Genomic DNA, 144179 nt, shown 5'->3' with positions numbered 1-144179 from the left:
CTGCCAATGAAATTCCATTTGAACTGTAGGCCCACAAGGTGTGGTTTGCTCTTCAAATCTGCTTCTAATGCATCAGAGGGATTCTCAATATTTTGCAGATCATCAATTGTTAGACTTTCATGAAGATTGAATTGTCCTAATCGCCGAATATTCATTTCCTTACTTTTCTCAACATGAAATGAACTTATCGATACTTGAACATTCTTCAGCTTTCCCAAATGTGCTGCCACATTTTCCACTCCAATACCTACTAATTCAAGGCAACGCAAATTTTGAAGTTTATGTAAACATGAGGGAAACTGCTTTAATCTACGACACTCGTTCAGCTTCAGTATTTGCAACTTGTAGAGTAAACTCATTGAGTCAGGTAGTTTTTCTATTTGAGTCCAGGAGAGATCTAATGAACGAAGATGCTTAAGATTTCCTATAGATTCAGGCACATCCTTAAGGATACAACAACGATTCAAAGATAACACACGTATCAATTTAAATCTAGAGAACAAGTCATCTATCGACATCTTGCAATCCCAAACCCAACCCGAGTTTGGATCTGTTTGCGTAAATGTGTGCAACTTTTGGGTATCAATTGAACTCCCAAACCCATCAAAACAAAATTCAGATAAAAATGAACAATGACGGGTTGTTTTGGATATACCTTCTTGTTCATCAACTCCTATCCTGATGCAGACGTCCTTACAAACGTATTTGGCCAAATCATTTAGAAGGTCATGCATGATAAAAAGCTTTTCAAATTTGTTGCTTGATGGTTGAAAGAAGGACCAAGATAATAGATCATTGAAATATTGTTCACCAGCTTCTGTAGGACTCTTTTTCTGTATAGGGCTTTCTAGAAAATTTTGAGCCATCCACCATTGAATTAAAATATCCTTGTCAAACCGATAACCTTTGGGAAGTAAGGCACAAAATGCAAAGCATTTCTTCAGATGAGAAGGAAGGTGAAGATAGCTCAATTTTAAAGCCGGGAGTATACCACTTTCATTTTCTGAAAGATCCCATATCTCACTTTTCATAATGTTCTCCCATTCCCAAAGGGATGATTTATTGTGTAATAAACTTCCCATTGTTTTCAACGCTAAAGGAAGCCCATCACATTTTTTAACTATTTTCTTAGCAATCTCCACGAAGTCTGGGTCTTGTTGAGGATTAGCACCTTGGAATGCATGCTTTGCGAACAATTCCCAACAATAATCTTCTTTTAATATCTCCAGGTGGTGCTTTTCTGATCGCATGGAATCAGCAACCTTCTCACCCCGTGCAGTGACAAGAATCCTACTGCCTTGGCCTCCGAAAACAAGGGGCTTTTGCACATCTTCCCATTTAGATGAGTTTTCGTTCCAAACATCATCCAAAACGAGAAGAAATTTCTTTCCCATAAGGTTTTCTTTCAATCTTTTCTGAATTACTTCCTTCGGTATACTATGATCAGTTGAACTGGCTATTGTGTCAAGAATTGCTCTTGATACTTTGAGAACATCAAACTCTTGTGGAACACTGACCCAAACATTAATATCAAATTTACCTTCAAGCCTTGGGTCATTGAATACATGTTGGGCAAGAGAGGTCTTACCCATCCCACCCATACCCACAATAGAGAGTATAGATAGGTTGTTGTGAGTGTCCGATGTGAGCCATTTAATGAGAAATTCTTTGTCATTATCTCTGCCATAGATAACACTTTCATTTGGCAAAGATGAATATGTTAATTTACTACTTGATCCTGATCCAACCTCAACACCACCACCCTTTTTCAAACCGAGAATATTGCTTTCGTCTGCAAGATCATCTAGGTCCTCAATGACTTGTGCCATTCTGGATTCAATTTCATTTTCAATGAGAAAAGAAGAATTGAGGGAACTCCACACCTTCTTAGCAGCACTCTGAGACTCAGCTTCCACTTGGCTTTTGGAGAGTTCATAATCTATCTCATCCAAGAGATCCTCTGCATCAATCACAACATCTTTGGCCCTGAGAAGCCAATCTCTGACGCGTGAATCTGTGAACTGCTTTTGTTCTGCATCAAGAGCCACAACATCAATGGCAAGGAGCTTCATCTTCAAGTTGCGGAGTTGCTTCTTGTGCTTTCTTTGATGAAATATGTCAAAAAGACGAGAAGCCAAAGTGTCAATAGTCCTCTCGAGAAAAGTGGAAACAAGAACACCGGTAACCATTTCTGCTGCCATGATAAGAATAGGGAAGGGAGTGGATGAATGAAACTGTGAGATTTGAAGTGAAGCTTATGGGTGTGATTCGGTGCAGTGAAATGGAAATAATATTAATAAGGTAATATTTGAATTAAGGTTGGTGAACGTTTTTTCCTTGATGGCTCGTCAACAACCATTAAAGAGTATTGAGTCTTCCGACAACTTTGTTATCCAAAAGCTGTACTCCATTAACATGAAATGAATTATTGGTTGTGATATAGTGAAGGTTCACAACTTTTTCCATATTTTCCAAGACTAGTCAATTATTAGGTACAAGAGCAAAAAATAATGCTCATGTCCTCGAGTGAATCGAGTAGAAAGAAGAAAAAGAGACATAATTGATCATTACAGAGAGAGAATCATAAGACCATAATAGTAATAATAATAATAAAGAAAGCTAAGAAATGAGATACAAAAAGATAAGAAAGAGAAAATAGTTGCTAATGAATAAAAGATAATAAAGAGATAGAAAGAAAAAGTGATGTAATGAGAAATAAATAAAGAAATTGAAAATGAAATAAAAATGGGATAAAAAGTTCCTGGTCATATTATTAATCCCTCGTTTTTTTTTTTTCTTAATTTATTAAACTTGTGTGACTTTTTTGTTTTTAAGCAAATATAAACTATTTAAATACATTCTATATAATTAAGCAAATATTAAATATTATTACTATTTTCTAAAAAGTACTTTTACAATGCGCGCCAAATTGTTGTTTATAACGATGAGCCTCAGTCGGTTGGATCAGATTCGGATTCAACTTCATCAATGTAGTATAATTTAAATTTAATATTTTTTAAATTCATATCCGATTATTTAATATATTGATTAACTGATTCAAGTTTTTGGGTTCCGGGTTAATTGGGTTGGATTTTTTTAATGGCAGATTTATATTAAATTAAATTTTAATACAAAATTATTTTATTTTGAATAAATGACATAAATATAATTAATCTTTAATATAAAAATAGTGATATGTATAATTTTAATAATAATTATTACAATATATTATAATTTTATATAATTTATTATTAAATTTTAACAAAATAATATCATATTAAAAATGAAATTTAAAATTTATTTACAAATTAATAAATATTAAAATATAAATTTAGGATGAGTCTAATATCTGTAAAACTCAAATTTGTTATCCGATTTCAATCGTGATTATTCAATTTATTCAATTTTATTTATCCAACATTATTTACTTGTCCAATCCCATCCAACCGTATATGTAACTATGGAAATAGTACCCTTTTGTTTAGAATAATTATATGTAAGTATCTTGAAGAAAAAATTAAAAAATAAACATTTTTTTCTAGTTAAAATTAGTTTATATAAAAATAATTTATAATTATTTTTATATAACAATTACGTAACTTAGGGTATCTCAGCATGTCAAAGAAGGGAAGAAAAAAATGTGGGTTGGGTTGTATATCTGAACTCGCCAACCTACTGATCTTGTCCTGCCTAGCCTGGCAGCCTGCTAGACCACAAACGGGGCTAGCCTGCCAACCTATTTTACTAAAAGCTTGTTTTTCCTTTACAAACCCATTTTCTTCCCGTTTTCGTTTATTTCACAAATTTGTCTTATTTGGTTCTTTTTGGGGGGTCTTTTCGTTCATTTCGTAAAACAACATAAAACAATATTCTTCTCCTTTAGTCAGAACCGCACAAAACAAACACCTCTCGCGAGCTGCCACCACCACCACTCACAAGCCACCATGATACCGAGAGAGACCACCATGCCGTGAGTGACCACCACCATGCCAATGGCCACCACACTAGCTAAAAAATAAATAAATAAATATTTTTTTAGGTGGGATGGTGAGCTAACCCACTTAACCCACCAACCTGTGGTGGGTTGAGCCGGATTACAAAATTTCTGGCTCACCACAAAGTGAGCCGGATTGGATTCACTCATTTTCAACTCGACTCGTGGTGAGCCAACCCGTGTGAGCCGGGTTGACTCACTTTGACATATCTATCAGACGTTGTTCAAATGATTGTTTGTAAGTCTAATTTCCCTATTAACACAATAATCAAATTGTTTGTTACCTTCACATGATCGATTGAAGAAATACTTTTTCTTTTAAAACTAGCTCTCTCGCTTCCACAAACCAAACCCTATTCACGTTCACCAGCAATACTTTATTGTGGAAGATCTCTAAAATGGGCAACCATCATGGAAAGTCCATAGGATAATGGTCTCACATTCACATCAGACACCATGCGACCATGTCAATCCGTCACAAATGCACTTTCAATAAACTTTTACAAAAAATAACACAAGATACATTGTGGAGGTTGTAAAAGAGCCACTGAAATTAACTATCTTTGTTCAGTAAGAGTATTTAATAATCACCTTCTGTATGATATGGTTGAAATCAAATCTCATTATGATGTTGCACAAATAATTAATCGCTAGAAAAAAGTTTAAAGACACATATGTTCAACATCCCCACACTTGACAAAGCATTGAACTCTTCGTTCAAATAAGAGATACACCCACCAACACATATGGAACAATATGAATACCAAACCTTGGACTATATCAAAGAAAAAGGGAGCATAAGATTTAGACGAATATTGTAATTTATATGTTTCATTTTCAATTATGTCAAGCCTGTTAGATCTATTTATTTTCCAAGTATTTTTATATTTAAATATATTTTCATTTAATGCAAAAGTAATTTCCCTGTTAATTATTCTTTAACCATCAATTCGTACTTTATAAACTTTCAACAACAAAATAATAATAAAGGTGAATTACTTAACCATATACTCGTACATTTTTCAATATTATTATCTCAAAAATTTACACCATTTACAAAATATTAATAACTTATCTTAGACATATATATATATATATATATTCCATTTCTTAATTAATTTTTTCCATCTCCTATTGTTTTACAAAATCAAAATATAAAGTAATACATTTAAAAAAATTATTTTCCAAAATCCAACCATAAATATAAATATACTTCCAACCAACATTTTACAGAACACTACAAAAAAAAAAAACATTTCAAAAATATAATTTTACAAAATCCAACCTAAAATAAAAACATCATTTCATCTTATACATATCATTTTTAATTTTTTTTATCCTCCTAATTTAATATTAATTTCCAAAAAAAAAAAATATTACAATATAAAAAATATTAAAGAATTAAAAAAATTTAACCCTACAAAATATTTAACCATACACTACTTCTAATATATTTTACATTATTTTATAATATTTTTTTTTTCCATTATAATTGTTTTAAAGAAATTTAAAAAACAAAAAAAAAGATTAAAAATCAGTTCAGAATTCAGTTTCCAAAAAGCAAAATGGGGGCTTCTCCCTACACTCCCAAAGATTCTTCTGTACCCCCAAAAATGATATTATTGACCCTAATAATTTTTTACCTGTCTCGGTGATTGGGATAATTAAAGTGAATTTACTGCGGTTGATATTTATTGTAGTGCTGCACCCCCAATTCCTCACATCTGTTTTCTTTGTTCTCCTTCCTCCGTTCTCGTTATTCTGTGCTATTTGGAGTGGTCCCACCAATGCAGGAAGGAGTTTTGGCAGCGGTTATTTTTCATATTCTGCACCGGTTCCCGGACCGAAGCATATTGGGGCGAGGCCAAAGGAGGATAGCCTTTGGCCTCGGTTGTTAACCGAAGCCACAAAGCACCTCTTCTGCCTCGGTCCAGCGTACCCGAGGCCATAGAGCACCTCTTTCTGCTTCAGTTCAGGCCTAACTGAAGCCATATGTGCAACTTATTTTTACTTTTTTAGAAAATTCGCTCACCTTTTGGCCTCGGTTTTAGTATGACCTGAGGCCATATGTGCAACTTCGCTCACCTTTTGGCCTTGGTTTTGGTTGACCCGAGGCCATATGTCACCTTTTGGCTTCGGTTTTGGTGTTACCCGAGGCCATATGTCACCTTTTTGCCTCGGTTCTGGTATGAACCGAGGCCTAATATGGTGTTTTTTTTAATGCAATTTCTGTTTTGGTGTTATTCCCACATTTAAACATGCAAATTTTGTTCAGCACCCAACACAGACCAGAACAAAATATTTTATAACACATCCACAATTCAAATTCATTTAAAAGACAAATACAAATCATTTACAATCCAGATACATGTCCTAATCAATACTATTGTATATTTCAATTATATATTTGGCACATGCTATCCTATCAAACTTGATGGACTTTGCGGGAATTGCTGCAGGACTCTTGAATGTCTACAAAATAATAGACTAAGTTAAGTTAGTATATGAAAAGGAAATATTGCAAAGTATTCGTTTTAATTTAAATATAAATTACCGTTTCCCAATTTGTTGTAATACGAGCACGTACAGTGGTTGTCATCCATTGCATTATATAGTAACCACACTCATATGAGTTTGTTTGTCTATTACACTACATTATATCAACAACGTTACAATTAATTCAGGAAGAAAATCAAGCAAACAATTATAAAGATATGGATAGAAATATCAAACCTGGAGAGAACACCATACAAGACCTTTTGCCTTAGCCGTTGATCTCCCTAACAACATGTTATGTGCAACAATTGAACTATGATATAGGGAATAAGTTAGGATATTTTTATATAACATGTCATATTCATAAGATTGAATTGAGGTTCTTACCAATCTATCACTTGTCTAAGATGGTTGGGGGGAGGGCGATGCAAAGAGCAAAACCACACAGCAAGGTTCTCCCTTAGGGAAACCACAAGTAACTGCCAATGACGCCTGATAAGAAAATAAATTCATTGTTATGCATTAAAATGACTGATTATATTCATAAGTTAACAAAAATGACTTACCCAGCAACATAAGGGACAAAATAAATTTCTTTTCCACGTTGAAAGCATTTGGTCACATATGCTTGGATGTCATCAAACTTGTTGCCTTCATGGGTGAGTTGGGGGTCTATAAACCCATATATATCATTCAGCCCCATAATTTCAGTGACACCAGACAGATACCTAAACCAAAAATTGATTTGATATAAGTAAATAGATAAATATATCAAATAACTATATATAATGACTAAAAGACTTACATCATCCATAACTGAACAATGGTAATATTGAGTTCCTCTTGTCCCCGTGCAAGCTCCAAGACATCATGGGAATGCAAGTAAAGTGGAATGTCAAGATCTCTCCCAAAAATGTTAGCATCCCAAGGAACCTGCATCGACTTATCAGCTATGATTTATGCAAATTGGAGCAATGCACCAAGAGGATCGTCCAAAGAGAGAAGAATCTTCTTTGCTTGAGGTTTTTTCTATATTGATGCAATTTCAGTTAAAATAGAATATAATTTAAGTTTAAATATAATAAACATGTAAACTTAAAAATGTAAAATGTAGTATATCGGTGAAATTAATTAGACGGGGTCAAGTGGATAAAATAAACGCAACAAAGTATAAAAAATTCTTTATTGATACAGTGGCTGAATTTTCATTTGACATAATAACTGTAATAAAAGAAATTACATATACATAAATTATGTAGTGTATTATTTTTAAATTTCTTTTCAAATTTCAAATGATAGTAATTACGACAATTGCTATACAATTTATTTTAATGCGGAGATTATTACACTAAAAGTGATAAGGATAATTATATATAACATTGTACGAATAATGTTAAAAAAATATCACATATTATCTCGTAATTTTTTTGTATTTTTGTATTATTTTTTAAAACAAATAAAGAATATTGTCTATATGTCAGGCTCACATTATATTACGTAAACATTATCGATGTAATATGATAATAATAGTACCATGTGTAAGTGTCGCTTGTAATATATCTTATACTTTATTTAATTTATATATTTATTATTTTGATTATGTAATATGTCTTATATTTTATTCGATTTATGTACTTATTATTTTATTATTTTGATTCAATTTAGTTTGATTTTTCTATAAACATAACAATTTTGGATAAAATGGTATTTTTATTTTACCTATAGAGGTGCACAAGAAAGTATGGAGGTGCATGAAGAATCAAGCACCCGACAACCACAACCACATGGAAAGTTCATGATCCTTAGTTACTATTATGCGTTGACCAACATGGACCAAAATTATTCTTTTGAATAAAAAATTTCAACAAGTTGTCCTACCTTATTAGTTGATTTTAGTGAATTATTGAACTAAGATGTGTTCCAGTTACAGGACCAGAGGAGGTAAACAATGGTGTTCTTATCTTCCTTTTGGTGCTCTGCACAATCAGTGATTGCCCGTGTGGCTATCATTATTGTGCTATTTCAGCAAACACACGGTGCTCAGGATCATCCATTCTGTGCTCCTTCTTCGTGTGGAAAAATTCGCAACATAACATATCCTTTCCGACTCAAAGGCGATTCACCTGGTTGCGGCCTTGCAAGGTACGAATTAGATTGCGTGAAGAATGTGACAGTGTTCACCTTGTTTTCAGGGAAATACCATGTGCAGAATATCGATTACGAGACATACAAAATCCAATTAACTGATGCAGGTGTTGTGGAGGACACTGTTTGCTCCATTCCTCGCTATTTCTTGTTTTCAAAGAGCTTCACTTACATTGGGGGTCCTGACAATTACGCCACTGATCCACTAACTTTCTGGAATGGGGATGGGGTTTCTAGTTTTCCTCCGTATGTAGCGTTTCTAAACTGCTCTGATCCAGTGACTGATGATACTCGATACGTGGAAGTGAATGGCACGCTTTGTGATTCTGGAGGCCATGTCTATGCTGTTCTTTATTCCAACCATGGTGAATTCAAAACGATGGACATCAAGGTTGGGTGCCGTTTAATGGTTGCTACTTTTGCAAATTGGAACAATGGCAACAACGTTTCCGTTTCCTATGTTGATATCCACGAGTGGCTGCATAATGGGTTTTGGTTGTCTTGGGCACTAGTTAAGTGTATAGATCAATGTGGAAAGGGTGTGGGATGCTTCATCAATCAAACTACACATAGAATCGGATGTTATCAGAACTACTGCCATGTTATGCAGTTTGACTTTGGAAAAGGAAAGTGCGGTGAGAAAAAATTCTTCTACCTGCAATTTTTCTTTGTCTCTTTTATTAAGTATAGATTTTAATAAAATGTGTTGTACAAACAAATAGCTTTAATCTTTACAATATACGCTAATGTTTTCTTTTTCTGTTCTAGGCATTCAGCACCGGATTTTTGGATACGTAGTTGGAATTCCTATCTATACAGCACGTAAGAGCTTTCTCTCCCATATCTCTGTCCTTTCAATTACTACTACTTTGACACATTAGATAAGCTTTACAATTTCTGTAAGATTCATTCTGATAACTTGCAAGCTGTGCATCAACGTTAATAAATTTTGAAACGCATATAGTTCTGTAATCTAGCTCAACAAGTATAGTTGACAGCTTTTTTAAACAAAAAGCCTTAAAGGGATGTTCAATGGGATTTCCATGATACGTTCACGATATTCTCCAAATTTATTTCAACATTAACCAAGATGTATCGGTTTGAAAAGGATGTTTTGGGAAAAAACCACAAACGCGATCTATCCAAACATCAGATAAATCACAAACCAAGAAGTTAATTGAATGCATTTCATGATGCTAGAAAAGCTTAGGATCCTTAGAATAAACGTTTTCTGAAAAAAAAAAAAAAAAGGTATGCTTATTTATAATATGTATCCAAAGTATCCTTAGAATATTGAGTGTTCTATTTGTTTTGATGCTATTATATTGCGTTATTTTGCAGGTTTTCTTGAATTCGCCATAATGGGTAATGCCTTGTCTACTGATTTCATATTTGAACAAACTTACGGATTAGACCAAACATGGTTTATTTCCTTACACATTCCATGAAATTTATCCTCACAGGACTAATCTATAGAATAACACGTTTACATGTCTTTTCAAAATGGCAAGTGGATGGAGATCTCATTTTAGTAGCCCCTATTCCAATATTTGTGGTAGCCAGGTTTCTATTTGGAGTTGCCCTTTTGCTTGGATTATTTATCCAAATGTGGCGACGTAGGCATTGCTCAATGTATGAGAACATTGAAACGTTTTTGCTACAAAACAATCTAAATCCTATTAGGTACGGATATAGAGAAATTAAGAAGATGAGCAGAGATTTCAAAGTTAAATTGGGTGAAGGAGGTTTCGGATCTGTATACAAAGGAAAACTTCAAAATGGGCCAGAAATAGCCATAAAGATGTTGAAAAAATCAAAAGCTGATGGAGAAGAGTTTATTAATGAAGTGGCTAGTATTGGAAGAATACATCATGTAAATGTGGTACATCTTATTGGATATTGTGCTGAAGGAGAAAACCGTGCCTTGGTTTATGAATACATGAGAAATGGTTCATTGGATAAATACATCTTCTCCAAGGATGAAAGTATCCCTTTAAGTTACGAGAAAACATACGAAATATCTCTTGGCATAGCTCGTGGGATTGCTTATCTTCATCAAGGGTGTGATGTGCAAATTCTACATTTTGATATTAAGCCTCATAATATTCTTCTAGATGATAACTTCGTTCCAAAGGTTTCAGATTTCGGACTTGCAAAGTTGTATCGTGTCAAAGATACGTCTATTGCTTTAACTAAAGCTAGAGGAACTTTGGGTTACATGGCTCCAGAACTATTCTACAATAATATTGGTGGAGTATCAAATAAGGCCGATGTCTATAGTTTTGGAATGCTTTTGATGGAAATGGTAAGTAGGAGAAGGAACTCAAATCCTCATGCAGAACATTCAAGCAAACAATACTTCCCCTTTTGGGTCTATGATCAAATTAAAGATGAAAAAGATACTCAAATAGAAGATGCCTCAGAAGAGGATAAGATTTTGGTGAAAAAAATGTATGTAGTTGCTCTCTGGTGTATACAATTGAAACCAAATGACCGTCCTTCAATTAAAAGAGTTGTGGATATGTTGGAAGAAAGAGCTGAAAGTCTTGAAATGCCTCCTAAGCCTGTTTATTATCCCCATGAAACAATTGGACATGATGGTGGAGAGAATTCAAACCAAACATCATCGAGTGGTTCAACCAGTTCTAGCAAAAGTCTTGGCGCAACCAACACTAATCATCCATGGCAGAGCAATGCTTAACAGACGAAGGTTAACATTTCACATTAAGTATGCAGAGGATCGCAAGAAAATTGCTTAGAAAGGTTTCTAATTTGAAAGTGGTTGCAATTATATTTGTTATTGCCTGGTATATATACATCATAGTCAGATAAAGGAAGTTTTATTGGATTGGAGATAAAATCATGCTTATTATTACCAAATTTATCTTTGCATACAAGTGTTTGGTTTTGGCATTCTGTGCAGGAAAAGGTTTAGAACTCTTGGGTTCAGGTTTACATCATTAACCAAGTTTGCTCCCATGCTTTAAAGCAGGGACAGTAACTACTCATTTTTCACTGCCTTCCATAACCTTTTATTACACACTTGCTGCACCTTTAATCATGTTCCTTTTTATAAATTAGCACTATCATATATGGAGCTTTCCTGGTGATAGACACTTAAAACAAATGAATTATCTCGTGATTTGTTTTCTGGAAATGGTCATTGTTTTTGTTCCAACTATCAGTGACCTTTCTTTGGCTGATAAACCATCATTTAAAATGGCTCCAATAGGTTCCCCTCTGGATGTTACCGTGCCTAGGAAATTCTGGTTTTGGTAGGTTCAATGTTCATCAGCTTTTATTTGAAATACTAGCTTCCTTCTATGTCTCAATACAAATTAAAATAATCATCAGTAATCAAATGCATTTTCAAGAAGTTTGGAGTGAACTCTGTTTACCTTCTCACTTGGTGGTTAATCTTGATAGTCTCAAGATTAATAATTTTCAAGACTTACAACAAATTGATTCTCATCATAAAAATTCTCAAATAATCCTTATTTTTTATTTTTTTTTTTTTACATTTGAGGAATCTTGACTTGCGGAATAATTAAAATTAATTTTTAACTGGGCTAATATGGTGAAAGAAGGGAAAGATTTTACTGTCATAAAAGATGATGTGCCAATTTAATAATATTAGCTAAAGCCATGAAATTGACTTAATTTTTTTAGCTAGTCACATTAGATTGCCCTTTTAATTTGAAAACATTAATACCCAACAATAATGAACTACGAACACCATAAAATCATTTTCCGCGCAGATCTATCTAGTTGCATTTTAAAACTTGATATTTGAATCAAATTGGATCACTTAATTTCAGATTAAAAAAAATCAGTAGTAATCAAATACAGTCTCTTAATTAAAATAAATAAAATAATTAATAATCAAATTATGGCCCTCAATTACAAATTAATACAATCATTAGTACATATAAGTACTAGTTAATACAATTCCAAATAAGTAGTCACTCTATATCAACATTTTAGAATAAAAAGAAAACTGAATTTATTATGTGTTCTGAATCAATTTTACTATACATGTCTAAGTTTAGGTGAAACATCCATTTCTTAATCTAGACGACAAAGCAATCAGATACATTAAGTCACTCCTCTTATGTGTATTACAACACAGGTTATGATATGAAACAAAAAAAAAAAAAAAAACATATCCATTGTTAGGATAAAAATAAGTTAAAGGACTAGAACATAAATGTAAATATATTTAAAGTATAAATTAAAAGAGTTCAAACAAAATTTTATAATTTATTAGGTATTTTATTCTAAAAAATAATGTAGTAAATATTAAAAATAAAAATAAAAATCATATTAGAAACTTAAAATTAATGTATTTGCAACTATTATTGCATTTTATATTTCCTAATTTAATTGAGTACTTAAAATTTTAAGTATATTGTAGATATATTCGTTACAAACTTTTTGCAGAACTACCGACGACAGAGGAAAGTAATTATTGATACACACTCAAAAGAAAAATAAATTGTAGAGGACCAAATGCATGAGTATTCAAAACAAATAACATCACTCTAACAACACCTCTTCAATGTGAGCAACCTTTTTCCATTCTTCTCCTTCTTCGTCGTCAAGCTCTTCGACCAAAGGACAATCTCTTACATGAAGAAATGAAATTGATCTGGGAAGACCCTCTTCTGGTAAGTATTCGAGGTTGGGACACAATCGAAGAGTCAGTGAATTAAGAGATGAGAGTTCAGAGAGACCGTTACAGTTCAGGGATTTTAGATTTGGACAATCATAAAATTCTAGTTCAGTAAGAGTTGGTGGAAGCAAATATTCATCTGGAAAACATTCTGCATCCAGTTTTGATATCCACAAGCTTTTCAAAGAAGAATTGCCTCCCAAGGCTCCTTTCAGTAAACCAAGCGGAGGTAAACGATGGCAAGGTGCACAACGACATAACTCCAGGGACACCATATTCCACAATGAATTTTTCAATAACCAATTTGGAAATTGTTTGCCAGCAAGGTTCCAGATTCTGAATTGTGTGTTCTGCTTTTTCTGAATCAATAGAGTTCCCAATCCTTGTCCATCTCAACTCTAGCTTCGCAAGGTGTGTTTTATTCTTTAAATCTGCTTCTAATGCATCCCTCGAATTCTCTACATTCTGCAGCTCCCCAATTGATAAACTTCCGTCAATGTTGAGCTCACCCAACTGTTGAATACCGAACTCTCTGCCATGGCCAACATTAAAATTCATTACTACTTTAAGATTCTTTAGTTTTCTCAAATGCGGTGGCACCTTTCTCACTTTAGTCCCAATAAATTCAAGGCGACACAAATCGGTAAGTAAATGCAAATTTGTGGGCAACTCCTCCAAACTTTGACAATAGTTCAACTTCAGTATTTGCAAGTGGGAGATCTTTTCACTTAGTTTTCTTATAGAAGTATAGCATAGGTCTAAGGAACGAAGATGCTCAAGATTGCTATACATCACCATAAATATCTCTTTTAGTTAATTTTTTTTTATAATATAGCGTAAGCAAAATGTAAAATGTCTATCCTGAAAAGTGATTTTATGATTATGTTAAACTATATTCTTTAGAAAAAGAAGACTTCACTTCTAGAGGGGATATTTTCTATATCATTTATTTTATTTTTTAGGTGTTGGCAATCAATTTAGGAAATTTATAGGTTCGAAGGATTGACCATATGTCTAACGAATTGAAGAGTTGAACATGGTTACTACCCTTTATTAACTCTCCTTTATATTCTTATGTTGATTTAACTAATTTCTTAAGATAATATTATATAAACTGCTCAAGGAAATCTCAACCTCTTTTTAACATGTTCCTGGTTGTAAATTTTGAGAGAATGAAGAAAAAGGGATTAATGGTTGAAGAGGGAGTTGTGCAGGAGCTATTCATTGTGTGCAAGGGAATGAATAGATGTTAAAATATGAAAGCTAACAGACACTTTAGATAAAACAGAAAATAGGTTTTTAATATTTTTCTGTCTAGTTTTCAAATGACTATTTATGGGTATGAGATCCCGAATATCCACTAGTAGCTTAAACTTTTCTTGATTATATAATTTTCTAATACTTCTCTCTTTTCTTCTATATTACAATACATAGTTTTAGGACATTCCTTTATTTTTCTAGGATTTTTGCAACACATTCTAATAATACTTATCCTTAATAGATATGGATTTTATTCTTAAATGATGAGCTTAATTCTTTGTCATTATTACCTGACGTCATAATAGATAACAGTGGATTCATCTTGTTGTCTTCCAATTTTTAAAGTATCTTTCGATGTCATATTACTTGACTTGTAGTATTTAGTTGCCACGAATTTGTTTCTGTTGTTAATTGTGCCACGATAGCTTGCGTTTTAGATGTCTAAGAGAAAAATCTATCCCAAAATGCATTATTTTATTGTACTCTTCATGTTATCTAGCGATTTACTCGATCACTATTGGTGTAGTTAAGTAGTCTTAAATATGTGATTAAATATGTTTTTGTTTTTTGATATTTAGTAAAAAATAGAATTAGTACATTTTCGAAATTTTGGACCAATTTAATCCTTCATCTTTAGAAATGTGTGAATTTAGTTTCTTTACCCAATTTTTTTTTTAAATTTACTGACGTTTCAAACACATTTCTAGCTAATGTTGAAGTAAAAATGTGTCAAACGGTGCAAACAACTCAAATGCTATCATGAAACGCGTTTGAAACGTCAAATAAACCTAACAAAATTGGGTTAAACGAACTAAATTCATACATTTCTAATATTGGAGAACTACTTATGGTCAAAGTTTTGAAAAAAGACCAATTATAATTTTCACTTAAAATTAATGGACAAAAAACATATTTAACCCTTTTAATATGTTATAGTTTCGTATCGTTATAATAAAAATCTTTTTGTATCTTATAAATATCTTAAAATTTATAGTTTCATAGATACATATACATATACATATATATATATATATATATATATATATATATATATATATATATATATATATATATATTGACTTTTAAGTGACATATGCAATATAGATAGATTCGTAGAAAAACCCATGAATCATCATAATAAATATTGGTTAGAATTTTTGTTCACAAGTCCTTGGATATATAAGAGATAGCATATTTATATTATTGTTTACAAATTCCTTAATATTTCCTACATATCTTTCGATTTGAAACGCCACATTCAAATCAATAATTCATCGCATAGTATAAAATAATTATCAGGAAACAGTTATCATAAACGAACAAAGTCATCGACAAATATATTGTCTAAGTTTTAAATATTGTAAGATAGAAAAATACAAACCATATATAATATGTTTTGTGAGTAATCCTTAATAGAAATCGTCTGAAGACACTATATTACTTGTTCAGTGTCGTATTGTAAACCTTGATGTTGAACATTTATGGTTCGTGGTCAACAACCAATAAGTGTTGAGTCTTCCCACAGCTCTGTCATTCAGAAGTTGTACGCAATTTGCATGAATGAATGAGTGGTTATGATATAGTCAAGCTACACCACTTTTGTTTTATATTCTAAGACTTGTCAAAAGAGTAGAAAATGAATCACGTATCTCTCTTCGAGTAAATAGGTAGAAAGAAATAAAAGGAAACATAATTGATAATTATAGAGAATAATGAGAAAATAATAAAAATGAAAATTAAGAAATAAGACGGAAAAGATATAGAAGAGAAAATGATTGTGTATTAATATAAAACTAACAAGCTAGTGAAAGAATTAAAAGACTTTGTAATAATAAAGTGATATATATATATATATATATATATATATATATATATATATATATATAGTTTAAATAAAACATATATTTAACTAAATAAGAATAATGTCAAAATGGGATTAGAAAAAAAATTTAAGTGCATCTATTACTTTTGTTTTTCCTAATTTATACAGCTTCATTCGTTCAGTTGTGTTATATATAGTTTTACTATATTTGGGAAACTTGGTGAAAAGCGTGGCTTAATTTTTCTGTAAGTGCCTTGCGTAACTTAGTCATATTGTGGATGCTTTTGTTCTTAAGAAACAACATAAAAAGAAGAAGAAGGAGGATTGTTGCCATAAGCACTTCTTTCTAACAATAATATAATATATCAGATCCCACGTGTGAGTATAATGTTCTTGAAATAAAATAACCAGATAGAAACCACAATACCTGATTAGGTAGAAAAAAAGGCAAAAGAGAGAAAACACTGTATTATTGCAGAAGTCAGCAAAAACGTGTTTACATAGTTTGACAGAAAGGGTATTAAAAAGGCCGAAAGAACAAACGGCCATAAAACAGAAAGGAAAAAGGTCTCTGAGGCATATCACACTTTAACATTGCTAGGCAAAGGATGAAGGCTGAGTGTTGCAATCAGAGGATCAGGATTTTGTCACACCTCCTCAAGCTGGGAGTATATATTCTTCATGAACAGTTTGAGACAGTGGTTTTAGGTTCATATATTTTTAAATATTTGAGCTCAATAATATTTGAATAATTTTAATGTTTAATTTATTTATTTGTCAAGTTGTATACATGGATACTTTCATCTTTAACTACTATTACTAGTGTAAATTTGACTTTTTAATTCACCTTATAAGCTTCAGTTATAGCGGAACCGAAGACTATAAGAAGGCGGTGACATTTTTACAATTTTATCTAAGTTTTTTGCATCGGGTCCCCTAAAAACCAGTGCAGTAAAGGGTTTTATGCCTTAGTTATAAATGAATTGAAGCCTATAAGGCAACCGAGTAACCAACATTTTAAAAATGCCACCAGCGTCAGATGTTTTGACCTTGGGTAATATTGGATCGAAGCAATAAGTATTTTAGGCCTCGATTATTAATTGAATTGAGGCCATAAAGTGTATTTTAGTTCCCAATTTGTGAACCCTCTCCACTATTCATCATCCCTCACAATTCTCTCTACGCGAAAATCTCTGCACTCTCTACCACCACCACTGTCCAACTCCGTCGTCGACCAGCTGCCGTTGTAGTCCGTCACGCGTCATCGCCTCCGTCGCGCCACCCACTACCACTAATTCACTAGTGCAGTAAGGGCTTTTGGCCTCGGTTATTTTTTATATTCTGCCTCGATTCTAGAACCGAGGCATATTGGGGTAAGGCCAAAAATGGTGATTTTTGGCCTCGGGTGTCAACCGAAGCCATAGGGGGTACTTTTCTGAGGACCCGTAGCCATAGGGGTACTTCGCTCGCACCACCATTAGCACTGCTGCGCTCGTCCTCCCCACCGAGATCGTCGGCAAATGCTGCCGCGGCCAGACCTTCAGCAGCATTGAACGAGCAACCCACCGCGATGCTCAGACCCATGCTGCCACTGCACGGTCTGAATGCGACAACGACAAACCACCATGAACCAGTAGAGCCAAGAGATCTAGAGATCCAGCACCTCCACCGTCGTTCGAAGCAGAACTTCAAGCCACTGTTGCGGGCAACCCTACCACTGTGCCGCCATCACCACCGCAACAAAGGAAGAGAGTGACCACCAAATCACGCATTTGCCGTGAGCCGCGAGCACGCCTCCTTCGCCAATGACGAATCAAACACCACCGCACGAGAAAACAAAGACGAGAATGCCTCCACCGCGCGCAAAGTGTTCGCTCAGGGACGAAGGTGAACAGTGCGAAATCGCGAATTTGGGAACCTAAATAGGACATATGGCCTCGGTTCAATTAATAACCGAGGCCTAAAGTCCCTTTATGGCCTCGGTCAATAAAGACCCGAAGCCAAATGTGACGGCGCTGGTGACATTTTTGAAATTAGGGTTACTGGCTGACTTATAGGCCTCGGTTCTTTTTTAACCGAGGCTAAAAACCTCTTCATATTGCCTCGGTCCAAAAACACCCGAAGCCAAAAGTGCTGACGCTGATGGCATTTTTGAAATTTTGGTTAATGGGCTGCCTTATAAGCTTCGGTTCTTTTGCAACCGATGCCTAAAACCTCTTACTGCACTGGTTTTGCACACACCCGAGGCAATATAGTTAGACGAAATTGCAAAAATGCCACCGCCTCCTTATAGGCTTCGGTTCCACTATAACCGAGGCCTATAAGGCGAAGTAAAATGTCAGATCTGCACTAGTGATTGCATCGTCGCCTCTCGCTGTTGATAAGTTCAAAAAATGGGTTCTCCTTCGCGTTTTGTTTTTTTTTTGGCGTTTTGGGTCGTTTGTATTGCTTTGGTTTTTCTTTCTATTTTGAATTATAGTAGTTTGAGTTTTGTAGTTTTGTTATTGAACCGAGGCAAAAAAGTGGCTTTATGGCTTCGGGTCATCAAAGAACCGAGGCAGAAAGTTGTGTTTTGGCTTCGGTTCACACCCAAGGTCAAAAGTCATCCCCTTTTGGCCTCACCCTAATAGGCCTCAGCTCTGGAACCGGGGCAAAATATCAAAAACAATCCGGGCCAAAAGCTCTTACTGCACTGGTGTATCTTTATCATAATACTTTGAGAATTAGGTGGACATTGGGATTTTACTACTATAAAATCAAGTCATTCCACTTTCATTGTAATGCAATGATTATATAAAATAAATTGCAAAAAAAAAAAATATTCGTAAATGAGAATTCACTAACCCACCAAACCGTGGTGGGTAAGACCGACTGTAAAATTTCTAACTCACCAAAAAGTAAATCAAGTTTCAACCTGAGATGAGTCAACAACCTGCATATATGGTCAGATTGACTCACTTTGACTCCCTACTTTCTTTTATTACATGCAATTATATCATGATATGCACACTAGATAATGAAAAACAAAACAACTGTTTGGATTAAAAAAAATGTATTCTGAAAATCTAAAATTTTTCCAGCTTAAAGAATTAACATAGTAGTTAAAACAAAATATAAAGAATTTTTTTAAATATGCATTATGTGAAGTATTGATGAATAATATGCATTAAGTCCTTCTTTGTTTCTAATACCATACACAAAACCTCATAAAAGAGCACTAACAACTAAGTTGATACCTAATAAAATAGAGGGTGCTAAAGAATAGTTTATTATCAATATCTAAGAGGCAAATTATACAAAGTGAAATAAGAGCTTCAGATAGTTTATTTTTAATCTATCAAATTCCCATCTAAACATTTCATCAAACACTTGAAGTGACTTCACAAAGAGGAAGAAAGGAGAAAGAGCTTCAGATGGTTGCGGGAGAAGAAGAAGTTTCAAAAAGCTCACAACCTCGAATGCTAATTTGTGAAGCAACAAGTGTTTCTGAATAAACACTCTAGTATTACTTACTGGGAAGTAATTTGAGTAATACACGAACTATTTAAAACTTCAAACATTAAACACAACTACTATAAAATGATAATTAATGAATTCTATTACATGTCATAATCATTACTAGAACGAGTTCTGAAAATCAATTCTCGTGTAATTTTGGAAACAAAATTAAACAGTAAAAAATTTGTCCACAATAAATTCCCAGATCAGTCTACCACCTGAAAACCCTTTGAGACTTCCTTAAATGATTAAGCTCCTAATTTTCTAGAATTTATTTGTTTATCCTTAATACTTTTAATGCAAACCTCAAACTGTGACAAGTCTAAGGCTTCATTGGACACAACCTTTGAATTCACTATTTAGAAATATGGTGTAAATGCTTATGCCATAAGATCGTTGAGCTCTCATTTACTTCACGCTTCGGATTATTATAATTAATGTGAAAATTTTCTTTATTAGAGTTAATTACATCTAGTAAGTATGGATTATCAATTAAAAAACTAAAACCAACAATATTTGAATTTTGATAAAGACTTAATTTATTATTTCCAAATGAATAAGAAAAACCAAACTTGTCCAAACTGGTGATAGAAATTAGATTTTGTCTAAAAGACAGTATAACAAAAGTCTCAAATAAATCCAAACAAAATTCAATTTTTTCAATCATATTCTAAATGTTTCAATATCCTCTAATTCCTTTTTAATACATTTTCCCATTCTGAAACGGATGATTTATTGTGTAGAAGAATAGTCTTCTTGTAATTCCTTCAAGTGCTCTTCTGAGTGCATGGCAAGAGCAACTTTTTCTTAATGTGTGTGGTGACAAGAATCCTACTTCCATGATGAGCCCCAGAATGAAGACAGTTAATAGATAAAATAATTTTAATTTATGAAAACAATTTATAAAAAAATTCAAAACTGCCCAAAGAATTTTCATATTAAGTATTGATCTAGACTCATCTTTAACTCTTTTTGTTTTAATTCTTGTGAAAGATTGTATGTTATAAATTTATATGATCGTTGAAAAAGAGAGGTATATATATGCTGTTTTTATAATAAAAGAATTAAGCATGTTTACTAAGCACCATGTGGAGTTCACTAAAGAGTGGTTGGTTGGTTGACCACTATATCTAAGAATATAGAACGTTCATTCTAAGGATTTTAAGAGAATAATTTTTGTTATTATTGATTATTTTTCCTTTTAATTAACAGACTGTATTTGATTATTTTAATTTGTAATTAAGTGACTGAATTTGATTAAAATAAGTTTTAAATCCGTGTGATGCACGGAGAATAATTTTATGGTGTTTGTAATTCACTTTTGTTGAGTATTTTTTTTTAAGTAAAAGTGTAACGCAAACGATTTGTTACAAAATATTTGATTTTATCGGGTTTGGTTATTATTATTAAGTATATTGAAAAAAATAAATATTTGGAAAAAAATAAATTATGTACACTTTTTTATAATACATAAGAAGTCTCGTGAGTTTTCGTTATAATCAATTACGGAAATGATATTTGAACAAAAGTTTTGGACTCAATTTTGACATAGATGAGGTGGCACAGTAATTAAGTTTTTTAAATTGATTTTCATTAAAAGGTTTTACCTTTTTTCACGTGCGAACATTTTTTGGAGGGAAAATAAAAAAAGCATTGTGTTTTGTAGAGAGAAGACAAAGGCATTTTATTTTGCTGAGAAAAGACAGAGGTGACGAAAACACATCGTTGAGAACAAGAGTTTTCATTGTCGTCATCCATGCCAAGGTCGTTTGTGAGTTTCCCTTAATTTTATCTCACGACTTTCTCATACCTTCATCATTTCTGGGTTGGTAACCCAATCATGATTTGTTTATTTCTTTGGCACAGAGAATCTGCAACCCAAACATCAAAATGTTTGGTCTCTGTGAGATTCACCAGAAAAGTTGAAACATTGGGTTTATTTAAACAAAAAGGTCAAATATTTGGATAGTATGAGTCATTGCAAGTAAGGAATGCGGTAAGAGTGATTGCAAGGTTGGGAGAATCAAGTTTTTTGAGTGTTGTTGTTGGAATCCTTCCTTCATCGATGTTCATTCGTTGTGGGTTCTGTATGTGGGGAGTAGTGTTAGAATAAGTGATGAGTTATTGTAAATTTTTTTTATTATTAGTTGCAGTAACTCAAAATATGAAACAAAAACTGGTACTGATATCCAACATAACTTTCCACTTAATTGTTCTCCACTCCTCACTTTCGAACATAGTGTGACTCAAAAATTCCAAAAAATCCTCTTGACCTAAAAATCCTATATAACTCTCCACTGAATACAACATTACTACCCACAAACTTCGTAAGAAAATGTTGGCGCTTTAATTTAACAACAACAGTAATGAACAAAATATCCTTTAGAACTCCCCACTTTAACCATTTGTACTACCCACTAACATTATAATTCAGTTTTGGGACATTTTAAAAAAAGGTCTCCCAAGCACGTAACCTAGTTCTGCAACTTTTTTGACATGGAAATTATTTTTAACTACATTTAGGTGAGTTTGAGAATTTTGTGTTCACAATTTACTTTGTTTTTCATTTAAAAATTGCAAAAAAATGAACAAAATATTGATCATGACTACCCATTTATTTAATCCATACTCCCCACTTATGTAATGAGTCATTGATGAATCATTTTAAAAAATCACAACGAATATCATAATCCAATATTCTATGTTTTGGTAATTGAAATCATTTTTTAGAAAATCAGGGTCACACTGTAAGGATCATTTTCCGACACCTAATTTTTCACTTCAATGAAATACTGTGAAAAAGTCTAAAATATTTATCACCACTCCCCACTTTTTGAGTCAATAGTCCCCACTTATGTTATCAGTTATAGATGATTACTTTTACAATAAATCCAAGTAATGAACATAACTAAAAAGTGAGTATTTAGGTAATGAAAATCAATTTGTAGTACATTAAGGTCATCATGTTTTGTGGGCAATAAACTTTGAACCCCATTTTTGAAGTGGAAATTAGACAAAAATCTTCAACACCACTCTCCACCTTTTTAGTCAGTACTTTCCACTTATGGATTCAGTTATTGATGGTTACTTTTATTAAAAAACCCAAGTAATGAAGATAACCGAATATTGAGTGTTTAGGTAGTGGAAATCAATTTCTTGTACATTAAGGTCATCATGTTGTGTGGACAATAAAGTTTGTACTCCATTTTTAAAGTGAAAATTATTAGACCAAAATATTCGTCACCACTCCCCACTTTTTTAGTCAGTACTTCACACTTATGGATTTAGTTATTGATGGTTACTTTTATAAAAAAAACCCAATTATAGAAGATAATTGAATATTGAGTATTTAGGTAGTGAAAATCAATTTGCAGTACATTAAGGTTATCAAGTTTGAATTCCATTTTTAAAGTGGAAATTATTAGACCAAAATATTTATCTCCACTTCCCACTTTTTTAGCCAATGCTCCCTAGTTATGTTATCAGTTATTGATGATTACTTTTATAAAAGACCAACGTCATGAAGATAACCGAATATTGAGTATTTAGGTTGTGAAAATCAATTTGCAGTACATTAAGGTCATCAAGTTTGAAGTCCATTTTTAAAGTGAAAATTATTAGACCAAAATATTCATCACCACTCCCAATTAATAACTTTATACTCACCACTTATGGAATAATTCATGCATGGTACATTATGTACATAAAAAATTTAGCCAGTACGACAACATTCATTATTGGGTTATCTGGATGGTGGACCTTTTTGAAATTGTGCTAATACTGATATTATTCGTAAGTGGGGAGTACATATGTAGTAAGTGAGGAGTTGTGATGACTATTTTGGTCTTCATTACCCAATTTTTATATAAAAATCAAACTTCATTGTGAACATAATATCCTCACACTAACCTTAACATAATACAAATTCATTTCCATTACCATGACATTAAATATTGGGTAATGTGGACACGAGAATTTTTTGGAATTTTTGAGTCACACTATGTTCGAAAGTGAGGAGTGGAGAACAATTAAGTGGGAAGTTATGTTGGATATTTTGGTCATCAGTACCGGTTTTTGTTTCATATTTTGAGTTACTGCAACTGATAATAAAAAAATTTACAATAACTCCTCACTTATTCCAACACTACTCCCCACATACAGAACCCACAACGAATGAACATCGACGAAGGAAGGATTCCAACAACAACACTCAAAAAACTTGATTCTCCTAACCTTGCAATCACTCTTACCGCATTCCTTTCTTGCAATGATTCCTACTATCCAAATATTTGACCTTTTTGCTTAAATAAACCCAATGTTTCAACTTTTCTGGTGAATCTCACACAGACCAAACATTTTGATGTTTGGGTTGCAGGTTCTCTGTGCCAAAGAAATAAACAAATCATGATTGGGTTACCAACCCATAAATGATGAAGGTATGAGAAAGTCGTGAGATAAAATTAAAGGAAACTCACAAACGACCGTGGGCATGGATGACGGCAATGGAAACCCTTGTTCTCAACGATGTGTTTTCGTCACCTCTATCTTCTCTCAGCAAAACAAAATGCCTTTGTCTTCTCTCTGCAAAACACAATGCTTTTTTTCTTTTCCCTCCAAAAAATGTCCTCACGTGCAAGAAGGTAAAACCTTTTAATGAAAATCAATTTTAAAAACTTAACTACTGTGCCACCTCATCTATGTTAAAATTGAGTCCAAAACTTTTGTTCAAATATCATTTCCGAAACAATTAAGTTTTGGTCGAGGTCAAATGTCAAAGGGAACAAATGTGGTAAAAAATAACCTTTTTGTTATAACATGTTTTTCTACAAGCAATTCTAGTGAAACATGTTAATATATAACTTTACACAAATTATATGATATTTTAAAGAGCTTAACAATATACATCATCTCCAAAGTAAAAATTGGAAATGGTAATTTCAAGTTAATGAGGGGAAAATGAGTCATTCTATTGAATGTTTGGCAAGTTTGAATTATATATTTGATGCCTTATATATGCTTAACATTGATCAAAAACACAAAAAGGAAATGTATTTAGGTTGAAAATGTCTAAAGGTTATGCTATAAATTTGATGGTTGAGGAACATATTGTTTTTTCAAGTACAACGGATTAATGTATATGGCATAACAATAATTTGCACAAACCTATCTCAAAGAATAAAGAAATTCTTTACTGATTTTTGTAGTGTCGTCCCCGATTGAGTATTAAAAATAGACTATGTTAATATTTTAAATATTTTTTTAATATATTTTAAAACATAAAAATTAATGATAATTATTATATTATGAAGACACAATAGAAAAACAGAAAAAAAAAATTCAACAAAAATTCCAAATTCGATGCTTACGCATCTTTGTGTCTCTGCAGTGTAATGGATATTATTGGCTGTTGACAGTAAAGAAGGAAAGAGATGTTTACCAAACTTACAGTTAATGTTCATTACCACTAGTGATGAAGGAAAAAGAGAAGGACCATTCACGAATTTGGAATTTTTATTAAATTTTTTATTTTTTTATTGTGTTTTTATAATATATTAATTACAATTAATTTTTATATTTTAAAACATATTAAAAAATATTTAAAATACTAATATAGTCTATTTTTAATACTCAGAAAACAGTATAAAAAAGATTAGTAAAAAATCTGAACTTGAAATCGTAAGCTTCCCCTCAAATTTCTCAGTTTCATCCACTCTCTTTACTTTTCATACCAAGTCAGCAGAAATAGTTACCGTCGCTCTTCTTTCTGCTTTGGACCACAAATGTTCAACATCAAGGTCAAGAATAAATTAGTGAACAAGTAAAAGGATAAGAAATCACTTTTCAGAATACACATTTTACTAAAGGAGATATTTCTGGTGACGTGTAGCAATTTGTTTCACAACCAATAAATATTCATCATATAGTCAAAGGAATTCTAAGACTAAATTCAACACAACACCGTTCAACTTTTATAAAAGGAATAATCAGAAGAAGCCATGAATAAGAGAGAATGAAGATACTTAGAAACATGTAGGAGGAGCATGTTGAATTCATAGAGTTAATTATGTGACTTTTGGTTTTAACAATCTCCAATTAGTTCAATCCATCAACTAAAAACATTAATTAAATCAAGATAATTTCTCTTATAATATGTTAGGTGAATAGATTTTCCTCTAATCCATAGTTTTTTTTGTTATTTTAAGATTATTATATTAAGAATAAAAGAATTAACCAAAGTTACAGTAAATTTAATTTTATTATATGCAACTTAACTCGATGTTTTACAACTTGATCTGGAAGTGGATGTAAGCATGTTCCAATCACCATCCAAACTCAAACAATTATAACGTAGTATAATCACTTTCTAGCTTATTATTGGGTTGAATTTTTTATTAATTTAATTTATTTATATTACTTTCAATACGACATTGTTTTAAGCATTAAATTATTATTATTATTATTATTATTATTATTATCAATATCAATATAATAATAGTAATATAGGACTTTCTATAGACAATGAAAATAGACTTTTCAATAAAAAGGTAATTACTCGTATTATATGCAAGGGGTAAGTGTTTAGAATATCTGATTTTTAATAGTTAAACCTTTTTATTACAATATAAATGTATAATAAATAATAATTATCTTATGTTTATGTAATAAGCAAAATCACATAAAATAAAAATAAAATATATGTTTTTATTTACAAAAAAATTATAAAACAAATTAAAAATAAATAAATATACATGGACGCTGTTATAATGTGTGCCTTTCTGTTAGTAATAAAATAATATATATTTTCTTAACTGGGTTATTGTATTGGTTTCTGGTGTTATAAATTGGAATAACTACTGTTTTTTCTGGAATCATAAAATGAATGCAAATCAAGTTTATCATTTATATGTATTAACAGAATTTGTAAAAGTAAAGAAGATATATATTTTGAATTAAGTTATAATGTCATTTAAATGGTTAAAAAATTAATGACATATAATATTTTGTGACTATTATATATATATATATATTTTAAGGATCCGGATATGCTGCTTTTACCTTGTTTATATTATGTAGTAATATGCGTATGATTAACAAATTAGGATCCTGTTGTGCAACGATTAGAGGCGTTTTATTGTTAGCAGCAACAACACCATCTGAAGAAGTTCTGGAACAACCAAAACAAAAAAACCAACAATAACACACCAAGACTAACACCAACAAGGACATGGCTAGTATGCTTTAATTATTAGACATTTATAATTTTTCACATATTGATTATGTTAACACTTTTAAATTATTAAATTATGTTTTATTATAATTTAGTTAGTATTATATCTTAGATTTTTAATTTGGACTCAGTTGTTAGGAGTTGTTTTGTTTATAACTTGAATTTGGATATGTTGTTATTTTTCATTTGGATTCTATGTTATTTATACCTAGATTTGAATTAAGTGACGTGTTGCTATCAACTTTTACAATCAACAATATGTTGGTAAAATTTTATTTTGTTTATTTAAATTTAATTGGAATTGACAGGTAAAAATAATTGGAAATAAATAGAAATAATTTTTAATTTGAAAAGTACATATTACATAAATATTCTCATATGAAACAATTTGTATATAATAACATATGTGTTCATTACGATTTTTTTTTATATAAGTTACATAAGAATTATTTCATATGTAATTCATCGAGAGTTACATACAAAATGATTTATATGTAATTTTTACTAATTTTATTATTTATAAAAAAATTTATATGTAATGTTACATATGATTTTTGTTCGTATGTAAGATTATTGACACCTGTCATACATACAAATGTTTTGTATATATAATCCGTGGATAATATTCAATTATATACGAATTTTGAATAATTTATATGAATTTTATTCGTAGAAAAAATCGATTTTTTTTTAGTGGCTGCTTTTGCATCTAAGTGGTTCTCTATATTTTGTACCTCCCTAATTGATAGCCTTCCATGATGATTGAGTAGTCCTAGGTGTTGAATGTTGAATTCCTTACATTACATTTGCCAACATCAAACGAACTCATGAATACATGAAGATTCTTCATTTTTCTCAAATGTTTTGTCACCTTTATCACTTTAGAATCCATAAATCAGGGTTTTAATACCGCTAAGGGCTTTACTTACAATTTGCAGTTCTCTTGAAAAAACCAGCATCTCTGACAAATTATCTTGAGTTTTTAACAACTCCTAGAATTAGCACAATTTACAAGTTGTTTACAAAATTCCCGTTATTGACTGGGGTTCCAAACTCCAGTATTGGCTGGGTTTCAATCCCTTGGTACTACAAGCAAAACTCTCATTATGTAAACAACTTCAAAATTTTTAATTGAGATTTCTTGTTTTGTTTGTTTTATATTTTTTAATACATAAATTTTAAAATTAAAAAAAAATTATAAAAGACAAAATTTTAGATTTTTAGTATTTATAATTTGTATATAACATTCATTAAATATCAGAAAACAAAGTTTCCAATTTTCATATCAAATAATGTAAATGATAAAGTGTAAAAGTTAAAATTAGTGAGTCATTACACTTTCATTTGTTCTAAATCTGAAAAATAAACATAATAACAAATTAAATAACATTCTTTTGTTTAAAAGCATGGTTTTGTTGAATAATCCACATAGAAATGCCATATGAAAACCACCCTCCAAATCATCTTTGGTCTTTTGTTCCTGTACAGAAGAAAAAAAAAAGAAATGAGAAACCACTTTAGCCACAGCTAAGTTAATTTGTTGCCTATTACTCTAACATGAGGATTTTGTGGAATCTGTAAAATTTGAAACTGTACCATGAGATTTGTCACATTTGAATCAACTGTTGGCAAAACCCGCGAGCAATTTCTTGGATACTTCGTGAGAAATTGATACATGCCCAATATCTTACAGTGCATTCTCTGAAACTGAAAAATGAAAAGATGGGGGAGAAAAATAAAGTGACGTGCATACATGCAAAAGAACCAACAATCTAGATCTCTCAAGTGACATGAATTCATTAGCTTGGTTCAATACAAGATTCAAGAGTTGTTTCTTTAAGATTAAGCATAGTTATAAATTGATGCAGCACTATATGTATAGGGATAGGGATAGAGATAGGGATGTAACCTTCTCAACAACAGCAAAAGCAGCATGAACAGGAGTCATTCCCTGAAAAATTTCTGGGAACATAATCTTCTTAACATCACTCTAATAACACCTCTTTGAACCTTTTTCCCATTCTTCCCCTTCTTCCTCGGAAAACTCTTCGACTAAAGGAAAACCTCTTACATGAAAAATTGAAATTGATTGGGAAAGAGCCTCTTCTCGTAAGTTTGGGAGCTTGGGGCAACCACATAGACCCCAACGAGTTGAGAGAGCAGAGTTGAGAAATGGATTTGATGATGGCAAAACCGCTTCAAGTGTAGGACAGTCTTTTATGTATAGGCTCTTGAGAAATGGAATGTTTCCAGGAAATGATTCCAATTTAGGGCACTCACTGATATGCAGATAGTGGAGATAATTATGAGCGCCAAAGTGTGAAATCATTTGTAGATTACCAAGCCTCCTGAGATAAAGGATCCTGAGTGTTGGGAAGAAATGTAGTGGAAAGGTCCATAGAGAGACCGAGTCATCATCACCTATTGATGCTTCCAAGTGTTCAATTTCCAAGTGTTTAAGAGTGTCAGACCTAACAATTTCCAACGATGTTTCTTCCATTTTCAGCTTTTTTATGGTAGTCCCGTCCAAGTGTAGCTTTCCGCAATTACATAGGTCTAAACATAGAGCCTTGGGGGCAGAAGCCTCAAGTTTTTGGCAGTATTTAATTTCTAGTGTTTCCAAAGGAACAAGTTGCTTTGGTAGGTATCCTTTCAACTTTGGACAATAACTTATAGAAAGATGTTGTAGACGTGGAAAAGCACTTGTCACAGATTGGCAATCCCACTTTTCCCACTGCCTCATATTGGAGAAATACAATGTTTGAAGGGATTTAAATGAAGAAAAGTTGTTCCCATGAAAATCAGCATCAATACTCACTATCTCAAAACACGATGAAATCTTCAGATTCTTGAGAAATGGCAATAGACCAAGTGGAGGTAAACGATGGCAAGGTGCACACCTACACAACTCCAAGGACTCCAAATTCAACAACGAATTTTTCAATAACCAATTTGGAAATTGTTTGCCAGCATAGTCATAGATCGACAACACCTTTAAGTTTTTGGGAGGTTCCAATTTCTCAATTACGTCCTCTACTTTTTCTGAATCAATAGAGTTCCCATTCCTTGTCCATTCCAACTCTAGTTCCACAAGGTGTGTTTTATTCTTCAAATCTGCTTCCAATGCATCCACCGAATTCTCAACATTCTGTAGCTCCCCAATTGATACACTTCCATCAAGGTTGAGCTCACCCAGCTGTTGAATACCGAAATCTCTGCCTTGTCCAACATTAAAATCCATTACTACTTTAAGATTCTTCAATTTTTCCAAATGCGGTGGCACCTTTCCCACTTTAGTCCCTTTAAATTCAAGGCGACACAAATTGGTAAGTAGATGCAAATTTGTGGGCAATTCCTCCAAATCTCTACAGTAGTTCAACTTCAGTATTTGCAAGTAGGAAAGCAAACATGTCTTTTCAGTTAGTATTCTAATGGAAGTATAGGATAGGTCTAAGGAACGGAGATACTCAAGATCGGAAATAGAGTCAGGTAACTCTGTAAGAAGAGTAAGATGAGAGAGAGATAAGATTCGTAAGAACTTAAACTTGGACAACAATTCATGTATTGGCATATTGATATACCAACTCCATAAATTATCCGTGCTATCCGTGCTCCTATGTGTCGGCATAAATGTACGAAACTTTTCTATATCACATAAAGTTCCAAACCCATCAAAATCTCGATTGTATCCAAATTCAACTGAGTAATGACGAGTTACTTTTTGTATGTTCTCTATTTGGCCAGCCTCGCACCTAAAATGTATGCCTTGACCAACATATTTTGCCAAATCATTTAGAAGGTCATGCATGCCAAATACTTCTTCCTTTTTACTTGATTGTTCGAAGAAGGATCTTGATAGTAGTTCATTGAAGTATTGTTGGCAAACTTCTTCTTGAGGACAGTTTAAGCGATTTTTAGTCATCCACAAGTGCATCAAATGCTCCTTCTTAAACTCATGATCCTTGGGGAAAAGGGCACAGTAAGCAAAGCAAACCTTCAGATCGGAAGGAAGGTGGATATAGCTCAATGCCAAAGCGGGAATAATACCACAATGCTCTTCCGGAAGTTCCCATATCTCACTTTGGAGCACACTTTCCCATTCAGAAACAGATGATTTGTTGTATAAGAGACTTCCCATTGTTTTCAAAGCAAGAGGTAGTCCTTTACACTTTTTAACAATCTTCCTGCCAATCTCCCAGCAGTCTGGATTTGCTTGAATATCAACATCTCGGAATGCATGTTTAGCAAACAACTCGCAGCTATGATTATCCCGTAATTGCTTTAGGGAGTGTTCCTCTGACCGCATGATAGAAGCAACTTCCCTACTACGTGTGGTCACAAGAATCCTACTCCCTTCAGCTCCGAAAACAAGGGCCTTCTGCACTTCTTCCCATTTAGATGGGTTTTCGTTCCAAACATCATCCAAAATAAGAAGATATTTCTTCCCCGTCAATTTTTCTTTCAAACTTTTGTGAACCATCTCTGTATCTCTACTATTATCGATTGATCCAGTAACATGTTCAAGAATTGCTCTTGATACCTTGAAAACATCAAATTCATCAGAAACACAAACCCAAGCTTTGACATCAAATTTAGCCTCATCCATCCTTGGGTCATTGAATACATGTTGGGCAAGGGCGGTCTTACCCACCCCTCCCATTCCCACAATAGAAAGTATAGATAAGTTCTTGTGAGTCTTAGATGTGAGCCAGTTAAAGACAAATGTTTTGTCATTATCTCTGCCATAGATGACACTTTCTTTTGGCAAATATGTTGATCGTAGTTTAGTGCCCCATCCTGATCTGACCCCAACATCATGGGCCTTTTGCAAACCTAGAATTTGGCTTTTGGTTGCAAGATTTTCTAGGTCTTCAATGAGTTTTTCCAACCTTGATCCAATTTCATTTTGTAAGGAACTGACAAAACAAGATATGAGGAAATTCCACACCTTTTTAGCAGCATACTGAGATTGAGCTTCCACCTGGGTTTTGGAGAGTGTGTGATCTGTTTCCTCCAAGAGATCCTCCACATCAAACACGACATCTTTGACTGCGAGAAGCCAATCTCTCACACGTGGATTTGTAAATTGTTTCTGTTCTGCATCATCAGCCACAACATCAACGGCTAGGAGCTTCAGCTTCAAGCTGCTTAACAGCTTCATGTTGCTTTTATTTCCACAACATATGTCCATAAAACGAGAAGCCAAATTGTCAATAGTCATCTGAACGGAGGAGGACACAAGAGCACCGATAATCATTTCAGCAGCCATAGCAGCCATAGTAGAAAATGGAGTGGATGAATGGAAATGAGTGATCTGAATGAGTGAGTTCAGAGATATCAGTGATTATGGAGTGATCACTTCTTATGAATCATGGTTTACTTGATGGTCACTGGTCAAGTCAACCAATAAATCTTAAGTCTTGCTGTCTAACAGCTGTTTTCCAAGAATGAATGAGTGGCCATGGTCATATGCAGAAGTTTCTTTTACTACACTCTAGGAGATTCATTGAAGGTTGAATCTGTATTGTATGTAGCTGGTACACCATGCATTAGTGTATTGTATCTTTCACTTTTTACATCAGATGCTTTGATGTTTGATGTAAATATTATATTTTTACATTGGCGTTTAAGTGTGATATGAATTTACGCCATCCGCTTCCACATCAGAGTGTTACCTGTCATAAAATATCGTAAATATCTGACATAAAAATCTTCTTCTGTCATACTACGTTTTGAGTTTTTCTCCAAGTTCTAGGTCTAGGACAATGATATTGCCTCTTTGGTCAACCTAAAAAAAATTGTGTGGTTAGAATGTCATCTACATCATCATCAAGGAACGTGAATTTTCTGGAAATTGTTTTGTTCTTCATTATTGTTATCTTCTATGAATTTCACATATATATTATTAATAAGAATTATTCTATTTTAGGGTTGGAAGATTCAATAAGCTTTTGAAGTGTTGTGGTATCCATTGAAAACTTCATATTTAACCTTCTTTGTTTTACTTTGTCCAATTTAATTTGTGGAACATAAGAAAAATAAAAACAAAAATTTGTTCTCAGATTTTGTAAATCTGGGAGGTACCCAAATCAACTTCTCAATGATTTTTTTTTCAACTCTAATTGAATGCCTAGCATTTGCCTACTTGATAAGGCATTCTCATATAGAATACACCCTGTTATGATAGCTACAACATTTATTACTTTTTGGGAACGTTAAGAGGACATATGAAAAATTTTGTATCCAAAAAATAATTCTTCAAATTAAATTAAACGAAACATAAAAAAATTGTAAAAAAAATTATTTTAGGTTACCTGATATACTAAAAATGTTTTAGTAATTTAAAATAGAGATAAATCTTTGAACAAGGTAAATAAATATGTAAACATTATATATTGTCCCCCATATTTAATTAATGACTATCACCTATTTTCTTGTCTCGTCCCGTAAATCGGGGCGGATCATTGAAGACAGAGGGATAATGGTCCCCAATATTTGTGAAATTGTTTAAAAAATATATATATTATAAATTTTTTAAATATTTTGAATATTTTTTTAAATTATATGTAATGTATGTTAAGCATTAATAAAAATTAAATTAAGGATATTTTTTTATAAAATACAACATTTAATGTTAATAAATAATAAAACATAAAATCAAATATAATAAAGAATAAAACTATTTATTAAGATATTTTTTATTTTTATCTTTTGTCTTTTGAATTTTTTACACATTATATACATCTCTTACTCTCGGTTGTTTTCTTGTTGTTGGAAGCAAACTCATTATTTTTACTTTCATTCTTTTCATTTTTTCTTTCATTCTTGAAAAAAAAAGGTAATTTGTTTTTTCTTACTTTATACTTAAATATTAATTTAATAGTTAGTATTATTTTTTATCTTACGACCTTTTTGTACATCAATTTTTAGGAATGTAGAAGAAAAACTAATCTACATGTGTTTTTTCATAACTGTTTTTTAATTATGACTTGATTATGATATTTTTTTTAGTAATTACGTGTCAATTTTTTTCGTTAAAATTGAGATATATTTGTAGAATACCAATTTGTGCAGATATTTGTTATCCTTATTCAAGTCCAAGCTTGACTTATTTTATATTTGAATAAACTTAGTGATTAGACCAAAGATGGTTTATTTCCTTACTCATTCCATGAAATTTATCCTCACAGGACTAATCTATAGAATAACACGTTTACATCACTTTTCAAAATGGCAAGTGGAAGGAGATCTCATTTTAGCAGCCCCTATTCCAATATTTGTGGCAGTCAGGTTTCTATTTGGAGTCGATTGCACTATTTACTCAATGTATATATGAAAACATTCAAACGTTTTTGTTACACAACAATGTAAATCCTATTAGGTACGGATACAGAGAAATTAAGAAAATGAGCAAAGATTTCAAGTTAAATTGGGTGAAGGAGGTTTTGGATCTGTATACAAAGGAAAATTTCAAAGTGGGCCAGAAATAGTCATAAAGATGTTGAAAAAATCGAAAGCTGATGTAGAAGAGTTTTGGATCTGTATACAAAGGACAACTTCAAAGTGGGCCAGAATAGCCATAAAGATGTTGAAAAAAATCAAAAGTTGATGGAGAAGAGTTTATTAACGAAGTGGCTAGTATCTAGTGTCAGTATTGGAAGAATACATCATGTAAAGGTGGTACATCAGCTTTTGTTTCAAATATTAGCTTTCTTCTATGTCTCAATAAAATGTGACAACTGGTTTTTCGATGTTTAGGAGAATTGTGGACCTTTATCCTATTGGCATAAATATTGTGAAATTATTCACATTATATAATTCTAATATCTTGAAAATAAAGACTTCGTATCCTTCTTCACATCGCAGGTGAATATCTAGTAGTTATGAAATTAAATCCATAATAGATTTAGCTCAACTAAAGTTCCAGACTCAAGCGAGAAGACTCTAAAGAATGGAAACTATTCAAAACTAGTTTTAAGAATTATTAGAATCAATGGTGACATATTCTTGTTAATGACAGTTTGTTAACGCAACAAAATTGATTTCACAATAATTGACATTTGAATGAAACCGCCACATTATACCTTGTGGTGGCAAGATATATGGTAGTACCGGGACCCGTTACAGGTATAAAATATGACGGTCATAAACGTCATCTTATATCACAAATAACTGTCGTAATTAATAAGATTTTTTGTAGTGTGTATCTTATCTAGTTGCATTTAAAACTAAATATTTAATCAAATTCGGATACTTAATTACAAATTAAAATAATCATCAGTAAGCAAATGAAGTATTGACAATCAAATTTAGTCTCTTAATTACATATTAATATAATCATTGGTACATAAGACTCCTTTTTATTGGTGGAGTATGTGATGCAGCCCGAGAAGTTTGGAGTGCAATCTCTATCTAATAAGATGCAACAACCTAATGAGATGAAGCATCTTGCTAGTGTGGTGCAGTATGTGGTTCAACCTGCTATGGAACCTGTTAGGGTACAACTTGATGTGGTTCAGCCTGTTGAAGAGCAACCAAATGTGATATCGTCTACTCCTCAGTCTCAGTCTGTGGTTTAACTTGTGACACTATGTTTACCTTCTCACTTGATGGTTAATCTTGATAGTCTTAGTGTTGAAGATATGTCTTCTCCTGTGCCAATGAACTCTGATTCTTTGACTTATATGCCTTCTCAGGAGGATGTAACTCTCTTTCAAAATAATTCTCGTGACTTATCCCAAATTGATTCGCATCATAAAAATTCTTAAGTAATGCATAATTCTTTTGTGTATGAGAAAGCTTGTCTTGTGGAATAATTGAAATTGTTTAATTGGGCTAATGTGGTGGAAGAAGGGAGAGATTTTACTAATGGAAAAAATGATGTGCCAGTTCAAACTACTAGAAAACTAGGCAGGGAAGACCTCAAAAAAAGTGTAAAATTAAATCCTCCAAAGCATGTAACGTTAAAAAGAAATCATGAATTTTAGAGGCCCTTTATGAAATTTGAAGGGAATGGGTAATGATAAAACTCTTAATATACTACGAAATGTGATTATTGAGCACCAACCCAATTTCTTTTTCTTAGTTGAATCAATGACTTCTTTTAATTCTTATCGTGCTATTTTTTTATAGTTTGAACTTTAAGTTGTTGGTTATCTCTAATTCTTCTACCAAGGTTGCTAGATTGTGGTTCTTGGGTAGAAGTGACTTCATGTTTGATATTATTGATATTAGTAATCAATTTATTTCATTTGTTATTATGGTCAATGATGTTAAATTACATGTTGTTGGAGTTTTTGGTGCAACTACTTACATTGTTCGTCGCTTTTTATGGTCTACTCTTGTTAATTTTCATGATTCTTGGTGATTTTAATGTTGTTCTTTGTGTTGAGGATGTAAAGGGAGGTGTTGCCCCTAGTCCAGTCTCTTGTGCTGAGTTTTCAAATTGGATCAATTATAATGAGCTCGTTGCAACTCCATCTTGTGGATCTTATTACACTTGGTTAAACTTATGGAGAGGTATGCATCATATGGATTGAAGACTTGATAAAACTTTTTGTAATTCTCTTTATCTTGAGAATTGGTCTTGAGACTTGACATTAAAGGATGGTTTGATAGTTCATGAGACGATAGAACCCAACAAACAACAAATTATAAGGAGATTTTTTGTTTGTTGGACATATTGTTCGATCCGTTCTCGAACTACCTATTAATGTCAAGTCTCACACTCTAGATGTATATACCTCAGTGTGAAATGTAAGGAGGTGTGGTTGAAGTTTCACATCGACTAAAAATAAGGCCAATTTAGAATATATAAGTGGATGCAAATTTCACCTTACAAGCCGGTTGAGTGCTAAACCCCCTCTTGTGAGTCATGTGTGCGTGGTTGCTTTTGAGGAAGAAGAAAACGAGGGACGTGGAGGTTGTCGAGCACACCAAATCAATTGCAGATTACAAGTTCTAGATTTTTTCCGGATTGAAAAGATGTTCCGGACTAGCATTGATAAGTTTAGCACCATTCCAGATTGGCTAATCTGGAATGCAGGACCAGATCCAAGAATGTTTTCTAGAGACCTCAATCCGGAACACATCAACATATTCTGATATGCGGTTGTTGTGGTTGGTTTGTTACAGAGAGAGGGAGAGATAGGTAAGAGCAGCCATGGAAGCTTTGAAAAGTATGAAGATGAAGATGGAGGGAGGTGCGATGCACATGGAGTGTTTGGTGCATGAAGAAGATTGAAGATGGAGATGGAGGTATATGGCACACATGGAAGAAAAGAAAGGAGGCACGGAAAATTAATTTAGGATTTTTATCATAATTTAAATTGAGGGTAAAATAAAGATATCAAGTTTATGGTGTGCAGGAAGAAAAAGTCTGTCTTTATTTCCTCGTTTTTATGCTATGTAACAAACTCTTGAGATAGATACTCAAATATAGGAATTTAAAAAAAAAATACCAAAAGCTTAAAACTATATTACGTGCATCACACGGTATTGAAACTTGATATTCTAATCAAATTCGATCACTTAATTACAAACTAAAATCATAAAATACACTCTGTTAATAAAAAATAAATAAAATCATTAGTAATCAAATTTCTCTTAATTACAACTTTGTACATACATACATAACTACTGATTTAAGACAATTTCAAAATAGTAGTTATTAAATTAACCATTATAATATACCAACTTAAAAGAAAATTATGATATTGAGACTTAAATAAGAAGAAAGATGATATTTTGACATCTAGGTGAGTCATTTAACAACCAAATTTTAATGATAAAATAATCATTTAAAATGTAGATTTTTATATTTATAAAGAAAAAGATAAATTGTCAAATAGGTCTGGTGTAAAACTTTTCTGGATATCACTATTGTCTCTTAAATAAGTATGAGACTTCTATACATTTGATTTTACTTTGACAACTAAATAATTTTTTTTCCCGCGTAACACATCCAAAACAAACAACAATACTACTCTATATATACAAATTTGGAATATGAACAATCTTCTCCCAGTCTTCGCCTCCTCCTTTCTCGCAATGTTGTTTCAACAACGGACAATTCTGTATTTGAAAACATGAAATTCTTTCTCGCAATGTTGTTACCACACTTACACAAAGATAAAACACGTAGGAACTTAAATTTGGAGAACAAGTCATCTATCGACATCTTACAATACCAAGAGCGACCAAAAGGAAGATTCATTCTCCAATATGTTTGTATAAATGTGTGCAACTTTTGAGTATCATTGAAACTCCCAAACCCTTTAAAATGCTTAGCACGAGTGGTTGAAAATGAAAGATGACGAGTTGTTTTGGATATACCTTTTGGTTCATCAACTCCTAACCTCATGCATATATGTCCTCACAAACGTATTTTGCCAAATCATTTAAAAGGTCATGCATGATAAAATACTTTTCCCCTTCATTGGTGGATTTTTGAAAGAAGGACCAAGATAACAAATCATTGAAATACTGTTCACCAACTTCTTTAGGATGCTTTTTCTGTAGAGGCTTTCTAGAAAATTTTCAGCCATCCATAGTTGAATTAAACACTCCTTGTCAAACTTACAACCTTTGGGAAATAAAGCACAAAAGGCAAAACATTTCTTCAGATGAGAAGGAAGATGATGATAGCTTAGTCTTAAAGCAGGTAGTATATCACTTTCATTTTCTGAAAATCCCATATCCCACTTTTCATAATGTTTTCCCATTCCCTAATAAGTGATTTATTGTGCAATAGACTTCCCATTGTTTTCAAGGCTAAAGGAAGCCCATTACATTTTTCAACTATCTTCTCACCGATTACTATGAATTCGAGATCTGGTTGAGGATTAGGACCTTGGAATGCATGTTTTGCAAACAATTCCCAACAATAATCTTCTTTCAATACTTGCAGGAGGTGCTTTTCTGATCGCATGGTAATAGCAACCTTGTCACTCTGTGTAGTGACGAGAATCCTACTGCTTTGCACTGCGAAAGCTAGGGGCTTCTGCACCTCTTCCCATTTAGATTGTTTTTCATTCCAAACGTCATCCAAAACGAGAAGAAATTTCTTCCCCATAATTTTTTTTTTTAATTTTCTCTGAATCACTTCCTGTTGCATACTGCGTTCAGTTGAACCAGTAATTGTGTCAAGAATTGCTCTAGATACATTGAGAACATCAAATTCCTGTGGAACATTGATCCAAGCTTTAATATCAAATTTAGCTTCAAGCCTTGGGTCATTGAATGCATGTTGGGCAAGTGAGGTCTTAACCAACCCACCATAGAAAGTATAGATAACTTGTTATCAGTGTCAGATGTGAGCCAGTTGAAGACAAATTCTTTGTCATCATCTCGACCATAGATAACACTTTCATTTGGCAAAGATGTATAAGCTAATTTACTGCCCGATCCTGATCCAACCCCACCACTACCCTTTTTCAAACCTAGAAAACAGCTTTGGGTTGCGAGATGTTCTAGGTCCTCAATGACTTGTTCCATCATGGATTTAATTTCATTTTCAAAGAAACTGAAAAAAGAAGATCTGAGGGAAATCCACACCTTGTTAGTGGCACTCTGAGACTCAGTTTCCACTTGGCTTTTGGAGAGTTCATAATCTATTTCCTCCAAGAGATCCTCTGCATCAAGCACAACATCTTTGGCTTTGAGAAGCCAATTTCTCACACGTGAATCTGTGAACTGCTTTTGTTCTGCATCGAAAGCCACAACATCAATAGCTAGGAGCTTCATCTTCAAGTCACTTAGTTGCTTCTTATTGTGTTTTCGTGCACGAAATACGTCTCCAAAAAGAGAAGCCAAGGTGTCAATAGTCCTCTCTACGAAAGTAGAGACAAGAGCACCGGTAACCATTTCTGTTGCAATTCTAAGACTAGGGAAGGAATTGGATGAATGAAACTGTGAAATTTGAAGAGAAGCTTACTTCTTTGACTCGTTTGCAATGCAAATAAGCTATTTTTTGAATGATGATATGATCAATGTTTATTGGTTGTTGACTAGTGATTGATGAAGGAAAGACATGTCACCAAACTTAATTTAAAGCTTATTACTACGCATTTCATTGCATTGATGATTCATTGACGCAATTAGCTGCACTTCAAATCACTCATTCATTTCCATTCAGACTAATATTTGTCCAACTGTCCAAGTCACTCTAAACTAAATAAAAACACAACTCCTAGTTAAATGAAGATTTAAAAGAAAAAAACTGAAATAACATTCATCCAATATATCACAGTTTTTTGTTTTAAGAATTCAGTAAATCTTTTCTTCAAATAGATTATCTAATAAATTTAAAATTTTTGTTTGAGTACATAAAACTATCTCTCTCAATTATACTAACGCGATAGTTAAATTAAAACATGTATCACATAATATGAAATGCTGATGAATGATAGATTAAGCTATCTTTATTATTTTTATATAATTATCATGATGTGTTTTAGCAAGGTATAATATATATATATATATATATATATATATATAAATATATATATATATATATATATATATATATATATATTTCTGTTTGATCTCCAATATAATATGAACAAATCGATCAGAAAAGAATTATATATATATATATATATATATATATATATATATATATATATATATATATATATTTCTGTTTGATCTCCAATATAATATGAACAAATCGATCAGAAAAGAATTATTATTTATCTTTGATTATATTATATTGACTTTACTATAATGCATATATAATAACATCTTCCCCATGGGAGTAATCTCACTCTTTATATAGTTATACTTTTTCATATCTGATTGATATATGAACATCAAAAAGTCTTCTTCTGTAGATAGACTTCCATTCATTGTATGGATAAACTTATCCTGAGTTCATAAGCTACATCTCGGTACAAGTCTTCACTTTTCACCTTAAATATAGACTTTAATTACTATATAATATATATTTTTATTGATGACTTGATGTAAGACTTTTCATGGTATCATGGCCTAGGCTAAGTCGGTCCCGGCTGAAATTCAACCACGTCGTCTCCGACTAAAATTCAGTCATGTCCAACAAAATTTTACCGAGTTGGACTTGACCGAAATTTGGATATATTCAGCTGAATTGGTCTTGACCGAAATTCGTTCAAATGTGGCCGAGTCGACCCTAGCCAAAATTCAGTCGAATTTGACAAAAATTCGACCGAGTTGGCCATGACCGAAAGTCAACCAAGTTGGTCCCATGCTGAAATTTGGTCGAGTTGGTCTTGACCAAAATTCTGCCAAATTCAATCGTGTTGGTACTAAGAATACAAGTTTTAGAAAATTCAATTTAAATTTCTTTTATAAAAAATGAAGGGTTAAATATGTTTTTGGTCCCTCAAGTTTGAGCGAAATTTGGGTTTAGTCCCTCATCAAAACTTTTGACCAATTTAGTCCTTCATCTTTCAAAATGCGTGAATTTAGTCCTTTTAACCAAATTTTGTTAAGTTTATTTGACGTTTCGAGCGCATTTCATGATAGTATTTAAGTTAACATTGAAGCAAAAATGTGTCAAACAGTATAAATAATTTAAATACTATCATGAAATGCGCTTGAAATGTCAGATAAACTTAACAAAATTTGGTTAAAAGGACTAAATTCACGCATTTTGGAAGATGAAGGACTAAATTGGTCAAAAGTTTTGATGAGGGACTAAACCCAAATTTCGCTCAAACTTGAGGGACCAAAAACATATTTAACCCAAAAATGAATTATGAATTTTGAACTTCTAAATATTTGGATTTGGATTTAAAATCTTAATCCAAATATTTTGATTTAGATTTAAAAAAAAATCCAAACTAATTATGTTAAAGAAATGGGTTTGGATAAAAAATTTGATATAATTATTTGGATTAAAATATACCTGGATGGGATCATTAGAAATCAATCCATGATGACCCCTATTAGACAGGTGGTTGTGACGTGAGATATGAGCCGGTTAAACACAAATTCTTTGTCATCATCTCTTCCATACATAACACCTTCATTTGGCAAGATGTGTATGTTAATTTACCCGATCCTGATCCAACCCCAACATGACAGGCCTTTTTCAAACCTATAACATCGCTTTCGGTTGCAAGATCTTTGAGGTTCTCAATGACTTTTTCCATCCTGGATTCAATTTAGTTTTCAAAGAAACTGAAAAAAGAAGATTTGAGGGAATTCCATACCTTCTTTGAAGCATTTTGAGGCTCATCTTCCATTTGGCTTTTGGAGAGTTCGTAATTTATTTCAACCAAGAGTTCCTCTGCATCGAACACAGCATCTTTGGATCTTTGGTTTGGCCCTTAGAAGCCAATCTTTCACACGTGGATCTGTGAACTGCTTGTTCTGCATCATAAGCCACAACATCAATGGCTAGGAGCTTCATGTTCAAGTCGCTGAGTTGCTTCTTACTGTGTTTTCTTGCACGTAATATATCCACAAAACGTGAAGCCAAAGTGTCAATAGTCCTCTCAACGAAAGTAGAAACAAGAGCACCGGTAACCATTTGTGCTGCCATGGTAGAAATAGAAAATGGAGTGGATGAATGAAACTGATTAATTTGAAGTGAAGCTCATGCCTTTGACTTGGTGCTTTGCAATGGAAGTGAACATCTTCAAGCAGTAAGTGTCGAGTCTTCCAACAAATCTAAAGGGGACAAAAGTAATCATAATAGAGAATAACGAGATAAAGTAATAAACAAGAAAACTAAGAAATTAGTAGTTAAAATGAAAGCTATGTAACTTTGTATTGATGAGAGTTAGCTGCACATTCCCACTTCTTTTTCAGATCCCTACTTCAAACTTTTATTGATGTAGGATATATAAAAAATTACCGTTTTTAATTATCAAAAAATATTTTCAGATATTTATAATTTGTTACATATTTATTTTCAAACGAATATAGTTGAATATTCAAATTAAAAATCAATAGGTATATCAGAAACTCAAACTTATTGAAGTCATCTAAAAACTAATTATAAAACTTTTTTTAGTTTATTGCTTTTATCAATCACCTCGTTGAACCCGTATTCTCATTGAACTTACGGATGAAGTTTTTTATTTTCTTTTTTTTTTATTCCATAATGACAATATGAACGAGCTACTGCTAACTGTCTTTGAGTAAGACATTTTGTCAAATAGTTAGAAGACCAACATTTTACAGGTTTCATAACTTTGTATGAACATCTCTATGCCCACTTTTAAATTGTTCTGTATTAGAAAAAAAATAGCTATATTTGACTGAGTGCATCACTATCCTCTGATTAAATTTTTAATTACCAATAGCACAATCTGTGATGATAAGTTAAATTTAATTTCACACCCTGATATAATATGAGAGTTTATACTAATAAATTTTGTGGACCAATATTAAACAAAAAATAAAGACTTGATGATATAGGTTATATAGCTGCACTTTGCTTCGAAACAAAAACAAAATTGGTAACATGAGTATTCAAAAACACAACTTCGCTACCATATCTTCACAGTAACAATGTGAGCAATCTTTTTCCAGTCTTTGCCTCCTTCTTTCTGGCAACGCTCTTTCAGTAATGGACATTCACCTATTTCAAGATATGAAACTGATTTGGGAAGACCCTCTTCTGGTAAGCATTGGAGGTTGGAGCAGACACAGAGACTCAGTGTCTTGAGAGATGAGAGTTGATGAAGACCCTTGTAGTCCAGTTCTTTCAGATTTCGACAATGAGATATGGCCAGAGAAGTAAGAGAAAGTGGCAACAAACCTTCATTGGGAAAACATTCTGCATCCATCTTTCCAATCCACAAGCTTCTCAAACAATAAGGATTGCCTCCCAAAGCTCCTTTGAGTGAGTCAATAAGTCTAGAGCAATTGATGAGAGTCATATAACTTATATTTGATGGCAAACCTCTGTCTGGGAAGGACTCAAGTCTAGGACAATCATATATGCTCAACCTCTTGAGAGATGGAAGCAGCATGTGCATGTTTGCAGGCAATGATTCCAATTTAGGACATTTTTTGATTGTTAGATCTTCGAGAAGATTATTAGTGTGATCATGTGAAATCATCTCTTCTACATTAGCACACCCATTGATAGTAAGCGTTGTCCATGATGGGAAGAAATTCAGTGAAAAGTTCCTAAGAGGATCAGGATCATCTCTGACCGACTTCAATGGTGATGAAATGTGTAAGTGTTCCGAAGAAGTGTCGAATATAATGTCCCTTTTAATTGTAGTCCAGTCCAATTGCAACTTTCTGAAGTCTTGTATATGTAATTCTGGAGCACTGACATTCAAATCTTCTAGTTGTTCACAGTCAAAAACTTCTAGTTTTTTTAAAGCAACAAACTCTGGCAACTGTCCTTTCAGCTTGGGACAAGAACTTATAGAAAGACGTTGTAGACGTGGAAAAGCACCTGTCACAGCTTGGCATTCCCACTTTTCCCATTGAGTCATATAGGAAAATTCCAATGTTTGAAGGGATTTAAATGAAGAAGAGTTGTTCCCATGAAAATCAGCATCAATATTCACTATCTCATCAAACCCTGAAATCTCCAACCTCTTCAGAAATGGCAAAACACCAAGCGGAGGTAAACGTTGGCAAGATTTACATTTGCGTAGTACTAAGGACACCAGATTCGGTACTGAATTATTGAGTAACCAATTTGGAAATTGTTTACCACAAAAGTTCACTATTGACAATGTCTTCAAGTGTTTTGAAGGTTGTAGATTCTCAATTACATCCCTAACTTTTATTGAATCAAAAGAGGAGCAACCCACGAAATTCCATATTAACCTTAGGCCCACAAGGTGTGGTTTGTTCTTCAAATCTGCTTCTAATGCATAAGAGGGATTCTCAATATTTTGAAGCTCATCAATGGTTAGGCTTCCATGAAGATTGAGTTCTCCTAATAGCTGAATATTGAATTCCTTACTTTTCTTCACGCAAAAGCTACTCATCCACACTTGGAGATTTTTTAGGTTTCCCAAATGTGTTGGAAAATTTCTTACTCCAGAAGCTATAAATTCAAGGCAACACAAATTGTGGAGTTGATACAAATATGAGGGAAGCTCCTTCAATCTTCGACGGCCGTTCAACTTTAGTATTTGCAATTTGTAGAGTAAACTTATTGACTCAGGCAATTTTTCTATGCTAGTATAGGAGAGATCTAATGAACGGAGATGCTTAAGATTTTCTACAGATTTTGGCACCTCTCTAAGGTTATGGCAATGAGACAAAGATAAGACACGCATGAACTTAAATTTGGAAACGAAGTTATCATCAGCTAACATTTTCCAAGACCAATACCAACTTGTTGGAATAAATGTATGCAACTTTTGAGTATCAATCAAACTCCCAAACCCATCAAAAAGGGATCTAGTGGTTGAAAATGAAAGATGACGGGTTGTCTTGTGTATACCTTTTAGTTCATCAACTCCTAACCTGATGTAGATGCCGTCAGAGACATATTTTGCTAAATCATTTAGAAGGTCGTGCATGATAAAACACACTCCCTCTTCCTTGCCTAATTGTTGAAAAAAGGACAATGATAATAGATCACTGAAATATTGTTTACCAACTTCTTCAGGACTCTTTTTCTGTACAGGACTTTCTAGAAGGTTTTCAGCCATCCACAATTCAATTAAACATTTCTTGTTAAATATGTAACCTTTGGGAAATAAGGCACAAAATTCAAAGCATTTCTTCAGATGAGAAGGAAGATATAGATAGCTCAGTCTTAAAGCTGGTAGTATATCACTTTCATTTTCTGAAAAATCCCATATCTCACTTTTCATAATGCTTTCCCATTCGCACAAGGAAGATTTATTGTGTAATAAACTTCCCATTGTTTTCAAGGCTAAAGGGAGCCCATTACATTTCCCAACTATCTTCTTACCAATCTCCATGAACTCTGGATCTGGTTGAGGATTAGTACCACTTTGGAATGCATGTTTTGCGAATAAGTCCCAACAATAATCTTCTCTTAATACCTGCAGAAGGTACTTTTCTGATCGCATGGTAATAGCAACCTTCTCACTCCGTGTAGTGACAAGAATCCTGCTTCCTTGGCCTCCAAAAAGTAGAGGCTTCTGCACATCTTCCCATTTAGATTGTCTTTCATTCCAAACGTCATCCAAAACGAAAAGAAATTTTTTCCCTGTCAATTTTTCTTTCAGCCTTCTCTGAACCAGTTCCTGTTGTATACTATGATCAGTTGAACCAGCAATTGTGTCTAGAATTGCTTTTGATACATTCAGAACGTCAAATTCTTGTGGAACACTGATCCAAGCTTTAATATCAAATTTACCATCAATCATTGGGTCATTGAATACATGTTGAGCAAGTGAGGTCTTACCCAACCCACCCATGCCCACAATACAAAGTATAGATAACTTGTTATCAGTGTGAGATGTGAGCCAGTTAAACACAAATTCTTTGTCATCATCTCTGCCATACATAACACTTTCATTTGGCAAAGATGTGTTTGACAATTTATAACCTGATCCTGATCCAACCCTAGCGTGACAGGCCTTTTTCAAACCTATAACTTCGCTTTGGGTTGCAAGATCTTCTAGGTCCTCAATGACTTGTTCCAACCTGGATTCAATCTCATTTACAAATAAACTGACAAAAGAAGATTTGAAGGAATTCCACACCTTCTTAGAAGTGCTATGAGACTCAGCTTTCACTTGGCTTTTGGAGAGTTCATAATCTATCTCATCCAAGAGATCCTCTGCATCAAACACAACATCTTTGGCCCTGAGAAGCCAATCTCTGACACGTGGATCTATGAACTGCTTTTGTTCTGCATCAAAAGCCACAACATCAATGGCTAGGAGCTTCATCTTCAAGTGGCTGAGTTGCTTCTTATTGTTTTTTCTTGCACGGAATATGTCCACAAAACGTGAAGCCAAAGTGTCGATAGTCCTCTCAGCGAAAGTAGACACAAGAGCCCCTGTAACCATTTCTGCTGCCATGGTAAGAATAGGGAAGAGAGTGGAGGATTGAAACTGAGTAATTTGAAGTGAAGCTTATGTCTTGCAGTGATACGTGAATAACAGTAATAAGATTTTTTTGAATTATGCCTTTGAAGATTTGTGAACTTAATATTCTTTTTTTTTTCTTTGATGATCAGTGAACCAATAATAATGGTCAATTCCGGTGGCTAACTAACCACTAAATAAATCCAAATAATAGTACATTGGGTGTATATTTGAAAACACCATATTGTATAGGACAAAAATTAAATGATTTTGGCGTAAAATATAATACAAGTGCAAATCATTCCATGAATAATTAGATTTGACAAAGTTAATGTAGCTATCTATTAGTAGATTAAAGTATGAGGCAGGTAGCAGGGTATTATAATAATGAGGAATTTTATCAATGATTGCTTATTTTAAGGTTGCTGAGTATAATTTTTCTTTGACGGCCTAAACCAATTATAATAATGGTTATTTTCGATCACAAAATAACAAATAAATAAAAGATGATGATATTTTAAGCCTCTTTTTCCTTGTTTTGTGAGAAAAATTTTCAGTTTAATCTAATCTGAGTTTAATTTATGATTAAGGTATTGTGATGTGTCCTTGGATTATTCTTTTCTAAATAGAATGATGATTGTAATAGTTGATTTTTATATATTTTTTATTGATGTTCTTTATTTTATAGATATCATATACATGTGATATTCTGATTGATAGAATTATTCTATTAAATTGAGACCTTATATTAGTTATATTTATTATTTTCTAAAATGAATAATAAAGAATGATTTTTGTAACCGGCGTACATATTTAATACCCTGGGTAATCTCGTTTTTCTTAATTAACTTTTTAGTTTTCATTATGTACAAGAAACTATATGAGTAGTTGCAATAAAAAAGTTAAGTATTTTCACTCGATCATTATAATAATTATTAATAAAAATTAAGATATTTTTATAATTATTTTCTTCCTTTTATAATTTTGAAAATTATTTCTGATTACAATAATAATTGTATCAAAAAATTTGAATTGCATTTATTATTCTTTTTATTATCAAACCCCGAATGTGATAGACACCACCGTTAAACTTTCCACTAGTAGTTGCATTGTAATGTTAAAAGGAAAAGGAACACTAATGGTTATCAGTTACGCAAACACAAAAAGATGATTTATTGTGTAATACACTTCCCATTGCTTTTGAGGTTGAGGATTAGTATTTTGGAAGCAATTTATTCTATTCTAATACAAGTAGGGGTGCTTTTCTTATCGCATGATACAATCTAAAAAAAAAAAGGTTTAATTATGCCTTTGGTCCCCATTTTGGAGTCAAAATCTCAAAATGGTACCCAAATTTTTAAAAGTCTCAAAATGGTCCCCTTTTTTGTTGAAACGTCTCACGTTTGCCCTTTCCGTTAAGTCAAGGTTGACGCCGTTAGAGGGAGTGCCACGTGTCAGTTCCTTGTTTTTTTGAATTTTTTTTGATTTTTTTTTTGAATTTTTTTAAAAAAATAAAAAAAAATTGCCACGTGTCAAGCTGTCATCATGCCACGTGGTTGTGGCAGAGTGATGTGACAGTGACAGTGACACGTGTCAGTATTACGCCACGTGTCATTTTCTTAGTCTCAATTTGGTTCCTTTATTTTAATTTGTCTCAATTTAGTCCCAATTTTTGTAAAAATTAGCAATTTTGTCCCTCTCCAAATTGAAATCAAATTTAATTTCTATATAAATGTACACAAATATTTTCATAAAAATTGATATTTCAAGTAAATATTTTTAACCAAATTAAGTTCATTTAATTCATATTTTACATTGAACTTTATTTAAAATGGTTTAAAAGTTGTTAATAGAAAATAATGTGAATAGAAAAAAATTCATAAATTAACTAGTTCATGTTACAATAAAACACATATAAATTTAAAATATGAAAACAATTTTAAGTAAAGTTGAATATGAAACATAATTTTAAATAAACTTAGCTATGTTAAAAATATATAATAAAAATATCAATTTGAATAAAAATATCAAATTTAATAAAAATATTTGTATAACATTTATATAAAATTAAATTTTGTTTCAATTTGAAGAGGGACAACATTGCTCATTTTTACAAAAATTGGGACTAAATTGAGACAAATTAAAATAAAGGGACCAAATTGAGACTAAGAAAATGACACCTGGCATAATACTGACACGTGTCACTGTCACTGCCACGTGGCACGATGACATCTTGACACGTGGCAATTTTTAATTTTTTTAAAAAGAATTCAAAAAAAATTCAAAAAATAAAATAAAAAAATTCAAAAAATAAAATAAAAAAAATTCAAAAAATCGAGGAACTGACACGTGGCACTCCCTCTAACGGCGTCAACCTTGACTTAACGGAAAGGGCAAACGTGAGACGTTTCAACAAAAAAGGGGACTATTTTGAAACTTTTAAAAATTTGGGTACCATTTTGAGACTTTGACTCTAAAATGGGGACCAAAGGCATAATTAAACCAAAAAAAAAACTATGAACCATGATGGTTTGTCTCTGTCTTTGTACCTTATAACTTACCTTTCATTTTTACTCAAAAACAACGACAGAATGTCAATGTTTTGTACGATACGTATTCCATCCTTGCCTTCGGATAGCATAAACGCCCTGTAATGTTAACCATACCACTATGTCATTTAATATTAATACCAAAATAGTATTAGTATAACTAAGATGTTAAAATAACACAATATATTACCTAGTTAACATAACAATTAATTGATAAAAACTCAATCGAATACTATAAAACTTTGTCTACTCAATAAACAAAAAAAAATTAATAAAAATTCAATTGAAAATATTTAACATTATTATAAATTTAATTAAGTTTAATTATTGGTCGGACATTTTTTTTCTCATATGAGTTACAGGGTTATAGGTTAGAGACTGTGATTCTATATTATTATTATTATATATGATATTGATTTTATACATAAGACATTTTACACCATTTTTATTCCAAGATTTTAAGATAATAGTATTTAATTTTGTCTATTTTATCAAATAAGACTTTTTACTTACACTACTCATAAGGAAAAATTTCTGCATCCAGTTTTTCAATCCACAAGCTTTCCAATGAAGTATTATCTCTCAAAGCTCCTTTCAGAAAAACTTCAACGTTTCCAGAGATATAAATGAAGAAGAGTTGTTCCCATGAAAATCAGCATCAATACTCACTATCTCGTTAAACCTTGAAATCTCCAGCCTCTTCAGAAATTGCAAAAGACCGAGAGGAGGTAAACGTTGGCAAGATTCACAATCGCCCAATACTAAGGACACCAGATTCGGTAATAAATTATTAAGTAACCAATTTGGAAATTGTTTACCGACATAGTTCCTTATTGACAACTTCTTCAAGTGTTTTGGAGGTTGTAGATTCTCAATTACATCCTCAGCTTTTGTTGATTCAATAGAGGAGTTGACCATGATATTCCAGTGTAACTCTAGCTCCGCAAGGTGTGGTTTGTTCTTCAAATCTGCTTCTAATGCATCAGAGGGATTCTCAATATTCTGTAGTTCATCAATTCTTAGACTTCCATGAAGATTGGCTTCTCCCAATTGTTGAATACCCAACTCCTTACTTTTCTTAACACAAAACGAACTCATCAGTACTTGCAGGTTCTTCAGCTTTCCCAAATGTGGTGGCACATTTTTCACTCTGGTATTTAAAAATTCGAGACAACACAAATTCTTGAGTTGATGCAAATATGTCGGAAGCTCCTCTAATCTACGACAATCGTTCACCTTCAGTATTTGCAACTTGTAGAGTAAACATATTGAATCGGGTAGTTTTTGTATGTCAGTATAGGAGAGATCTAATGAACGGAGATGCTTAAGATTTCTCACAGATTCAGGCACCTCTGTAAGGTTTCTACACAAAAACAAAGATAAGACACGTATGGACTTAAATTTGGAGAACAAGTCATGTATTGAAATCTTGCAATCCCAATAGCAATAATGATTATTTATTCCCAACCCTGTTTGCTTAAATGTGTGCAACTTTTGAGCATCAATCAAACTCCCAAACCCCTCAAAAGATGATTGAGTGGTTGAAAATCTCTAACACGTGCATCTGTGAACTGCTTTTGTTCTGCATCAAAAGTCACAACATCAATGGCTAGGAGCTTCATCTTCAAGTTTCTAAGTTGCTTCTTGTGCTTTCTTTGACGAAATATGTCGAAAAGACGGGAAGCCAAAGCATCAATAGTTCTCTCGAGGAAAGTAGAAACAAGAGCACCGGTAAGCATTTCTGCTGCCAAGGTAAGAACAGAAGTGGGAGTGGATGAATGAAACTGAGTAATTTGAAGTGACATAATATTGGTCAATTTCGGTGGCTGACTAATCAATAAATAAATCCAATTGCGTGTATATTTTAAAACATCATACTGTATAGGAGAAAAAGAAATTGATTCTGAAGTGCAGGTAGTGGCAACGACTCAATACATGATTAATATTGACGAAATGAGTTGTAATAATTATTACTGTTTCAAACATCTTAGGATTCTTCTCGTACGGCCAATTGAGTCGGAGGCAATGAAACATTCACTTAAAACAAATGCCCACATTGTATTATCTTGTTGTGGTTATTGACAATTTTATAGTTTACAAGACCAACCTCTTTTCCCTACTCTGCCCTTTACCATCTTTTGTTTTATCTTTAATATTAAAATCTTAATACATTTTCCTTACTTTTTCCTTCACATCTAACTCCTGCACCAGATGGTGCATCATTCACTACTAGAATTCTTATATTACACGAGATCTTTCTTACAAATTTGTTAAAAAAATTTGTAAGAAAAGGTTTTTTTTCTGCCATTTTTTCTAAGAATCTTAATTGACAAATAATTCTTTTGTGGGTAATTATTTCCTACAAAATTATAAAATTTGTAAGTACTTGTTACAAAATTTATTGTGAAAAGTGTTTTATACAAAATATTTTGCAAAAAAAAATTGATAGCAATTTCTTGCAAATTTCTTTTTACAACAAAATTTGTAAATATTTCTTATGAAAAAATTTTCAAAACAAAATTGACAAAAAAAAATGAGTTTTCTTAATAGTGATTACCTTCTACACATATCCCAATGACATATTCAAGTTCAGTCGTTGATGATATTGATGTTCAAAAAGATGTTGGTGATCGTCCTATGATAGGTCCATTGGAGGAGGGTAAGAATATAATAAATTTTGGTGTAATATAATTTATTTTTGGTAGATCAATTTATTATATTCTAATATTGTTTGAATTTCTTTTGATGTGTAGGTTTTATCCATCAAAAACTGCACCAAAAGTCATCACAACTACCATCAAGCAAAAATTTGATTAGTCATGTTAACAAGAGGAGCAATCCCTTGGAGAGAGAGTTCTTTTCTTCCTGCATTTTAAGGTATGGAGTTAGTTCAGGACGATTTGTGCATTGATTACTATATGTTTCTGATTTAGTAACACGTTTTCCTAGTTAGTTTTACAAGTAGCTTTAAGTATTCAGAAATATTTTAAGAAAGATTAAAGACTCAAAATATTATATTAAACACTCCTAAAAACAATGTAGGTAAGATTAAACAGTGAAAGTCCAGATATGAATTGATATGAAATGATATAGTTTGAATCATGACTGGTACACATGCAAAGTGGTATAGAATCATACTAATTGAATTCTAAAATAAAGAATTAAATGTTAGAATTAAAGAGAAGGTTGAACAAAATTAAAAGGATGAATTGATTTGAAGTTAAAGTTTTGATTTCTAAAATTTTTAGTTATTCAAAACTTGTTTTTAATAACCTTAAGTTTATATTAGACTGTAATGAAAAATATCGGAGTATTAAACTTTAGTAAAGTATGTAAAAATTAAACAGCAAATAAAGAGACTTAAAAAATAGAGAAATTTATACACAAAATTTTTATACTGATTCAAATCAAAACAAATTTTACATTCAATTATAATCACTTCTAACAAAATATCACAAATTACTGTCTTGAAACGATTATTACAATCATTGATACACATGCAACAAAATAGTTAAAATAAGGGTTAAATATGTTTTTGGTCTCTCAAGTTTAAGTGAATTTTAAAATTAGTCCCTTTTCGAAATTTTATACCAATTTAGTCCTTCATCTTTAGAAATGCGTGAATTTTGTCCTTCTTACCAAATTTTGTTAAGTTTATTTAACATTTTAAACGTATTTTATGATAATATTTGAGTTAACATTGAAGCGAAAATGTGTTAAACGGTGCAAACAATTCAAATACTATCATGAAATGCGCTTGAAACGTTAGATAAACTTAACAAAATTTGGTTAAAATGACTAAATTCACACATTTTTAAAGATGAATGACTAAATTGGTCAAAAAAAGTTTTGAAAAATAACTAATTCCAAATTTTACTGAAAGGAAACAAAAACATATTTAACTCTTAAAATAATGATATAAGATAATGATAGCCTGTGGTTGTTACTTATATCAATTAAGAAAAGAGAAAGTTTGTATGATAAAATAATTCAACGTTCTTTATTTTAAAATTAATAAATTTGAGGTAACAAAATAAAGATATGATTTAAAAAAATAATTTACTAATAGTTTTTCGTTTCATTATCTCTTGTTAATATAGACTTTTAGTAATATATATTTCTTAAGCTCCCATGATCTTAAAATTGAGTATCCAACACAAAACAAGATTCAGATTCTCTCTGTTTCTTTCTGAAACAGCTATCTTCTTTCATATAGAAACCCATAGAGATTACAACTTACAATAGACGCTACATTGAACTTTAGAGTCGAAAGTCTCACATCAACTAAAGATAAGACAATTTCATGAACTTTACCTTACAAATCGGTATTGTGAGATTGAGTTAGACTTAAACTCCAATTCTAACATAGCATCAGAATCATTGTTTAAAAAAAAAGTCTATCCTAACAAAATTTTTTAGATTCTATTCCACCTGCTATCGGAAAAATTACAAATGGTTATTGAAATTAATTTTCTTAACACCAATTAATTGTCATATGTATCTGTTTTGCCTTGTAGGAAATCTCTAAACCAAATGGCAGACAACTTTGGATATCTTTTGAGGTTACGGTAATCTACAAAAATTGTTCCAAACCTTGAAATGTAGCCTAAAGTCCATTCGAAGCTGTCACTTAAAGACCATGCAAAATATCCTTTCACATTCACGCCATCCCTAATAAAATGAAAAAAAAAAGTAATATTATCATACAATTAGTAAGCTTTTTTTCTGGCCTTATCAAACATTTTTAAATTTAGGTATAATCATTAGGGAAACGGAAGTTGGCACTATCAAAAGTAAAGTTTTAATTCAATCATATAAAAAAAAGAAAATAATTTTTTAACTATTAAATTTTAACAACTTTCTCTTACAATTTTATGTGTCATCTTTTAAGTGGTTTTCCATACCTTTTTCTCATTTTCAATATTCCAAAACCACTTAGAATATGACACCTTATATTGTAAGAGAAAGTTGTCAAAATATCATTATCCAAAAAAAAACATACGTTTTGAACATGGTATGAAGCACTTACTTGACTGCACTTTGAAGATAATAGAGATGATCATAAAAGTAATCAATTCTTGAAGTATCGTTTAGGGCTTCTTCAAGTGATAGAGTTGGATCACTGAATTCATCTATACCTATACATAAATTAATAAACTCTTTCTTAAATATATCTATGAAGGAAGAACACATTATATCAATTCTCTCTGTAACTCCAAAGATTTAATATTTCATAAATGAACATTTTGATGATTAAACTAAACTGCTACATTACCATTTTCAGTGATGAAGATGAAAGGGTTGTTATACTTTGTTTTGACATACAGCAACAGTTCATGAATTCCTTTCGGACAAACATAAAGCCATTTTGAAGTAGTCTGCATAAACAAATTTCCTTTTCTTCATTCAAAAACTAATTGAAATGAAGTTGTAGTTTCAACAAAATATAATTACAAACTTACCTTTTGACCAATAGGTGTTCCATTACGTTCACCTGTCAAGATTCTACATCATGCTCTACTAATAACAAAAATTAACAATATGAATAATTGATTTTGATTCATCAACTGCAACTTGTGTTGGACCTCAAACACATGTATGATTAAATTAAATGATGGATTAGGATAAGAACGATAATTCGGATGGTATCATATGATGTGATTATTCTTTCATATGTTAAAGACAAAATTCAATTTTTTTTTATCAGCAAATATTAAATGGTAGTATTTTGTTAACTGCGGAATAATCTACAGTATCTCTTATCTTGTAGCTCTCAAATGTTAACGAGAGAGTTGAACCCACAACTTCTCTCACCCTTCCTCTCAAACCAACCTTATAACTCCCAAATGTTAATAAAGAAGTTGAACACACGACCTCTTCAATCCTCTTTTCCAACTTTTATTACTAAGTCAACGTTACAGTTATCACATTACTAACAAGCTCTAACCAACTAAGCTCTAGCATCCTTTGCACACATAGTGATCATAATAAATTAAATATGTATCCAACATGTCGTTTATTTATTTTTATCAAATTAAAATATTTTTTCAAGGTCATACTCTTAGCCTACCTGACCTTAGCCACCAGACAATAGATGCACCTTAGAATGATCTTTCTCTTAGTAATTGTCCAACTATAAATCAAACTCTTTGATAATGACTCAGTAGCCCACCTGTCTGTGCTACCTTAAGAGTCTCCTCGTAAATAATTGTCCACTATGAATTGAACTTGTAAATACTAATTGTTGGATTAAAAACTTATCACTATAGAAAAATTATAAGTAATGGTCAAAGTGAAACTCTTTCTACTTAGGAGTAGTAACTGAGGCACTACAATTTAATTGTGACTTCACGCACTTAATCTCCACCATGAAATAATTAATGCACCCTCAAAATATTTCTCTCAACAATTGTTCTACTAAGAAAAAAAAAATTTCGGTTGTGATTCAGCCCATCTAACTTATGTCATGGGATAATTATACAAATTGCAACAAACTTCTAAACAATACTACTTTACTAGAAATTAAACTCATAACATTGCCTTTGATAGCAAGTGAAGGATTGAACACTTGTCATCAGGCTAGAAATTATAGTTGATATTTAGAGTGTAACTCTTTCTACTTAAAGATGCAGAAACCCTATCACTATCATTCGGCTGTGATTTGACCAACCTGAACACCACTCAGAATATTAATGAGTTTGTTTAAATGTGTGCAGCTATGTCTAACATGTTTTCTTTAGCTAATTGTTTGATCAAGTTCAATGGTTTCAAGTGGGTATTATGTATTTAGACCTTGCATTGATAATGGATGAATCTGTGATAGATATTAATTAAGGAGCACTTACTTGTAAGAACAACAAGAGAATCTGTGAGGTAGCTAGGTCTTGCTTCGCTTAATTCAGGTGCATTAGTAGCATAATAAGAAGTATAGTAGTTTAATCCAATAAAATCAAAGGACCCTCTTAAAAGTTTGATCTCATTAGCAGAGAACTTTGGTAATCGATTCCCTACCAAAGATTGCATGGTTTTAGGGTATTCTCCATTTGTCAATGGCTCCATAAACCTACAATACAACATTTGAATAAGTTTTTTCGACAAATATATTGTATATTTACGTGTGAAATAACACAAACTTAGAATCACTATCAAACTATAGTTGAGTTCCACATAAGAATTTAGGTTCATAAAGTAGTTACCATCCAAACATAAAATCAAGGGCTCTTTCTGCAGCAAACTGATCCAACTCTGTATCATAGAGTGGTACTATCCAATGACATGCCAGAGATATCCCTATCACACCCTTTTGAGAAACCTACACATATGAAGCAAAATTCAAGTTTAGGACTATTTTATTATGACTCTTTGATTAAATCGGTGTTATTGATATCGGATAATGGAAAATATCGGATATACCGTTTCCGGTTGCATTTCAAAATACAAAATATGTAATTAAACCTGATACTTTGTCTTATAGACATTAACAGCAGCTGCATGAGCAAGTAATTGATTGTGAGTTACTATGTAGGGTTCAATGGCTGAATCACCATCAGCACAAGATAAGTTTTGCCAGGTTGAACATCTTCCAGGTGGTGAAATACCATCAGCATACCCATATTTACTAAAGGTCCATGGTTCATTCAATGTGATCCAATGTTTTACTCTGTCTCCAAATTCTTTGAAACAAAGTTCTGCATAATCTTGAAAATCATTCCTAGATAGTGATAATAAACAAAGTAGATATCAGTTAAAGTATGTTCACACAAGTACATTTTGATTATTTGATGTAAGTAATGCGAGTTACACTATATTAGGACTTAAAAAACCATCATATTCATCTTCTAAGGCTTGAGGAAGGTCCCAATGAAATATGGTCACAAAGGGTTCAAGACCTGCATTATGGATCTCAACAAATTGAGTTACTTGTTTCAATTTCAAAACTATATTAGAGAAAATGAAGTTAAAAAAAAATATTTCTTAACTTCATATTAACCTTTAGCTAATAGTTCATTGATGAGGTTGTTGTAATAGTTGACTCCTTCCTTGTTCACACCACTACTAACCTTTCCTTCTGAAATTAAACAAAGAATCTAATATTTAAATAGATAGCCATCAATTTATATAAGAATGTATTTTTTTACTGCTATGATTAAGGAGTTCTAATGTAGAAAATTATAAGAAAGTGAAGTTTTTATATAATTCCCTGTTTCTTACTTGGAAGTATTCTGGACCAAGATATTGAGAATCTGTAAGCATCCATGTTCATTCCCTTAATGCTTTCAATATCTTCCTGTAGTATTAGTTATGAAAACAACTTCAATTGTGCTTTATTTGTATTGCTTCACTAAACATTAATGTATTAAAGGGTCCTTATTATCATTACCTTATAATGATGGTATTGATCAATGCTAACATCTCCATTACTTCTGTCCAGTATTTTATCTGTCATATTTCAAACAAAAAATGCTAGAATTTGTAACTAGAGACATGTCTCTAGCAGATCAAGAACATAATGATAATTTGAGAAAAATAAACTAAGAAAACTCTATCAAAACTATATTACATTTTAATGCAATATTATGAACTCAATAACTTACCACACACAACAAGCTATAATGGATTGTACTATATATAGGCAAAGAAGAAAAAAAATGAAACCTGGGTAATTATGAGTGTATGTATCCCATATGCTTGGTCCTCTGCCACCAACATTTGCTGCACCTTCACACTGGTTTATATGGTAATTAAGCATCTTTCAAACTTAAAGTTACTGCAAAAATAAGAATTCTTTGAAAATAAAAGGATTATTGCAAAATTTTGTCCTTTTGTGAAACTTTCCCTGCATAATTTTTATAAAAATTTACAAGAAAGAAGTTTCCTACAAAATTTTCTCCACAGTTTATAATATCTCACTAAATATTATAAAAAATATCTCTCAAAATGTAAAAGGTTATCTCAGTTTTGGAAGTACCTGATAAGCAGATGATGCTGTTCCAAATATAAAACCTTTTGGAAAACTGGTTCTGTTAAGAGAGGTACTCCTAAAATTATCAGTGGAAAAAGTTGAAACTGCAGCTTCAATACTAATTGGAGCTGATATCATAATCTGCAAAAAAACAGAGAGAAGATGCAAACACAATGCCATAGCTGCAATCTTCGTGGTTGTTTCACTTTCATTGCAGATGTGTGTACTAAACAAAACTATATAACTAATGTAGTCTATTATTGTAAAGCAAAGATAATACATATTAAAATTAAATTCTATTTTATAAAGAAATCCACTTTGCAAGGTTAAAGGAACCCATCAACTAAAATATTAACTTTACTGGGCTATTTGCTTAAACCGATTTTTAGAAGAAAAAAAAATCAATAAAGTACTCACTTATTATAGTTTATAACTTATTTATGTAAAGTTATTTAAACAATATAAAAAGGTAATTTTCTATTTTTTGAATGGATAATGATATTTTAACAACTTTTTTTATCTACTTTAACACACTACTCCAATCATCTTTAAATTATCACATCACATCACACAAAAAATTAAAATAGATAATTGAAGGATGATTGGAATAGTAGATTAAAAATGAATCATAAAAATGAGTCAAAAAAAAGTTGATCAAAATATCATTATTCTTTTTTAATTACTTCTAATAAAAAGTATGTAAAAACTTTTAAAGGATTTTTTCTTAACCACAAACAAACCTATATTAATTTATAATTATATAAGAACTATTTAAAAATAATATTTTTTTAATGAATAATTGTTTTTTGCCATAATCAGACTCATTATATGATTGCATGTTTGACCTTTATTAATAATATAATAAGCACCACGAGAAGCACGGATCTACTAAAGAATATTAGAAAGAAAAAAAAAAAAAACCTAAACAAGCTCACAAGATGTATCATTCATCAATGGCAGCATATCATCAATATGTCCCACGCTTTGTTTCTATTGGTTCATTAGATATTAAAGGTTCTTTTTTATACCTTTATAACTTTATTGACAGATGATAACATCTTCATCATTTTATCTTTTATGTTTTAGTTAAAATATTTTATCTTTTATGTTTTAGTTAAAATAATATAATGATGATTCGAGATGGGTATAAAGTTACTTAAACAATACTTATTTTATAAAAGAAATAATGTAGAATAAATTTAAAAGAACTAATACGTATCTATCATAATAATTTTGTAGTTACTATTATTATTATTATTTTAAATCAAAGTACTGTATATGATTATTTATAATAAATTAATAATATATATCCACTTTTAACTAGTAAATTTATGATACAATTGTATGGATTAAACATTAAAGTTGGAACAATTACAATACCCAAAACTCATTGAAATTTTTATTTTAGTTTAGTTTATTTAAAATGATAAGAAAAAACTTGATGCAAAACCATTATTCGATAAATTGTTCCAAGTTATTTTTACTAAATTTAAAAATATCTTTTTGAAATTTAGATCCTTAAATTATTTGGATCAAATTCCAACACGTTTTGTTGTCACTGTTGTATGTTCAGATTTATAATACTTTACAATCATTCTTTTAAAAATCAGGAGCAGAACACGCATTCAGTTTTTTACGCAATAAGTTCCTTTAGGTGTCATTTTGTTGAACTCAATACTCTATATAATGGCTGTTTCACAATGGCATATAATACAATTAATGCTATCCTTGATAAAAGCCGCACACTAGAACATTCCTCTCTGACGAGCTTGTTTTGTTGTAGCAGATAATCGATTTGTGGTAAGAAAATCCTTGGAGGGAAGGGTAAAGCTCACACTAAACAAGCTCACCATTGGATCAAACTCATTTGAAAATGTTTGAACCTGAAACCCTGAGTTCCGTTATTGTAAACCCATCAACATCTTCAGTTTTTCCATGCTGCTGCATTAGTGTCCAAAGCAGGAGTTAAAGAGACATAATTTTTGACTTTTACTATGCACTTATATGCCCATGTAAGGATCTAATATATTTGCCTTGAATCTGAGTGGTACTCCACATGATGCAATGAATAAAGCAAGTAAGAAGTTTTCAACTAAATGGGTTATCTAGGAAAGGAAGCATGCACATTAAATACAACACTATTAAGTTATGTAATCATATTTGAAGAATGAAACAATTACCTATCTGGAAAGGAAGGAATCAACTCTTCAATGACTTGAACAAAATCTCTTGCATGTTTCCCAGATGATGACTGCTCTTCTATATCTGTATGTAACAGAACAGGCTAATCAATTTAGACTGCACATTGATACTAGCTGAGTACTGGATTCAGCCTATCAAATCTCTATATTCACAATTTATAAATGTATGCCAAAGCACTAGATGTTTATCACAAAAACCTATGCACAAGGTATGGTGGTAGTAGGGTTTTTTTTTTTTTTTTTTTTGCCATCATATTCAGACCCCATTTCATACTCAGCTTAAAATATGAAGAAAAAAAAAAGACAAAAGGCAAACATTAGGAATACAAATAAAGATGATCCCCAATTTTCATTGCTCCATCTCTCTTGCATTGTCTTACAGAAAAAGCATCTAACAGTTTTCATTATCTCAAATTCTATAATATCCAGCCATGCAATCAGTGGGATTTGAAATCAGACATATTTTGGTAATGAATCAGCAATAATCCATGAACATATGCAACATATTATTTGCAATCATTACGTGGTAAAATGCGGGTCAGATAAAATGGGGACTATGATGGAGTTGTAACTTTAGAGATAAGAATTTTGCAGTGCGGAAATTCACATATGAGAATTTGGCCTCTAAATTTAAAAATAAGTTAAAAATTCATCACTCAAACAGCAGACATGTGACAAAATTATGGCTAAACTACTAGGCATTCACAAAATGAAACAATCTTAGGTTTTAAACATAAACGGTTACCATTAGTACGTACCATGAACTGAACACATGCAAGACTAAAAAAGGAAATGGTTTCCAGAAAAAATATACAGGGACATTTCCTGGTAAAATACTGGTAAGATAAAATGGGGACTTTGACGGAGTTGTACATAAGAATTTAGCAATGTGGAAATGCATATACGAGAATTTGGCCTCTAACTTTAAAAATAAGTACCAAATTCAGCACACCTACAGCAGACATGACAGAGATATGGCTAAACTACTATGCATTCAATGAATGAAACAATCTTAGGCTTTACACAAGATTACAGTTACCATAAGTATGTACATGAACTGAGCACACATGCAAGAAAATCGAGAAGAAGGACATGGTTTCCAGGAAAAAGATACAGTTTCTGTGGGTGAGACAAATGACATTTCATTCAATTATACTGACACGTTTTACTTTGTTGAAGTTTCACAAAGTACAAAATCTTGTCACAGAATGAAAATTACTTTTAATACAGTATATAGTAGTAATATGATCAAACAACATCTTTAAATTGGTAGACATAGTATGATATATATTTTGGTTATAATAGGTAAGATAGCATAAACTTTCAATACCTTCAACATCTTCAACGAGATTATTACGGTTGAGGTATAAACTCTTGCTCGGGTTTAAATCCAGGCCTTCAGTTTTTACAAACTCATGCAACATACGACCTATAAGACTATATGCAAGCATACTTGTCTTATCACAAGCCTCTTGGATAGCAAGGTATTGGTTTTCGCATGCACTGTACTTAGTGGGCACGGGTTCTTTCTCCCCAGAAAACAAATTAGTCGTGTCCGTTGCAGCTATTTTAGTATCAGATTCAAACAAATGATTTATCTTTACAACCTTTTCATCCAACTCTCTGTCGGGTGAAACAAATGAAGAATAATTGTTTTTGTCAGCCATGAATGTACTAAAATGCTCTGTTCTTTCTCCTTGGCATTGGTCACTTGACATGTTACGTGGAGTATTGTGAAATTCAGATTCCAAATTTACACTAAAACATGTATTAGATTGAAGCCGTTCGGAACAACTATTCAACCTATCACTAACTGTAAGTGGGGAAGATGAAACATTTTCCTCAATTTTGATGGTACAAGAAAGTAACTCAAATGGCACAAAATCTCCAATACTTTCTGCTTCATAGCATGTATCGATTGAATCAAATCCATTTCCTAATTGTATGTCCTCCTGAAGTTGACTACCACCATCCTCATCGCTGTCACTGTCATCACTTTCTTCTAATTGCTCCATGTAAGCATCATTAAAGTCTTTATCAAATTCATCATCAGGCAATAAATCCAAAACAAATTGTTTTGTCAAAGCACTGATGTTTAGTATGCAGTCAACTTCGTCCTCAATATACTTCTTTTTGAATAATGCATTGTGCAAGCCACCATTATTAGGACCTCTGTTAATAACATCTAGAGTCTGTGATAGAGACTTCGGAACACTATCCATATCACTGCACTCGAAAAGAAATTCAGTTAAAAAATTTACAAAAGCTGTCCGAATGCACCGGTTTGATATTGTAGCCTTTGGTTCTATGAGAAGCTGTAAATTTCTTAGCTCTGGCACTGTCGTTACTTTCTTCACCGACCATATAGCATTCATAATATCACTTTGCAAGGACTTCACCTCAGGGGAGAACTGATAAAAGTCTTTTGAGAATATGTTATGAGAACCAGATGTGAGTTTTAGTGATAAGTCTGCTACTGCCATAGCTTTGGCTAATGGCTCTTGCAACTCACTTTCTCTATCAAGTTTTGAAAGCATTTCCATACTGATCTTCTTCACTAGCTTGATTAGATGGTCTCTTGCCCATCCATGCTTGCGGGGTTGTAACTGTGGTACTGGTGCTTTCACTCCTTTAAGTTTTCTACGCATTGCAATCAATGTCTGAGATGGCAGGTTTTGAAGATTGTGCAGTACCTTTTCTGCAGCAGCATGGTAAGAGAGGGATCTTAATGCACCCAAAGGCTCACACCTGTCTCGGAAATTCTGTGGATTGTTGAGAAGTGAAAAAATCTGTTTACAAGTATCCAGATGGTTATGGTGGCTTTTTCTGCCCAGAACACTCGAAAGGGAATCCTTGATAACCCTTTTCATTTTGCAACGAGTTATTTCAGACTTAAATGAGCTACCAGTAACTATCATAGCAAGAAGATAGAGACCCTTGGTAGTCAAATTATCAAGCAAGGGTGATATCAACCTTTTCATGTTCAGTGTTTGAATGAAATCCATATCCCCTTTAGGAATATCGTTCTCTTGTTCAGAGCGGTGTGCTCCAAGGGCATCTTCAAGATGAGTTTTTACTGACTCATAAAACATCTGACAATTACTAGATTGTCAATTTATCATTCAAATAGTAATGCAACTAACCATAGTTACAATAAATTAAAGAAATAGTAATACTTACATCATCTTCTCTGATCAAAGACTCAGACAAATACCTAATAATCAAAAGGAAAAATAAAATATGTCATTAGAGTGAAAAGCTAGGACCAAAATCATTGAACAAATGAGGCACTAACCTATTTTTGAAATGCTTTTTCAACTTCTTCCTCTCATGCCTAGTGGGAGGAATGCCGAGTAACCATCTGCACCAATTTCAGATTAATATAATTAAAATCTAACACAGAAAGCAAAGAAGAAAAAAAAACAAGGTTGCGATACTAGAATGAGTATCTTACCTACTCTTAAGTTTAATCTGTTTATCCTGACGCTTAATTTGTGACAAAATTGATAGAGCATCTGTTTTATCAAACTTCATTGCTAAACTGTACCGATCAAACCAAAGAAAAATAGAACGAAATTAAGTGTGATGTCTCTTCTTTAACCCCAAGGCAAGGAAAACCAATTTACTATGTTTCCTTTGTCAAGAACTTCTGCAGGAAAAAAAAAAAAAAAAGCCTAAGATTAGAATGCAACACAATTACCTAACCCTTTATCTTGGAAGTCAATTTGAATAATAATTTGGCTATGCGCTATATTTCAGGTTTTTCAGAATAACTTTAACACTAATTATGCCTCTATATTCCGAGAGGTGTAGCCTAGTGAATAGAGGATTATAAGAAATTTTATTTAGCCAGCTTGCTAAGAGGTGGACTTTAAAGTTTACATTCACTTATATACTCTAAATCAACTTTATCATTAGTCAATGTGTGACTTCCAAGAACACCTCTCTCGTGCCGAGACATATATATCTTGAGCATGGAACTATACATTAATTGGTACTCCGGTAGCATTCCAAGCATTCCAATAACGAGTGAAACAATAATCTGAACAAATGACAAATCTTGTGAAGATGTAGATTTTAAACATAACTCAACCCATAAAATCCAGTTTGTAAGATTAAGGTTTATATATTCTAAATTGACTTTATCCCAGGTCGATGTCCAACTTCCAACCCATGTGTTAGGATGATATAATTCATTCAGTGAAATGAGAGATTTGTTGCAGGCCACAAATACACAGTCACTTGCCTAACATCACTTAGCACGAAGAAATCAAAACAGAAACTAAATTGAAACAGGGAAGGGGATTATGGGGGTTCGAATATAACTAAATTGAAACACAACAGAACAAACCTGAATCAGGACCATCACGAGAATAACAACAATCGCAAACACAAACAACACTCGCAAAAGCAAAACCCCAAATGAAAATAGAAACCGTAATAAAGATTGGAGTACCTGATTCGTTGTGAGCGGTGAAGATGGTTGTACCGTTGTCGTCGCCGGTGAAGATGGTTGTGCCGTTGTCGTCGCCGGTGAAGATGGTTGTGCCGTTGTCGTCGCCGGTGAAGATGGAACGAAAGCGGCTGCGCATTCACTCTCTTAAATTTGATGTGTCATTTCTATTAATATGTTGTGTTAATTGAAATATATAATCATATATTGTTATGATATATATTAAATTTCTTCAAATATCTATACTACTAAACATGATAATAGGAAATTAAGAAACAATAAAAATATAAAATATTATAAATTAAAAAACTAACGTGAAAATATAAATAAGATACAAATAATAAAAGTCATAAACTTAAATCAGAATTTTAAAATTTTATGATTTATTAGCATTGGTATTATTATTATTATTTAAATTATTATTAGTATTAGTGTTATTAGTAATATTGTTATTATTGGTATTTTTATTATTTTCTTTTATTATTTAATTATTAGGACAAAACAATGACGAAACAAAATCAGGAAATCAATAGAACCCAAAACAATTAGGATAACCAAATCAGAAATTGACGGCAAAATTTAAGGGATAAATAAACGAACCTGTTTGTGGTGGCGCGCTTCCTTGCTCTGCGTGGGAACCGCCGCTCTGGGAACCGCGCGCACCTCCTCTCCTAATCTCTATCTCCCTCGCGTCGCGTAGCGTGGCGCGGTGGCGTCAATGGCTGGGAGGAAACGTTCAACAGCAGCGACACAGCGTCAAATGGCTGGGGGGAAAGGAAACAACGGCAGCGTCGCGTGAGGTCGTGAGTGGTGGCGCTCCTCTGGCTTGCGGTGAGGTGGCCGTCAATGGCTGGGAGGAAAACAACGACAGCCGTGAGTGGTTGCGTTGCGAGACTGCGGCTCTGTGGCAGCGGCGCTGGTCGTGAGTGGTTGCGAGCCTGCGGCAGCGGACAGTGAATGGTGGGGGAAGACCGTCAATCGGCAGTGGAGCGGTCTGCGGCAGCGGCGGTGGCCGTCAATGGGTTGGTCAGCGGCGTGAATTGGTTGGTCAGTGGTGTGCTCAGTTCACCATATAGGTTCTTTAGGGTGATGAGAGTGAGGAAAGGAGGAGGAGCGGATTTTCTTTGTTTTGGTCTCTCTCTCACTCTCTGCAGCAGTACATTCACTTGCTAACTTCAACTTAAGTTAATATCATTTTTTTTAACAAAAGTTTCAACAAAAAATAAGATTAAAATGATTTTTTTCTATAATTTTAATTAATTTAACTAATTAATTACATATACATATCTTTTTTTTACTTTTTATTTTTTTATTTTTTTATTATGTAATAATTAATATTAAAAAATTATATATTTTAATTTTATTCTTTTTTATTTTATTTAAAGGTTAATTTTCTTTTAATTCTAAGTTTTTTTCTTTAGTTTATTTTTTTTCTTTTAATAATTTTTTATTTTTTAATATTATTTTCTTTAGATTTTCTAACGTTTTATACCTATTTTTTGAATATAAATAATCTTATATTAATAATGGATGATATTGTAATATTATTAAGTTAATAAACAAAATAAAATTATATTTATCAAAAATAAATTAAAATATATAAAAAAATAATTGTTGATGAACAAGAAAAAAAAAGATAAATAAATAATTTTATAAAAACTTATAAAAATAATTATTAATTTTAAAAAATTTAATAAACAATTACATTATAAAAGATAAAATTGAAATTATGAAATTTAAACACAAAATAAGTACTTTTTTATATATAATTATAGATTTTAACATTAGTACCATGTTGTTTTTATTTTATATGGATCATATTTTACAATACTTTTATATCTTTTATTCTAATAACATTTTTCAATATTTCTCTGTATTTTAAGCGAGGTGCATGTGTTCTTATTTAGAAAATTTAACATTAACTTCATTTATTTATATTTTATACATAATTATTCCTATTTCACAGCATAGCTACATTTTAATTTTAATTTTATTTTTTACATACAATTTTTCTTTTATTCACTACATAATTATATTTTAATTACTTTCACTTCTTCCTTTTTTTTATTTATCCTTACATCTTATTTTAATACCAAGTGTAGTATAAAGAAATACGACTCTTATTATTGTTATTTGTATTATTTTTTTATTTTTTTATTATTACTATTATCAGTATTATTATTATTTGTATGATTTATTAATATTATTAGTATTGATATTTTTAGTTGTATTTTCTATAATCCATTACTTTAAAATAAAAATCAATTTTAAAATAATATTATTTATTTTATTATTAGTATTATTTATTGTCATTAGTATAATTCATTAATATTATTAGTATTGATATTATTAGATGTATTTTCTATAATCCATTAATTTAACATAAAAAATATTGAAATATTATTATTTTTGAATTAATTTGTTTATAAAAAATTACTCATGGTTAATTATTTAACTTTCCAAAATTATCAAACTCCGTATTTAAGTATTATAATTTTAACTAGACATAATAATAATAATACTTAAATATAACTTTTTAAATAAATTATTTATTAATATAAATATAAAAATTATTACTATCGTTAATAGTACAATTATTATTAACATTAACATTATTCTCAAAATTATCATTATTATTAATATTATTATTGTTATTATTAGGTATTATTAAATTTTATTATTATTTATTATTGTTAACATTAGTTAGTATTAGGTATTAACATTAAATTAATATTAGCATGAACATTAATATTTTAAACATTAATATTACCATTACTTTTATTATTATTAATTTATTATTACTATTAATGTTATTATTATTAGTATTTTTTTATAGTAAAAAAAATATTGTACTAAATATTTTAAATGAATTCTGACTTTTTTAAAAAAAATTATAATTATAATTATTATTAATATTATTAGAATTTTTAATTGCTAAATATATATTTCTTAAATTTAATTAAATATTATATTACATTTAAAAAAAAGTGAGAAATAAAAACTAAACTAGTTTATAATAAAATAATTACCTATAAAATAAATACAAATTAACTATAATAAAAGATTATTATAAAATAAAAATACGCATTTAATTTGTTTTCACTAGTCACTTATAATATGTTGATCCATGTTTTAACAGCTCATAAGATTTAATGATATTTATAATTTCTTTGAAAATGCAAATTTTTGTATCCATTATTACCATGCGTCAGTCTCGTAGATACTTAGTTTACTTTTATCTTTTACACTGTTTTGCTGGAATGGAGAAATAAATAATTAATTGAACTAGTTTCAGAGAGAAAATAGGTGAAAAGTAATTTAAAGAAAAAAATTAAAATGAATAAAATATTTATTACTACTGGTAACTGATTTAATTGAATTAATAAATTTGGTAATTTATCTTCTAATATAGTGTCAAAATTGTTCTCAAGCATCACTTTTAAAATCTAAGCATGCTTTGGATTTAAAAAAGGCAAATAAAGAAAATTAAATAATTATTTATTAAAAAGTATTATTGATTTAAAATTACTATTTAAGAAATGTGTATGTAAATATTGCTATAGAAGATAAAGTCATATTTATTTTATAATAGCAATAACTCAACCATTTTTTTTCACCCCTACATTCAATTTCTTTTTCAAAAATTATTCCATAAATCAGCAAAACCACACACAATCATCACAAGCATATCAAACCATTCCTCATAAATAGCCAGTCACTCCTAACAATCACAAACAAAGTGTTCAAGAGGGCTACAATCTACACTCCATTAGTTTCTTTCTATATCCCAGAATGTAAAAATCCCACTCTAAAATTAGATCTAGATAGGGCAATTGGGAAGGTACAGAAAATTCCTAGTTAGTGTTGAAAGAATTTATTGAGATTGTAGAAGCATTGCCAAGTTTAAAACTACATTAAGCTTTGAAGTTCATGAGAGTCTAAGTTATATATTTTATTTTTTTTGCACAGTAATACATAACAATTCATATATTTTTGGCCATATATCTCTATTCTCTCTTTTGAGTTTACCATTGATATAACACATACATTGGAAAAATCAACAAAAAAGAGAGGAAACAACAAACTCTGCTAAATGATTAACTTCAATTGCTCTCTTTTGTGGCAACCAATTATAAGCATTTTTAAGATAAACCCTTCGCTCACCAACACACTACAGGTGCATCAAAGGTGAGAGTTAAAACATAATAATGACTATTGACATGTATGCAGCAAAGGGGAGCACAGGAAACTATAGCAATTCCCATTCAGAGCAAGGAAACAACCACTCCTATTTGACGGATTATTTAATGATAACTTACCATGCCTAGGCATGTAAAAGCATCAATCCTAACAATACTATTCCTCACAATCCCCAATGATTCTCCAGTCAACAAGTCAACTTTACAGTTTGAAGCTCCCTCTCTCTTAAGTCAAGACAGACACAAAGACTACTTTGATGTTTAGCAGTCACAAGTAATAGCAATTGAGGCATCTAATTTTTCTCTACACTTCATCAAGAAGCAGAAACCTTACCTCGCAGACAGGAATACATGCTTCCACTAGAGACAATACCACTCACTACTTTCATAAGTCACATTCTCTTTCTTTTCTTTTTTTTTTTATTTTCTTCTTTTTTCATTTCCTTTTTTACATAGAACAGATAAGAAAACTTAGGATTTGATCACAGTTGATCAAAAGGTGCACTTAGTTAGCAGCCCATTCAAAGTAATGGCAGCGAGCACCTCTAGTTGCAGTCCAATTTCCACATCCAAAGAAAAGGCTCCCTTGCTTGGGACCTGGCTTCCTCACCATGCCCCTGCTGCTTTTCACCCCACAGTAGCAGAAAGGACCATACTGACCCATGGGAGAGGAGACATCCTTTGCTTTGTAGGGGCAATGGGGGAAAATGATTGGTTGTTCTGGAGACTGCTTCCACACCAGTGACAGATCAGAAGGTCCCTGCCACATTATGGTATTGGTAATGGAAAACTTAAAACCACGGTGCATGAGCAATGCCAACAGGCGAGCAGTATTTTTGGCATCATCAAGGCCACAATGTTGACGGCCCTGCCAGACCAGGCCCGCTATCTCAACAGCTTCCTTTAGATTGCACCTCACCGCACCAAATACCTCACGGAAAGGAACCCTTAAGTTGATCCAGCTAACAAGCAGATAAACAAAAGTCAGATGAAATGAAATTCTGGTAAACATGTCATCATTTCTATGCTTCAGCATTTACCGGTTAAAGTAAGGAGGCTTCCGTATTTTTTTATATCGGCACTCAGATTCAAGCATCACCCTACAATCCCAGTTAGACCATGTAACCACAGCAAAGTTGGAATTCTTTATTCCCTTCTTCTCAAGCCATTTGTCATGCCTAAGTAGAGCCTCACTCAATGAAACACCCCTGTCCACCTGAACCAAATGGTAATAAATCCAATTAACAATCATTTGCAGCAATATTGAATGGGTGAATGCAAGAGTTGAGGAGCAACAGAAGTGTTACAAGGTATAAAAATTTTATAAAGCAATGGAATATACCATTCCAGTCAGTTTGGAACGCAACTTTTGTGTCTAGAAAAGTAACTTTAGGATATAAAAATCAAGTGGGCTCATCCCAAATAGAGCTGGGTCAACCTTAAAACGGATATTACTTATTGTCCAAACAGACAGGATAGACAAGCACACATGTACACAGATGAGATGCTAAATATGAACAGATGCAAAATTGTGTGAGAAGCCATAAAAGCACTGCACATCCGTACTCAAAGAAAACCTAGTGAATAAAAGGGAGGGGATCAAGAGCATCAAATAAAGACATCCTTCATAACTTTTTCCCGCATCCTTGTTCTTTTAAATCATACTTGCAAAGCACATCATAATTTAGTTCTATACTGCATAGCATATATCGTCCCTACCATAGAGCAATTCAAATTGTTAATATCAAAGTTATGTTTAAGCACATGTACTATGAATGCAATTTGCTATCATTAACTCTTAGGTCATCGGAGCTGGTTAGCTCATTAGGAAATGACTCCTATTGTAACTTACACAATACAGAATAATTACTGTAGAATAAAATACGCACGTGAACAAAGAGTAACATTACTAAGCCACTAACTCACATGCAATTCCTAATCAGTGATGATTGGCTCTAATCTAAATAATGATGCCTATGCAATTACTACTGCACATACTATAAATAGTTCTCTGCATTAACTGATTGGAGACACAGTTTTACCTCAAGCCTTCTCATTCTAGCCCACTATGCAGTGTTGTCTAAATGTCATATATAGATCATGGTGGTAACATGGTGCGATTGCATAGTGGAGTTGAGCAATATGCCATTTTATGTCAATGGCGTTGCAGGTTTAGAATTTTTTTCAAGTGATGGCCATTTTTGCAAATGCTTCTGCCAGATTAAATGGCACTTAAATATTGTCTTTAAAAAAACCTGAAGAATTCTGATTGCTTGGTGACCATTTGATGTACTTGAGAAAGGTACCAGGAATATTATAACGAATTTTAGAGAGTACATTCCACTCTCTTAGAATTTCATATTTATAATAACTTGGATAAGTCAAGATAAATAAAAGAGACAATATTTAAGAGTAATTGAGAGAGCTTGTATTCCCATCTTATATTTGCAGTAGTTTGAGATACAACGCATGCAATGAAAGCGAGAGAAAAGAAGAGAGTTCTAGAAGATGCTCCTAGAAACAAGGTATAGCACAAATCATGCTTCTAGGAACTAGGTCCAGCACAAAGCACACAACACCTAACAATAAATCCTATTAAAGATTATTTATTCTAACACTTTCCCCTCCAACTGGACTAGAGCATACAATTCTATGTACCAAATTTGGAACAAATGAATTCAATCCGGAGACCTCCCAAGAATTTTGTTAATACATCTACAAGTTGATCACTTGATCCAACAAGTTTTATTTCGATAACAACTTTTCTTAGATAAAATGACAATCTATTTCAATGCGTTTAGTTCTCTCATGGAACATTGGATTAGAAGCAATGTGTGGGGCAGTTTAATTACCATCCTCATCAACTGAACGTCACAAAAACCTAAATCTTGTAGGAATTGTTTTACCCATATAAGTTTACATGTGAGAGATGTTATTACTTTATACTTGGCCTCAACAGATGATCCTGCAACAATATTTTTCTTTTTTCTTTTCCATGAGACAATATTTCCTCAAAGTAGAACACAATATCCTGTGGTAAAGCATCTATCCGTAGAAGAACCAGTCCAATCAGCGTCACAATATCCAAAAACTTGGGTAATTCCTTTATCTTCATAAAGGTGGTCCTTGTCCTAGAGCTTTGTCAATATAAGGGTTTTCCATGAATTGACTCATAACACCAACTATAAAGGAAAGGTCTAGTAATAGTAAGATAAATAAGTTTTCCAACCAATCTGATTAATATAGATTTTTAAATATTAATTAATATATTATTCAATTTATATATTATGTCAATATAATTATTTAAAATTTCTGATTAATATAATTATTTAAATATTAATTAATATATTATTTATATTTATATTTATATATTATATAAATATAGTTATTTAAATATTAATTAATATATTATTTATATTTATATACTATTTAAATATAGTTATTTATATTTTTTTATTAATATAGTCATTTAAATATAGACTTTCTCTTTATAAATGTTTTTCTTGATTTTTTGTAGATTGTAAGTATAATTAGTACATTTTAATATATATATATATATATATATATATATATATATATATATATATATATATATATATATATATATATATATATATATATATATATATATATATATATATATATATATATATATATCGACGTGTCATGTTTACATTTCAACTTAACTTGGGCAAATTGACTTGGAAGCAGACTTGCTTTTGGAGCAAACTCGATAGACTCGTCGTGAACTCGGTTGAACTCATGAGTCTGCAACCGAGTTGACAAGTCAAGAGGGTTTCCTCTTTAAATCCAAAACGACCTTGTTTGTACTTGTGCTAGGGTTCGTGTTTGTGTTCTTCGTGTTTGCATGAGAGTAACATCGATACCCTTTTTGACCCAAGAAAACACTTGACAGCACAAGCAAAAAGTTTATCTAATCCTAGAGACAAATCATGAACAAAACATATATAACCAAACACACGAGGAGGAACATGAAAGAAAGGATCATTTGGAAAAAGAATGGAAAAAGGAACCCTATTGCCAAGATAAGAGGATGGCATCCTATTTATAAGAAAACATTCAGGTAGGATGGCATCCTATTTATAAGTAAATATACAGGTAGGATGACATCCTATTTATAAGAAAACATACAGTTAGGATGACATCCTATTTATAAGAAAACATACGGTTAGGATGGCATCCCCCAATGATGGCCACAATATTAGTACCAAGAAGTAAGGTGTGAGTTGTCTCAACCAAGAGTTTATTTTTCCTCTCTGCGATATCATTTTGTTGTGGTGTATGAGGACAAGTACACTGATGTAATATGCCATATGAACTTAATACTGCAGAAAAATTAGAGAAGTACTTTTTGACCTTGTCACTTCTTAAAATTTTAATTGTATGTCCGAATTGATTCTTGATTTCATTTAAAAACGATGTAAAGATGGGCAATAGTTTAAAACGATCTTTCCTAAGATAAATCCAAGTACATCTAGAATATTCATAAAGGAGCGTGACAAAATATCTGAAACCAAAGAATGAGACATGACTTGGTTCTTATATATCTGAATGGATAATAGAAAAACTAGAATTACACCTTGACTCATAGCATTTAGGAAAGGCAGATCTAACATGTTTACTTAGTTGACAGGACTCACATTCTAAATTGTGGAGACTATTATGCTCAGGAACAATTTTTTTTCCGATTTAGAGAAGTGGGGATGGCCCAATCGATCATGTAAAAGATTGGGACTGGGAGATGCAAAACAGGACACATGCAAACTAGATCCAAAATGGTATAAACCTCCAGATTCATATACTTCTCCGATACTTCTCCAATTTGTCTCCCCGAACCACGCTACTGGTTCTGTTCTGTCAACTCAAACATTGTTAGCTTATATATTTACTAAATCTCTTAAGCTAGCAGCTCAGATTGACTTAATTTGTTGAACAGTTGGGCCATATGAGATATATGTTTCAACTTAGAGGTAGAATGCTAAAATTAAGCCTATGTATAAGTGTGAGTTTTGCTGACATTACTATTGGGTAATTATTTATTGTTGGTTAGCTCTAATCTAACAAACCATTCTTCCTGTAATTAATAAGTAATATTACATACTGTATAGACAGTTTCCAGTGTGGGTTGATTAGACATAAGTTTAGCCTCAAGAGTTTCTCTAATTCAATACAAATAATGAATAAATTTCTACTCCAAAAAATCTTGCTGTTTTACTACCACTCTCCAGCAGACATTACTGGTTAACAAGAGTACTATGGGCAGCTATATTGTGTCAAGGGAGTCACCATTTATGAATACCTCAGAAATCAAGACATTTGACAATCACAGAGCAATATAATTGTTAGCTACATAAGGACAAATGAAGAGGTAAAAATCACAAAAAAAAAAAAAAAAAAACTTATAATGGCTTGTAAGATTTTCCTTAACACACCTGAATTTGCTGGATACCAGTCAAATCCTTGCAGAAGTCACTCAGAAGATGATTGCAGGTAGGCCTCACATATGTTTGAAAACAAGCTTCCAGTTGGCCAGTGATGCTACTCACTATAACAGATGGAAACTCAATTATTTCTTGAGGGTGGGGATTTTTTTCCTTGTCACAGGTAGCCTCAAAGTCTATCACCACAAAATACTGGAATTCTTGATATTGCTCACGTGGATAACCTTGAGCAACCATGTTAATTGGAACATACTGAAGCTGGTTCTCAACAGGATAAGGATAAAAATGGCCATCAAAACCATTCATTTGGCATTGCTGCACCTTGTGAGCACTAAAATGGCAGGGCGTCCAGGTGCTGTAGTTTTGATGATAAGTTGGTTTGCTGTGAAATTCATTGGAAGGCTCAAGAAACTCACTGCCTAAATGGCAGTTAGGCTCGGTAACATCCCCAGCTGGGTGAGTACCAGGCTCATTTTTAAGCTCTGTAAAACCTTCCATAGAACTTCCATTACTCTGAAAATTGCAAGGAAATACCTTGCCCGGGAGGCATTTTAAAGATGCCTCACAGTTTATTTGCATATTTTCTGCACAAAAGAAAGAAAAAGGATCATGATAGGCCTAAGCATGAACATGGAAAATTTTGACAAAATTTGACATCTAAAAGACCATAGCTAAAAAGAATCTATTTGCACATATAACACTAAGATATTCAGTTTTCCCCAAAGGATTGGATAATAAACAAAACTGAAACTATGAATCTATTTCCAATGAAAGATGACAACTGACAATTTTCATTTAATTTTCAACAACCACTTAAGATGCACAACAAATAATCAAAAGATCTCTCACCACGAAAAAAATCTTATTCACACTCTGCTATCAGATGCCCATTAACCAATATGGGTCTGCTGACCAAGTATAGTCAAATAAATTGCTATCGAGAAGATTTATATATTTTATCTAATGAACTATGTTCCAAATTTGCTCCCCATGTCAGAATTCTTACACTATTCATTCTGGCATATACGCCTTTGACACTAAAGTCTAAACTGTTCGCGCATCCCTCCAACTCAAACCAGCAGACACTCTCATACTAGGTACCCACTTCCCATCCTCACTCTAACACGTCTAACAATCATAATTCTAAACACCTCAGTTGCATAACTGCAAAATCCACCTTCCTGCAGTTCAAAAAGCAAATTCAAACCCTAAAGAACTAAAAACCGCCCAATCCAAACCCAATTCACACATGCATTACTCCCAGTCGCACCAAAACACCGAACAAACCAAAATTGAACCACCACGAAGCAAGCAGCCAATGACACAGTACTCCCCACAGAAAAAAAGAATCCATAATCAAGCACTACAGACGCAAAAGAAACGCACCCGCACCATACCATAAAACCAGAAACCGAAAATTAAACCAATAGAGAATATTTACCTCGATAAAAACCAAAAAACCAAATTAAAAGAAATTTTCAGAACAAAAATTAGCAATTAGAGCAATTAAAAGACGAACCTGAATTTTCAAGGGCCATCATGATCGTGAATATAGTTGAGATCCACGAGCGAGTACATCAGATCCTCCTATAAACAAAACCTCCGCTGCATCGAAAACACAAACCATCAACATCGGTAGCCAAAACCACCAAAAGGCACATCAAACGTGAAATAACGGGCTAGAAAAGGCGAGAAAACATGGAACAGCAAGAAAAATCAGAGAGAAGTTTTTAGAGAGAAGAGAACCTGATTGTAGAGAGAGAGAGGGGTTTGAGTAAAATTACCTATTGAATTTTATATACACAAAAACTCTCTTCTTTCTCTTCTCTTTCATAGGAGAGTGAGTTAAGCATTACAGGAAGAATAGTGGGACCATGACAGTAAAATAATATTTAGATTTATCTATATTGTAAATTAGATAATTATGTAATGGATATTTTCAGCTTATTACACTTCTTTTCTTGTTGTAATTAATAAAAAAAAGCTATCCATTATCTTTTACTGCTATTTTTTTTTTTGTAATTTAAATATTTGATTATCGTAATGATTTACTTTTTACATGTCCTATTTTATTTTAAAAAATAAATTTTAATATTTTTTTAAATGATGTTTAATGGGTATAATATAAAACAAAATTCATCCTCAAACAATCTAATACTATATTTGATTTTATTTGAAGTATAACATTAAACAATTTAGTGTTGTTAATATATATATATATATATATATATATATATATATATATATATATATATATATATATATTAACCATGTATACAACATGCATACTATTCAATTACAAACGTATATAAGATAGATTTATTTATTAACTTTTATAACGCTACATTAATATCACATTAATTCATTAATTGACATCATAAAAGTTTTAAGTTTTTCATTAAAAATATATTAATTAACAACGAGTATTTTAGAAGTAAAAGGGTCAATATTTGCAAAATCTGCATAAAATAAAATTAATCCCTTAAATTGTAATAAATATGTTTTAAATATATAAATTATAGTTTATATTTATGATAAATAATTTATATTTAAAGTAAATTATTTAAAATAAAGATAGAGGTTAAAGAGATGATTACTTAAAAAATATCTAAATAACTCAACCGAAAGAATTACATGATCCTTTAATGTAATTATTCTGAATAACGTTACAAATAAAATTATCTTTTATTACATATTAATTAAATTTGAAATTTATTATTTATTATTATACAGTTAAAAAAAAACTGTTTAGGTAAAAAATAACACATGAGACATATGTAAGTGAGATTGTGGAAAGCCAACGAGATAACTTTAGTAAGATATTTTGTTTTGTGTGTGACCACCGCTTAACGGTTGTAAATGAATCTTCACCGTTCAATTTCCTGTTATAAAGATTCATCATGAACATCTCTGCATCTTGACCGTCAATTTTTGGACCAAGCATTAAATTAATCTTCACCGTTCAATTTCCTGTTATAAAGATTCATCATGAACATCTCTACATCTTGACCGTTAATTTTTGGACCAAGCGTTTTGGTGGATCCAGGTTGACGTTGGTGTAAATAAAACTTCTCTTATATTTTTTCTTTCTTTTCACTGTGATCAAGTGGTTGAGGTCATGCCTTATACCATCTATTTTGAATTATCCATAATTTATAATTAATGTTATTTTATAGTTTCTTTTTATTACTTAGCTTTAATTATTTTTTAAATACATAATAAATTTAGGAATTTTTAATTAAGTTTTTATTATTTTTTTTATGATTTATTAATTGTTCAATAAATTAATTTAAACTTTTTAATTAAATTTCTATTAACTTTGTTCGTGTGATTATTAATAAGTTGATATGATTATTATTTTGTTATATTATATTATATTACTGATAATACATATACTTTATTATTTTAGAAATTTATGAATTATAATTTTTAATTTATGATATTAAAATTTTAAAATTTTATGATTTTGTAAAATATTACTTATGTATGTGAGCATACAAAATTTAACCGTATAAATTTAATTATAAAATATTTAATTCAAATTTAATTTGTATAAATATATATTACGAATTGGATAAAATTAGATAATACTGATTATTAATTAATATTCTATAAAATTTTATATACATTTTTTAATATCATTCTAACAACGTTATATATATATATATATATATATATATATATATATATATATATATATATATATATAATTATCTTATCTAAATGTTTTTAATACAATTTAAAAAGTATGTTTATACTTATATTAACAAATGAGAAATCATTCTTTTTAGTTCACTCTTCTAAATTACTTTCTTTTACATAAATTCTCATCAATATACTCTTTTTAGTTTTGTAATTACTTTTTTTAACTCAACTAATTGTACAGTAGAAATCATTAACAATAAAATTTTAATATTTTTTATAATATTTTTTATGAGATGGTTTATAATTTAACAAAAATTTTTATTTCAATAAATATTATAATGTAATTTTTCTTTTACTTTTTTATGTCATAAGAAGAATGCAGAGACATGTGTTTATAAATTAATATTTTTAATATGTAATTATATCTTGAATTTATTTATACTTTATTCTATATCTGGTATTCACATATGTATTTTAAATTTACTTTTTAAATAGAAGTTTTTTTAAATAAAATAATTATTTTATCAATTTTATAGTTTTTCTAGAATTAATTTTTTTAATTTGACATTTTTTTTAAATTTAACCCATTTTCTAATTATAATTACTTATAAAATAAATAAAGATTACATACAATAAAATTATTAAAATTATTTATATTTAATTTCATAGTCTTATATTTCAGTACTATTATTTAAAAAAATCATCTTTTCGGTTTTATATATTTTTTTTTATTTTACTCTTCAAGTTATATTTTTTTAATATTAGTCTTTGCTTTAAATTTAACCATTTTTTGTTTAAACTGTTTTATTTTAAGTTTAACCATCTATCAAAATTAAATAAATAGAAAATATCTATAAAATAAATAAATATTATTCATAACTAAATTGTAAATATTTTATTTATATATATATATATATATATTAAATATAATTTTATTATTTTCTTTTTATAAAAAAAGGTAAACATATACGTGTACATGTGTTTTTCGATGATACTAAATGATTCATATTTAAATTTGGGTTTTATAATAAAATCATAAATAATGCATGTATTTTCACTACTAATAGATAATTGATATTTAAATTTATTTTTTTAAATAAAATTCTATGATGGTTATCGTGTAATATTATAAGGATCAAAAGAGTTAAATATATTTTTGATTTTTTAACTAAAATTAAAATTAGTATATTTTTGAAATTTTGGACTAATTTAGTCTCCATTTTTTGGATTTAGTTTTTTAATCCAATTTTGTTAAGTTTATTTGATAATCAAACGCGTTTCTAAGCTAACATTGAAATGAGAATGTGTCAAGCATATAAACAATTCCAATAATATCACAAAACATACTTGAAACGTCAAATAAACTTAATAACAATCGATTAAAAAACTAAATTTATGTATTTCTAAAATAAAAATTCGATAAACAACTAATTTAAATTTCTACTAAAAGTTAGACACTATAAATAATTTATTACTTTACTGTTTTGATATTTTTTTTATTTAATTTAATGATTACCTACGAAAAAGGTTACCTACTTATAATAAAGATTTTTCATTTTCATAATATGCACATAATTAATAAAATTATAAAAAATTTCATGTTATACTTACTAGTGAGAACCCATATTTTGTCGTGTATGTTTGTATTTTTTAATTTTATAGAAATTTGAGTTAAGATTAATAATATTTATTTTTAGATATATAATTAATTTTTAAAATAGTTTTTAAATAAAATAATTGTTAAAAACAAAATAGGGTATTAGAATGACATTAAACTATTTATAAAATAATCAATTTTTAAAATAATAAATAAAATTGAAAAAATAAAATATTTACACAAGTTTTTAAAATAACTGTTAAAAAAAAGAGATTTTTAAAATACCGGTTAAAAGATAAATTATTTATGAAATAATTAATTTTTAAAATAATAATTGAAAGTAAAACTAGAAAAACAAAGATATGGACATAAAAGAGAAAATATTTATATATATTATTATAAATTTTCTATTTCTTTGTTAATATTATCATGGAATAACTGTGACACATAATACATATATTTCACTATTATTCAAATAATATCATGCAAATTTTACTCTTATTAATATAAATAATTTATTATTTTACGAGTTTAGAACTGTTTTTTTAAATTCAATTATTACCTCTAAAAAGAAGCTTTCTACTTATAATATTTTTTTTTCATTATATGCACGTAATTAATAAAATTATAAAAATTATTCATTTCATACTTATTTTCATTTTTATTTTCTGTTGAGATTATCATGGGATAAAAGTGACACACGTAATGCATATATTTCAGTATTATTCAAATAACATCATGCAAAAACTGTAATCTTTTAAATTACTTTTTATTCTAGTTTCAACCGATAACCCAGAGATAGATTTCCTCACTTTGTCTATTCATGTAAAATAGAATGAAAATCGCTTTATTACGAAGTTAGGTTATAAATTACAAATTCAGTTAAAGTTTTCTCAACAAAAAACAGCTACCCTTGTAAAAAGAATCGCAGTTGCATTAATTAAAATCTTACAGTATTCACAAGGAGGAAATTTTACAAATGAACATCAGCATTTTAAGCGAAGTTAAACCAAAAAAAGGAAAGAAAATTCAGTTATGCCTCCTAATCATACACAAAATGAGTATTTTTAAGAATTCCAATTCCAACCAAAAATGGCACATTGGCAGCAATGAATATTCACAGAAAGCTAGCACCAAAATGAAAATTTTGCAGCTTCCCTTTTGTTGTACACATTCCTCTATACAGAAGAACTGGGTATTTTGTATTGTTTCTTCAGAAATTGAGAGGCTTCTGAGTCACTCCTGTGGCATAATATTCTTAATAGAGTTTTGGAATCAGTTCCCAGTTTGCTTTTTCCACCTTGCATTTCCATGCCACTAGCAGATTTCAAGTCATCAATCAACTCTCGAGTCTGCAGAATAACACAGATTATTGTATACTTTCTGATGAATGAAAGTTGCAAGAAAAATATTGTTATCAGTAATTAACTATATCAGTTTCAAAGCTTGGTAAAGGAGGGTTGTATTAGCTTTCAGCATCCAATGTATAATTTGTTGATACAAGAACTTGCCTAATGAGATATGGTTCTTATTATTGTTGTTGTAACAATCATAGGGCATGTCTACCAATGAACAACTAGTTCATGAGAAAATTTTCAATAGGTTTAAGTTTGTTTGTTCTCTAACTATATTTGGATTTTTCTTCTAGTCTTAATAAATTCTTCATGACTTCAGACCCCTGAAAAAAATAGTAGCATTTCATCCGTGGAAAAATCTGAGTTTGATAATTGGTCCCTGTAAAAGTTTTTATCACATTTTTCATCTGATGATAATGTGTCTAGTGAACAAAGTCAGTGTAACAGCAAAGATGAAATGCAACTTCTTTTCTGGGATCAAAAGGCAAGATAACATTTATAAGAACTCGAAAGAAAAATAAAAACATATTTCAGAGACTAAAAACATATTTAACCTTTGAACACTAACCTCATAGCCATGCAACTTGATCACTTGCCGAACACGTGCAACCTGATTTTCGACCACACCCCGAGGGAGGCCGTCTCCTCCGGATATAAAGAATTCCTACAAGAAGCACATAATCATTCATTGAATTTGAAACATTAACCTACTCAAAACTCATTTTTATTCAAAAGAGAGTTCAAAAGATTAAAATAAAAACCTATTGCAAATAGTAGATGGCATTGAATTGACTAGAGTCAGATAATGTACCTTTAAGATCTCCAGATCTTCCTCTAATAATTTTGCATCACTGGGCAAGAAAACTCTTGATGGACCCCCATCTAAGATAACACGGAGTAAGCCATCCTGGTATGAAGGAAAATGTTAAAATCACAATGATAGTAGTGAAATGATTTTGGAAAGAAAAGCTATACCAACCAATGATGCCTGAAGAAGACTAGTCACTATGCGATCCCTCAGAGGCTCCACAACAATATCACAAAGTTGGCTAAGTTCCTACAATAAGTCAAAAGTGAACAACAATGATCAATTAAATTGGCAAAAGTTTAACACTTTATCTGCATAAAATCTGGCGAGTAAAGCTTGTTAAAACAGATATTTAAAAATATTTTCGACTGAATATTCCAAGTGGAATTTTAATTTGAACATTTAAACATTTTGAAATTAAAAATTAACGATTTTACTTTTTATTTTACTTTTAACAGTACATATTATTCACACTATGTATTTGCAATTAAATGTGATCTAACAAGTATAATATAAAACAATGGCATTTTTCTGATGAGACAAAGGTTACCATATCAAGTGGGTCCATAATTGCATCCAACCTATAGCCAGAGACACTGGGTTTGTACAAATTGTCCATAAATTGAACTCTCAGATCACAAAAGACAATTTTAGTTCCTGCAAGTGGATAATTAACCCAACAAGGTGATTAGAGAAGTTTGATTTACAAGTTAAAAAGAGACAAAGATTCATGTTCTCACCTGTGTACTCACAAATGCGGTCCATAGCAGCATTTATGATTTTTCTACTTCCCTCAAAAGTCTCCTTCTGGGAAAAACTTTTGGACTTCTCATCTAAGGATTTCTCTATTGATGAAAGGATTATAGGGAAAGAGGCATAAATTATATCAGTTTCAGTACTCTCATCAATTATCATTATAATCAATTTGAGAAAAAAATAGACACAAACAGTATATAGATGGAGTACTGACAATTTCTCATGTACATAGATGGAATATTAGAGATCAAACCCGGTATTGATAACAAACTTGTTATGCATAATAATTTCATCAATGTATTGTAGAAATCACATTTTTCATTGATAAGTTGAATCATATCTAGTATTGCAATTTATTTGAACAGAAATTTCATTGAGGACAGAAAAAAAAGTTCAAAAAGTACTTTATGACAAATCCCCCTCCAAATCCCAACAGAGCCCCATGGCTAATCCCATGACAATTGTTTTATTTAATCCAATAAAATTTTCGTTCATTAGATAAGACACCATAATTTTAATAGCAATCATACAAAACAAAATACAGATACAAAGACAACAGTTCAGCACATACTTATGAGTTTTTCATGGGACCTTTTACTTGTCCATCGCTCCCAGATGTTATCTTCCAATTTATTCAGATGATTAATCGCATACTGTAAATGCAAACAAAACTTAAATTAATATCAGAACATATTGAAAGAAGATTCAGCATAAGCAGCACAAGAATAAAAAGAGGAATTAAAACAGAAGGTTATTAAGAAAGAGTGCTGGAAATCCCAATAAGATGTTGATACTAAATTTAGGTTAATTATTAGAAACATGCATACTTTAAGAAGAGAATTTCCCAGTAATCAAGATAAAACACATTTCAAATGATACAGTATTACTTTCATATACCCAGCAAAGTTTTCATTCCACCTCAATATCAGAACTTAACTAGTTATGCAATGGTATAGACCACTAACTAACTAATAACTCATGAGAGAGGAAGGGGGGAGGGGTGAGCGCACATGAAAACCCCCACCGATGCATTATTCAATTATATATATTGTGCAAGACAATATTGTTTGAAGAAAGTAGTAGAGTACTGAAAATGAGAAGGGAAGAAAAATTGTATAAACTGAAAGTGATTTATTGCATTACTTGTTTGAAGTACATATGTTGGTATTTATACAGAAGTAGCCCGGTAGCAGCCTGCACAACAAGCTTTGCTGACTAGAGTCTATGGATCTACCTAACCAACAAGTCAGCATAACTGACTTCAGTTACTTACAACAAAATGCTGACTAGGCACCCATAATACAAAGTGCTTACAACATCTAGCATAGGATATACTCTATCATTCACTTAAGCAGCAGCTGGGTCCTGTAACTAGCTCTCAGATAGTATAGGTAGTACGATTCTTTCGTAATACTGAACAGCTATAAGTAGCTAACTTATATCTCATAATAAATTTGAGTACATTTTTCACAGAATAAAATTTAAGTTAATTAGATATTCTGTAAACTCTACTACGGTATATGGAGTGAGGTTCGACGATCCCTAGAGTTTTAATTTCTAGATCAAGTCCATGGCATCCAACTTGATAAATGAATTTCTACATTCTTCTTGAGATCTTGCTTGAGAAAGAAGATTTAAGGGCTGCAACTCGCTATTTTTATTTTACTATGTCTTCGAAGGGACTTATTTGTTCTTTTGGTTCACCATTACTGCACTCTGACCAGAATTATTATCAATCATATTCAGATGTTTTTCTTTAAAGAAAAAAAAAAAGATTATACTTACTTTTGTATTCCTCAATTGTTTTGCTTATTTTCTTCTTCTTCCATTCATTAGAGTAGACTATACTATTGATACATTATTGTACTGTAAATCAGTTTGCTGTTATATAACTTTTAGCTGGACTGAGTGACTCCTTTTGTTAGTATCAGTATAGCTTGTTAGTTCAGTTAGTTTGTTTTCTTAATCAGCCATGAATAGCTGAATCCTCTTTCTTTGTAATTGGATTTTAGAAAAACAACTTACCATTTCATCTCTTAAAACTTTATCTCTATTATACTTCATCTTTTACCATTTCTTATGTTAAATTTTAGCCCATATAAAGTTCTTTACAAAACCTGGGTTTAGGGTTTAGGATTTGGGTGTTCTTTTAACAAGTTGAATTGGAATGTGTGATCATCTAGCTGATCTAACCCAGTAGAACAAGGGTTAGTTGTTGTGCTATGCAATCCTTTATGATGCACATATTAGTAATATGAACAAGACATAAGTTTAAAGAGCAAAATACCTCATTAACTTCACGATACTTTCATTAATTTTCATGTTATTGGGAACTGCTACAAAATCTGAGAAACATCTAATAACATATTTACGTATCTGAGACTATTTTAGAGTATCGTAGACAATCTGTTTGGATTTCTTTTTATTTTGTATTTAGTGATTTTTTTTCTTATTTAGTAAGGATCTTTGTAATTATAGGTCAATGGTATATTGTAAATAGGCAAATTATCTCCTACACTTATTGCATTAACTCTATATAAAGAGACTCTATTTGTTGTCAAAGTTTTGGCACCTCTGAATCAGTTTTTTCTCTTTCAACCGGAACAATTTTTATAAAATGATCTAATAGATCACAATTTATTCGGGTTTTCAGCTCAGTAACTTGTTTTTCTTTCAGTAAGAATTTGCTAACATGGAATAGAATGATACATATGCAGAAGAATCCTAAACAACTAAATAAATCAATATCAAAAGTGCAAGGAAAGAAAAAATAACAAACAAGAAACATGTAACACATCATGCTAGTCTCTTTGTGGATACCAAAAATAAAATGAAAGGGAAAAACAAAAACAGAAAAAGAAACACGCAACACAGCATGCCAATCTCTATACATCTAAGAAAGACCCTTTCTGAAGACAACATGAGCAGAATACCACGAGGAAGCAGAAAAAACTACTTAATTCCTTGTAATTTTATGTTTCTGGCACTATAGTAATTCTAGTAATTTTATAGTTAGGATTGTAGTTTTGTCCATTTATGTCATTTTGCTTGTGAATGCTCATACTATTTACTGAGCTTCATTTATTTTATTAATGGTCAGTTATTTGACTTAGACCTAAAGTTTTGACAAGGTCTATACAACTGATGTATCCAGCTATTAGACAGCCAAAAATATTTATGTCAAAAAGAAACTAGCAGCCAAAATATTTCTCAGGTGTGTGTTAACTAAAAAACCCACATCTAAAGTTTAGGTCTTCTTCTGTCTTGCATTCTACTTTGATTTCTCTCAAAAAAGCTCCCTGTTCAATTAGCTAAGTAGTTAGCACCGATTCTCCAACTTTAGAAGGTCCAACTTTTCCCTCCTTTCAAGTCCTGCATCTCAATCCTTTCATTCACTATACCCACATTAACTATTATTTCTAGCACAGTTGTACCAGTTTCAAAGTTCTAATTATATTCATGTGTAGTTCAAAGTAAGAATGAAAGAAAAAACTTCAGTTCAAGCTATATGGATTACAGATTCAAATCATACTCCACAAACGGGTACCTAAACATATACTATTAGTTTGGCTTATCACAAATAAAAAACTATGACATTGACAGTAAACCTTCCAAAATGCTAATGACAAACTACTTTTGATATTTATAATACTGTGAAGACAGTAGTAACAGTATATGCTAAATTTCTTGCACAATTAAACAACTGTTTCATCAGGATTGAATCGCTGACTATTTTAAAAAGACAAAAATTCAATTCTGCATCATCTCTTTAACACCTAAAAGAGTAGCTTAAATGAAAAATGAAAAAAATAATATCCTCACAACCACAGAAACAAGAGTGAAAATAATACAGGTATAATCAAGTTTGCTTGAACTCACGTATAATGTATTTAATTGAACACAAAGTGTTGGAGTTGTTAGGACACTAATTTGGCTGGGCCTTAACTCATCAGGCTCAGGTACACGAGTATCAAACAGTTCCTTCTTTACAAAAGCCTTTATTCCAGCTTCCTTTTTGTACCGTGTGAGAATAGGCACTGGTGGTATTAGGTCCTCCTTGCTGGCTGTGTAATTAAAGGGACACCTTAAGATTCATAACTCATAAGAATGTAGTGTCTACAGAATATGCATAATCTTAACAGAGGATGAAAACTGAATCTTTTGGAAAACATTAGAAGAATATGCAGTATGCACTAATGACACCATCTACTCAAGAACATATTACAGTCAAGAACTTGGTAATAGTAAGGATGTAGGCAATACACTAACAAAGGTAAAATATTATAACCACCAAATTTTACAATGCATCAATAAAAAATTTGATCACATCAGCCTTATAATTATCAAGCTAAAAGGACACCACATAATCAGGTAACATGATTAGAACTTTAAATCTTGACGAGACAGCAAAATAATTAAAATGTGGTTAAATTTATTTATCAATAAGACTAAAATGAAAACGTCAAAACTTGCTTATATGGGGTTTAGGGATATTCTTGTACCATCATAGAGTTATCTTTGGAGACAGGGATGCAAAGCAGATTCTTAAAGACACCATTATATAACACGGTTGATCCAGTCAGCAAATAAAAAATATGTAGTATCTACTCACCCAAGTCGTTAACAACATTATTTGCATACACTTGAAGAGCGTTGTCAATGCCCCGAAACAAGCTATTCAATTCTGTAAACCTCATTGGAACTTTGAGACCAAAAAATTGATCAACTGTCTGCATCCAATAAGATATAAAATGAATTATAATTTTAGTTATAGTTAAATTATAATGACAATAAAACTAATAAGTGGCTCCGTGCCAAAAAATAGAGAAATAATATTTTGGATCTGACTCCTCTAAGGTGAGTAATTATTCACTTTAAAGGTGTTAAAAATATGATTAAGCTAATCAGGAGATAATTAATAGCCTTAATTTTGATTACATTTTTATCCTTTTATTATATCAATATTATTCATTAAAAATAGAGAATCATGTGTGTGCTTATAACACAATTCCTGTAAAACTTTGTATAAGGTACTGACAATACAATACATGGGCAGCTGCTGTCTACCCATCATTCAGTGGATACGATGTTGCCAACAACTTAATGAACCAGGTAGTGGATATTTTTGCTGAATATTAGTAAAGTGGAAGTAATGCAAGCGAACAACCAAAAATATGTAAACATATTTCTGCAATCTTGGATGTCACTTGAGCAGGAAGGAGGCATCCATTTGATAATGACTTTAACTAAGTTTCCAATCGCAGAATCAAGGTTCCAAATGATGTAAAGAACCTATGCAAATATCCCTTTGCCAAGTAGGAAGAACTCTTGATTAGTTGAACTATTCCCATTGTTGATTAGTCTATATTTTCCAACTTTTTCTGAGGTAAAGGGAATTAGAGTTTTTTTTTTCTTATTATGCATAATACAAAAAGGAAAATGATGCAGATATGCTAAAACACAACACAACATATACTGGAGTAAAGTTTACATTGGAAGATAACGAAAAATTATGTTGTTACCTCCTCAACAATCCTGTAAACTTCCACAATAGAACCAGCATGCCGCTGTTGAGGAGATATTGGGTCCCAATGCTGTGAAAGTTTACTGATAAGTTAATAAAGCCTTTGTTCAATGAGGAAATTTAGTAGAATTATAGAAGCAGCATAAAAAATGAAGAAAACTAGTAGTTACCCCATTGCAAAGAGAGGGAATAAGGTTAAAAAAACTCAACCCAACACAAACGAACTTTTCATGGTGAATCCTTATCCCTTTTACCATCAGAGGGATTAGGGGATTTAAAACCATCTCACTCATCATTAAATTATTTCATTTTTTTCTCACTTCAATCCGCAGTGCTGTGCTGCCTATATATTTTGATTATGCTATTTGACTCTACTTAATTATTCATTAAACAAATTAATAGTGATTGGGTGTACAGACTACTGGTTTTTGATTATTAATGACGGATATATATTTTTAGTAATTCTTTTTTACTATTTTTGGGAAAATGTATGCACTATAATTTATCTGCACTGAATCCTCTATTAGCCATCTCATTATCTGCTTCTTCATTATACCAAATTTGGGATCAGCCACTCCACACCACTAGCCAGGATTAAGTACTTAACACTAATTTAAATATACAACAGATATTACAAAAATAATCTTCTAAAAAGAACAATAAAACTAGACCTTGAGAAAGGTCTTTGTAATAAACATAATCAAAACGGCTGGAATTTGACAGTATAGCACTATTGATAAAGGATTTACCTCTTGTTGAAAAACCCGTTCTACCCAACCTAAAATTCTTCCAAGCTGTGAATTAACCCAACGTAACACCAATGTTCCAGATTTCGTCTCAATCTATAACAAGAAAAAAGAGCAAGGACCAAAGTATAGAATAAATAAAGATAGGACAATAGAAGGATAGATGACAAAAGACCATGGGTCTGTTTGGAGAAAATGTCTCCATAAGCACTTTTAGGAGAGAAAAACAAAAAGGGAAAATGAAATTAAGAATCAGATTATAGAGATATCAATAAGAAATAGTTTCTACGAATTAGCTTATGAAAACGCTAATCTTAGCTTGTGAAAAAACTAATTTCACATTTTTCTTATTATTTGTCTCCTAGATATGCTTATGGAAAAGTTTCTCTAAACAGACACTGTATGATAAATTTATCGAAGATTGGACAAATGTAAAAATATTTGAAACACAAATGAGATGGAGCTAAATGAGAATAGAAAATAGTCCTAATTATACCCTCCAACTGTCAATTGCAACATGGTGTATGACCAAGAAATCATGATTTATCTAAACATCCTTTTATCTCTATTGATATCTTCAAATGAGTACAAGCACGTGGCACATGTGAACAGGTTCTTGGGTAAAAACAATTTTGCATATACCACACATATCATCTCATCAAAATTGATAAATACCATCCCATCAAATTGATAACACGATAATAATATATCATTTCATCAAAAACAATTTTGCATGCTCTAAAAGGAATTTGACCACCTAACCTGATAGAGATTCAATTTCTTCAACAAGATCTCAGCATTTTCTTCATGGCATACAGATGTAATAAGTGCCATTATGAACTGCTCTAGACTTTCAGCTGCAGGGAATACAGAAATGACATCCTCAGTTAAATGCTCTGCACCATCCAAAAAGGGTTTCTGAAAAAAAGAAAACAAATTTTCAGTGATTTTGAAGATATATTCCATAATGTAATCAGAATATATATATATATATGGGTTATATATATATATATATATATATATATATATATAACCCATATATATACTCACCAGTCTGAGGCCATAAAGTTTGTGAACTAATGATCCAGATACAACAGTTGCTTGAGGATGCCTCTGAGATAAAACAGGCAAGAAAGTAACGGATTCTCGTTTTAGGAGCTTCTTGAGTTCTTCTGCAAGCAATGCCAAGGAGTGCTCATTTGACATATCAGCTCTTTCAACAACTTGCACTGTCTGCAGAAAGTAAACAGATTCCTTAAATATAAAAGATTGGCATAACAATGGATATGCTCTATCCAAAAGTTTGTAATTTAAAAAGATGGAAAGAAAAAAGCAGACGTTCTCACAAGCATTCAATTACATAGCAGAATCAAGAAGACATAAAACAGTTTTAGGAACACATCTGATTCCAAATTCTACAATATATATTTAAAGCTAAGGACAAAATCAATCAAAGTATAAATATATAATTAAGTCATGCTTAAAAGATATTCACTTTAGCATGTATATAACCAATAACAATGAACAGGAAGCTTTGTGAGCAGTCTATCATTTACCAGGTTGAAGATAATAATAATTATCGAATAAGGATTTCAATGAAAATAGAAATTGAAAGAAAAATGTATTCAAACATCTTTGCAAATTAATACTCACCCTTGAAAATGCATTCTTAATTGATGATGATATATATATATCTATCTGATCACGATCACTAATTGGCAGGGATTGTGAGGTCTGCAGGAAAATAGTAAAGAAACTTTTATAACTGAAACTTGTATATTATACAAAATTATCTATCCAAATGTGAAAGATATCATTGAAAAAGATTACACACAGTTTCTGGTTCTTCCAGTAGAAGCCTCCTGGTAATCATAGCAACTGCTACAATCTTTTCCATAGTTGCTGAACCCTAAAAAGTATGAGAGGTTTTGTTAAACAAAAACTAAAGGTGCAACACAAGATACCATAATTATTTGGTAAAAAATAAAAACAAGGCTTTTGAAGAGAAAATAAAAGGGGAAAAGAGTTCAAGAATATTTGTTTTAAAAGGGCAAAAACATAGAAAAACATATCCAATCATCTGATCCAGTACTACCTAACAACCTAATAAGTTGAACAAACCTCGTTGAAGTGCATATGGTAATCTCCTAGCTGTTTGTCTGTCCATCTCAAAATTGGTGTTAAGAAAGACTGTAAGAAAGATAGATCCCGTTCACCCTCAACCTTGGAACGCAAGCTTTTCAAGTGCAACCTCTCTTGTTGGCCTCGTTGCTCCATTAGTGGTATTTTATTCAATTGCTCAAGTGCGTGCAATAAAACTCCATGCTCCCTTGTGATAACATACTGTATCCCCATAATGAAAATGCAAAGTAATTCAACATTAAATAATGATTGAAGAAAGAGTAGTGTCCCATTACTCGACAAATATTAATTAGTCAAATAGTACAGTATCACAAAAATAAATTATAGAAAAAAAAGGAAAAAAGCCAAACAGCAATGGAAAATAAACTGAATGCCTAATAATCAACATATCCCAATGAGTGGAATTTTAACAACGCAACTTTAATCTTGATTACTATCAAACAAAAGACTTCTTTGTCTTGATCAAATAAAGTAAATGGAGGAGCCACATGCATATTAATAATTAAAGAGGTAAACATCCAAAAGAAAATAGATTAATAGAATGTGCTAAATGATTGGTTGAAATATAAAACAGACTATAAACATTCTGAAGTCCACTATTCTTCATGCTCATTTTAAAGCTAGCAGAGTGAAATCAAATTTGATAAACATATCTGTAAAGTGTGAAGCATGTTAGTAATTAATTAAGATAAGGATACAAGGATTCATCCATATGTCTCTAACTTTTCTCATTATTAAACAAAAATTTTTGGCACCATCCATAGAGACTACTATCAGTCATTAGTCAAGAAGAATAAGAATATATTATCAATGTCCCTATTGGTTTTCCTCTCCAGGATTAGATTAGGGTCTAGCAATATAAGCCAAACTGCTTACATTTCAGAAGAGAAAACAGGCAAAGACAAATTAGGTGAAATGAAGCATTTGCATATAAAGAGTGAAATACGAAAGAAAAAAACACGGAAAAACAGGGCCACAAAGTGGTAGTAAAATTAGTCCTACATGAGAAAGACAAGTGTGTTGTTCAAGGTCCTTTGGAACTACAAATAAGTTGACATAGTCAACAACAGTCCAGTATAGTAGTCCAACTTTAAAATTGATTGTGATTCTTAAAACTAACATGAAAAGAAAATGTGATGGCAATTACCTGACGAAATAAAACCCATGCATAGCATGTGTGATGGATTGTCTCCGTGATTCCTAAAACTTTCCATGTTGACTTCAAAAGTTCAAGAATTTCCTCCACTTCCTAGAAAATAGACAAACCACGGATCACAATTCAGAATCCACAAAAGTGATACAATCTAATTTCTACTTGACCCGGTAGCTTCTCAAATAAGAGTTTCATCACAATTATTTCTTCTTAATAAAATAGAATTCAGTCTTAACAGCAGATTTCAAGTAAATACATGTCCATAAAAACCTTCTGTTTCTTTTCCCATCAAATTTGCAAATGTTATAAATATCACTTGCACAGCCCATGTACTCAGGAACCATAGACCTTATCAAATTCACTTGTTAATAACTTAATATTCAGCAAATAAATAAAGCAAACATAGCATAGCAATAACAATTCAAAGATGTAATTCTGCTATAATAGCCTTGGAAAGTAAAAGACACCAACCTCTGTCAGTTTTCCTTCATCAAGCATGTCAAACACACTTAAAAGTAACTTCTCATATAGTCTGACATTTAAGTGATAACCATCTGACCAATGGCATATTTCACCAGTTAAGTCACCCCGAGCTGGCCGCTCAGCAAGTGGAATTGCAATCTCCCTTAGGGATCTCAAGCATTCTGTCCTTTGAAGTTCACCACTTGAAGATGGAAGAAACTTTTAAAAATATAAAATGAAAATCATGTTAGTCACAGCCAGTCAGACCTAACACAAAGGTAAGCCAATTCTTATGACCTAATGCCAACAGAGTATAGGTAAAATATAAACATCAAAATGCAAAACCACACACCTCTGCTTCTTCAATCTTGGCCAACAGAATCCTCAACTCATTTGTCTTGCGTCCAGATTCACCAAATCCAACAGCAGGGTGATTAACAAGCCCTTCCTCCAAAACTTTTAACTATACCAGCACAAATTTGGAAATGTTCAACAACGACAAAAAAACTATTAGAATGGCATCCTCATCTTTTCATTGACACATTAACAAGCTAATAGAGTATATGAAGGAGAGCAGAGAAAATTCAATAATGGATCTTACTACCTGCCGCTTTTGCCAACGTATAAAAGCCTTCTTATCAGAAAATTCTGAACGTGAAATACAGCAAAGCAACTCCAAAGGAACCAATAGAGTATCCATCCTTTTCCCCACCTTACCCACAAGAGCATTTAGCAAGCCTTGTCTGGTTCTAATATCCATTGACTCGGATATCTGCAAGCAACAATTATCTATAAATATGAGATGTAAAAAACATAAGCAAATACAAATTTAAGATTTTCTTGATTTTCATGGTTTGTAAGTTGTTAGAAGTCTCACATCGACTAGAGATAAGGCCAATTCATAGTATATAAGTGAGGTGCAAACCTCACCTTACAAACCGGTTTTGTGGAGTTGAGTCAGGCTTAAAGCCCACTTCTAACACAAGTATTAACTGTCTCATTCCATGGATTAGGTGGAGGATAGCCCTATTAGTAGCACAAGAGGTAGAGACAGACCAAGTAAAACTATATGCAAAACTATTACAAAGGATTTACAGGTCAACGAAAACGATTTGTCCAAAGACTTGATTCAGAGAAGAACGTTATGTAGCTAACAACCCCTGGTAGGAAAAGGCTTGGTTACTATATAGTTTTGAGTATAAATTTGGAGGCAAAGATCCCATGCTTATGAGTATGAGTCCAACATCAGAAGAATTAATAGAATCCAGAATGCATATTGAACTGATCACAGATTCAATGCCCACCAAATTCAGAAGAGCCTTAGTGCAAGCAGCCCCAGGTCCCTTTAGGGATTGAATCCCAGTGTGTTCACTTTACCTCTACTTTAGCCACTAAACCTTAAGACTTTTTGTTAGGGATCAACAAATGAATTCAGAGAATAGCAATATAGATGAAACGATTCCATTATTATTATTCAGAGAAGTATCAGAAAATACAGTAGGGTCAGCGATTCCTACTGCCACAGATCTTATCACCTTATGATAATTATTTTTCTATAACAGCAGACAAGCTTCCAAGCTCGATATCGGTAAAAGCTAATTCATCCTCTAAAACACCTCCTCAGCAAAAGAGGAAGCCACAATGCTATAAAGGTTTTAAAAAATTATCATATTCAATAGAAGAAACCGGAGGCCCTTGCACATTATAAGAGTACATTTAATGTATGTTGCCAAAAAAAAAACATTAATAAGAAACAAAATGGTAGAAAAAAATCAATGGAAGGACCAAAGGATCAAAGCATAAGTAAATAGAACATATGCCACATATACCTCCATTTGAACTCGCATGGTTTCCAGCAAGCCAACTAATCCAGGAGCACTCTGAGACTGGGATACAACACTTCCACTTTTGCTGCGCCCAAGCTTCCTGATCAAGCTGGATTTTTTATCTTTCTTTTTTTCCTTTGATGGGACAATCAGACCCCTGATAAACAAGAAATACATCAAAATGTTAACACATAAATCTTTCACGATAAGATATCCTCTCAAATTAAACATATCTTAGCAGCATACCCTGTGGCTCCAGCACAAGCCAAGAGGACCTCATACGCAGTTTCACGAAGATCATCATCTGATATGCCTAGAATTGGTAACAACAGAAATTAGGAAATTCATGAGAGCTTTCATTTGAACCTTGTTAGAATTATTACCTATTGTATCATTACCTATGTGTAGGATGTTGAGTGTGGGAAACTACCTACTCCCGTATCTACTATTGCATGTAATCATGCCTAGTATCTTAGAGTAGATTTTTCATATCTTTTCATATGTACTTGCTTACTTCATTATAAATAGAAGAGGAGGAGAGTGGTAATTAACACCACTACACATATTTTAAAGTCTCAGTCTCAAGTTGGTATCAGAGCGGGTCGATCCCGCTCTGGTTTCCGTCTGGTCTGGTCTGTCCATTGGCACTTGTTGCCATCGTCCGCGGCTGTCCGCCACTATTCGTCACTGTTAATCACCGTCTGCAGCTGTTCACTGTCATAAAACACTATCCAAAGCTACCCACTGTCACTGTTCACAAAACCGTCGCTGTCTGCCACTGTTCCGCCGCAGTCCGCCACTGTTCGCCGCCGGCCGCCGTCTCCGGCCACCTCAGTTTTCGCCGGCGACCACTGGATCTGGAGCGTCTCTCCGAGCGACAGCCAACCCCACCGGTGCCGGAACCAGCCTCCCGTCGACGCGCCGCCACGCGCCGCTTCTCTCTCCGCTGCGAACAGGCGCGTGCAGCCCACGCGCCGCCTTCTGCTGCTCGGAACCTCACGACGCCACCTCCGTAGCTCTCGCCGGAGTCTTCTGCTGCTGTTCCAACCCTCAAAACTCCGATTCAGTGAGGTCCAGACGTCACCCTTGCGGACATCTCCCTTGGTCGTTTAAAAATCTCCACTGTTTTTTGCTGTTTTTTGCGTTTCTGCGTTTCTGCTCTCTGTTTTTTGTTCCCTTGATCAGAAATGGCCTCTGGAAGTGTTATTTCATTCTCTGGAAGTCCTTCCATTACTTCCGAGAAGCTAGATGGACAAAATTACCTCTCTTGGTCCGCTGCTGTCGAGATGTGGTTCCTTGGTCAAGGACATCATGACCACCTTGAGAAAGACGGAAGCCATGTGCCTCAAGAAAAAGCCGAACAGTGGAAGCAAGCAGATTTTCAATTGTGTGCCTTGTTGTGGCAATCCGTGGAGCCGAGACTGTTAATGTCTCTTAGGGCATTCAAAACATGTCACTCGTTTTGGAAGAGGACTCAGAATATCTATGCCAACGATATCCAACGCCTATATGATTCGGCGGACAAGTTGGCATCTCTGAAAATGACCAATCATGACATGATCTCCTTCATGAATGAAGCACAATCAGCCGTGGAAGACCTGCGGATGTTTCTCGAAGTCGACGCTTCAGATGAAATGAAGAAGAAGCTGGACAAATACTATATGGTGATGATTCTTCGCGCCATTCATCCAGACTTCAATCACATTAGAGATCAACTGTTGACCTCTCATGAGGTCCCTTCCATGGACACCCTGATCCAGCGTATGATTCGTGTCCCGAAAGTCCCAACACTTGAAATTCAAGAATCTCATGCTCGAGTAGATTCATCTGTTATGGCCGCTACTCGAGGAAGAGGAGGACGTGGACCTAGAGGAGGTGGACGTGGAGGTCGTGGGCGTCCTCAGTGTACGTATTGTAAAAGGATGGGTCATACCCAAGAAAATTGCTACACTTTACATGGATTTCCTGCCAAAACAGCCAATGTCTCCCAGGCAGAGACTACTGACTCCAAGTTCACTGAGGACGAGTATCAAGAGTACCTGCGCCTCAAATCCAACAGCTTGGCACAATCATCTCAAGCTCCAAGTACATCAACTGTTTGCATCTCTCAATCCATGGAAGGTCACAATTCATGGGTAATTGACTCTGGTGCTTCTGATCACATTTCTGGTAATACCTCCTTGTTCTCAACCATTTCATTCCAAGAAAAATCTCATTTTATAACCCTCGCAAATGGTTCTAAAACATCCTCAAAGGGAGTCGGTCAAGCCATCTTATCTCCGTCATTAAATCTAAAATCTGTCCTTTTTGTCCCTAATTGTCCTTTCAATTTAATCTCCTTAAGTCAGTTAACCAAAACATTGAATTGCTCTGTAACCTTCGATAACAAATCTTTTGTTATACAGGAGCGTGGCTCGGGGAGACGGATTGGAGAAGGATATGAAGCGGGCGGATTATACCATTTTGGATCTCGTCCACGTGTGTCATGTGTTGCAGCCCCCAATCCTAAAATGTTACATGATCCGGCTTGGTCACCCTCACCTGTCCAAGTTAAAGAAAATGTTTCCTGAACTTAGTCGTCTCCAGACTTTAGAATGTGAGTCATGTCAACTAGGAAAACATGTTAGATCTACCTTTCCTAAAAGATCTCAATCAAAGTGTACTTCTAGTTTTTCTGTCATCCATTCCGATATCTGGGGACCTAGTCGTGTCTCATCTTTTGGCTTTAGGTATTTTGTTACTTTCATTGATGAATATTCGAGATGTACTTGGGTTTATCTTATGAAAGATCGTTCTGAATTATTATCCCTCTTCACATCCTTTTTGAATGAAATCAAGAATCAATTTGGTCAAGTAATTAAAATCTTAAGAAGTGACAATGCCAAAGAGTATTTTTCGTCTGCTCTTTCTAATGTATTGAGTTCCCATGGTATCCTGCACCAGTCTACTTGTCCTCATACGCCACAACAAAATGGTATAGCAGAAAGAAAAAATCGACACTTAGTTGAAACTGCTCGTACCCTTTTGCTTAGTGCCAACGTTCCTGTCCATCACTGGGGAGATGCCATCTTAACTGCAGGTTTTCTTATTAATCGGATGCCATCTTCCTCTCTCAATCATAAGGTCCCTTTCTCCATTCTGTTTCCAGACAATCCTCTCTTTCACACTTCTCCTAGAGTTTTTGGTTGTGTATGTTTTGTTCATGACATGTCTCCCGGGTTAGACAAGCTTTCCGCTCGCTCTCTCAAATGTGTTTTCTTGGGCTATTCACGACTTCAAAAAGGGTATCGATGTTACTCTCCTGAAACCAAGAAATATTACATGTCTGCCAATGTTACATTTTTTGAACAGACCCCTTACTTCTCTCCATCTGTTCAAGACGTCCATGTCATACAGCAGGTCCTTCCTATTCCCGTGGTTGAGTACAATATTTCCAATGTCCCTGTCCCTCCAAGTCTCGACCAAAGTCCTCCTGAGCCATCATCTCCACCTATTGATTCTCTCCAACACAGGACACCGACGAATAGTCCAGTTGTTCAAGAACATGGTGAATCCCCTACTTCAGATTCTTCTCCCTCGTCTCTTGATCCCACGACTCCTGGTGAAGGTGATTCAGGTTGGCCCATTGCTCTCAGAAAAGGTACTCGTTCCTCTCGAAATCCACATCCCATTTATAATTTTCTTAGCTATCATCGATTATCGCCTTCCTATTGTTCACTTTTATCCTCAGTGTCTTCTGTTGTTATTCCCAAAAATGTGAATGAAGCACTTGATCATCCTGGATGGCGACAAGCCATGATTGCAGAGATGCAGGCACTTGAAAGCAATCATACTTGGGAGCTCGTGCCCCTCCCTTCGGGTAAGAAGGCTGTTGGTTGTCGATGGGTGTATGCAATTAAAGTTGGCCCCGATGGTCAGGTTGATCGACTCAAAGCCCGATTGGTCGCAAAAGGGTACACTCAGGTTTATGGCCTTGACTATTGTGACACCTTCTCTCCCGTGGCCAAGATGACTACTATTCGTCTCTTCTTTGCAATGGCAGCAATTCGTCACTGGCCTCTTCATCAATTGGATATCAAAAATGCCTTCCTTCATGGTGATCTTGAGGAGGAAGTTTACATGGAGCAACCTCCTGGGTTTGTTGCTCAGGGGGAGTCTGGTATGGTATGCAAATTGCATCGATCTTTATATGGCCTCAAACAATCACCACGAGCTTGGTTTGGAAAATTCAGCTCCATTGTTCAGAATTTTGGGTTAAGACGCAGTGAGGCAGATCACTCAGTCTTTTACAAACATACCTCTCCTGGGAAATGTGTCTACCTAATAGTATATGTTGATGATATTGTTATTACAGGAAATGATACTACTGGAATATCTCAACTGAAGGAGCACTTGTGTAAACATTTTCAAACCAAGGATCTCGGAAGCCTCAAATATTTCTTGGGCATTGAAGTAGCTCAGTCAAAAGATGGAGTTGTAATCTCTCAAAGGAAATATGCTCTTGATATATTACAAGAAACAGGTATGATTGATTGCAGACCAGTAGAGAGTCCTATGGACCCAAATCAGAAGTTAACAACAGAAGAAGGCGAATTATTCTCCGATCCAGAGAGATATAGGAGGCTCGTTGGAAAGTTAATTTATCTCACTATTACGAGGCCTGATCTATCTTTCGCAGTTGGAATTGTTAGCCAGTTTATGCAGACTCCATGTCTTGGACATTGGAATGCCATCATCCGTATTTTAAGGTACCTCAAGAAGGCTCCAGGACAAGGTTTGCTATATGAAGATAAAGGAAATGTTCAAATCTCTGGGTACTGTGATGCTGATTGGGCAGGCTCTCCTATTGACAGACGCTCTACTACGGGATATTGTGTCCTCCTTGGAGGAAATGTTATCTCTTGGAAAAGTAAGAAGCAAAATGTAGTGGCTCGATCCACCGCTGAAGCTGAATATCGGGCAATGGCGTCTCTCACGTGTGAACTCATATGGGTAAAACAATTTCTTCGAGAGCTTAACTTCTGTGAAATTCAGACCATGAAGATGTATTGTGACAACCAGGCTGCTCTCCACATTGCATCAAATCCAGTGTTTCATGAGAGAACTAAACACATAGAAATTGACTGCCACTTTGTTCGAGAAAAATTGATGACCAAGGAAATTTGTACTGAGTTCGTTGGGTCAAATGACCAACTTGCAGATGTGTTGACCAAGTCATTAAGGGGACCTCGGATTGAGTTCATTTGTTCCAAGCTTGGTTCATACAATTTGTATGCTCCAGCTTGAGGGGGAGTGTTAGAATTATTACCTATTGTATCATTACCTATGTGTAGGATGTTGAGTGTGGGAAACTACCTACTCCCGTATCTACTATTGCATGTAATCATGCCTAGTATCTTAGAGTAGATTTTTCATATCTTTTCATATGTACTTGCTTACTTCATTATAAATAGAAGAGGAGGAGAGTGGTAATTAACACCACTACTCATATTTTAAAGTCTCAGTCTCAAGTAACCTTTCCATTCAAATTTGAGGCATAACACACGAAGAGGTGATATTAGTGATTTCTACAAAAGAAGAAATTATTAGGATACTATGAAGGATGAGAAGTACAAAGAATGGGGATAAAAAGTCCTGCTAGAGCTACAAAACAGAATATACAAAACCCATCATCCCAAAAGAGACCTCCATCATCTATGGATATCTGTTATAGAAACACCTCCCCTAACTCTAAAACAAAAATGGGTAGACAGCAGATCGAAGCCAAGAAATGCGACAACACAATGAGAAGGGAGAACTTTCCAGTTAACAGATGTATATGACCATGCAGAGGCACCAGGGCAACAGAGGAAAGTCAGGTTCCTTCTCTATACAGGTTTACACCTTTGCAATGACTTCAATGACTCAGCAATGAACAAATGGTGACTTCATGTATGAGATTTTACCTTACGACAATTGTTAACACTGTCAGTTCATTCAATTTTCTTAATCATATGACTCCTTAGTTCACATATTTTAAAATTGAAATACTATTTTTCTGACAATATTTACACAGCTTAGGAGTTGAGAAGATGAAAAAACATATCCAACAGATAAGTTTTCTAGAGAAATCACCTGTGGAGAAGGAAGGCAATTTCACTGCAAGATCTGAAGCATCATTAAGAGTCCTTGAAGCCCTGACGCCTTCAACAACTGAAGCAACATCATCATCTTCAAAGTCTTCAATGTCATCCACAGTTAGCTCCTTTTCTTGGGTAGTGTCAAAAGATTCAGATCTCGATACACTAGATAGAATTGGGGATGGTGGAAAAACAGAAGGAATGGAAACAGCAACAGGAGGCACTGCAGAAACAGGAACAGTTGGTGGCGGCCTTCTGGGAGGTGAACCTGAAGACTCAGGATCAGTGACCAAATAAAATTCACCGACTGAACCTGTATCACTCTGTTAAAGCCAGGAACATTTACAATCCAAACATGATCCACAAACGATTAAACAAAAGCTTTGAATGAAATGTGATGAAATCAAAACTTATAAAGCATGTCATGACAGTAAAGAAAATAGCTCAACAGTTTCAAAGCTTCATCGTATTCCTCCGCAAGTATTATATAAAAGAGCAGAGTTGGCAGACTAGTCATAGCATGTTTAAAATGGCAAAATGTAGCAGTTACACATAAATATAGTAAGAAACTAAGAATGACTTCAGTATAAAATTGTCATTAAGAAGTGCACAAGCTAAACCAGTACTTCATTTATAATATTAATACTTAAACTTGTATAAATGGGCCTAAATAAACAATTTAAAAATGAATTCAAACATCAAAAAGGTCATAGCATAACATACCATTTGTGGTAACCCAGTATGATCATGATAATCTCTAATTGCTTCTGAAAGTTCAAGCATTGTACCTGCATTGAAGGAAGTTAATATTAAGACAAGGAAAACAAAAACAAAAAAGAAAAGGATGATAACTGATAAGCAAGACAAAAGACCGAATTCAACTAACTCTTTTTTGCACAGTTGAGGACATAATCAACACTGACTTGATCTAGATCCACATCATCCAGTGTAACTGCACCAGGTGGCATTACAACTTTCTTGATTAAGCTTCCTGAAAGTATAAAATCAAGAAGAACTCTTCTGTCTCTCCTGTATCTCTGGAGAAGCTCTATGACATTCTCTCTGCAACCCATCAAATCACCACAAGTAAGGGTCCCATCACATGATGAAGTAATGAAGGAACAAAGAGACACTTACTCTTCCATTACTAATAAAGCTACAATTATATTGAACTCCAACCAACTTCAACAATTGTGCTATTTCTGCAACACAGGCTGAAAACAATAGTAACAATTAATGTCACAAGATAATATGTAGCACACAAAATCAAAACACTAGAAAACTAAAATCGCACACTCCCACTGTAAATCAAAGCCATTCCAAAAAAAAAGTTGCAGAACAAAATTGACATTAAGCAAAACACGAGATCAGATTCGACCCAGTTCAGATTGTTCAAGCATTTCATGAAAAATAAAGTGAAAAGCTAGAACTTTCAACAAAAATACAAGAACCCAAGTTTAATTTTTGCGTGAGGCGGTGAACCACGTGACAAGAACTACGTTTTTTATGTTGAAACAGTAGATGCCCTTTCTTTCCAAGTGAAGCAAAGATAGCGCTACCTGAATGGATCTTCAAAATGTGGAGAATGGAGAAGAGAGAAAGGAGAAAAGTCAAATGGGTACGTGAATTGGATGCAGAAATTGAAGTTTTCCGGTCATTTGAGCTGAGCTGTGAGGACTCTTGAGCGAAGTAACCTCAGCTCTCAGAAGAAATCGGAGCAATTCTGAGTTTCAATTTCAATTCCAATTCCAAATTTCGTACGGATCCAATCCAAGTTCTATTTTTCGTTTTCAGAAAAGTAAAGTTTATGTCAGTATATGCTTGTTTTTATTTTTATTACTATTATATAATTATATATTTTTAACCTCTTACAATAGTATTATTTTGTTTTATTCACATTGGTATTTTTAATCTCCTCGTAAAACCGATGGTGCAGCTTGTACTTGGAAACTTAGTTGCAGCTTGTAGTAAGGAAGAATAATAAAGGAATATGGTCAAAATGTAATAAAAGAAAAGAATAATATTTTACAAGATATACTTTTCTTGGGTTGAATCCTTTTGAGGTGTTTAAAAATATCCACTATTTTCTTTTTTGGTTAAATATGTTTTTTTGTCTCTCAAATTTTAGTAAATTTTGGAATTAGTTCTTCTTTGAAATTTTATATCAATTTAATCCTTTATCTTTATAAATATGTGAATTTAGTCATTTTTACCAATTTTTATTAAGTTTATTTGACATTTTAAACACATTTTATAGTAATATTTAAGTTAACATTGAAGCGAAAATGTGTCAAACGGTATAAACAATTCAAATACTATTATGAAATGCGCTTGAAACTTTAGATAAACTTAACAAATTTGGTTAAAAGAACTAAATTCACGAATTTTTAAAGATGAATGACTAAATTGGCATAAAGTTTTAAACAGAAACTAATTTCAAATTTCACTGAAACTTAAGAGAACAAAAACATATTTTACCCTTCTTTTCCTCATAAAAATGTAAAACTTAATTTAAAAAAATATGATATATTTTTGCAATACTATTTAGATAGATAGACATTAATTAATAGAGTTAATTTTCCTAATTTTTTTTCTTGGAATATACTAATTGTTTAGTTTTCTTTTTCCATTTCACTTTTCCAAAGTCTTTCATTTTCTTGATCGTTATCATCTTCTTCCTTTCATTATTTGTTCTTCGTTTTATTTTGTCATGTTGTAACACTTCACTTGGTAGTGATTCTATCGATTATGAGAAAATTGTGAGTATTTTACCTGAATGATCATAGAAATTGTAAATATTTGATTTTGACGACGATAAATTTTTTTGAATAATTTGTATGAACACAACATGAATTAAATGATTGTAGTGATGCACGTTGTGCGAAAGACTTATAAGGATACATCTATCCTAATTATATCATAGCTTTTTCCATGTTTTCCTACGATTAACATATTGATCGTCAGTTAGATGAGAAAAAAAATAATATTTGATAAGTATTAAAACTGATTAGAGTGATTATTTGTATTTCTTATATGCATGATATGTGACATGCATCTTATAATAATAAGGTTTAATTATTCGTAAGGTATCCAGTTTGGGTCAAGGGTGTCAATTTGGTACCCGGCGAAAAAAGGGTTTCAATTGGTACCCAAGTTATTTTAAGTGCATCAATCAGGTACATCCCATTAGATTGTCAGAAACGGCGTTAAAATCTTGGTGACGTGGCAATTTATAACGGATACGTGTCATTGAAAGAAGAATACGTGTAAAAAAAATAATTGTACAGTGTGCAGTGGTGTTATAACGAAAGGTGATGTATAAATTTGCCCTAACTCTTAATAGTACCATATCATCTTCTTCTTCCTCTCCATTCCATTGCAGGTTCAGAGTTTAAGAAGTGGCTTCTTGATTTGTGTCTTCTTCTTCCAATCAATTCGTCAATGTCTGATCTTCTTCTTCCGCTCCATTATGTCGCAGGTTTAGAGCTCAAGAGGTTGCTCCTTGTTGTGTGTCTTCTTCTTCCAATCAATTCTTCAATGTCTCGCAGTGAGGGTTGTGCGTGTTCTTCGTGGGCATCACAAAAAAATAGTGTGTCCTCCCCTACTATTTCGTATAGGAGTACAGTGGGTGTGGATGCAGTTTCATGGGTTAGAATGTTTGTATTTACGTTATGTTATTGTAATGGATTTTGATTATGGAATGAAAATAGCTTTGAAGTAAATTTTTCTGTCACTTTATTCGAATTACATTTGGAATGAAAGCATACAAATTGGAGCATCATATTCATCCCCCAATCATATATAGCCTTGTAATGAAACCACAAAAAACTACACCATGTAAGCACACAAACTGGATTACCATATTCATCCAGCAATAATAAGACAACTTGTGCATAATAAGCCAAAAATATTTCCATCCAATAATAATAAGACAACCTGTGCATAATAACCCAATATTATATTCATTGAATATTGTTCTGCTTAATCAAAAGTTGGTAATTGATGTTCGTACCAAGTGGATGTTCAATATACATAATGCTTCTCAAAAAACAAACCAAAATACACCACCAGATTACAAAATACACCACCAGATTACAAAATTTTTTTCCAATTTGATCTTCCAAAACACAACAACAATTTTTCTCTCCTGATCTTCCAAAACACAACAGCAATTTGATCTTCCAAAACACAACATCACGGATTCAGTATTGGGCCCCTCTTGAACGACATTTTTTCTCTGTAGGTTGCTGTTGTAGTAGACTGCATTTGATGGACTTGTGTAGTCTAACTTGCTTGTGTTGGAAGAGTGGCATTGTGTGGCTGTGAGACTTGTGTAGTCTGACTTTGTTGAGTAGACTGAGTTGGTGGAGTAGGCTGACTTGGTTGAGTATGCTCAGTTTATGGAGTGCTCTGACTTGGTTGAGTAGGGTCTACAAATGTGTTTTGTTGTGTTCCAGATGGAGCAGTTTCTGCTGGTGCAGGAGGAGCATGTGGGCAGCTTGTTCTTTTGTGGCCAATTTCTCTACATAACCCACATTTTTTACGGGTACCACCTTGTCTCAGTTGAGTGTCATCCTTCCTCAATTCCCAAGCCTCCAATCTTCTTTTCTTTTTTGGTCTTCCTGGCAGGACCCTCTTTGTTGGAGGCAAAACATCATTCGCAGCAGTCATCTCCCATAGATGAGGTCCATTAACAGGGTATATGAGTGACAAATATGTCTCTTCATAAGTAGATGCAAGAAACCAATGTGGAAGGAAGTCTTCCGCATTCAGATTTAAAAATCTAATAGCAGTCAGCGCATGGCAGCATGGGATTGCTGTTATGATCCACTTTCTACAGCTACATTCTTGTTTGTCAATGTCAACCACAAATTGTTCTCTAATCATTGACCTATGACTCACCTCAAACAATCTTTGTCCTGACCAACTGTTATGAGTGCAAAAAATAAAGCGAATTCACATTTCAAAATGAATTGTATCATTATCACAGTAATGTACGAGTATTACCACAAAATCGAATAAACAAATACACAACCAACCGCATTACTGAAAAAGCACATTCAACTGACAAAAGCGTATAAAAACAACACACTAAAGCATACCAACACACCAATTTCAAAGCAAATGCATTCGCATAAAAAAAACCCTAAATCTATGCCCTGATGAGAACGAAGAACAGGGGTCTCAAAAAAGTGTACCTTTGATCGCCTGCTCCGAACGATTTCACCTTCTCCGATCGATTCGCCCTTCGATTTTGCAGAAACCCCGATCGCTTCTTCCTCCACTCCTTCTCACTTCTCACTTACCTTTTCGTCTTTCCAAACTTAAGAGCTTCGAATGCTTTTCTTTTTTAATTCAAACGCAAATTCATTTATTAGTTATTTTGAAAATACCACGTCAGAAATAAGTGTCATACCACGTGTCAAATATTTGTGTCAACAGACCCTGTTCACTCGTCAACGTTAATGACTCTAACGGCGTCAATGAAAATGTACCTGATTGATGCACTTAAAATAACTTGGGTACCAAATTGAAACCTTTTTTTCACCGAGTACCAAATTGACACCCTTGACCCAAACTGGGTACCTTACGAGTAATTAAACCTAATAATAAAAAGTTTAATCCACTTATCTAATCGAAAAATGATTTTTTGACTACTAAATTTTGACAACTTTATCTTACAATCTTGGCATTTTCTAAGTGGTTATCCACTTTTTCATTTTTTTTCATTATCAATATTCCAAAACTAATTAGAAGATGTCACCTTGTATTGTAAAAGAAAATTGTCAAAATTTAGTAGTCAAAATATCATTATCCTATCTAATTTTAGGTTGAGAAAGTTTTAAAAATGATAAAAAGTAAATTCATTAAGATTGTTCCTACTTAAAGAGTAAAAATCTTAAATGAGACTAATAGAAGAAGAAAAGGAAAAGAGTTATATATATTGTCTCTGAATCCGATAAATTAGCTACATTAACCAAAGACATTCGTTTAACCCCACAACAGTTTCAAATTTTATCAAAAATCTTCAAGAAATCTACCTTGAATCAACTTCCTAAGTAGAGGTGTCAATTTGACCCAGCCCACAGGGCTTAGCCCTAACCCATGTGGACTATGGCCAAAACCGTCCACATTGAAAAAAATTCTAATAAAAAAAGTCCACAAGACCAAAAACTACGCAAAAGCCCTGTGGATTAGGGCTAGCCCATGGGCTTTCTTCTTAAAAATGAAAAATATATTATTTTTAAAATATATTATTAAACTTTTCGTCCTTAGCTTAGGGTCGACACGTCTAGGACGTTGGCCCGGGTCATCTTGGTCGTCGGCACGACCTGGACAGGTCGAGAGGGCACGACAATGTGGGAATGACAATCCGGAAGGGACAGACAAACTTGATGATCCCAGACGGAACGTGAAGGCTTGACAACCTAGACGGGTCCAAGGACCCAGACGAGCTCGACGACATGGACGAGCCTGACGACTGAACGTTGAGCCCACCCGTCCCGTCTGGCTCGTCGGTCCTCTACTCCTAAGATTAATTAGGTTGGCTCCTCAGATAAAAAATCTTCAAGAAATCTCATTTAGGACCTCAAAACTCACACAAAGACTGGTTCAATTAACATTCATGTTGGTGTTTATATTGTGGATTCAACTGTTGATATTCAATACTCCAATACAAGTGCTTTCGCTTCCAATTCACCTGTTGATAACTTCTCTCTTTGGCATGCACATTTTGGACATCCTTCTGACATACGAATGAGTATACTTAGGACTAAATGCAATTGCATACCCTATGGACTTGTTATTGTGTGTGATGTTTGCCACAAGGCCAAACAAAAACGCTTACCTTTCCCTTCTAGTTCCTCTTCTACAAATACTATATTTCAATTATTGCATGTTGACATTTGGGATCATGTCAGGTTTGTTAGAATAATGTCGTTGCGTGTGGAACACATCATTTCTTGTTAGCTTGTTAATAAACCTAGTTTCTAAGAACAAAATCTTGTTGATTTTGTTATCCCAAAAAGATAGCCATGATCTAGTCATGGGCCCCGCATTTTATGCTTTTCTATTTCTTTGTACAGGCTATATAAAGCCATTATTTCAATTGAATAAATCAAGCTTTATAACTACTACATCTTTTAGTTTTATCAGTGGTATCAAGAGCCAATACACGACCTGACACATAGAAAATTCAAGAGAGAGAAAGGTTGAGTGAAAACACAGAGAGAAGGCAAAAGAGAGAGAAAAGCTTTCTAAACCACAAAGAGCACGTACCCAAAGGCGAGAAACCATGGCTGACGACAATAGCTTTCTTAGCATTCCAAAATTTGATGGAGATTATGACCATTGGTCCATGCTAATGGAAAACTTACTAAGATCAAAAGAATACTGGAGCGTGGTGGAGCAAGGCTATCAAGAGCCCAAAACACTGGAGTCACTCACCAGAGCAGAACGCCGCACCTTGGAAGAGCAAAAGCTAAAGGATTTGAGGGCAAAAAATTATTTGTTTCAATCTATTGATAAGAATATTTTGAAAACAATCACCAACAAAGCCTCTTCCAAAGATCTGTGGGATTCAATGAAGACAAAATATCAAGGGAATGCTCGTGTTCAACAAGCTCAACTCCAGAGGCTATGTAGAGATTTTGAAATTCTCGAAATGCAAAACGGAGAGTGCGTGAATGATTATATCTCTAGAGTCATGATTATTGCAAATGACATGAGAGCAGTAGGGGAGATCATGGACGATGGACATATCGTTGAGAAAATTTTGCGCATATTGTCTGACAAATACAATTATATTGTATGCTCAATCGAAGAGTCCAAAGACATCAACATGATGACAATAGATGAGCTGCATAGTTCATTGTTTGTCCATGAACACAAGATACAAAGGAAGGAAGTGGCTGAACAAGCGTTAAAAGTCACAGACGACAACTCTGCTCCCCCAGCCGATGAACAATTTGGTAGAGACAGAGGGCGTGGTGGATATAGGGGAAGAGGAAGAGGTAGAGGCAGAGATCAAGGGAGGGCATTCGACAAATCCACTACTGAGTGCTATCAATGTCACAAGTTGGGACACTTCCAATATGAATGTCCCACCTATGCTAATTATGCAGATCACACAGAGCTAGACGAATGTGAAGAAATGCTATTGATGTCATATGTGGAAACGCAAGGAGCCACACAAGATGAAATATGGTTTCTAGATTCTGGATGTAGCAACCATATGAGTGGAGAAAAAAATGGTTCATTGACCTCAATCTATCATTTAGGCACAATGTTAAGTTGGAAAATGACTCCAAATTGAATGTCATAGGGAAATGCAACATTCGAATGAAAATAGATGGACGAGTTATGGTCATCACTGAGGTATTTTACGTTCCAAAACTTAAATCCAACTTCCTTAGCATTGGTCAACTTCAAAACCGTAATTTGTCTATATTGATTAACAATGGATGTTGTAGCATCTATGATGATGATAAAGTTTTGATCATACAAACTATGATATCTGCAAATCATATGTTCGTACTTTTGGCATCTATTTCCCCTGTCTCTACTAATGTTTCAAAAGCAGCATGTTTCAATGTAAGCTCTAAGAATGTCACAAGCTTATGGCACAAAAGGTTTGGTCATCTCAACATGAAAGGACTGCGAATGTTGCCTACAAGAAGATGGTTCAAGGCCTACCAATATTGAAGAATACATCTCAGGTATGCACCATCTGCATGACTGGAAAGCATCATCGTGATCCATTTAGAAGAAATAGTACTTGGAGAGCATTCAAACCTCTACAACTTATTCATTCAGACATATGTGGTGCCATTACTCCTGAATCTTATAGTAGTCCTAAGAGGTATATCCTTACTTTTATAGATGATTATAGTAAAAAAATGTGGTCTTATTTTTCACATGCCAAGTCCGAAGCCTTTGATACATTCAAAAGGTTCAAGGTATTTGTTGAGAATGCAATAGGATATAGCATAATTTGTTTGTGCACCGATAGAGGATGAGAGTTTACTTCATCAGAATTCAACTACTACTGCAACACGTATGAAATTGCAAGACAACTCATGGCTGCTTATTCCCCACAACAGAACGGAGTTGCCGAAAGAAGAAACCGAACCTTAATGAATATGGTGAGATGCATGCTTGCAGCACGAGATTTTCCAAAAGAGTACTGGCCAGAAGCAGCAAACCTAACAACTCATGTTCTGAATAGATGCCCAACCCTAGCCTTGTCCAGCATGACACCTGAAGAGGCCTGGACAACAAGAAAACCATCAGTGGAACATCTCAAGGTGTTTGGATGCATAGGCTATGTTCATGTTCCTGATGTCACTAGGAAGAAACTGGATGAGAAAAGTATTAAGTGTGTATACATGGGAGTCAGTGAAGAATCCAAGGCTTCTCGAATGTATGATCCCATCACCTAGAGGATTATCATCAGTCGAGATGTAGTGTTTGATGAAATGGGAAAATGGGATTGGAAGAAGTCATGAGAGACTAATTCTTTTGATCTTGCGTATGAAGAAACTGAGAAAAGTGTCGCTTCTAACATTGATACCCAACCAGAAAATGACAAAACAAAAGAACCCATAAGAGATGAAAGGGTCAACGTCCATACAGGGAGAAGATGGCCGCCAATATGGATGAGAGACTATGAGTCTGGAGATGGATTGTTAGAAGAAGAAGGAGTGTAGCAACTCACCCAAGAAATGCAACAACTTGCTATGTTCATCTCAAATGATCCCACCACATTTGAGGAAGCAGCCAGAAGTCAAGTATGAGGGATGCCATGAAATCTGAGATGGTAATAATTAAGAAAAATGAAACATGGGAACTAATAGATCTACCAATTGGAGAAAAGAAGATTGGTGTTAAATGGATATTTAAGACCAAACTAAATGAAAAAGGAGAAGTCGACAAATGTAAAGCTCGTCTCGTAGCAAAAGGGGTATACACAACAAGCTGGAATTGATTACACGGAGGTATTTGCACCAGCGGTAAGATGAGATACTATTCGACTAACCTTGTCCATTGCAGCTAATTGCGGATGGAAAGTTTATCAACTTGATGTCAAGAGCGCATTTCTACACGGAGAGATAGAAAAGGAAGTGTATGTGGAACAACCAAGGGGATTTGAGGTAAAAGGTGCAGAAGACAAAGTATATAAACTCAAGAAAGCTCTTATAGGCTTAAGTAGGCACCTCGAGCATGGTTCAGCAAAATAGAATCATATTTTGTCAAGGAGGGTTTTGAAAGAAGCATGAGTGATCACACTTTGTTTACAAAGAAAGAAAGGGAAACAAATGTTCTTATTGTGAACCTGTATGTGGATGACCTCATCTTTACAGGAAGCACTAAGAAAATGTTTGAAGAATTCAAAAGGTCAATGAAAAGGGAATTTGAGATGACTGATCTGGGATACATCAGATATTTTCTTGGTGTAGAAGTCACACAGACTTCAAGTGGAATTTTCATTTGTTAGAAAAAGTATGCTAACGAAGTTCTGGAAAGATTTGGTTTACAAAATTGCTCACCTGTCAAAAATCCAATAGTTCCAGGATGCAAACTCACAAAGGATGTTGGAGGGTTGAAGCTTGATGCTACCACCTACAAACAAATTATGGGAAGTCTTATGTATTTTGTTGGCACAAGCAAGCTTGAAGTAAAGAATTGATAAAGCCATGTGCATGAAGATCTTAAGTGTTTGATGAAGATTGAGGAAGATCCTCTTGAAGATTAAGTTTTAGTCGGTTAAATCTGTATATAACATGTTAAATGTAATGTGTTAGTGTTATACATTGTAGATAGGCTATATGACATAAGTTAGATGTCTTGTGTGCCTTAGTGTGTCTCTTTTAATTTGTTAAAATAGGTTTTAACAGATTAAAAGGCTTGTTGTATATAGTTTCTGGTATGAATGCATTCAGTTAGTTGAATTATTTTTCAATCAACTGATTTCACTTAAGCCAGGTGAAATCAGCTGATTGTACGGAAAATTCAATCGACTGTTTTCACTTAAACCAAAACTATATAAGTTATGTTTTCACAAGCAGAGGTGCGAATCTGAGTTTTTCTGAACGAAATCGTGTCATTCATCTATGGGAAGCGTTCTCTCTCTGCAATACATAGCTGCAACTCGTGTTTGAAGATCTTGGTTGATCTTGGAGGCATTTTGGCTTGTGAGTAGCTTGAAGAACACATGTATGGTGTGCTAAGGACAACCACCATCAGGTTTGGACGTTCGTGTGCCTCTTGATGGTTTGCCTGATATGATTTGAGGTCTGCAAGTGTGATTCTTGTAGGTTGTAGTTCTAGATTTTTGTGTGAGTCAAAAATCTTGGGTGCTTTGTGTTCAAAAGTGTACTCTTGGTGTTTGATTTGTAAAACTTTTGAATATAGTGGAAACTAGACTCAGGTTGTCCTGGAAAACTGGATGTAGCTCATTGATTGAGTGAATGTATAAAAACAGCCGTGCATTCTTCTTTCCCTCATCTCACTCTCTTTGAAACTCTTTAAAAACTCAAGAAAACTAAGCAATTTGATCGTTGGTGTGATTTAATGTGTTGTACTTGTTATAAATACTGATTGGAACATGTCTTGTATATAAAAGATTGTTGTTTGAGTTGAATTCGCAAATTCTGCATTCTGCATAATTCTCCAGTATTTTAGCCAACTGAATTGCCTTTTTAATCGACTGTTTCATAGCATCAAGAACAATTTAGTCTACTGTTTTATATTTTAATTGATTGAAAGTGTACTGGTCTGCTGCATTTACATCCAAACTTTCCAGTTCGTTAGATTCAATTGAAAAGATATTTAAGATTTTGAAAAAGTCTTATAAAGCCAATTCAACCCCCCCTTCTTGGCTAAACTCACCATTTCAAAACTAACATATTTAACTGCCACTAGGCCAGACTTGATGTATGTTGTAAGTCTGGTAGCTCGTTTCACGAAAGCTCCAACGATTATGCATCAACAAGCTGTGAAAAGGGTCTTGCGCTATTTAAAAGGAACCACTGCACTGGGACTCTTTTACAAAAGAGGAGGTAATAATTTAGTAGCTTTTTGTGATAGTGATTATGCCGGAGACCTTGAAGACCGAAAAAGCACCTCAGGATATGTTTTTATGATGTCAAATGGTTTAGTTGCTTGGAGTTCAAAAAAGCAACCTGTGGTGTCTTTATCCACTACTGAGGCTGAATTTATTTATGCGGCAGCTTGAGCTGCTCAAAGTATTTGGATGATTCGCATACTTGACAAATTAGGGATTAAGCAAAATAAGTGCATTATATTTTGTGATAACAACTCAACGATCAAACTTTCAAAGAATCCTGTTATGCATGGTAAGAGTAAGCATATGCATGTTCGATTTCATTTTTTTCGGGATTTGACAAATCAAGGAGAAGTTGAATTAGTACATTGTGGTACTAAGGATCACCTAGCTGATATCATGACTAAGGCCTTAAAACTTGAAGTATTCATGAAATTGAGAGAAAGGCTTGGAATGTGCAGCATTGAAGCAATAAACTGATTGTATTTCTCCTCAAAGACAGTTCAGTTTAAGGGAGGGTCTAGTAGAATAATGACGTTGCGTGTGGAACACATCATTTCTTGTTAGCTTGTTAATAAACCTAGTTTCTAGGAACAGAATCTTGTTGATTTGTTATCCCAAAAAGATAGCCATGATCTAGTCATGCGCCCCGCATTTTATGCTTTTCTGTTTCTTTGTACAGGTTATATAAAGCCATTATTTCAATAAAATAAATCAAGCTTTATAGCTACTACATCTTCTAGTTTTATCGGTTCTCTCTATACATGGTTTTCGTTATATTCTTACAATAGTTGATGATTATTCTCATTTTCTTTGGACCATACCTTTATCTAATAAATTTGCTGCTCGTTCTAATCTTGCCACTTTCATAACTAAAATTAACAACCAATTTAACACATTTGTGAAAATTGTTCGTTTTGACAACGATCCTGAATTTGGTATGACTGATTTTTATTCAATCAAAGGTATCATTCACCAGACATCGTGTGTTGAAACACCTCAACATAATGGTCTTGTAGAACACAAACATCAAGACTTACTCAATGTAACTCGAGCCTTGCTTTCCCAAGCTCGCCTTCATGCTCTTTTTTGGTGTTATGCCATTGAACATGTTGCATATTTAATCAACTATATTCCTACACCGTTATTACACAACTTATCTCCTCATTAAAAACTTTATAATTCTAATATTCGTGTGTTTGGTTGTCTCTGTTATGCCTCTACATTAACAGCTCAAAGAAAGAAACTCGATGCTTGTGTCTCGCCTGTTGTAACCCATCGGGTCATCAGCAAAAACAAGTCGGGCTATAACGGATTCGAGGGTTGAAAATTCTATCCTAGCCCACTCTTTTAGTTCGGGTCGACAGACCGTCTCGTCAGGCCAGGTCCCTTTTGACAACCTTATTGTCAACCACCTAAGTCAATTCGTCTCCTCACCAACACATGCTCATCAACAAGCTGCACTCGTATCCTTCGCTACCTCAAGGGTTCTCTAGGCACCAGTCTCTTCTTTCCACAATCCAATCTTCACCAGTTAAAGGCATATAGTGATTCTGATTGGGCATCCTGCTCGACAACATGAAAATCCATCACTACTTTCTCCATTTATTTTGGCAATTCCCTGATCTCTTGGAAATCCAAGAAACCGTCTCCAGAAGCTCCTTTGCAACAAAATACCAAACCCTTACATCAACCACAAGTGAACTACAATGGTTAACTTACATCCTTTAAGATCTTAATGCTTCGTTCACTCAACCTGTCCTGCTGTATTGTGACAATCAATCTGCCACTCCAATTGCTTCCAACCAAGTTTTTCACGAACACACTGAACACATTAAAATAGTTACTCATGTCGTTCGTGACGAGGCTGCTCTTGGTTTGATCAAAATGCTCCCAATCTGTTCCACTTTTCAAATAGCTAACATCCTTACCAAGCCTCTGCCTCCATCCTTGTTCAAGATTCATCTTTTCAAGTGGAAATGAAAGATATCTATTCCCAGTTTAAGGGACTGATAATCTTTCTCCATTGCGCCAAGCGATATTGGTCGCGCTTAGCGTCCTCATTCATGTTTTCCTTTATACACTGTCATAGATTAGTTTTTCTGATATCATAAAAAGAGTTTTGTGTATTTTTCTCTTTCTGACAATAAGACAAAGCTTTCATTGCTCTTTTTCCCGTTCTTTCTTTTCCTGCTTTGTTCCCTTTTGTTCTTGTTTCACATGTACCTTGACTTAGTTTCTCTACCACACCACAGTTCTTCCAATATGGATTGCAAGCATTCCACTAGATGCTTAGTCAACCAATAATTGCCGAGTCTTCTCCACATTCCATCTATGAATGAGTGGCTATCATTTTTCTATTAACTAAATAAACGAAAGGTTTAAATTAAGAAATGTATTGAAGAACACGTTAAAATCTTTTCTTTTATTTCTTGATATATCAGCTTTTGATGTGATTGTTTTAGCTCTGTAGTGTATTTTACGCTCGGAATTTTTTTTCATGATATTAAAATAATATTTATAGTACTAAACCAACATTTAATCTTTCTAAAACAATCTAACACTATATTTACATATTTTGGAGGACATGTCTTCGAACATTTTTTTTCAACAAATAAATGGGAAATATAATCATTTGATGAAGAATAGAAATGGAAAAGTCACCTACATTTGGTTCCATAAATTGTCTTTTGCCCATCATTCAAAGGAATAATTCTACACATCAAACACACGAAAATTAAACTTCCACGAGCATTCGAGCATATAAGGTCCATATTACTATAAATGTTAATTGTATCATTCTTCATGTTAGAATGAATGTTACAATTCCCATGCACTTATTCAAAGCCATATTCACTTCATATATATTTTCTTTTGCTATCCCAAATTCTACCTTGTTCCACCTCCTCCGTAAATGATTTTTTTTTTCTCTTCTTCCATGTCTTTGTTTTTTCATACCTATATCTCAGTATTCATTGCATCCATTATCAAGCTTCTAAATATCCATCTATAAAATAAAAATATTTACAAACGTGATTTTATTTAAGGAAATCAGTACACAACAAAATAACATGCAACAACACTGACGTCATGGATTTTCACAGAAATAAAAATTATTTCTCTAATACTTTGAATGTTTTAGCTAAAGTGAATTTTAATTCATTGACGGCATACAAAAAATCCACATAATAACTATATCATTAAACTAAAAATTGTATAAACTTACTGGTAATATGCAAAATAATAATAGAAAAATGTATCTATCTTCAAGTAGCAATAATCAAGACCCCAACTCAAGGCTACGATAGAATTTACAATAACTATAAAATCCACGTAAGTCTTCCCACCTTCTGAATCCGTTGAACACTTTCCACATAACAATTGACAAAATGAATAACACTTCAAACCTTGTGCTCCAAAATTTTTAACTCTCCATGATGTGAGCAAAATTTCTGTTAAAAGGGTCAGCAAAATTTTTAACTCTCCCATGATGTGAGCAAGCATCTGAGCTCCATTGAAGATTCATGCTGCAATCACAAGCTTCACCACATTCAATCAGTTTAAGAGCAGCTGAGACTATACTATAATGTAAACATATTAGGCTCCAACTTCAGCTCCATCAGTGAGCTTGAGAGTCATTTTAATGTTCATTGCTGCTAACTCTGCAGCCAAATATCTGAACACATAAGGCATGGCAACAGTCTCCATGCCTCTACTCGTTTGGCAAGCATGACAGGTAACCTTCTTCGCGGTTCTTCCGGGGGGTAGCCCACCGATCTGGCGCACCGGCCTCTTCTGCGGCTCGATGAATGTTGTTGTCAGCATGCTTCCACATAGAGAACATACATCAGCAATGTGATAATCAGAACATGTGTGCAACCTATCATGCAGAAGATATGCAGCTCCGTGTGCAAGCAGAGAGTCACGTTCCATTTCGCCGAATCGAATTCCTCCACCACGCTTCCGTCCTTTTATTGGCTGCCGGGTAACCTGATCAATTGTGCCAGTAGATCGAACCTATAATATGGAAAGAACATATGGTATCAAACAACCTTTGTTGTTATTGTTTAGTTTATAGGCATTAGGAACTTAATCCCTCGTTGAAACTCGGCCGAGTGGGGGAATATGAACAAAAGTACCGAGCAATCAATATACTTGTCAACAAGATTAAGATTGAAACTGTTATTTATTCAAAATGTCTCTGAAATTCTTGTGAGCAGAAAGCAATTCAAAAGAACGAAGATATGTTCTACTGTTCCGGTCCTGTCATTCAGGATGACAAAAATACCCTTTAAATATTCATGATAAAATCCGCTCCTAGTAATAAGTGATACTTCAAACAAATACCGCAGATAATGAATAATGGATAATTTAATATCTATTTATGAACAGGTGAGGTACAAATATTCGTACAGCAGGTAATCATTGTTCTTAAGAAAATAAAATAATATTTTATTTTATTTTATTAGGCTAAATTTAATTAAAATTAAAATTTAATTTATACTTAATTTAAATTATATTATATTTTTTGTAATTTTATTTAAATTTCATTTTAAAAATCTATAAACTTTTTTAAAATATCTATAAATATCCCCGGATTTTAAAATATATTATGCTTTTTAAACAAGTATCTGCCAAGTAACACAAGTAACAGAATGGATTACGGGTCAAATTTTCTGTTGCAGTTCAGATAGTGCCTACCCAACCCATCCCTACCCGCCAGCATATAAATCTTTTGAGCTTAAATTTGATATACAGATGCAGTTTATCAAAGCCACTCTCTAAGAGAAAGCCTGACATATTTTGATGTGTTATCACAGAAAATATGGAGAAGTATCCTTTTGCTGATGATTTTATAGGAAGTAAGAGCAGTGAATTTGTTCACCTGAAATTTGTCTGAAACCATGTGTCGCAGCCGCTGATAATAAACAGGCCCAATAAATATTTCACATGTTAGCTCTGTTCCATAAACACCACTGTATAGAACCTCCAGACCGTGATAATTAAATCCCTTTTCTTTTAGTATAAGACCAAGATCATCCACAAGGGAACCAGATTTTGAATCAGACCCCTCATCGTCTTTCTTCACTGAACTTCGAAATGGAGTTGCATCTACAAATTCTCCACGTAAGGAACCTCCCTGCAAGAACAAATTATCATTAATCATGCATGCTTTCAGAAGTGAGACTGATACAGCACAATTAAGATACAGAACCTGAGAAACTGGTATAATATCAACATAAAAATACAAATATTAATTAGAATAAACATATCAAGTTTTCTAAGTCGTTATTAGTCATTGTATGTATAATAAATACTGTAATTTATCTAAACATAGTACAATCCCACTTGTATTGGTAAAAAATTTTAATAAATAATTTAAACTTGAAAGATGATTCGTGAACACTACAATACAAATGCAAGCTACCATTTTTGTATGTACAAGTATGATGCTTCAAGTTAACAACATAATTGGTAACAAGTGAAGACAAATCTAAACAATGATCCACGGAAAAACAATTAAGGGAACCAGATATCTTTGTCTTCAACCAACCGTAGTGATGAATTTTGGACAGTGGGAACCAGCCAACAAGGAAATTGCTCTAGCCAAATAGAAGAGTGACTACTTTTTTTAAAATTTTATAATACAAACTAAAAAGTACCTTTATTCCTATATAATAATTGTTCAAGGTTCTTTCACCCAAACCAAGAAAAACATTTAATTCTACTATTTTCAATGCAATGTTTATACCCCTTACAGTTTTCATTCTCCAAACAATTTCCAATACATAATAAAAATAGAAATAAGGGTATAATTAGAAAAACAAAAGTTGTTTTGTCTACAAATTGTAAATTTGACATAAAAACCAACGAATTCTCCTCCAGAAAAAGACTATTACACAGGAACAAATCCACTACACGTATAAATACTCAAAAAGAAAAACGCCCTAAACTATAGAAATTTATAATAAATAATACAAGTTCATAGTAACGAAATCAAAAAAGAAAGATGATATTGAAACTAATAAAAAAGAAGCACAAGAAATTAGATAACAATTAGGAGAATGTGAACAGGGAAGTCTAAAGGAAGAAGAAAGAACAAAAGCAGATGAAAAAAGAGTCTTATATAAACTGTGAAGTAACAGAGGTCAGAACAGAAATAACTACTGTATTCCAGGGGTAAAAATTAGTTAATGAATGCCACTATTTTTACGGGCTAGCAATGGCCACTAGTGAAAGCTACTCCACTACGCTAGCGCACTGTTGACTACTACGACATTAACTACAAATGGAAAATCCTCAGAATTTATATGATAATCTTCACTCATAAGGCTTTTGCAATATGATATTTTTCACACATTACTCTATTGTAGTACCTTAGCAGCAACTGATTCCAAAAGCATAGCAATTGTCATCCTGGAAGGAAATGCATGGGGATTGATGATGAGATCAGGGCGCATGCCAGTATTTCCAGAAAATGGCATATCAACATCTGGCCACAACTGAGAGCAAACACCTTTCTGTCCATGTCTACTGCTAAATTTATCCCCAATAACAGGGTTCCGAGGATGTCGAAAGCGTATGTTAACCTGGTCCAAATAATTAATTACAAGCACAAAACAAACTATATAAATCAGCAGATGAAAGTGAAGAATCCAACAAAGAACTACAAGATCAGTAAAAAAATACATTAATTGTTCGTATAAACAAGTTAGTCTGTATAGTTTACTTAGTTATCACATGTATGTTATCACATGTGTGTCAGTAAGCAGTGCCTATAAATACATTTCTGTACTCACGTTTTCAGTGTGATGTGATAATAAAACTTTTCGGTTCGTCTTCTCAAATTCTCTTTTGAGTTTCTTTTCACTAAGATTAACTGACTGATCAAATCAAACTACACTGAATATATAAATATATATATATATATATATATATATATATATATATAGTAATCTAGCTTGAGTTTATGTTTCCATTGCCAGTAACATATCTCTTGTAACAGTAATCAGATTACAAATGCAGAATTATACAGTGTAACAGAAAATATCAAAAATTTTATCAGGGATGAATAGAAATTATAAACTTAAACGGCAAATCAAATATTCTGTCGTCTCATAAACAAATCAAATTTGGGAATACAGTTGTTGTCTTATGAATTATAAAAGGATAAAATTTTATTGAAGAAAGGAAATAAAAAAAGACAAGAAGAAACCACAAAAGCATCCTTCACTTATATAACAATAGGGTGGCAGCAAACAAAAATAGGGGCAATCAGCACAATACAAGTCTCAGTTCCTTGCACGTCCAAAATGTAAAAGAACTAAACAAAAACGTGAAAGGGACAAAATATATTGTTCTTTTTAAACAGAAACACTAGTTCACCAAATAAAGAGAAAATTATAATGAGCTTTCTTGATTCACCTTCTGAAGCTGCTTCGAGTTTTTGACATCCACAGCAACATAATCAACATAAACAGCTTCAGAACCCTTTCTTTTAAATGTGTGTGTGGAACTTGTAACTTCATTATAAATGCTACAATAGGGTTCATCTGGTCGTATCATCTGAAAGTCACACAATAAGTTTTACATGACAAATTGAAGTCAAGAGAAAAGAAATAGAGGGGCAGAGGCACAATACCTGACCAACATGTGGAAGTCCATCTGAATCAATAGAGGGATGAGCTGATTTCTCTACATTACTTTTTCTGAACATTCTCGAAGATTGGTCTGACTTTCTGCTTTGTTCAGTTAAGTCAATAGTTTCCGTCTTCCAAAAACAGACAGAAAGAAAATTTGGTATCAGAATTTGCAGCAACACAAATTAAAAACAAAGGAAATGAATATAAGCAGCCAATGAGAACATCAGAAAAGGGTAAAAAGGATGTCAAAGATAAAAACATTGCTGAATATGTAAATAATCTATTTCACTTTGCTGTCCAGGTTCATTGCACATGAGATTAAGGTTGAACGTATATCTATATATCAAACAAGGAAACTAGGATCTGTATATTCATCACTACGTTAATATATGCCTAGTTCTACATAGAGTGCATTGTGTTTTTTTGCACTCTCTGTCTAACAAATAAATGCCTCAGGCTAATAATAAATGTTATGGAAAAACAAGGAAAGATATACGACTAAGAGACATTGCTTCATAGAAAACATTGCTTCATAGAAAATTCCAACTTCCTAGAGTACAAAGGCTAGGTTTCATTTCAGTACATGGCTGCATCGAGTGTGAATGAAACATGTTGGAAAGGGAATAGTCTTGCAAATAGAAAACTTAAAGCAACAATGGAATCTGAGAGAAAACTGCTAAAACTTTAACATGAAATGAAGTCATAGTACCTCAATATGAAGTAACAGAGAAAATTAATTATGACGCAATATGTCAAGTTGGATGCGGCAGTATCTAACCTGATATATTTGTCCATGAAACATTCCACGTTCCACTGAAGACTTATTTAGAATCATGGCATCCTCCATATCATATCTGTAATTAGTTAACAGAAAATATTTGTTAATAGTGCAGGAAGATTAAACTACAGTTGTTTTGCATTAAAGCACTTACCCTGTATAAGCCAGAACTGCCACAATAGCATTTGTGCCTGTCGGAAATTCATCAATGTTGTACTTACTATATGTACTTGTGCGTACAATGGGAGTCTGAGGAGTCTGAAAATACCCAAAATGTTTAAGTTATAACAATCTAGGGAGAATAAGTATAAATAATAACAATATATCACATGAAGTGGATATAATTTGGTGACCGATTGTTATGATTAGACAAAAAAAAATCATATATCACACATATGCAAGTGAAATAATTATATACCACATACTACAATTTATTTCCAACTTAGTGTATCTGCAATTTTCAACATGCTGATTTGAACAAACCTGAAGATGATACAACTTCTGATCTGCACGATGTTGAATAGTTTGTGAAGAGAATGCCATTGTTTGCTTTGCCATCTACATATCATAACCCAGAGTAAAAAATTTTGTATCTCAGATAGATTTGGATACCAAGACAAAAGATTATAGAACCTGGCATTGGTACATATTTCGTGGACTCTGATTATGATCTGACCACGGGGTGAGATTTGCAACTACACTAAGCATTTCTGTTGGGTGGATTTCTTCATGAGTCGCAGGAAATGAACTTTTTCTTCCACCATCTCCTCCATCAAGACATCTAATTTCCATAAAAACCTGTTAAAAAAACACACAAAACAGTTAAAATTTGGCAAATCCTAAGTTGAAAGCATTGTTCAGTGATGATTTTTTTTAGAATAGCTCCAAACAATCATACAACACATAAGAAAAAATTATAATGACCTGCTCAAATGGCCCAATGAGCTCAATGTTTTCATTTCCATTGGAAGGAATTGATATATTTTTTACTGGTCGAACAAATCTTGAAGGGGACGTGGAAAGGTAAAGACCAGGATAGGCTCCACCCATGCTCAAAGGAACATATCCCACTTCCATGTCATCAGGAATCTGTGCCACATAGTTTTAAGTCAACACCAATTAATATTTAAATAAGGAAGCACGGAGATTTTGACCAAAAACGAACCACTGAAGCAGAAGAGACTTTTAATTCTCGTATGTAAGCCACAACTTTCTCCACTTCACTGGATGCTATACAACCAATGACACAACCATCTAAGAGAACAGTAAGAGCTTCAGGTGGACCAGGAAGAGGTGTGTTTGGCACGGATGGTGTCATCCCAACCTCCTTTAAAATATCTTCAATGGACTTTTTTATTTTAAAATAATCTTTAATTTTTCCTTGAGAATCAAAGAATGATGTTATCCCTGAAATACAGAAGCGGAAAAAATAATTAACTACAATGATTGGATTGTGGATTAATGAACAATGAAATACAAATGCAATTAAAAATTCTTTCAATCCATGTTAAAGAATTCAGCATCCTCAAAAACAAATTCGTATACCCTCAGTTCATACTAAGTGCATGTTGGAAATGTATTTATAGTATTGATTTGAATTGATATGATTTAAAAGAATTCATTATAAGTAAATGAGAGTTTTTAATATCATGAGTTTTGTTTGGAAACAGAATGTTAAAAAACTGATTGATACACAAAGTCATTTGAAAACATGCAATAAAAACTGATTTTGCATACATATATTTTTAATGTAGAAGTCTTTGAATTGTAATTCAATATACGCTTAAATAATTTTATAACCCCCATAAAATTCCCTTTATCTCTCTAAAATTTAAAATCATTGCTTTTTATCCTTAAATATTATGTTACACTCATCAAATGTTTGTGTTTAATGAAAAGTCAAGTGACTATTCCAAGTGGTAGTGGAATTGTGATATAATGCCATCAAGTAAAGTACTTTAGAAATATAAAATGTTATTTATCTATCTAAAAAGTTAGGAATTAAAATTAGTAATTCCAAATTTCTGAACAATGAAAAAAAATATATTTTACATGTATTACAACCACAATTCATCCATTTTATAACAAATAAAAACAATATTTTTCAATTTTAGAGGACTAAAACTGAAGAATAAAATTTACAACGACCAAAAACAAAAACACGGTCAATTTATCTAGATTAAAAACATATTAAGCCTTCATTATACTAATAATAACAGACCCGGTAAACTTAGTATCTAGGTTTGCAATATTTTTCTAAATAAAATTAGATACTGAGGTGTACAGAAACAATAACAATTAACATATTTAGCCAATATATATTTGACGTTAACGTTATCATATAGGTGCATGATATAAGGACAAAAAAGCCTGTGATCAAAATCAGGAAGGTGTTATTCACACTTCTTTTCAGATCAACTGTGAAAGAATTCACATGAAAAATAGTGTACATGAGATTAAAATAAAATGAAATCATGCAACTATGAATGAAGCCCTGCGAAAGCATGGTTTAATATCAGCCAATCATCGGAAAGTTACAATTAAAAGCTGCTTTATATTTTTCCCTAAAATAAACTGAAAGCTAACATGCATGTCTCGAAGAATCTAGTTTAGTTTAGGAAACCCGTGTAAGAGGCAATTACAGATTGAAAAAATGGCAATTCACAATCTCATTAAATTATTAATGACTAACAATCTACCCCGTGTAAGAGGTACATCAAGGCAGTCACATATGGGGAAGTCACTAAGAGGTACACTTCATAATTAGTTGCAAAATACCTTTTATTTAAGAGAAAAGAAAACAGAGGAAGATAACTGAATCAGAAAAAAAAAATGGGAAAATTAACTTACTACAAGTGCGAGTCAAATGATTCAACAATCCACAAGGCTCTCCATCAGGTGTGTGCACAGGGCAAAGAAATCCCCAAGATCTACATATATATATTTATATAAAAAGTTACATAAAAACATATATGCAAGTATGTTATAATAAAATCACAACATGTTTATGTAAAAAGTACTAACTCAGGTAAGAGCTTCCGGACAGTTGTGGTACGGAGTCCAGCAAATGAGGCCCCTCTATGAACGGAACGAAAATGTGATATAAAACGTAAAAAGTTTAGCCTTTCAGCCTGAACTGTATATCCTGCCCTCTGATTAAGAAGAAAATAGGCTATGAATAACTTGTTGGGGAACAAGCAAACAAAACAAGATATTTAAAGCAATTAAGAAATTAGTCTTTCTATTCATTGATATACTTTACTCGATCTCAAAATATATTTTGGCTAAATTAACGATAGGCATTTTCAAAAAACTTCTGGTTCAAAACTCTAACCCAGATCATTGAACTAGACCACAACATATATTGACACCAAATAGAGGGCTTCTGCAATCGACCCGACAAAAAAGGCTAATGTTGCACTACATTTCATGATCTGCCACCACCACCAACAAGCACCAGATTTGAAGCACCTCTCAGAGTGATGCAAAACCTGATTTATCGGATAGGCTAATTCCTCCTCACATGCCGCCACAATCAACCTCTTTGTGCAGCTCATCCAAACACATATCATTCACGCATCACCTTCCCATGTTGGAGCACCATCATGCCACCCTTGTCAAATTCGTTAGCCTCCTTTTTCTTCTTTCAACTATGGTTGGAGTATAGGTCATGCCTAAGGATTTCAGCAGGACGGATGTCAGCGGGACAGGTAGTAGCTTCCCCACCCTACCCGCTAGATAAATATCCACCCCATACCCATCCCCATATTCGTGTGGGTATCCATTATGTGGATACCCGCATATATTTTTAATATACACATGTATTTACAAAAAAAATCTAAAAATATTTAATAACATATTTTAACCATAAATTCAAATAAAATACAATACTGTTATTATCATAAATTTCAAACAAAGTCCAAATAAACTCAAATTCATTCAAGTCCAAATAAAATTACAAAAGTAGATATTAGATGACGTTCAACACATTAGAAGTTCTTTAATTAGTCTTGGATCGACCAGCCCACTTTAGAATTTAACAGGTACGGATATCCACGGGTACAGATAGTATGATACTCGTCCCCACCATGTTAACATACGGGTGCAAAAAATATATGTACCCGCTACTCTATCTTTATGTCTTAAATGAAATCAAAAACAATTTAGACAACTTATTAAAATCATCAAAAGTGATCATGCCAAAGAATATTTTTCCTCTAATAGCATTTAACATTAGTCCACTTGTCCTTGTACACCTTAGAGAAAAGGTATAGGATAAAAGAAAAATAGGCACTTAGTTGAAATTGCATGCACCTTATTGCTTGACACTAATATACTAAGTTCATACCTAGGCTTAGGCTATTCTCTCTACTTATTTCCTAATCAATATAATGTCCCTTCTTCCCTTGAATCTAATATTTCTAATTTCATTGTAATTTCTAATATTTCTAAGTTGGTTGGAAAAGTCACTTATCATGATATAACAAGAACTAGTTTTTCTTATCAAGTGGGAGTTGTAAGTCGATTTACACAAAACCCAACATTTTTCACTGGAATGTTGTGATTCACATTCTCAAATTTGTAAAAGGGAACCTACGATGGGGATTATTGTAAACAAGGGAAGTACTCAAGTCATAGGGAATTGTGGTGTAGATTAGCCTGGTTTTCCAGTTGACATGAGATCTAACACAAAATATTGTGCGTTCCTTGGAGGGAACCTTGTAACTTGGAAAAGTCAAAAATAAAGTGTTGTTGTTCGATCTAGTGCAAAGTCTAAATACAGATCTATGGCCTCAGCTACATGTGAACTTGTGTGGCTTAAATAATTCCTTCAAGAGTTGAAATTTTGTGAAAATAAGCATATGAAGTTGTATCTTGACAACAAAGCAACTCTTCATATCGTCTCCACTCCGTGTTTCTTGAGAAAACAAAACATATAGAGATTCACTTTGTTAGAGAGAACCTATTGTCCAAGAACATTCTAACTAAATCCCTAAGAGGACCTAGGATTCAATTTATCTTTCCTAGCTTGGTGCATATGCTCTAGGGTTCAACTTATTATTCTTGTTGAAATGCCCATGCTTCATAGGACACTATTAACAATATGCACGATAAAACTAAGAAAAGGCATTCGGGGATCAGTGCAGGTGTCATTCAGAAGGTGCATGAGAAGATCATCAAAAGAATAAAAAAGAAAGCAGAATCTTTTTTATCCTTATCAGATGGGCTGGTTCAGATCATGCTCAAGGTATACTTTGATCTGGACCAATCAATTTCAATTGCTTTGGATTTTCCTTTGTGTGTCTAGCCTGAACTAATTCGGGTTAGTTTGTATAATAAGGAGATCAAGTTTATTATTAAATAATAGGAAATTAAAAAATTGAAAGAAAACAAAAATATGTAAGCAATAATTGACAGGTTGCAAATGCAAAATTATAAACAGTCGCATAATTTAACTAAACATTGGAACCTGTTGCAGATCTAGACCCGTTTGTGTAACCAATCTTCCAGTTTTCAACATGTTTTCAACAGCGGCACTGACTTGCTTTGACGAATTTTTATCCATAATTTTCTTAACTTGAGCAACTGCAATACCGTAGAAGCAAATAATAAAATGACTAGTTATATATAATTAAATAATTTGAAGACTATACATAAAGTCTCGAGATCGCTCCAGACACAGTAAACTACACCAATTAAGCACGCTAACCAAAAACTGAAGCAGACAGAACAATATAGGAATCCAAGAAACAGCAGGCCGAAATAACCAACAAGTATATACTTACTGTCGCTGATATCAAATTTCTGGCTCTTTTTATCGATTTCATCCATAATAAGCCTTCTTCCTTTTTGCAGCCAATCTTCCAATTTTTCCTGAGATAAAAAGTATGCAAATACAAGAAATCAACATTAAGAGATGGAAAGAAACGTGAACCAGAACATAGGATAAAGTAATAGAACTAAAAGCTGAAATGATAATGAACTTCCAAGATATATTGGAACAAGAGTGTCAACAAGAGAATACAATGCCCCTTCTACATCAGTTGTAGGGTCAAGTTTAAGAGACTCTAAAGATTTTATGTAATTGGGGTTTTATATGGAATTTGACCAATTCAAAAGGGCACAAATGAACAGGCGTTTCAGAAATTGAACCCTATTCCATTCTAAGTTTGAAACTAAAGTCAATATCCAAAAGCCAAATGGGACCAAATATAAACTTTAAGTGTATGTAATTAGGCCATTAAAATGAAAAACATTTATACCTTGATATAAAGTGTAATCAGATGGCCAGGGAGTAAAACCTCGTGATTTTGCAAGGAATCGGGATTGTCTGGAACTGACGTCTGGTCTATAAGCGAGAAAAGTTTCTGCAACATGAAGCTAAAGCGGGAAAAAAGGAGGACCCCAACAAAACGAAAAATGTGAGAAAACTATACATAAATCATTTACAAAAAGTATTTCTTGTCCACAAAGAAGAACATAATCAGACTATTTAAAAGCATCACATAAATTAGAAGAGAAAGTGGCTAACATGAGAAGATTGAATTTGTCGAAATTCTCATCCAGATGAACTAATATGCAGTCCTTCAAAACAGCTTCAGCCACCTAGAAACCAAAGAACTTCATAAAATCAATGGAAAATGTCTTAATTTTTATTTTTTTAAGAACATAAAATATTTCTTTCAAGCAGAATATGGGGTGGGGCTTAAAAATAAAGTGAAAATTTTGTCATCTGGATTATCTCTCTCTACCTTTATACAATGTGTTAGAATCCTTAAAGGGGCAAGTTTTCTTCCTCTAAGTCTGTATGACTCTTAGTTTCGCCTACAACTAATTTGAACACCTACCTATAAACTTGGAAAACTTCATAAGATGGAACAATTTTTTGAATAACCCCTTGTTGTTGGCTTAGGAATTCAAACAATTTTAATTTCAACATCTAAAATCCTCAAACTCAAGTTTACAACTTCAACAATGAACTTACACTTGCAAGGAGGAACTAATATTAGTCGTAAGAGGCTCTCATAAAGAAAGTCATTGGTTATCCTTTAAGATTCTCTTTGTATTTGTTTTTCCTATTTCCAAAAGAGAGATTGTTGTTTTCTCTTTGGAGCTAGAGAGAAAGGTATATAATTTTCTTTCTTTTAATAAAATTACATTTTTTGTCTATTATCTGTTTTGTTCCTTTTATTTTTATCTTTTATTTTAGTTACGAGTACTTGTGCAATTATTCTGTAACCCAACAAAAGGTACTATATGTTCCATGGACTATATTTTCCGCCGGACGTGTCCAACCTTTGGTGATGCTGATTGGGCATCTAATATTGATGAAAACGTTCTACTTCAGATGCAGACATCTTTCGTGGTCCCAATTTAATATCTTGAAGGTCCCACATGCAGTTAGTGCTCGTTCTAGAGCAGTAAGGCTGAGTATAGAAGTCTGACACAAATTTCTACTAAATTAACATGGATTTCTACTTTGCTCACTCGACTACAAGTTTCATTTACTACTTGTTATTCTTTCTCAATTTGGATTTGACAGCAGTAAATGTGACTCTTCACTTTTTGTTTACAGAAAACAATCTCAGGTTATTATTTGGTATATCTTGATGATATTATAACCAATGACATCTCTATTACTCATTCAACAAATTACAACCAACCTTCCCGCAGATTTTTCTACTAAAGAATTTGGTTATCAAGACGATTTTCATGGCCTTGAAATTAAAATCTTCTGTGAAGTATTTTCTTCTGACTCAGCAAATATTTTTGAGACCTGCCTTACAAAAGCTCATTCCATTTCTTTCCCTATGGGTTTAGAATTGCATGTTATCCACGTTTGGAGTTGATCTATCTCCCTACCCTACCTTATATGTTTTAGATGCAGCCATCTTTCTTGATCCCAATTTAAAATCTTGACGGTCCCACAAGCAGTGAATTGGTGCTCGTTCTAGCACTAAGGTAAGTATAGAAGTCTGAAAAAAACTTCAACTAAATTAACATGGATTTCTTCTTTGCTGACTGGACTGCAAGTTTCATTAAATTGTTGTGTATATTGCTCACAATCCCGTGCTTCATAATCACACTAAACACATTTTCCTTGTGCGGGAAAAGATTAAGGCATCAAAGCTCTTCATTTATCATATACCTGCTCTCGATTAATGGGCAGGTGTGCTAACCAATCCTCTATCTTCAACTCGTTATGCTTTTCTTAGAGACAAACTCAATGTGTAAAGTTTTTGTTATGAAAAATCTTCTCCTTGATTTTGATGGGGGGTGATAATTGTTAAAGGGAACAACTGTTAACCTTTACTGTTACAGCTCCTAGCTTTTACAGCTGTCAGCTATTACTAACAATAGCTTTTCTTGTAAGCGGTTACCAATAAATAATCTTGTGACCTTATTTTAATGTGTGTTAAAATAATTAATAGTTCATTTTGTTTCTCTCCTTTCTTCAACAAAAATAATTTGGGACTTTTGGGCATTGGAAGATTCAACCCTTAGAAGTTTCATACATAGGAACTGTATTTCAGGGAGGAATCCTCATTTCTTTTTAAATGGATATCAGGTTTATGTCAGGCTTGTTCATGTCAAATTAGACTAAAGTGCAGCACATATTAATCTCTCCAAGGATGGAAGTGTAATATTTCAATGTACAGAAGTCGATTAAATTTGAACATTTTTCATGAGGGAAGTATAATTCAACATTAATATATAATGAAAACATAAAGACTTTTCATGTCAAATTAGACTAAAGTATAGCAAACACTAATCTGTACAAGGAAGGGAATTTAGTATTTCAAAATAAAGGGCAGTTAAATTTAAACATTCTTCAAGAGGGAAGTATAATCTACCATTATTAATATAGAATAATGAAATCAAAGACTTACAATAGAATAACTGGCTTGCTTAAGTTCAGGCATAATAGGTTGGAAGTGCTCTCCTGATATAAAACGAATAGTTAGTACAAAAATATACAAATTGTTTGGCAAAGGGACCTTGAAGAGTGCCACAATAACTACCAATATACTCTAGACATTGATCTTGGGTGAATAGAGACAAATCTCGAAGTTCATCTAAGATTATTTTTGCCCTTTCACCAACAAGCTGGGTCCCAACAACACCCTTTCCCTTTGCATACTTTTCATTATAGCAACTTGTCAATTTTACATAAATTTCACGATCAGATGTCTTAATGAGGGCCTGTTACAGAAGACCATTAACACCATAAATAAATCCTCCAAAAACAAAAACCAAATAATGGAGAAATAAGATGAATACAGGAAGCTAGAGAGTAAGACAGAATTTTATTGTAAATTAATAGAGTCAGCAATCATTACCTTCAAAACAATGCCAACAGGAAGTAAGTATTCTCTTCCTCTTAACCTGAAAAATGATTATCACGAATACATATGTCTACTTACATCTCAAATCATGGTAATTCTTCTAGGAATGCAAATTATAGTTTGGACTAGGTGTTCTAATCAACAAAAAGGCTGTTTACCAGAAACCAAGTCTTGCACTCCCATTACGAAGGTAATACAATCGTATTGATAATGAGGACTGATCAGCTCTTACACACCTAACCATTAAAACATAAAACTTAAAAAGAAATCATGCTAAAGTATTAAACAATGGGTTAAACACTGAAGAAATCAACATATTTCACTTTTGGCAAAAACAAAATGGCCTAATTGCTGAAAAAGATGGAAAGAAAAGATAGTGTTCCATGAATGAAGAAAATTTAAACAGTAATGAATGCATTGGACATCTAATTCCATGCATACCAAATAAAAAGCATTAGATATTAATATAATATAATTGTAGAAGGAAATTTTTCCGATGAAAACACCATTAGAATATATGGCTGGACATACTGCCATTTAGGACTAGTTAACCAAAACTAACATTGGTCAATCAGTTATACACTATCTTTGAAAGAGACTAACCACTCTTAGTGTAATCATAAGAAATTACAAATATGTCAACCATCTTGTCCTAAATTGAATTTGCCCACTTTTTATAAAAAAGTAACCCATTGGAAGAGAAGATAGAGAACAAGGAAAAGGGAGCAAATAAAATATGATAGAATTAATTAAAGATTATCATTTTTTGACTTCTAAGTAACAAATTTAGTTAATGCATATATATTGCTACATTTTTCAGTGATGCTAAGGCTGCTTTGGGTTGGGATAGATATTAATTGTTTATAAAACCCATAGAAAACTATTTACCACAAAAGTTGTACAAAATTACTCTTTATAAAGCCCATACAACACTCTTCTCTTGATGCACATGCAAGAAAAAAAATATTAGAGTGACATGCAAGTTTTTTCAGTTACAAACCTTATTACAACTGCTTTATCAGTGTATCCTTCTCGCCTTTCACTAAATGAATTTCGCACCATACTCGTTGGCTACAACATGTAAGGAACAAGAAAAGGAATTAATAAAGCTATGACAAGGGAATGAGAAATCCACGATTAGCTTTATGCAGAAAATAGGTAAGCATACAACTTTACAGGCTTACTGAATGCAAGCGAAGAACATAACACAAAAAATTGCTTACATAATTCCGTTTTGGCATAATTAACAGTCGGATAACCCTCTCAAGGCCATTCAAGACGAAGTAGCTGGAAAAAGAAATGGTGTTTGATAAACCAATTATCAGCAAACAATCTTGAAACAAACTAAGGAATGGAATGGAACAGCATTTTTTAAGTTTTAAGTTAAAGTTTATGTTGTGAAGAACAAATATGAGCTTGCACAACTATTCAAATTTAATTAGCTTTAGCTCTCATAAGTCAGAAGCTTACAAAGCCTAAGGTAAAAAGAGGAAAGAGACCAGACCAGACCATCAATGTAATATTATAATAAAATGAACTTGAGTCATAGGAGCTCTTCTATTATAATACTACATGAAGGACCAACTCTCCTAAATGCAGGCACATAATTTATATTTCAAAAGGAAACATTGCACGTAAAAGAGTTTATACAACTAAGAAGTTCATCTTTATCATAATATTATGTATTAAGTTTCACAGACAGGGTTTAACCACTTACCCACCCATTTCCGATGCTTCTTCCTTGTAGGACACAAGTTTTTTGGGGTCAGCACCTCTTAAGTTGCATAACTTTGACTGCAGCAGTACAGGCAAAAGAAAAACATTCAACACAACTGTGGAGTTAGATAATTAAAAACTAATTTTGTAGCACAACTAATAAGGTTTGAAGCACAGTAGTACTTAAAACAACTAACCCATACATAAAAATGCACGAGAAAATATGCAAAACAAAAATTTGTGTAGAAATAGAGCGGGTTTATAAACAAGAAACAACTTGTTAGCTTATAAAAGCATATGAATTAATAATGTAAAATTCAATTTATCACGTTTTCCAAAGGGTATGTTAGAATAAGTATTAAAATCTGAGTAGAAAGTAGTTGTATTGAGAACTGCTTCCTGCTGTATCTATGAGTTAAACCTAGTTGTATACCTAGGATTCTAGTGTAGTCTTTTAATCTTTCATGTTCTTATTGTATCAGATTTCTATCATTATAAATAAAAGATCATAAGATGGGCCTTTCAAGCCCTCCAAAAATATATTTTTCTCTCTTTTTTAATCTCAAGTGGGTAAAATGATAATATTACAAAGTGTTTATACCAAGGACTAAAAATAGCTTAAAATGCTGGAGGATACAGAAACAGATGGCAAGTTTTAAGTTGTTGCGGCAGTGGAAAATTCATGCTGCTCCTTCAATTTGGGACAAAAAGAATAGCTTCCAAGGATACAGAACATTTGAATCTTTATTTGGCACAGAGAATATGGGTTCTATCATGGAGCTTTTCTTGGTAGACATGTACAGGAATCAGAACAGGCTATAGCATCAATATTCAACTCTTTTTTTTTCATTTTGCCGTAAGTGGATACTGTACAATAGATGTTTTTTTTTTATTTGCTGGGATTTCACTTCTGTGAATCACAAATAAATGTAGCTACTAAATCTACGTTAAAGTATAGGCTTTAATAAAAGTGTGCAGTACTGAAAAACTAAAACGTGCACAGCCACAACAAATATTAGCTTGACCTCGTTGCTTTGCATTGTCAATGCACAGAAATTAATTAGCTTTCTCTAAAACTAAACATTAAGCCAAAAACTTACCTACAACAACAAACAACCTAGCACACAAAGAATAAAATATAGTGAAATTAATAAGCTTGCACTAAAACTGAAAATTAAGAGAAACACTTGCCTACAAACAAACAAGCACGCATAGAAAAAAGTTCTACAAAAAATTATTTTTTTGTAACAACTTTATAAAAAAAATCACAGGTAAATAGGTCCTTAATGCTCTTTCTTTTTATAACAGAATAAAAATTATTCATACACATGCCACAATAAACAGCTTCACAAATTAAAATGGCAAACTCAAAGTGCACATTTGAAAAGTACATTGTGAATCATTACAAGTAAATCTTTCCTGCCACTTGCATCCACCCAGAACTATTTCTGCTCTCCAACCATCATAGAAGCAGAAATAAAAAATAAATACATTTCACTCTCCTCTTTATATACAGACAAACAACAAAACCTACGAAAACGGATACTTCCACACATCTATATTTATTTCATTTCATAATGTATAAAGTAAAAACTTATCATTTAATACTTTATGGGAAGTAAACAAACCTGCAACATTATGGGAAACTGTCCAAAATTTAAAGTTTCTCTAATAACAGGTCCATCATTGTATTGAAAGCAAACATCTATAGTTAGCTTTCCTGTATAAGAAATCTTTGCCTGTCTACACTGCTCACAAAAAAAAAAAAAAACATCACAAACTAAATCAATCACTAAATTAAAAATAACAACAACAATAATAAAATTCTGAATAATATAAAGTACGAAATCTTAGAGATTGAAACTTGCTTCAAACGGAAGTAAAGCTTCCTTCATCGTCCTCGAAATTCGCTCCTTCTGCGGTGGATACATAACTGGATTCTCCAACGAAAGTAACAACCAAGTTAAGAGAACAAACACCAATCACATCATCATCTCTATGTGGATCCAAGTAAATGCAAGTCCCTCAACTCGACTAAACTACTCTATAATCATTTTCAAGAAAAGTGGGAAATTCCATTTTTCAAGAAGAGGAATGGAGCTAATACTCTCATAAGGTAAAACTAACTAATGCAATCAATCTCCATCGAAGCTCTCACATATAACTCCTCCAGAAACTGAAGTAAGTAACTTTATTTTATCTTATAGACAAGCTTAATTCATTTTACCTCATTATCTTTTTTCCCTTTCGTGTAGATAAATATGTTCAAACAGGACTTAAGAAAGTTTAACAACTTTGCAATAACTACCATTCCAACTTTACATAGTAGTAAAAGCTAAACACGCATAAACACGAATGTTATGGAGAAAATCGATAGCGTTTTTCATCAACAAAGAAAAAGGATATTTCTAAGCTTTGTGGCAGTTAACTCGTCGAAAACCTCGACGGCTTTGATGTGGCGGATAGCGGTGTCCAATCCAGCGTCTACCATGTGATCGAAGGACTCTATATGATGCTTAAACAGCTCTCTGAGCGCCTCGAAATCCGGTACCGAACCTGGTTTAACCACCATCTTCGCTGCTATCCAAGTCGAGTTATGGCCTCGCCGGACGCGCCAAGTATGTCTGCGGAGAGGAGGTTGTGACGGCGGCGGAGTGGTGGTTGAAGGGAGGGAGAAGAAGGTGCGGCGGAAGCTTGAGAAAAAGAGGTTTGAATATGTAACCTTTGGGAAAATAGGATACACAATATACCTAATATCACTTTCGCGCCGTTGTACTTTAATAGTGTTTGGATGAGCTAGTTTAATTAAAATAAAAATATCAAAATTATCTAATTTTCATAATATTATAATTAAAATTTATATGTTAGTAAAAAATAAGTTAAGGTGACTAAATACATCATAAAAGGAAACTTACATGTTTATTATTACCTTCCATTGGCAACAAAGGGATGTTATCACCGACATATTATCATAATTATAAATTAGTTTATTATACTAGTATATTATTTGTGTAAAATAATATAGTTTTTTTTATTATTTAAGTTGTATTCTAAATAGACATGTCAAAGTGAGTCAACCCGGCTATACGGGTTGGCTCACCACGAGTCGGATTGAAAATAAGTGAATCCAACCCGATTCACTTTTTGGTGAGTCAGAAATTTTACAACCCAGTTCAACCCACTACGGGTTGGTGGGTTAAGCGGGTTGGCTCACCAACCCACCTAAATTTTTTTTTTTTTAGTATTCAAATATTTAAATAAATTTTTAAGTAACTCATGAGATGACAATCATAGTAAAATCAATAACCAATGTTTTGATCATGCTCACCACCAATATATGAAGAATTATTTCCAAGAAAGTATCCATTAGTCTAAGAAAGCATGACTAATATTACAAATTTTTTGTCATACTATTCAACAAAATATAAATAAAAAAACGTTTTCATGCTAATTTAGAAAAAAATTGTTTGTAAGACGGTTACTTGAGTAATTTACTATAAAGATTATAGTTAAAGATTAAAGTATCAACATATATATAACTTTACAATCAAATTAATTAAACATTCAAACTATTCAAATATAATTAAGCAACATTCTAGCATTTAAAAATATGAAATTGTGAACAAATATAATAGGAGTAGTAAATAATTATTAAAAAATTAAAAAAAAAATAAAGAAAATTTTAAAAAATTTAAAAAAATTGTAAAAAAAATTGGTGGGTTAAGTGGGCAAACCCACCTTCAACTCGACTCGAACCGTTTAACCCGTGGGTTAAGTGAGCCGGGTTAAGTTCAACCCACTTTTGAAAAAGTTGAATTTTTCTCAACCCAATCCGGCTCGAGCCCGTGGTGAGCCGGGTTGGCTCACGGGTTGAAACCCATTTTGACATCTCTAATTCTAAAAGTATAATGACACTTTTTATATTTTTAATTTTTATTATGTACTTCAATTTTAGTTACTTTTTTTTATTAATATACTATTTTTTTCTTATTTAATTGATTTCCAACAATACAAATCCTTTTTATTTAATTTATTTTAGACGATAGTCCATTTAATTTTCATGATTCTACTATTTAATTTATAATGAAAATGTCTCAAAATACTAATCTAAGACTTAATTGTTTTAAAAAATGCTTGACATATATAATTTAAAAGTTCTGTTAAGGCTTTTACTTTTTGCACCCCACAATTTCTTTACATACCCTACTCAAATTTTTAAAATGATAATTTTTACCTTATATAAAAGTGATTTCCAGATTATATAGAATTTTTTGAAATAAGTTTTTATAGTGTCTCCCATAATGTTTTAGAAAAAACTTAAAAAAAAATCTTTTTCTTTCTTCTTCCTGTTGCTGCAGCAGAACGGTGATGACAGCAACAATGGTAGTGACATGATGCAGTAGTGAAAGGTGTTTAAGTACTTTTCTTATATCGTGCGGTGTAATTAGTAATTATGAAAGTGCATGAAGTAATAGCTTTTTATGTTACATCTTTAAAACATGTTAAAAAAATTAAAAGGTTATTTGTGTAGAACAAGTATGGAACCTATGGTCCATACTCGCTTTCTTTTTTAATTATTTTCGTCCTAGATTTTAACTTCTCATTCCTTATAATTTTCTCTATTTACTGTAAAAGACTTTTCAAATGTAAAAAGTATACAATATACAATTTAATTACAACTTCACTAGTAAAATTTAGGATAATTCTAGTCTTAGTTTTCTATATTTAAAAACACGTTATTTTAATTTCTTAAAATTTAAAAATATATAATTTTAAACTGTAAACCCAAAGCTTTCTCAAATTAGTTTTAAATACTAGAATCATTTTATTAAATGTCAAGAATAAGCATAATTTTTTAATTCGAAAACTTAACAGGAATTTCAAAATTTCCGAAACCAAAAACATTATGTTAAAATATATTATAAAAATTTCTTGCAAATTAAATGATAAAATGGCTTTCCAAGTGTAAAGGACATTCTTTTAAAACATCAAATAATATTTTGATTCATTTTTAACTCATCACTTCAATTATCTTTTAATTATCTATTTTTATTTATTTATGTAATGTGATGAATTAAGAATAATTAAAATGATAGATTAAAAGTGAATCAAAAGAAATCCACTCCAAACTATACTAAAAGAAATTTCAGGTGTCAAAAAATACATTGTGGAATGCAAAAAGATCCCATTTCTGCTTACAGCTAAAAAATGTTCCAATTTAACCTAAACCTTCTAAAGTAAGAATTAATACATCTTACAAAATCTCGACCCAAATTAGGTGAATCAAAATGAAAAATTTACACTCTGAAAAGGGAATTGATAGAGTTCATGAAGAAAATGTTTTCCTTTTCAAGATTAACTTTAAAGGAATTCTAGGCTGGTGAACTTCCAATCTCTTGGATTTTAGGGTTTTCATTAGACTCCATGGCAGCCTACCATCAGTACGAATTACAGCCACCATGCTATCATCAAAGAATGGTGGCCCTCGAATTTTATGGTCAACCGCCATGGCTGTCATAATTGCTTTCAGAAACCCTGGCTATTAACCTGTCAGTATTTTTTTTTGGTTTAACCTCACCTGTTCAAAAGTCTGAGTTAACATTATAGCCTAATCAGGGACCTGTCTAATTGAAAAATGATTGTAGATGAGCATAAACTATCCCTAAATAAGTTAATGTTGACAACAATGCTGAAAAACAATGAGTATTTGAACTATGACGATCAAAACCAAGCTGAACTAGGAAAAGAAGCTATTATTGATTAGATAATCAGAGACCTAAATTCTGCATTTAATTCCTAACAACATACACAGAAGTACAAGAGGGTTGTGGCGGCATTCTACAATCTCACCGCTCATTCATTACCCCTTCTCATAAAAGCTGCTAATATTATATGGACTCGAGAGAGAGGAGACAAGCAGAATATACACAACATGGAGCTTTAAGAATCAGGTTGCTCTGATTTCACTGGTGCACCTGATGATGATGCACAACTTCCATTCTGCAGATAGAGGCTGTTTGCAACCATAGAATCACTAACCAAGCCCACATCAACATCATCAAAATTCAGGGGTCCTCTCACCTTCCTGTTGCTAATACATGGAATACATAGAATCAAACACTAATAACTTAACATTCAAGGGTCAATTTTTTTAAAAATTGTTTCTATTTATCTGAAATCTTCAAAGTTCCAAAAATAACATTAACTACCCTTTTGCCAATAATACTTTTGCTTTCAGAAAACATTTTGAGGGTAACACAAGAAATGTCATAATATTTTATTAGGATCAATTGTATTTCTTTATTTCTACATAAAAACCTTAATAGACAGATGAAAAAGAACAAAATGAGTAAATAATAAGTTTCAAAAGGTGAAGGTATGGAGAAAGGCATACCCATTCAAACGGTTATTGATGGCAGTCAGGTCTTTTGAAGGGCTCTGATAAGCAATAGTGCTCTCCCCAACACAAGCATAATAGCTTTTGGAGCTATGTGATATTAGAGCATCCATCTGTAGAGGTAACAAATGAATATATAAGTGTTCCAAGACTTTGCTCTCTAATGAATTGTTTCGTAGAAACGAATTTATTATGTATACTATAGATCGTATCAAATAGGAAATTAAAAAAATAGCCATCTGTGAAAATAGAGCAGATTGAACACTACAGTGCTCACTTTCACAGCATGTTAGATGGTTTTTATGCACTAGTAATAATGAGAACTGGGAAAACATCCAAAAAAACTAAATTAGTACCTTGGACGATCGTAACGGAGAGACATATACATTGTGTGTAGCAGATACTTTTTTTGGAGACATATCGGGAAGGGTAGGGAAAGATGATATTTTAGGAGATCCTGGACATTGAGCTAAATGGCCTGTAAAGTGAAGAACACACATGTCAATAAATAGATCATAAGATTGGCATAATAAAGGAAGCCGGGTAAGCCATTGAAAATAAATTCACAAATAAGCAAGTACCATCATTTTTATTAATAACTTCAGGTATTCGGTCATTTTTTGTCGTTGCTCCAGAAGGGTCGAGTTCAACCAACAGAGGCTTCACTGAGGGAATAAATATTTCATTGTAAAAGGTGATAATGTCAACATGATCCTGTCCTGTTCTCTGTTTTCATTAAGCTCAGTTATGAGGTCATAATTATCATAAAAGTTTACATAAGCATTGAATTTTAACCATTGGTTACATACCCCATTTCGGCGTGCTAATGACCAATCAACAAATACACTGCGGAAAACTTGTGGTTTGCAATGTGGTTGCTTTCTGTAGTTGTATACTATCTCTCTAAAAGTTAGGTTTAATTGTGAAATCTGCAAAAAAGAATAGATGAGAAAAAGGTAATAATAGAAAAACACATTACACTCCAAAGTTTCTAAATGTAAAGAGAAACCTTTGCAACTCCATAGAAACAACACAAGATGATTTGGTCAATATGATGGTTGAAAAAGAGAGATGTCCGTTGATTTAGGATCCGCTGGAAAAGACAGTATACATTCTCCCTTATCTGCTGAGACAATTGTAGTCTTTCAACCATGCCACTAATTCTGACCGCTCCCAACTTAATGATCTAGCAAACAAGGGAAATGTAAATAGGCTGAAATTCTTAAAAATGATTTAGTGGAGAAACAAAAAAATAAATATTAAATAAATAGCTGAATCATAACAACTTCTCCATTAGCACGAAATAATTCAAATCAAAGTGGTGTAACAGTTAATTTCCAAAAGGCAAAGCAAATTCTCAATATCTAACACAAACATCTAGACCAAATTATCCCTAGAAACACAATGGTCAAAACTTGAAGCTTTGAAGAAACAGATAGATGTGTGGGTTACATTGAATAAAGAGCTCATCTCAAATACATATACAGAGTCGCACACTAAGGTGGTTTCCTTAGAATTCACTAAACTAAAAGGTAAAGATAGTTATCAAATGAAACCTAGTTAACATGGCAAATCAGTGTTATGGTGAATACCTTGCCGAAAAAGATGTTAATCCCAGTTTCTGCACACGTTTCCCCTCCACCTGCTGGATTTGGCTTTGTTGGGCTGCATTGAATAAAAATTCAACACAAAGCAGCAGAAGAAAACAGTAAACTGGCTAAAAAAATTACAGGAATACCAGACAATCTGTCTTACCTGGAAAACGCGGACTGCAAAGGAGGTGGGGGTAGTTTTGACTTCAGGTTGCTGAAAGGAAGAAGCCGATCCTTCACAGGAGAAGTGAACGAATTTCTTTCCATCAGCACATTTCGCTTTGGTGATCTGATATCCCCATTCTGAGCTGAAATTGATTGACAGATGTTACTCAAGTTGAAAAGCATTTATTTCACCACGGCCATTTTTTAGTTAAAGTTATGCAGTAAGCACAAAGAATTATATGAAAATTCAGAAAACGTGACCCAAAGACTTTAAGTTCGAACTACAAGGACAGAACCATTACTTGGTGAACTTTCAAGCTTGGGTAAGGTAGGCACTGGTGGCAGCCCTCCACAAGAGAAGTTAATTTGCATTGCAATTTCATCCAATGATGGCATTGGTTCAGCTAACAGCCCCAGGCGGTTAATCTCTGCAGAAAGGGCAGGTCTGGCAACTGCCAAAGAATTATACATTGAAGAACCCTTTTCCCATACCATGCTCTCCAAAAGTCGCTCTTCCAATGAATTCAGATGTCGCCTCAATTCTCTTGGCAGAGATTCTTCATGTCTAATGAAACTTTCAATCACCTTGCTAAGATCAAAGGCTGTAATTCCAGTCCTCTCAAGTACTGCAGGGAACAACATTGTTACAGTCTTATGAGTTGCCAGGACTAATTCTGCAGAACATGCAAGCATACAACGATGAAACCTCTCATTGGTAAGAAGAGAGGTCAAATTAGTTGCATGAAAAACTTGAGCTTCAGCTCTGCACATTGCCTCCAAGACCCTGTAGTATAACTTCAGTGCTTCCAATCTTCTCTGTTCTGCCCATATATTGTCCATGAGGTTTGCACTTTGCAGGCTTCCAGTTACACATAGTTCTCCAAGTGGACTACTAGGAAATGTAGCCTGCAATATAATTTGTGCTCTGCGCACTACATCGCTTGTAACATCCCTATCACATGATGTCAGAAATCGTTCCAGCTCTTGCGAGGGCTTTGGTGGAAGTGGAGAAATGACAGTTCGAAGCCACTTTGCTGTAGTCATTGCTGTGCTTACAGGGGTGGCTGCCATCTTTGAGTTTGCACTACCAGGGATGCCATTAGCATGTGATGAGGGAGAGCGGTGAGGTGAGAGTGGACTTGTAATGGTCTTAGCAGGTGATGCCAGTGAATCAAATTTCCTCTATAGAATACAACAACAGAAGATTTTAGGTGTTATCTTACACATGATAGAAACAAATTTTCCATTGAACATACCTTTACACCACCTGCTGAAACAGAACCTCCAGACAAGCTTCCAGAAGCTAATAGGCTGTCATCTTCATTAATGAATAACCTCTCATCCAGTTCACTCTTGTTGCGAATCATGTAATCATAATCTTTTTCTAATAAATTTAAACTAGAAGGTAGAGATGATTCTTCCATCAAGTCTTTAAAATACGTCAAACCATCTATAAAAAAAGAATAATAAATATCAGTCAGACATCAGTTATTAATGAAAATTAAAGAATAATGACAAAAAGGAAAATGAACCTTTATCAATATTTTCTAAGTTTTCAGTTTCGCATTCAGATGCCAAGCAGGGCTTCTTCTTCAATATATCTGCTATTACATTATTGGCTTTCTCCATTGTTTTCCTCAACTCATCTTCAGTAGTGTTGTATATGTTGCAAAGTGAAGCAAGGAGGTCCACAGCTTTGTTATTTTTCTTAACTGAAAAAAGATTTGAGGATATTACAGCTAATGTCCTTTAGGCTGTTGCAATTATTGTTTATTTAGATGTTATAATTGTACATAAACAAATCAGATTTTATGTCATCATAACTATTTAATTTAATAGTAACAATCACTTCAAGAACTGCTGTACATATCTTTAACATAAAAAATTTCTTTATTATAAAGGTCCTATGGCTATTTAATGAGAATGGACCCAGAAGCACAGCTAAGTTCTTCCGAAGCAATATTGCTAATTGTTTCTTATACGGTTCTTGTGATTTCTGACATGATACAAGAGCCTTACCAGAAAAATCATAATATGACATGATAAGTTAAATTCAAAACACCTCATATTCCTATCAATTAGAAAAAGAAATCCACTTTTAAGGCCATCGCCAAAAAAACTGAGTAAATGGAAGTTTGAGAACAGGAAAGATCATACATGCAGTATTTACAGCACACATCTAAAAGTGAGGCCCCCCAAGAAAGTTAACAAGAACAATTTAAACCAAATGCATGAAAGCCAGGAAAACAAAGAGGATTACCAAAGCGTGATGAGTCATGAATGTTGAAATTCCGAAACCGAGTAGGAACATGAATAATTAAGATGGCCTGCAACAGATACAACCAGAAAATAAGAAACTATTTGCTTGATTTCCCACACAAAAGCAGCAATTCAATTATTAAAACTCATAAGAAATTCAAGTGTTCAAATTTTCAATAATTATCTTCACCGTGAGCAAAAAGATTAAAAAACTTTACAGGAATGTTAAAAGAAAGGAGGGCCATGAGAATCTAACTCACCAAGATTGAAATTAGACCATTGGTGCAAGTCACCAAGTCTCTGAAGCGGCTGAAAGCATGTAGACGAAGAGCTAAGAAAAGCAACCAACCAAATCTATGGTATTCAGATGCATGAACAGTAACAGATGAGTTCTTTTCAGCATTTGAGTCAGTTGTCACAAAGAACTCTCCAAATACACGTTTATAGTACCTGCAGCATCAAACATATAAGTTGTCATGTCATCTCAGCTCGTGTAGGCATGTTGCACTGCACACATGATAATCAAAGCAATGGACCACATACACCTAAAGTAGGAATCATCAGTATATAACATTCCGAGTGATGACTAAATGGTACAAACAAAAAGCATCGTATTTCTAGGATAGTTTAACAACAACAGTAGTATGAAATATTAGAACATAGCATAGTTGTAGTTCCAGATAAAAGCATCTTGTCTTTGATAGATTAACTACAAATTATTAGTTGCCCTGCCTTCCATATTTCGTTAAGTACTATTACCCCTTCACAATGAATATGCCCCTTTAAGTAGACTGGCTACCCATATTATTACACATTGGCATTTAGTTTTTTTTCTGTCACAAAATAGACTTCTTTGATGATCAATATAGTCAACATAGTATCATATTAACAAAATACAATAACAGCAAATAATACAAAACATAAGGCAATGTAAACTTCACTAGCAACAATGAGCAACTGCTACCTTGTAAAAGAACACTAGATACACAGATATGGATGACTAAATAACCATCCATGGAAAAACATGATTCCTAGAATTGGCACATGTCAGGTTAGGTTTGCTTAATTATTATACAAAAGAAAATAATACAAGGGTATCGAGTTTCACTAATACCATAAATTAATGAATAACAATGAGCAACTTAGATATCAATCAAAGAAATGTATGCAAAAG

The 144179-nt window shown here is 32.8% G+C and overlaps 12 protein-coding genes across 22 annotated transcripts in view; 2 read left to right on the top strand and 10 right to left on the bottom strand.

Moving 5' to 3' along the window:
• The window catches only part of LOC114170589 (putative disease resistance protein RGA1), a 3899-nt gene extending 1519 nt beyond the window's left edge, over positions 1 to 2380 (bottom strand). The window contains exon 1 of the mRNA XM_028056097.1: positions 1 to 2380. This exon is cut by the window's left edge and continues 1519 nt beyond it. Within this exon, the coding sequence (XP_027911898.1) occupies positions 1 to 2201 (2201 nt within the window). The 5' untranslated portion in view covers positions 2202 to 2380.
• A 6006-nt stretch (positions 2381 to 8386) lies between these two features.
• Positions 8387 to 11590, top strand: LOC114169781 (LEAF RUST 10 DISEASE-RESISTANCE LOCUS RECEPTOR-LIKE PROTEIN KINASE-like 2.5). The gene is made up of 4 exons (XM_028055085.1): positions 8387 to 9270; positions 9404 to 9457; positions 9977 to 10000; positions 10099 to 11590. Exons 1-4 carry the CDS (start codon positions 8439 to 8441, stop codon positions 11334 to 11336), a joined length of 2148 nt encoding a protein of 715 aa, XP_027910886.1. The 5' UTR covers positions 8387 to 8438; the 3' UTR covers positions 11337 to 11590.
• A 16868-nt stretch (positions 11591 to 28458) lies between these two features.
• Positions 28459 to 32733, bottom strand: LOC114168851 (putative disease resistance RPP13-like protein 1). Its single transcript, XM_028053817.1, has 3 exons — positions 29025 to 32733; positions 28712 to 28822; positions 28459 to 28595 (listed from the first exon to the last, which is right to left on the bottom strand). Exon 1 carries the CDS (start codon positions 32391 to 32393, stop codon positions 29106 to 29108), a length of 3288 nt encoding a protein of 1095 aa, XP_027909618.1. The 5' UTR covers positions 32394 to 32733; the 3' UTR covers positions 28459 to 28595; positions 28712 to 28822; positions 29025 to 29105.
• A 5275-nt stretch (positions 32734 to 38008) lies between these two features.
• LOC114169395 (putative disease resistance RPP13-like protein 1) lies at positions 38009 to 39979 on the bottom strand. Its single transcript, XM_028054537.1, has 2 exons — positions 39514 to 39979; positions 38009 to 39409 (listed from the first exon to the last, which is right to left on the bottom strand). Exons 1-2 carry the CDS (start codon positions 39977 to 39979, stop codon positions 38769 to 38771), a joined length of 1107 nt encoding a protein of 368 aa, XP_027910338.1. The 3' UTR covers positions 38009 to 38768.
• A 3486-nt stretch (positions 39980 to 43465) lies between these two features.
• Positions 43466 to 47420, bottom strand: LOC114168969 (putative disease resistance protein At3g14460). 2 transcript variants are annotated; one of them, XM_028053973.1, is made up of 2 exons: positions 46700 to 47414; positions 43466 to 46601 (listed from the first exon to the last, which is right to left on the bottom strand). In XM_028053973.1, exons 1-2 carry the CDS (start codon positions 46713 to 46715, stop codon positions 43594 to 43596), a joined length of 3024 nt encoding a protein of 1007 aa, XP_027909774.1. In that variant the 5' UTR covers positions 46716 to 47414; the 3' UTR covers positions 43466 to 43593. The 2 variants fall into 2 exon arrangements, with proteins under 2 accessions (XP_027909774.1, XP_027909775.1); XM_028053974.1 differs by having other exon boundaries at positions 43476 to 44258; positions 44415 to 47420.
• Positions 47421 to 53909: 6489 nt separating this feature from the next.
• LOC114169827 (beta-glucosidase 12-like) lies at positions 53910 to 58870 on the bottom strand. Of its 2 annotated transcripts, none has more exons than XM_028055150.1 (13): positions 58603 to 58870; positions 58290 to 58359; positions 58015 to 58097; positions 57846 to 57921; positions 57625 to 57702; positions 57436 to 57523; positions 57090 to 57345; positions 56831 to 56946; positions 56480 to 56697; positions 55097 to 55128; positions 54910 to 55012; positions 54664 to 54772; positions 53910 to 54305 (listed from the first exon to the last, which is right to left on the bottom strand). In XM_028055150.1, the coding sequence occupies exons 3-13, from the start codon at positions 58078 to 58080 to the stop codon at positions 54119 to 54121; spliced, it is 1329 nt and encodes a 442-aa protein (XP_027910951.1). In that variant the 5' UTR covers positions 58081 to 58097; positions 58290 to 58359; positions 58603 to 58870; the 3' UTR covers positions 53910 to 54118. The 2 variants fall into 2 exon arrangements, with proteins under 2 accessions (XP_027910951.1, XP_027910950.1); XM_028055149.1 differs by having other exon boundaries at positions 58015 to 58073.
• A 1381-nt stretch (positions 58871 to 60251) lies between these two features.
• Positions 60252 to 66394, bottom strand: LOC114169872. Of its 6 annotated transcripts, none has more exons than XM_028055233.1 (8): positions 65851 to 66394; positions 65254 to 65417; positions 64252 to 64446; positions 64093 to 64158; positions 63978 to 64011; positions 62128 to 63889; positions 60777 to 60861; positions 60252 to 60537 (listed from the first exon to the last, which is right to left on the bottom strand). In XM_028055233.1, the coding sequence occupies exons 3-8, from the start codon at positions 64329 to 64331 to the stop codon at positions 60498 to 60500; spliced, it is 2067 nt and encodes a 688-aa protein (XP_027911034.1). In that variant the 5' UTR covers positions 64332 to 64446; positions 65254 to 65417; positions 65851 to 66394; the 3' UTR covers positions 60252 to 60497. The 6 variants fall into 6 exon arrangements, with proteins under 6 accessions (XP_027911034.1, XP_027911040.1, XP_027911039.1 ...); XM_028055239.1 differs by having other exon boundaries at positions 60252 to 60534; XM_028055238.1 differs by having other exon boundaries at positions 64252 to 64338.
• A 2928-nt stretch (positions 66395 to 69322) lies between these two features.
• LOC114169815 (3'-5' exoribonuclease 1-like) lies at positions 69323 to 76720 on the bottom strand. Of its 2 annotated transcripts, none has more exons than XM_028055132.1 (5): positions 76658 to 76720; positions 76431 to 76516; positions 74903 to 75495; positions 70490 to 70665; positions 69323 to 70411 (listed from the first exon to the last, which is right to left on the bottom strand). In XM_028055132.1, exons 2-5 carry the CDS (start codon positions 76450 to 76452, stop codon positions 69955 to 69957), a joined length of 1248 nt encoding a protein of 415 aa, XP_027910933.1. In that variant the 5' UTR covers positions 76453 to 76516; positions 76658 to 76720; the 3' UTR covers positions 69323 to 69954. The 2 variants fall into 2 exon arrangements, with proteins under 2 accessions (XP_027910933.1, XP_027910934.1); XM_028055133.1 differs by having other exon boundaries at positions 76696 to 76714.
• Positions 76721 to 81066: 4346 nt separating this feature from the next.
• On the bottom strand, positions 81067 to 102841 carry LOC114169814 (protein unc-13 homolog). Its single transcript, XM_028055131.1, has 27 exons — positions 102604 to 102841; positions 102182 to 102258; positions 101931 to 102106; positions 101768 to 101832; positions 101040 to 101367; positions 95172 to 95238; positions 94929 to 95082; positions 93704 to 93871; positions 93452 to 93562; positions 93109 to 93318; positions 92632 to 92733; positions 91464 to 91685; positions 91177 to 91251; positions 90996 to 91076; positions 90393 to 90575; positions 90105 to 90260; positions 89346 to 89438; positions 88595 to 88666; positions 87685 to 87802; positions 86952 to 87136; positions 83644 to 83725; positions 83057 to 83161; positions 82867 to 82973; positions 82488 to 82565; positions 82320 to 82415; positions 82077 to 82172; positions 81067 to 81505 (listed from the first exon to the last, which is right to left on the bottom strand). Exons 2-27 carry the CDS (start codon positions 102187 to 102189, stop codon positions 81332 to 81334), a joined length of 3312 nt encoding a protein of 1103 aa, XP_027910932.1. The 5' UTR covers positions 102190 to 102258; positions 102604 to 102841; the 3' UTR covers positions 81067 to 81331.
• LOC114169816 lies at positions 96076 to 97577 on the top strand. The gene is made up of 2 exons (XM_028055135.1): positions 96076 to 97094; positions 97331 to 97577. The coding sequence occupies exons 1-2, from the start codon at positions 96113 to 96115 to the stop codon at positions 97366 to 97368; spliced, it is 1020 nt and encodes a 339-aa protein (XP_027910936.1). The 5' UTR covers positions 96076 to 96112; the 3' UTR covers positions 97369 to 97577.
• A 13445-nt stretch (positions 102842 to 116286) lies between the features above and the next one.
• Positions 116287 to 135341, bottom strand: LOC114169813 (DNA-directed RNA polymerase I subunit 2). Its single transcript, XM_028055130.1, has 27 exons — positions 134999 to 135341; positions 134461 to 134543; positions 134221 to 134340; positions 132594 to 132670; positions 132100 to 132163; positions 131877 to 131947; positions 131035 to 131112; positions 130871 to 130916; positions 130553 to 130733; positions 130421 to 130473; positions 128062 to 128135; positions 127793 to 127910; positions 127316 to 127403; positions 127000 to 127115; positions 124554 to 124681; positions 124380 to 124459; positions 122695 to 122936; positions 122454 to 122618; positions 122163 to 122327; positions 122013 to 122087; positions 121684 to 121787; positions 121530 to 121605; positions 120751 to 120879; positions 120534 to 120674; positions 119486 to 119698; positions 117994 to 118248; positions 116287 to 117125 (listed from the first exon to the last, which is right to left on the bottom strand). Exons 1-27 carry the CDS (start codon positions 135162 to 135164, stop codon positions 116706 to 116708), a joined length of 3528 nt encoding a protein of 1175 aa, XP_027910931.1. The 5' UTR covers positions 135165 to 135341; the 3' UTR covers positions 116287 to 116705.
• A 2984-nt stretch (positions 135342 to 138325) lies between these two features.
• LOC114169536 (retinoblastoma-related protein 1) overlaps positions 138326 to 144179 on the bottom strand; it is an 8202-nt gene continuing 2348 nt past the window's right edge. For 2 of the 3 annotated variants that reach the window (XM_028054738.1, XM_028054740.1), the window contains 13 exons: positions 143266 to 143455; positions 143007 to 143073; positions 142279 to 142458; positions 142003 to 142196; positions 141049 to 141928; positions 140745 to 140889; positions 140582 to 140654; positions 139999 to 140175; positions 139799 to 139918; positions 139571 to 139715; positions 139346 to 139467; positions 138987 to 139102; positions 138326 to 138683 (listed from right to left, as the gene is read on the bottom strand). In XM_028054738.1, coding sequence (XP_027910539.1) covers positions 138533 to 138683; positions 138987 to 139102; positions 139346 to 139467; positions 139571 to 139715; positions 139799 to 139918; positions 139999 to 140175; positions 140582 to 140654; positions 140745 to 140889; positions 141049 to 141928; positions 142003 to 142196; positions 142279 to 142458; positions 143007 to 143073; positions 143266 to 143455 — 2560 coding nt within the window. In that variant the 3' untranslated portion in view covers positions 138326 to 138532. The remainder of the gene's footprint in view (positions 138684 to 138986; positions 139103 to 139345; positions 139468 to 139570; positions 139716 to 139798; positions 139919 to 139998; positions 140176 to 140581; positions 140655 to 140744; positions 140890 to 141048; positions 141929 to 142002; positions 142197 to 142278; positions 142459 to 143006; positions 143074 to 143265; positions 143456 to 144179) is intronic. The other variant, XM_028054739.1, reaches the window with a different exon arrangement.

Source organism: Vigna unguiculata, chromosome 11 (genome assembly GCF_004118075.2).
Source record: "Vigna unguiculata cultivar IT97K-499-35 chromosome 11, ASM411807v1, whole genome shotgun sequence".
Classification (NCBI taxonomy): domain Eukaryota; kingdom Viridiplantae; phylum Streptophyta; class Magnoliopsida; order Fabales; family Fabaceae; genus Vigna; species Vigna unguiculata.
Note: the sequence above shows the minus strand (reverse complement) of the source record. Positions and strands in the feature narration are given on the sequence as shown.

What these genes read in the sequence shown, in the direction of transcription:
- LOC114169872 (XM_028055233.1), bottom strand. Translation starts at nt 64,331, where the DNA reads ATGAAGTTTGATAAAACAGATGCTCTATCAATTTTGTCACAAATTAAG. An exon ending in CAGATTAAACTTAAGAGTAG is followed by an intron (nt 64,159 to 64,251) that starts GTAAGATACTCA and finishes AAATTGGTGCAG; the next exon opens with ATGGTTACTCGGCATTCCTC. An exon ending in TCTCGTTGAAGATGTTGAAG is followed by an intron (nt 60,862 to 62,127) that starts GTATTGAAAGTT and finishes TGTTACATACAG; the next exon opens with ATATAGAAGAGCAGTCATCA.
- LOC114169814 (XM_028055131.1), bottom strand. An exon ending in ACCATATGCACTTCAACGAG is followed by an intron (nt 91,252 to 91,463) that starts GTTTGTTCAACT and finishes CATACTTTTTAG; the next exon opens with GGTTCAGCAACTATGGAAAA. An exon ending in TCAAGTTGCATGGCTATGAG is followed by an intron (nt 81,506 to 82,076) that starts GTTAGTGTTCAA and finishes GTTATTCTGCAG; the next exon opens with ACTCGAGAGTTGATTGATGA.
- LOC114168851 (XM_028053817.1), bottom strand. Translation starts at nt 32,393, where the DNA reads ATGGCTGCTATGGCTGCTGAAATGATTATCGGTGCTCTTGTGTCCTCC.
- LOC114169816 (XM_028055135.1), top strand. Translation starts at nt 96,113, where the DNA reads ATGGCCTCTGGAAGTGTTATTTCATTCTCTGGAAGTCCTTCCATTACT. An exon ending in TGCTTCTGATCACATTTCTG is followed by an intron (nt 97,095 to 97,330) that starts GTAATACCTCCT and finishes TTTGTTATACAG; the next exon opens with GAGCGTGGCTCGGGGAGACG.
- LOC114169827 (XM_028055149.1), bottom strand. Translation starts at nt 58,776, where the DNA reads ATGGCATTGTGTTTGCATCTTCTCTCTGTTTTTTTGCAGATTATGATA. An exon ending in TTGGTCCAGAATACTTCCAA is followed by an intron (nt 57,703 to 57,845) that starts GTAAGAAACAGG and finishes GTTTAATTTCAG; the next exon opens with AAGGAAAGGTTAGTAGTGGT. An exon ending in TTCTCTTGTTGTTCTTACAA is followed by an intron (nt 55,129 to 56,479) that starts GTAAGTGCTCCT and finishes GAATCTTGACAG; the next exon opens with GTGAACGTAATGGAACACCT.
- LOC114169813 (XM_028055130.1), bottom strand. Translation starts at nt 135,164, where the DNA reads ATGGTGGTTAAACCAGGTTCGGTACCGGATTTCGAGGCGCTCAGAGAG. An exon ending in AACTGCCACAAAGCTTAGAA is followed by an intron (nt 134,544 to 134,998) that starts ATATCCTTTTTC and finishes CTTGGTTGTTAC; the next exon opens with TTTCGTTGGAGAATCCAGTT. An exon ending in AAGCTTTACTTCCGTTTGAA is followed by an intron (nt 134,341 to 134,460) that starts GCAAGTTTCAAT and finishes TTTTGTGAGCAG; the next exon opens with TGTAGACAGGCAAAGATTTC.
- LOC114169781 (XM_028055085.1), top strand. Translation starts at nt 8,439, where the DNA reads ATGGTGTTCTTATCTTCCTTTTGGTGCTCTGCACAATCAGTGATTGCC. An exon ending in AATTCCTATCTATACAGCAC is followed by an intron (nt 9,458 to 9,976) that starts GTAAGAGCTTTC and finishes GTTATTTTGCAG; the next exon opens with GTTTTCTTGAATTCGCCATA. An exon ending in TCTTGAATTCGCCATAATGG is followed by an intron (nt 10,001 to 10,098) that starts GTAATGCCTTGT and finishes TTATCCTCACAG; the next exon opens with GACTAATCTATAGAATAACA.
- LOC114169395 (XM_028054537.1), bottom strand. Translation starts at nt 39,979, where the DNA reads ATGGTTACCGGTGCTCTTGTCTCTACTTTCGTAGAGAGGACTATTGAC. An exon ending in GGTTGGATCAGGATCGGGCA is followed by an intron (nt 39,410 to 39,513) that starts GTAAATTAGCTT and finishes ACTGATAACAAG; the next exon opens with TTATCTATACTTTCTATGGT.
- LOC114168969 (XM_028053974.1), bottom strand. Translation starts at nt 47,079, where the DNA reads ATGGCAGCAGAAATGGTTACAGGGGCTCTTGTGTCTACTTTCGCTGAG. An exon ending in AAAACTAGAAGTTTTTGACT is followed by an intron (nt 44,259 to 44,414) that starts GTGAACAACTAG and finishes AGTCGGTCAGAG; the next exon opens with ATGATCCTGATCCTCTTAGG.
- LOC114169815 (XM_028055132.1), bottom strand. Translation starts at nt 76,452, where the DNA reads ATGATGGCCCTTGAAAATTCAG. An exon ending in CTGGTATCCAGCAAATTCAG is followed by an intron (nt 70,666 to 74,902) that starts GTGTGTTAAGGA and finishes CATTTGGTTCAG; the next exon opens with GTGGACAGGGGTGTTTCATT. An exon ending in AAGCCTCCTTACTTTAACCG is followed by an intron (nt 70,412 to 70,489) that starts GTAAATGCTGAA and finishes TCTGCTTGTTAG; the next exon opens with CTGGATCAACTTAAGGGTTC.